The sequence below is a fragment of the Lipophrys pholis genome (assembly GCF_963383615.2).
Source record: "Lipophrys pholis genome assembly, chromosome: 11".
Classification (NCBI taxonomy): Eukaryota; Metazoa; Chordata; class Actinopteri; order Blenniiformes; family Blenniidae; genus Lipophrys; species Lipophrys pholis.
The window spans coordinates 12,596,506-12,707,236 of record NC_137631.1 but is presented as its reverse complement, the minus strand read 5'-3'; the positions used below and the strand labels follow the sequence as shown (position 1 = coordinate 12,707,236).

The window sequence follows — 110,731 nt, the reverse complement described above, 5'->3', positions numbered from 1 at the left end:
ATGTAACTAAAACACCAGTCGAGCTGTCCAGGGTGTAACCTGTCATCAGGATAAAAAACAGATGGATAGAGTAAAAAAAATGTAATGATCCAAAACTTTGAGTTCAGTCTAAATAACCGTGTGTGACGAGGTTGGACAAATGTCCAATAGTTTCAATTTGTCCTGGAGTTTTGTAGTAGAAAAATCCATGTCTTTGCCCCCCATGTTTGAGGTGTCTTTGTTCATAACAAAATACATTGCAGCCAAAAGACACAACGAAACGAAAAAGTTTAAAAGCTTTTAATTGCAAATGTGTGCAGAACCCTGACACTAGCTGATCTCTGTTACCCCTGGATGGGCTGCACCCCCCCCCCCCCCCCCCCCCCCCCCCGGGGGCTCCCGCCTGCCCCCCCCCCCGGGGATCCTGCTCTCTCCTCGCGACCACAAGCCGTTGCCAAGGTTTCCGTGTACGCGCTGCCCGCGAGAGCGGAGCCGCGCGCTTGTCACAGCACTGCCAGACATGGCGGCGGATCTACAGCTCGAGTGGATCTCTTGTCTCCCGTCTTCCTGGAGTTACGGGGTTACCCGGGATGGACGCGTCTTCTTTGTCAAGTAAATATCCCTGCGGAGAAAACGCCTCGAGTCATTGTGTGGGTTTTCTGAGCGGAGCGCCAGCCCCCCGCTGAATAACGAATGCATTTCCACCCTCTCTCCAACAGCGAAGAAGCCAAGAGTACAACCTGGCTGCATCCAGTGAGCAGCGAGGCAGTTATAACCGGGCACCGGAAAACTCCAGGTGAGCACGTCCCTCGGCGGCGGGGCAAGTTTCGGGCTTTTCCCGAACCCGCCGTCATGTGTTGTTGTGTTGACTCTTTCCATCACGCGGAGTGTGTGTGTGTGTGTGTGGCCGCTCTGACATCCGTGCGGTGTGAGTGGGCTTCACGCTGCTCGCGCTCACCTATGACCGAGTCGGTGGAGGGACACCTCCAGGCTCGTGCCGCCTCAGAACTTGTTGAAAAACACAACCCTCTGATTTACAAACAACCAGCGTGTGGCTTCGTTTCGGGAGTGATGTTGCTTCCCGATAACACCTTAGCCGTCTATGTGAGTGTTTTATTTGATTAAAGAGCGGAAAGAGTCCGCAGCCCAGAGAGCTCGTGAGACAGCAGGTACACAGCGCCTGTCTGTAGGCGAGGCTCTCAGTCCTCTACCTGAGAATTACCTCCGTGACACATCCCCTTCCAACAGCTCCTCCAGTCTATAACACGGTGTGTTACACGGTAAAATTAGCTCCTGACGTTACCATGAGACTATATCCAGCAGCAGCAGCAGCTGCAGCAGCAGCTCTTTAACTTCAAACATCCACATTATTGACTGGCTGCAGCTGCAACTCAAGCAGAGCTGCAACAAATGAACACCAACGTCGTTCAGGCTACTTTGAAAAAAATAAAAAATGTCCTGCAATATAGCGAAACTAAAAAGTGAACACTACTACACCATGACCTGGCAACAATTGTACTAATCTTTAATGGAATGATTAAACATTTCTCATTCATTCTTAATTGTGGAAGTATTAAACGTTTATTTACATGTTCTCAAATGTGTGTGTGTGTGTGTGTGTGTGTGTGTGTGTGTGTGTGTGTGTGTGTGTGTGTGTGATATTGATTTGATCAAGGATGTCAAACACATTTGTTTTGAAGGGCCACATAAAGCCCAATTCCTTTTTGAGTGGGCCAGATTCATAACATAACATAACATAACATAACATAACATAACATAACATAACATAACATAACATAACATAAATAAAAATGTTTAACTTTAAAGTTTTGTTGTTGTTGTGACGCAGTGTATATGTGATATATATATATAAATATTTGCACAACCCCCCCCCCCCAAAAAAAAAGTCACCCTGACAGCATGACTTTGAGGCTAATGCTAGTAAGGAGGTAGCAATCTTCAGGGGCATCATCAGCAATTTATCAGTTTTTCTTAAGGAATTTGTAAAAAAGAAACCAAACTCGATATTTTCTTTGAAATTGTTGCCATTTACTTGGTAGTGACAGGCTAGATTGGAGCCTCTCGCGTGCCCATGGACCTTGTGTTTGACACCCCACCGCTTTAAATTCAAAAACTTTAATCAAAGTACATTTTCACATAAGTTAAGTAGTCTTTATAACTGCATTTCGTTGATAATGGGAGAGTTGTAATTGAGTCAAGCAATACGTTAAAATGCAAAGGAAGGACAATTCTTTAAATTGATCTTAAAATGAGGGGAATGAAAGAAGTCAAATCTATGGGGATGGTCAAGCAGATGCCTTTTCCAAGCATTTTTAGTTTTGTGTTGACTTTTGCAAAGAGATCATTATAAAACACAGTAACACTTAAAAACTTCTCTATTATAGAATATTTAATTAAACAATACTTACAATGACATTTGTCTGAACTGGAAACAATATCATTTAACATGATAAAATAAGCGTTAGTAAAAACTCCCCAGATTTTTATTCTTTGTTTGTACTTTTTATTACTTGTGGATCATTTTTTGTTTTTATTTAAAAAATTCTTCTATTGTATCTTTATGATGATCGTCAGTTTATTAATTAAGTCTAATTCTTTTTTTTTCTATTTACTGAATTTAATTTGGTCTCTCATATTGTTTTTTTTTTTGGTGATCCGACTTTGTTATGGCATTTTGTAAACATAAATAAATAAAGTTACAATGATGATTATGACGAAGGCTTGAGTGATGGACCGCTGAAGAACCTGTCAGTTTAGGCTTAATCTGATTTATATTTTCACATTTACTTTTTGTGTAGATAGTTGAACCAGCCACTAATGGACTTGTTGATACTATTGATATTTGTGCTGAAAACTACAAATCAGTCGGTAAGCCTTTCCTCCTTCTGTTTGTGCTTGCATGTCTGGACCACCTTTCCTTCTCACACAGACCTACCCACAGGATGGGAGGAGGGATACACCTTCGAAGGAGCTCGATGCTTTATCAAGTGAGTTTACCGCCTTTCCTCTACAAGACGCACGGAGTTCTCCTGAAAACCCGCTGTTTGGTCAAAGTAAACGCTGGACGGTTGTAAAATGGAAACCTTTACACCCTCACCCTGCACTGTAGAAACATATCGCAGAAGTTAATGATTACACAGGAACACTGTGCAAACACCGCGCAGACACGGTGACAGTGTCGTCGCTGTCTCCTTGCAAGCTGTTTGTATTTATCCAGGCCCAGCTCGCGAAAAGCTGAGCCGACTTGGAGAGTTCAGCCAAAGTATAATGTGCTCTCCTTTTCTGACAGTTATCCTCACCGTTTGGGTTTACTATGTGGTCTGCCTCACACTTGAAAATGACACTTGTCTTAAGTGGCTACTGGAAACTATTTCTGAGGCCCACGCCAGTCCACTGCATCGCAGGAGTCGGAAAAGGCTTAAAGATTTGAAGTTTCCTTTCATCGATTTTGTTTTCACCTCATATCCACAGCGCGCTCATTTGTTACGGCCGTGTTCAGGAAAATATGTGACATATGCTCCATTTCCACTTTGTTCAGTTTGGCTTTGTGGTTTACATTTCCTCCCCACTCTTCTCATGTGCATGCAGCAAATCAAAGGAGATTGCAAGTTCTGTCTATCGGTTGGCAGGGATTCATCATTTGTCCTCTAAATCCCAAAATATGAGTTGAAACATTTGGTTTTCTCACCGAAATACTCTCCTCGTACAGCAGGTATAGATTTTAATTTTTTTGTAGGGGAACTTCTTTGCCAAGATACAAGAATGCTTCTGTATAATGTATTGGAATAAGCCTCTTGCAAATTTCTGATATTATGCCTTATTATCCTCACTGAATCCATTCTTCCTGTTTCATTTCCTCATGAATATGAGGTGCTTCATCTGGCAGGTTTCCAAGCACTCTGACTGAAAGGCAGTAATTTTATACTCCAGCATTTTATCGGCTTCTTAGTGCAAAGCGTACCCGGAGATTATATTCATTAGTTGATCACTATAATTCTGGCACTGTCCCATGACATGGTAATTTTTCTTGTAAAAAGAAAACCTACTATCACATGAAGGGGTTGGCCAGCAGCTTGACGGCAGTAATATTCTTCATCATAAGGTGAACTAACCACTACCATCCAACAAGATGGTATAAGGGTGCTTTCACACCAGCACTGATTAGTCCGGACCAGAGTTCGTTTTAGGGATAGTCTGCTTCACAGTTTGAGCTGCTCTCAAAAGTAAAGTGTGAAAGCAAACCAAACCAATTGAACCGAGTCCTGGTGTGAAAGCACCCTGACATAGCTATAGTAAACAAAGGTTTCCACAATAGAGACCATTCAAGTAAGTGAGAGGAGCAATGGTCCTGTTTACCCCTGGCATTAACATGCGTTTCGGCCGATCAGATCAAACGTGGCAAGTCCTGAATCAGACTGGTTACACTTGTTTGTATCATGCGTTTCGGGCTAACCACTTGAGTTTGGATTGTATTGCTACTTCTCTGTCCCTTCTGCTAAAAGTTAAAAGGGCCTTGCACGCAGTTATGACCTCAGTCTGTCCCCAGACGAAGGTTAGGACGGTATCCATTGCCCAGGCCGCTATAAGGCACCCTGTCTCTGCGGACCTTTAGGCTCGGACATCCATACTCTTTTTCATAGTTTCTTTGGAACGATGGAAAGACTGAACCTCAGACTGCCACATTCTCTCACGAACTCATGGCCTGCACCGATCATACTTACGTATTACGTATGCCGTATTATCCTGCTCATCCACTGTCCCGAAGCGCATTCGTGGCGCATGACTGTTCACACTAGAAGCCCAATGTGGTCAGATGTGCCCCAGACCACCTCAGGAAGTGATTTGAGTGAAAGTGCTTTGGCGGGTGTGTACACACTTGTCCTTAAGACTCGCCGCATGTGATCTGATCACCCAAATATGATGTAAATTAGCCAAATCAGCTTGGTGTTAAAACATTGTTTAGATAAATGCAATGAGACAGATTTCTCCTTTAATTTCACCAGTGCAGCCTGCTGTTAATTTGGCAGGCACCCACCCTAAAAATCATGAGTGCAGCTCAATAGATTTACCTTCCATTCTTCTCCATTATGTTGTCTCTCACTGCTCTCCCACATCTCTTTACCACTGTGTTTTCACTTCTCCCTTCACCCTTCAGTAATGCATGTCACTTCCCAATAATGGCTGGTATTTAGTTGTGAATCATGCTGAAAATGAACTCGGTGAAAGCTGAAGTTTGAGCTCCGAATTTGCAATGTGAATTCATGTCATCTTGTCGGTAATTTAATTTGATGTGGAGTTTCTTTGGGGGCCTTAGGAAAGTACTATTAGGCATAAGCCACTCTGCCTTCCTATTTAGATTTAATGCTGGGGCATATTTGTGGGTGAAATGCACATAATTACTCTACATGTGACTGAATCTGAATCTGTTTTTCCACATTTTATCAGCCTGTCTGCTGAGCCTGGCTGGATTCGTTTTCCAATTCTAATCATGTGGTCACAACTGCTGGTGTTATAAAGATGGCTGCATGCACTGATACACGTGTGCGGTTGATTCAATGCATAAAATCAGTGTGTCTCTCTGCTGTAAAGACAAGACATTATGGATGTTCTTGAGCTTTCAGTAATTAGGCTGCCTAAAGCCATGCATGAGACCTAAGCGTGACTCATTGTGTTGACATATAGATTTGTTGACAGTTTGATGTGATCACCGACTTGGGCAGTCCTTGGGACATTTTGAGGGTTCATGTGAGGCTGCCAATATGAGCCTCCGAAAGTGCTCCAGACCTATTAGTTTAGCCTGCTGACAGCTGGATAAGTCTTCACCTCACATCTTCCAGTGTGCTGCTATTACTTTGTCAGTAGTTTTGGGTTGTTAAATATTAAACATTTGTAGCTTTATTTATGTACATTTATTTATGTAAACTTGATTTAAACACCCCCCCCCTGAAAAAAAAATAAAAGAGTCAACACACTTCTTAATGGAGCCCAGACAGATTCACTGCTTTCTTCTGTGGCTCCCTCTGCTTAAAAGCCTCCGTTTTAAAGGATCTGGCTGATTCACATGCTGGCTGTGTTGCCTGGCTGCTACCATCGGGTTACACAGTGTGAGCATCAAGGAGCAGATTGTGCTGACGCAGTCTGTGCTCTGATGCGATGTGCTCGAAAGGATGAGTTGCGGGTTGTTGGTGTGATAGCGGGAACTTGAGGAATGGTTCATGCCACCATTTGATTATTTAATGGTAGTGTGATTTTTGAATGGGAGAAGGTCAGTGGAGAGAGTAATTGAATCAGTCACGGCTTGGTCCCCCCTCCCCCCAGACAGTCACCTCTCTTTTCTTATTTAATTTTTTTTATTGTAGGTTGTCTGTCAGTGGTCCAATGCAAACGGGATGTTGCAGAGCTTGAAATTATGAAGGGAAATTGCTCTGTGTTTGTTAGTTATCTTCACAAAATGTTGCCAATTTGTTTTCAAGTATAAAAACAGCTCTGAAGTCTGAAAAGATGCTTAGCCTTTGTTGAGATGCCACAATAAAAAAAAAACAGTCTGATTTAATGCTCCCTGAGAGTCTTGGCACCACGAAGCTTATTACCATCACCATGCTGTTTTGTGTGTCTAATTAAGGAGAGAGCAAAGGGTCAGTAGCTCCCACCCAAGTTTCTGAGCTTACACCTTTTGGCCGCTGTCACAACTGCTGAATTTGGCCATAAATCAGAGAAGCCTGAATGAACTCGATCCAGCCAGAATGCTGCTTTTGTCCTTTTAGACCTGCAACAATAATCCACACATCAGAACACTTTCTCCTTCAGGTTGGCTTCTCTGTTACTTTTTCCTCCATGTTGTTAGCAGAGAATGAACACTCCTGCTTCTTCTTCAGTTATGAAAGCATATTATCATTATACCGTAGTATTTGTAGTCTTATTGTAGGATGCTTCCTACAGAGTCAAGCACTCCCATGTATATTTTCCATACATTTCCGCAGTATGTGTTTTCCCTTATTTAGTAAATGCAAGATCCACCCCCTGTACAGTACTTGTGTGGCTTCTTTTGTGACCTCCGCTTGGATGAAACTGTTGGGAGGTGGGAAAAAGTCCCACATCCTATTGGGAGAAACAGGTGGTCAGACTTCCCACTGGGGAAAAGAGGTTTCAGAAACAAATCGGTTGTTACTCAACACGACAAACGTTTTTCTCAGACTTAGTGAATGTGTTTGTACAAAAGGTTATTTCCTATATCTTTTTTTTGCCCCTACAAACCGTCACACGATATGCCCAGTGCTGGTTGCTATCTCAGTGAACTAGACTGGCTGTTTGTAACTACAAACCCTTTTAACAAAAGAGTATATATAAACAGCAGAAAACAACCTCACAGCAATACAGAAAATGTGCATAGAAATGTATTGTAATGTAATTTATTTATCTGTGGTACACAGTGTATTGGGTGTCACAAGGTAATTGAACTCTATACAGTATGAGGAAACTTTTCTTCGTTGGGTCAGACCATCAAGTGCTTTGGGCCGCCGAAGTGAGGTACACGTGAAAGTTTGTTAGATTAAAGCGTGACTTTACTGGAAACAGTTTGGATGTTAATTAAAGGAGAAAGATATTCAGTTACATATGATTACTCAGACTTTTCATTCATTCGACCCACCAACAGTCAGCACATCAATTAAGTTTCCGGGTGTAGCCTCTCAGTGGCTTAAAGCATTGGCTTGGCTTCTACAGTGCAAGTTGTGTGAATATAAATGGCCACTCCTGAGCTTCATTTTATCCTCATTTACAGCATAAGAGATGGCCATGTTGCTCGCTATTCATCTATTACCATATAAGCCTACATCTACTTGCTGTTGCCTCATTTTTATGAAGTGTGCACAATTTAATCTCCGGATTATTTAAGACTATGTAGGATTCTCGACCTGTGCATAGCTGTTGTGAATTCAGGGTGAATTAAATCGTTGGGATTTATTTGTGCTTTACATACTGTCAATTGCACCATTTAGTTTGTGGGCACATACATGCAGGAAGTGAGTCAGCAGTCATGTTGATGAATAGATAGGTGCAGATTGCTGACACTCCCTGTGTTTGCTGTTTTTGTCTCATCAAGTCTGTCTGTGAGAGTAAGGGGAAAATCCAAAGTGCCAGTCAGGGCTAATTGCTCTCGGTGATGCAACGAGATGGCTATTATCTTGTTTTGGAGACTAATGAGGTATAACCACAGCTGACCCTCACTGTGCTTCTGCCCTAAAGTGGAGTTTGATTACTGCCCAGATATTAATGTTTCGTCTGATTACATGTTTTCGGTGTCCTTTGAGGGCAATTTGCTGTTTCCGAGCACCCATCACTACAAAGTGCACCGTAGAACATAAATATTGTACTAGTGCGTTCTACAACCACCACTATCGTTGGTCCATTCACTCCTGCTGCTGCATCATTTATCACTCCAAACAGAGGAAAGCATGTCAATTGAACTTTAGGTAATTAGGAGAAGAAAAAAAATCTCTCCAGTGCGTCTCTGTTCAGAGACAGATGCACTCGCTGGCTCCTTTTCTGCTGTAAAAGCCCACACACTCACTAATTCAGTTATGCTCATTATCACTCCGTGATAAATAATAAAAATGTATAGCTTATTCAAGTATCTAGTTCAAAATGCTTCCATTGACTAATATTAATCATAATGACTTGTAAAAGCCTTTTATTGAATAAACACATACTTTTGACCCCAGGATGATTCTACGACTGATATTACGTCAAATCTATACACAAAACAATACATTAAATTGATCATTCTGACCAGGTTATGTCTTATCAATGAGATTCTAACAACTCAACTTCAAGATTTATGTAGTTCAAAAAAGCATAATTTATACCACAGCACAAGAGCTCAGGATAGTATTTTTCTCGTGGTTTTAGAGCGTTTTCTTTTGGTGAAATGTAGAACAAGGGATGATGAATCTTTTGGGGGCTGGATCTGCTCTTATCAATTTTGCCTGCTGCTTCTTTAACCCTGCATTCAACGCAGAAACAAACCCAGACCGAGTGTCTGGAAGGATGTCGGCTTGAGGAGACGATAGCATCAGTGTGCTTACATATTATCATTTTGAAAGCTCACATGCCAAACCAGTGTCCTCTTTAAACATTGAACAGATACATGGAGATACTAACATCCATCTCGAGCTGTTTCTCTCTCACAACTGTTGGTCCAGTATGTGTTCTCCTTCTCCGACTCCTGAGAGGATTATGTGGTTCTTTGAGCTGTTAAATGTTCCACACCAGGTTTACACCACTGAGCTGAAAGCTGCTGGCTCTTTCAGCTGACCATGACACTCTGGGAATCACAAGAAGAGCCAAAAGAGCACTATTTAGTTTGTTTTGTGTCTGTAGTTTGGTCTGCAGAAGCTGACACCTCAGGCTACAATAAAATGAACCGTCTCATCAAAATTCTGAAGAAATGATTATTATGTGGCAGCTTTTTCAAATTTGCGACTTGCTTACATGTTCATGACTGCCAGGTGACAGAATCGCAGTGCAGAATGAGCTCATGTTGAAGGAGCTGAACCTTGTTCCTGTCTGCAGCTATGGTTCTACGTAGGATCTAGTAAAGCTTGAGATATGAGGTTTTTAATTCATCTGTGCAGAAACGAAGGGAATCCACGTGAACCCGGAGTCTTAAGTGTGAGAGAGACATGTATGGCAGACATTTAAAGGCTCTTCCCTTCTGTCAAGGGAATAATCCAAGCTCCTGTCTGTGAGCGAAGCTTTATATCAGACCTGGTTACGTAACAGAGAGAACACGGTCACACAGTGGGGAGAGTGGGAATTAATTTAAATGCAAGATAGTGTTTTTAGGGAGTTTAATAATAGAAAATATAATTTTAGCCTCCGCCTTCAATTTGTTTAACCTCGTGATTAGCATAAAGATTGCTGTTGCCATTCGCAAAGTTTCTGTTTCAATCACGCCGTGAATAATTACTGTCTGCTCCCAGAGCAGGACTTCAAATACAACCATTACACCAGTGTAATAAAACACTACTGTTTTCTTTTTGACATGAGGATAAATTGTTTCATTGCTCGGGCCAATAAACACAACTATTTGTAATGAGTTGGTATGAGTGAAATGATACATTTGGACAAACAATCATTCATTTCAACTGTGCAGCATTCAACCCATCAGGAGCAACAGGCTTTGAATAATGAACCCAAAAACGGTGTCAGATTCTTCAGTGACTCCATCAGTAAAACCTGCTCAACTCGCTGCAGTGTACTCAGTACATTAGGATCTCTTTCAGAAACCCGGCCAAAATTGTGTCAGAAAGATAAGAGAATGTTTGGTATTGGTTCAGTTAAAGTCCTACGTTGTAACTGAACACAAACGGCAGATATCTTTCAGGCTCACGGTGATACCAGCTAACTATTAGTGGCAAGGCAAACCAATTCGCACAATTTAATTCTCGTGTAATGTGGGGACTGTTCTCACGAATGTTCCTCTTTTTCCTTCATGTATACGAGCAGCAGTGGTCCACTGTCGCACGCAAGCCTCTGCCTTCCTTGCTCGCTGTCCTGGCAGGAAGCACCTTGAAGTACATCAAGAGATTTACTGTGAAGGGAAGAAGTAAAGCCGGTTTCTTTCATTGGTATTGCAGAAGCCACAGCGTGTTCCAGCACACGCTGAATAAGGGGAAGAGTGCACACTGAAGGGCTTTGCCAGACTATATAACACAAAGACAGCCGACCACATACACAGCTACCAGACAATTCATTCTCATTTCTCCTTACTCTCACATCTTGTATGTCATAGGGAACTTGAAACTACACACATTACACCGAAACTTTAGAATGGCCTGCATCCTGATATCCACATTAAACCCATTCCAGCAAAGAAGTTTCGGAAATGTACAACATGTAGGCTCAGCAGGAGCAATGCTTTTACGTGTTCATGTATAGATCCATTTTATTGACGTCTGCTCACACGGGGAAGATTTACATTGACATGCATGTTGATGTTCATTCTACCAGCTGAGCCGCAGCCATCGGTGGACACCAAACACAGTGCATATAGGCTGGTGTTTGAAGTCTTGTGGGGAAAATAGTCTCTTTATAACTATAGTCTAACATTCTGATGTTTTCTTAGAAGGAGATTAATAAACGTGTGGTGAAATAGTGTTTTGTTTTGACGACAGGGGTGTCGCGGATCATAATCATTGCTACTACTGGTATGATTCGGAATCATGCCCTGCCCTGTGCTTGTTGCTTGGTCCTGATCCGGTAACCCACTTTGTATTGTGCCAACTCATATTACCAAACTATTGTCATGGGTAAAACACTGTACATTTTTATGATATCATATTGTGACCATACTGCTTAATAATTTACCTATTTCATCCACACTTTCAAATGTTATATTCAGTGAAATGTACAAAATTCCCATGCACAAGGCCAACATGAATGAGTTTCCTTCTGGGAAAACGTCTAATTCAAACTGTGAAGCACTTTGAGCGTGTTTACTCATCCCCTTGGCAGGGGGAGGCTGTGGTGGCTGTGTGCTGATTCAGAGCTCCTGCTGCTCAATCTCCTTTGTTATCGTGATTTAAGAGGGAAACCAGTAGATCTGGATCTGCTGTACATCATCCCCATCCCGGATCCATACCTCTCCGGTGTGAGGCTGCGTGCTGACTTGGAGACAGATAGTCAGCGAAGGAGGCGTGTTCGTCTGCTCTGTTTGAGACTCTGTGGGGTCTTCACCATCTGGTCGGCACGAGAAGAAAAGCATGTGTGTGTGTGTGTGTGTGTGTGTGTGTGTGTGTGTGTGTGTGTGTGTGTGTGTGTGTGTGTGTGTGTGTCTGTGTGTCTGTGTGTTCCGATGCTCTGTGTGAACATATGTGTAAACGATCCTCTGATGTCAGTAGTTGCCTCAGGTGCTGATTAAGACGGTTCTCTATAAAAAATCCTCATCAGACCACGTTGGCATTAGTGTCTGACATATGTGTTTCTTTTGTTTCAGATGCATCTGTGTTTATTTTATGCAAAATAGTCGCCTTTAAAGACTTTCTTTAGGAGAATTAGTATTTTTTTTTCTTCTTCCAAAAACAACCCCCCAAAAAACAATCAGAAAGTAGAAATAGTTTTCTTATTTTTCCCTGGTGCAGTGCAATTGTTGTGCAGCATGTCTCAGATTTAGAAAAATGTTGTTCTGGAAATTTAATGAAACACTGCTCTCTGATGAGGTTGTTACATTTGCAAACACATGAGAGAAACTGACTTGTGCTTGTGCCGGAACTACAAGAAAGTTACAGATGCAACTTTGTAGAACTCCATGACACAAGCCCTTACTATAGGGGGAAAAGCCAACAACTAGTCCTGACCCTGCAAAGTCATACTCATTTTAGTTCAAAATGTCTACATTCAGTGTACTTTGTACAGAATCGATGACAAGTAACCTGAAATGTTCTCAATCCTATCTCTGGGGGCGAAAAAACACGGACACTGGATTCTGCAGCTTTTAGTAAGTGTGTTTTCACAAACAATGTAGCTATCTTTCACTCCTGCATCACTGATCTTGTAGATATGAGCAAGCTGCCATCTGCTGTTCAGTTCTTGGTCTCCCTGTTGCAATTGTAAACCCTACTTTTAATTGTATAGCAATGAAATTAACTTATTGAACAAAGTGCTATATTTTCAAGGCACGCCTTTTTTTTCGTTGTTATGCTGGTCGTGTGAGTTATTTTAAGAGAATATATTATAATATACTGGTACATACTATCTGGGACCTCTGGATTGCCCTTTTTGGCCAAGGAAGGCTGTTACAGTACCACCAAAAAACCTCCATTACTGCTGCACGAGCAAAATGTCGCAAAAACAAACAAACCCGCGCCGCAGAATTTACATGGAAAATTATGAAATATTTGGCAGAAAATGGAGAAACAAGCAGGAAAACTGTTCAAATTCAATCAGATGAAAAATAAATGGAGTACATCTTATACACTAGTACAACATGTATGTTTATTTTCCTCTTCATGGCGCATTTCTTGACTGATACGACTTAGTCTGGATAATATGGCAGAAGCAGTGACTATTCTGGAAAGAAATTCAGATTATTTTCGGCAGGCCAAAGAAAAGCCTCTTGTGGTACGGTTTGGAACCACAGGCCACATGTTTGCCCGAACCCACAGTGACTGTCATCTACCTTGTGCTGTGGATACATCTTGCCGTTCTTAAAAATCACACTGGTTCTGATACACAGTATCCAATGAGCTGCTGCTGGGAATCTAATCGGTTGATGTTATCCCATGCCAGTCAGTGATATACAGTACAGATGGTTTGTTCCATCACTTGCCAAGTAAATTTTCAAAGCACCTGCCACTTTTTCAACCAGATATCAAGTACGCTCACGCAGTCCTGCTTTAACAAACCATCTGGTATATCAGGTTAGCGGTGATGTGTGGTATTAAAGTACATTGATTTAATCCCTTCTGGTTGAATATACCAAGTGATTGCCAGCCTACCTCTAGGATTTAGTAGAGAAACACACAGACTGATGTAGTTCTTTGGTGTTTAAGCCTCTTAGTTGTATGGTGTCTTTGATTTAATGCTGAAAGAGCTGTTGAACTTGTTTAAGCCCTGTATTAATCTGCAACGAGCCATCCTTTGGTGGCGTTTTGCTGGGCTGGATCTTAGCACAGATGTCTGCGTAGGGGTCATGCCGCTGGTCGCTATTCTCCTCCACATTATCAGGTCTGCATACAAAATGTGAGTGCAGTCTTTCAGGGTACAAATTCAACACATCATCGTTTGTTTATTCTATGTTGCCTGCTGCATTCTCCTTGATACTGACCATTCAGCCTTTATATTTTACCCATAACATGTGAAATAATCAACATAACTTACAGCTACTGGGTCGCTTGAGAAGTCAAGCTCACAAGAAAAATAAGTAAATGTTCGGAAAGTAACTTTCCATTGCAGGTGGAGACTTTTGTTGGGTCCATCTTATGTTGATGTTATGTTGATGATGGACATCTGCTAAAATGTTGCAGCTACCATGTCATGGCCTACAAAGTGCAGTACTTTTTTTGTTTGTCTTTATCTTCCTCTTGCTGCTTCGCTTGTTTGTCTACCTCAGTCCAGCGGTCCGTGCACGGCCCAGTTGTTTTCCAGATGGTCTGTGTTGATTAGGGAGTTTTTGGAAGCCATCACTCCGCTCAAATGCTCTACAGCTGTGAGTTCATTGAGCACCGTGTTGAAATGTCCACACAGGATTTCTAAATGTTTTCAGAGTGCAAGAAATTCTGCTCTCAATTTGTCTTTTCCACATCCAAAGAAGCAGCTGCTTTTTTCTTTGTGATACAAGTCCTGTCAAAAAAAAAGAAAAAGGGATCAAATCTTTTATTTTAGTCACATCTTCAACCGCTTAAATACAACAGCATGTTTTTTTGCTCTCTAGAGCAGATGTGTGAAACATACAGGCTGTGGGCCAAATGCGTTCTGTCAGACACACTAATCGGGCTGGCGAGATGACCTACCTTCTGAAGTATAGTGAAGAGAAAGAGGATATCACCTTAAAACTTTCATTAGGATTGGCTCATCTTCTTCATTTGTCTTAATAACGGGGATGGAGTACTGAGCAGCAAATATCAAAGAAGCCAGTGAAGAAGTGGTGAAAGCTCCACCTTGATGCTGGCTCAGTAGCGTTGGCATCAAGGTCAAATGACCAAAGGACTTTGAATTAGGAAGCATCTTTATAAAATGTTGAAAATGCACATACATTTTTGAGTTAATTCTCTGGTTTTTAAAAAAGATTGTTTATCAAATATAGGCTTTGGTTATGCAAAATGTACGATGGTATCGTTTTACTAGTTTGGCCCTTTTTGAACTTCAACTTTGGCTGCATGTTGCCCCGGAACTGAAATGAGCGCGACAGCCCTGCTTAAGGGATAAGAGGGCACTATATTGTTCTAATTTTTATTTTATCAGCGTCACTAAAAGGCTTATAACATGCATCATACTCTCCTGGCTCTATAGGTTACCTTTATCCCTCACTCCTGACACCGTCATCTCCACAGTAGTTTTTCCAGGCAATTCTTTTGCGAGCTGGGCATTACATTTACTATCAGCAGGATATTGTTTCTCTCCCGCTCATAATTTTCACATGTGTCTGGAACTCAGCGACAGCACTAATGCTTTTGGCTCTTCGCTATGAGTCTTTGATGTTCCCCTGCTCCAAACTCTTCTGCCGAGTGCTATTAATTGGGATAAAGGGGCTGGCTGCCCAACTTGTAGATAACCCTTACTTTATCTCTAATGGTCTATTCACTTTAGTGAGAGATTAGATGCAGTGGCTTTTCTCTTTGGTCTCTCTCCACAGCTGGCACTCACTGATCTATAAAGTCCTCATGTACTATCACCGCCCCCGCGAAGGGCTTCCGTATTTTTCCCAATAAATATCCACATGAAGTGAAACTGCTTTTTACAGGCCCATCTTTGTGCATGTGTTTTAGGACTATCCTGACTTGAGTGCTATGCTGGTAGATGGGTCACTGCACGGATATAAATAGCGCCAGTTCAGCATGACTGTTCAAACAGTACCTCGTTCTTTGAGTATCGGCACATCTGAGCCATCAGAGTAGATGGAGAGTGCATACATTTAAACCCTGCCAAAAATAAAACAACTTCATGTCGTAGTAACTGGGTAAGAAGCACAGTGACTCGCTTTCCAGGGATTTTTTTTTCTTTCCTTTCCACTGAAAAAAAAAAAGATGCATTGAATGCATCGACTGGTTATATTGCCTCTATTGCTCAACTTTGGGGAAGTGACTCTTCTACTGTCAGCGTCCTCACTCCCACATTCTGTCCTCAGCTGCCTCTGCCTGAACAAATATTTGAACCTCCATTGACGAATGTGTACTTGCTGTGATTGATATTGCACATTTGTCACAGGCTGAAAGACATCGGCAGGTTTCCGTACAAGGAATGCAACACTTTGTGATAAAACATACATAAAAAGAAACAGATAAAAATTGCCTGCCCTCTTCGCGAAGCTCTGGAGGAAGCAAACAGCTCTATACCTCTATTGATCTGCACTGGTGTCTTTAATGCATTGTGTGCTTACTGCATCCTGCAGTTGTGGTTGTCGGTTTAAGGTCAGGTGGTTCACAGACCTTAAACCGTCTCTCACTTTCAAGTGTGTTTTAATGACAGGTCCACTGACCATCGTATTGTTCGCTTTAACCCTTTAAAAACTGAAGCAACATTTACTTGTAGTGTGACGTTTTGTGTGTGTGTGCGTGTGTGTGTCACTTCAAAGTTCATTAATAAAGGGTTTAACCTTCCACTCCATGAACGTGTGCAGATCACAATGCATCACATTGGCCTTTAAGATAACTTCATATAAAACAATGGTTCCCAGTCTAGGGGACACCTTTGTGGGGTAGCCAGAGACCCCAGGCTTCATTGTAATGTTTTGAAAAATCTGAAATTATCTGTGGTTTTCAGCCTTCATTAAATTATATTGGAAAACAATTTCTTTGAATACATTAATGTTGTCTCTAAAGGGAGAATTGCCTACATGTTGCTTCAGCTCTTATTGAGTTAATTATCAAAGATAAAAGACAATTGAGGTTTTATTATTTACCATAGCGCATCACACGACATAGCCTGTTTCAAACTGACTTGTTTTTCGTCTTTTTATGAATTAGTATCACTGCCAACTGTTTATCGCATTCATCAGGGTGTAGAAATGTGCTTCCCGTCTGCTCTTTCCTCATGAAAACTCGTGAAACAGACAATATCAAGGCCCTTTAATTCATCATCAGCCTATATTGTCACCAGTGGTTAAAAATGCCCATCTGTTACCTTTAAAAGAAAAAGAGCGAGAAGGAAATAGCAGGTGCAATGGAATGAGACTTTCCCTCCTTTCAGAGTGCATATCAGCCCTGCACAGCCTGCTTTCAGTTTCACTTAGAGGCCGAGTGAGAGATGAGGCCATAGTGGAGTGGGCTGACAGGGGCTTCATAACTGCCGTAATGGTTGCACCTCATGGCCGTCTATCAGTCTAATCAGCTGTCAGCTCTCTGCAATGTTTTTGCTGCAGGAGGAACGGATGTCTCTGGAAGTCAAGAGTCTGACTTAAATATCTGCACCACTTGCTCAAGTTTAAATGCAGCCTTCTCACCTCCATGCTGCAATTCATAAACTGGTGTGTGCCGACGGCCCCCCACCCTCCCTGAAGCAGAGCAGACCTGCTTCTGTTCCCGGTAAGACCTCTGCTGGTTGTTCAGATAAAGACACTCTCAGCTTTCACTGTGATGTTTTGATGGCTGTGTTGGTGTGAGATTTAGCGATTGTTGTGCCGGGGACTTCTTAAAATGGTTTCAAGATACCGACCTCTCTGACAACTTCATTGCTGCCTTCAGCGTGCAGGTGGATGATACACCATTTGTGTGTGTTGACTGTGGTGTGAAACACATTTGTATGTATGTCACATTGGTGGGGAGACAGGCCATTATATGATTTTAACAATACTGTTAGGAATACACCCTGGCAGGCGGATGCAGACAACAATGCTAGTCAGACCTACTGTCACCTGTTTACTGTATTCAGCAGTGTGCAGAAATGTTTAGCAGTATTTGTATGATCTTGCTCCTCTAATGTCATCTTTAGAATATATATCCTGAGGATTGTTTGTACAAAGCAAACGTGGAAAATAGGTAAGGCATATTTAAAAAAAAATGTAAGTTAATGTAAGGTAGTCTTTGGGTTGAATTTACTGTCGGACATAAAGAAACTATACATTTTCTACAATCTACAATCACAGTGAATCGGTCACAGTCAGCAAATGAAGCTTATTTAGAAGTAACCAAGTGTTTTCTGCTTGTGTGCTCTGGACTGTCTCCTGAATCCTGAGCTTTCGCCAAATCGACAGCATATTTCAGTGAAGTGATGTGAAGCTTGCAGTGAGTGGACCATAAGACCTTCTGAGCCGTTACAATCGGCTATTTGTTTTTGTTGTTTATTTATGGAGGAGGGGAGCTCATTAGTTATTCAGTGTGACAAGAGTAAATGTGTGCACAAGAAGTTTTCTCTTTGCCAAGAACTAAAGCAAACGGGTTCACTGCCAACCTTAAACCAGGCTCTGCCCTACCTACAGTCAAAATGCTGCTATTCTCAAAAACACGTTTACTCACACGGAGCCCAACTGATATGGCTTTGGCCTCACAACACTAACCGGCATGATGATCAATGGCATGAAAGAAATCAAAACGTCCATATTTGTAGTTAAAGGTAAAAGCTGAGGTTCAGCAGCAGGTCTTTATTTATGGTGTGCCTATTAGTCTTGATATTGTTCCATAGTTGTAGCTGCAACACTCTGGGGTTTGACTGGATTTAAAACAAAGTCTTATGGTCAGCACAAAACATGAATAACAATGTTGTAAAATGTCTGACTGAAAGATAACCTGAGGCTAAAGGTGGCCTACTGCTTGAAACTTGAACTTCATATGTTGATGGGAGACTGTAAATCGTTAATCCAGCTTCAACTCGATTCCTTGCGTTAATGCTGTTGGGAGTTGCTTAACTCTGTTTTCACAATGGCTATGATGGAGTCACTTATGTATTTCATCAAAGCAGATATTAACTAGAGTAATAATTGGTGTATTTGATTTACCTAACAGAATTCTAACTGTGGGAACGAAATCCACCGTCATTGTTTCAACCTTGACTAAAGTACTTTGGTTATTTGGGCTGCAAAGTATTAGTTTGACTCGACAAGAAGCCGAGCCAGTTTTGCTGCTTGAATGCTGTGCTTCTGACTTTTGGTTTGTTGCCTCCTGACAATTCAATGTTGAAATAACGAAGGTAAATTCCTGTTGTGAGCACAGTCCAGAGCACTCCATATATGTTGATATGTGAAGCATTGTGACATAATATATTGGAGTTCAGATACGTATATATTGTCATTGCTGATATCACCATGGTGATAAATTTGCGATACGTTGTGCAGTTCTAATCCACATGTTCAGAGCCGTTCAAATTTCAGGTGTTTCATGAGCCGAGCACCACAGGAATTTCCCTTTTGTACTTTCCTTTTGTCTTTCTGGTTACCTTGCTGAAATTTCAATGCGTTGGATATTCTGCACCAATGCAAACAGAGCCGTTCTGGTGATGAGGGACTGATGGACTCATAGGGTAGGATAAGAGAGGCGTGTGTAAATCAGGGCAGCTTTTTTATTCATATACTCCCACATGTCATTGCAACACAGCACACAATTGAATAAACAGACAAAATGGATCATTGTGCAGTGCGTTTTGCTCAGCCTGAGCTGCTATTGTTACCTGTGTCTTAGTTATTGTTGTTGGTGTGAAATGTAGACGCATTTGAAGACAGAACATAAAGAATCCTGTAAAACCCTGCGGGGAAATTCAACTCTACACAATGAATGAATGCAGTGACTTCATGTTGCCTGACGTGACCTCAGTGAATAAAGTGGATAAGGCTTGGTCAGAAAGAGTCACGAGGGATTGTATTATAAGTTGACATCAGACATTCACAGACTTCACACACGAGGTCTTCTCAAGACTATTTCTTTCTGTGGTTTTGATGTGCCGCTAATCACTTAACAAGCACCACCCAAATCAAAGCTGCATTTTGCACCTTTGATATGTGACTGTAGTGCGGTTCAGGTATGTGATATCACCGGATATTGCTCAAGATGAGTGTGCCAATTCAAACATGACTTCAGTGATGCAGCTAATATCACAGTTCTCGTTGTAATGTAGGAATCCCATTAGTTTCCTTTGCTCTCATAGATTGCAGTGTGGTGCAGTCGTGCTCTGCATGTCTGCCACGTTTAAACATCTTATAAGATATTTATTAGTTTTATATTCTATACTTTGTGTAAAACAGATTTTTATTAACTATATAAAGGATTTTCTTTCTGTTCTTCTGATGCACCCAAACAAGGTATGACATTCCTTTTTATTGCAACTGACTTGAGGAGGCATTTTAGGAACAATATAGGCCAGCAAGCTGCTTGGTAATGTTGATTTGTTTTCACAAAAGATTTTCATAAGAACGTGAATAATTTTTTTTCCTAGGGAGTGGTTCTCATTTACTATCTTGTTTTACTTGTACGCCTTTTGATAAAGCACCGCAGATCATATAAAGTCTACTGGGAACGGAAGTTATATGTTATCTAAACTCAGTCTTACATCAACCGTATACTGTCAAACTATCGCACCTTGCCCTATTCTTTCTTGTAGTACCTGTGCCATAGTTCACGAAGCAATGAGTGTTTGAGGAAAGGCTTTCTCTTTCCTCTACAGTTTATTGTTTAATCATATTGAAACGTGTTTCAAATTGTGTGTTATAGAAATATGGAGCATGACACAATGCTTTCTTGAAAGCATTGTGTATGTTACTGTACCTGACTCTGAATTTGAAACCAATCATTTGGTGTGAAAGTGTTAAAAAAAAAAAAAAAAGGTGCTAGACTAGATCAGACAGATTGTCAACCGAAAGAGAAGTCGACAGTCCTGATATCGACATGCGTCGCACTGTATATCGCTGTGGTATTATATGAGAATGTCTGTAGAGCGGCAGCAGTGACTCACTGTGTCTCTTTGTTGCAAAGTTATTGTGGCTTTATTTGACTTTGGTTTGATTTGTTTTCACCCGGAGGACCTGTTCTCAGTCTAAAGTCCAGTGCCTGGACTGAGGGTTAAGTTGGTGTTTTTTGTTTTGTGTGGGACTGTAAGAAGGAATGCAGAATTGTGTTTGCTGATGATATAAGAAAATAAACACTTTGAAGAAGAAGGAGGCTTTCAATCTTTGGGAGCACGAGGAACACATTGCCTTACTTGAATGCATTGACTTCCTCATTTTTTTCATATTGTAAGATACTATTGTTTTGGCTGTTGGAAGCAATAAACATACCATCACTCCTCTTCTGCCTGTGTCATACATTCTGTTTGATATATTTACTTATTAAACACTTAAACTCATTTTCTGCCGTTTAATTACACTCATTTATACTTCTGAAAGAATTCTGTCCCTAGTGAGTGAGACGGACTGTCTGGTGTCCTGCTGCAGCAGGAAGAACCTGGAGCTTAACGCTCTGAAAACAGTGGAGATGGTCATAGACTTCAGAAGGTCATCCTCTGTGACACACCGGTGACCTCTGTTGAGTCCTTCTGCTTCCTGGGCACAAACCATCACCCAGGAGCTCAAGTGGGAGCAGAACATCAGCCGGACACAAACCCTTTCAGCCCCTCCCCTCTGGCAAAAGGCTCCGGTGCATCAAGACCAGGACCTCACGCCACCAGAACAGCTTCGCTTCTACCCTGGTGCCGTCAGACTTTTGAACAGCGGCCCAACACCCCCCTGTTGACACCCCTCCACCCACCAACATATAATATTATCAGTAACTTTTCTTTTTGAGTGCATATATTTAATGCTCTTTCTTTTGTGTTTTGTACCTCACACCAGAAGAAATTCCTCGTACTGTGGAAATGGACATTTTTATAGTATTTGGCAATAAAGCCTTTGTTTTGATAAAACAATTCATGACGTTCTCTATCTATCTGGCTCCCCCCCCTCAGAAGCCCTGGACCACACTTTAAAAACCATTGCTTTTAAGCACTAAATCAGTCACCTTAACTGTCTTCACTAAAATTATTTCAAAAATGGGGGCAGCCAAAAATAGCACACATCCATCGTTATGGACTAGTTGAGTCGCTCAGTGACCCGCAGTTAAGCAGCTGATTCACTCTGTCTTGAATTTGAGGCCCGTGAAAAGGAAAAGGATGACTGGTACAGATGACTTCTGACTCAGAGGATAAGCTACGTATCCAAACTGACCTGGGGGCACGTGGGGATCCTACAAAAGCCGCTTAAAAGGACTTGCTGGTAAAAATACTGATCCCTGAAAGTAGTGATTTTATTTGCCAGTCCCTTAAAAAGCATTTTCCGACAATGCTGGGGTTGTGTGTGTGTGTGTGTGTGTGTGTGGATGTGTATAACTTTGATTGTGTTGGCGACATGTGCCTGTTTGATTTTGCCCCTGAGCGTCGCTATGAGCAGAATGAGCTGCATTTCTGTGTGCGGAGTAAAGAGATGAAAGTCTCTTTGATCTGAATTATTTTGAGGTTTCCTGTTTTGATTGAAGTTATTTCCCCAAAATTAAGCAAATCTGTTCTTTGATTTAAGGTTTAGTTTCTGGCATTGTCTGATCGAGTCTTAAACATTTGCCTATACTTTGATCTAAACAATTTCTTTGGCCCTGTGAAAGACAAGAATGCAGCTTTACTATTTAAAGGCATCCACGGAAGTAATGCTTAAAAAGAATGACAAAAATTTCTTTCATGAATTTGCTTGTTTTTTTTGCAAAAAGGTAATGTTACAACTTCTGCATGTAAAAGATCGGATATAATAGCTGTTTGATCTGGCTGTAGGGTCGTCTTTGTTTTGCACAAAATAACCATGTAATGCCTTGCCTTCTGCATTACTGGAAAGACTGTCATGACTTGAAGTAGGTGAAAAGGAGTCAATGATATTTGCAATAAAGTCGCATGCAGAGGAACAGCTCCTTTCGATTTTGTTTCAGTCTATTTGTGCACTTTCTCCGCCGAACCCAGATGAATCCGAACCGTCAAGCAGCTGTGCTCACAGATCTTCCCTCTTGGTGACCTCTTCGATGAATATGAATAGATTTAGCAGGATCATCGCGGCTCCCTGTCACGTCGGGTTGATTGTTTATGCCTGCATGTGTTCCTTTGCTCTTCTTCAGAGGGTGATTTTCTTTAGCATCCTTCTCCAGCTGCACTAACAGCCGGCTGTGCTGCTGAAAGTGAGGGAGAAGCTTTGAGACTGAGACGGAGACTGAGAACAGATGTCAGCCTTCATTCTATGAGGGGGTTTCTTGAAGTGTAGTTGCTAGATGGATCCAGCAGAGGTCGGTAGAACAGCATAACGTTGTACAGTGTTTTATGAATTAGACAACTTTATTGATGAGGAAAGGTGCATCGTCAAGATGTTTATTGGATGCAGCTGCGAATCTGAAAACATTTTGATTTGAACACATTGATTTTTCCAATGGGCAACTTGGCAGATTTGTTGGGTGCACTTTGGAATAGTGGTTATCACTCTCACCTCAAAGCAAAATATCTCTGGTTTGATTCTGGGCTGCAGAGCCTTTCCGTGTAGAGTTTGCATGTTCTCACTGGGCATGGATTTCCTCTGGGTATCCTACCACAGTCCAAAAACCTCCATTGGAGGTTCATTGATGACTTTATAATTGTGGTATAAAATTGTATGCGCCGGTGCGAAACTGCTTCTCTGTGTTTGCCGTACGATAGACTATTCAGGGTGTACCCTGCTAAATAATCATCTAGGATCAGCACCACTGCCCTGCTACCCTAAGTTGGGGGTGGGCGGGTGTAAAAGTTATATTTATGTTTGAATACATGTAGAATTTTGCCAAGTTTCATTCATTCGTTGTATTTTGTGTAACACCTTGTTGTCACCATTTGAGGGCAGTGTTGTATTTATTCACAATCTTTTTCACCATTACATTGCAGTCATTAATACAAGTTGAATTTCCTGCATTAAAACTCAACTCTGATGCAAAATGTGTCGCAAGTAGCAGCTTTTGTGTGTGTGAGTGGGCCGGCTGCTCTGCATTAATACTAACAACACACTTTCCGTTTTCCTTCCTGTCTCCCACCTTGCTCCCACGCTCTGCGCTTCTTGCATCATCAACCCAGGTAAGTGGCACTTAAGAATATGTTTTATTCTAGAAAATAAAAAGCTATACTATACCAAGAGTAGGTGGATGAGTGGATACATTTTACCTTTGGCTGCTGACTCTGGACTGAGGTGTCCAACAGGGAGCGTTTCTTCTTCCCACTGTTGTTGAATTCTTATCGCCCAGAAGCTGAATCTGGTTTTATAGAAAATGTTTTGTACATGAGGCCCTTGCTACAGCACAGACCGTTTTTATTAAATTATTTTGCGAGGTGTGTGTATTCCCTCCTTCCCTTACCAGGAAACAGTGGGCCGTGTTTGTATTTTAGTCTCTAAATTGTTTTGAGGCCGCCATGGTGACCCGTTCACCCACTTTGCTTTCTGTCCTCTGCCTTTCCAAGTCATCTCCTCCCTTTTTGCCAAGACGTTGATGAATTGCCTCTGTGGCTCTTTACTACTCCACTCCTGACACTCACAGCTGTTGTTCAGAGGGGTTTGACTTGGAGGAAGTATTGTTGATATGAAACAATATCGTCCCTCTTCAGTTGTGGTGAAGAAACTGGACCTGGCTGCTTGCTTGTAGGCGTGCTGAGCTGTAAGTAACAGCATTTGAAACCTGACAGGAATAGCTTGTTATCCCTTTTCTCAAAGGATTTGAGTAATGCAGCTGCACCTAAAAAAGAAAACAGCAGCGGGTGACCTAAAAGGAGGCGCTCCCTGCAAAGCATGTAAAAATGTGTTTTCTCCTCCCTATTTGCCTGTTTCTCAGGAGCTATTACACCAACGGCAAATTCTTCATCCTCCTTTGGAGATGACAGACTTTGTGTGGATTTGAATGAGGAATATGATTGTAAGTGACACGAGTGAAGATCCACAAATGTGCCAAGCGCCTGCTGGATTGAGTCGCTCACTCAGTCGGCTGACCAGCACCGAGATCTGCCCTCAATTTGTCAGCTTTGGCTTCCTCTGCACGCACCCAGTTTTAGAGTTGCCATTGATTGTCCTAATTTCAGATATGGATTACCAGGGCGTGACAATAGAATGTGAAATGAGGATGTGGGGAAACTAAAATGAGGATTTGGCATGCTCTTATTGACTTTGTATTGGAAAAAAAAAAAGTTTCAGTACCGCAAACTCTGGACTTTGCACTGAAAAGTAGCTTGTCGGCACGAATGAGCTGAACAGGGGTGTCAAACATAATGTCAAACTCAGTGGAGTCTCATCCTGCAGAATAACCTCACGCAGTGTAACAATGATCAGAGATACATTGAATTCATTTTATTATTTTAGGCTTCTTTTCTGACGTATTTACTGGAGATTGCACTGCTCCACAAGAGAACAAGAAATAAATCAACAGTGAGATCCAGACAGAAAGATCTGTGATGCAATAGTGAAGTCTCGCTACCTTTTGGCCCATGAAGTAGCAATTTGTACAAATATGCACTTTGTACACACTGAGAAGTGACAGACTTCTGTCAATACCAATCTGCAGGGAAACATTGCGATAGATAGGAGTTGTCATGTTTTGACAAAATGACAATATTAGGCACAAAAATTAAGGATGAAGATCATTTGTTGTGCATGTTGAATGATGCAAATGAAAGCGCCTATATTTTGGACATTTCATTGTATGTTGCTCCAGAATGTTAAATGTGGCTCAATGTTAAAATCTTCCCTAAAAAACTAAGGAGAAAACAATTCAAGCTGTCATTTCTAAGTAAATATGCAGGTTGTTGTGTTTTTTTTAACCCAACATCATATTGGGTTGTGTGTGGCCTGTGAACTTGCTAAAAACATGTTGACACATCTGTGTTGAACAAGTTCTATGTTGACTGAAAAACTGAACACATGTGACTCCCCGTGACGGTCGAGTGTTCATGTTCTGACTGAGTACACACAGAAGCCTTAGTAAACATGAAAAAACAAGCGGTGTGTGCGTTGATCAGATTAAGCCTGCTGATGAGGCAGTTTGGAAGGTATAAATAATTTCCATTTCTTTGTTATTTTTTCATTTAATCTGTTATATAGTTTTGTCTTATGTCACAGTCTTGAGCAATGTCTTCACTGAGATTTACCTCATAAATGTTCATGTACATTCAAAGTCATCACAGATCTATGATTTTAGGGCTGTTACCCTTTGCTGTTTTTTTTTTTTTACCAGTGCCCTTGTACTTTGTGTCACTGTAACTAGGCAAGTGTACATGTAGAGTCTGTGCTCTTCACTGTGTTTGTTTAGTCCCCTGCTGTTTGCTTTACTGCATCCTCAAGTTGATAATATTTGACAATCTGCCTCACTTGATGACTGTCTTCTGTTGGATACCACTAATGTTGCACTAAATATTGCACGGGAGGAATCTTTGAGGTGCAAACAAATACAGTTTGCTTAAGTTACAAGTTTGTAAGTTTCCTTCTCTCTAATTCAAAGTGATTATTCTCTGAAGTTTCACTCCCGCATAGACGTGAACTTCCTCTAACTCCAGCACTCTCTGTCTCTGAGTATCTTAGTCTGTCACTCGTATGGCTGACCCACTTCTGCTGGTCATCTTTTCTTTAGTCAGTTGCACCAAAGTGAGTAAGGCACCGCTGCCCCGGCTCTCTTTGCCTGGGGAGGAGAGGAACTGGAGCTGAACAGATCCTGTATCGTGTTTCATTACGTTGTCTGTAAAAGGGTGCCATTCCCTCCATCTCTCTGTCGATCTGAAGGAAAATGTTTTTCCCTGGGCTGCAATTGTGGCTCTTCCCTCTACTGCAGCTTGTCCATCTTTTCCAGTTCATATTGTGGATGATAGACTGGAGCAATAATGCCCACCAGACAGGGTGGTATTATTTGTCTGTAGCTGTAGTTGATTATATTGGATTTTGCTGCTATAAAAAGGCCACACACATTCTACTCTTCATCATACATTGACATATACACAGTCTCTCTCTCTCTCTCTCTCTCTCTCTCTCTCTCTCTCTCTCTCTCTCTCTCTCTCTCTCGCTCTCTCTCTCTCTCACTCTCTCTCTGTCTCGCTCTCTCTCTGTCTCTCCCACTCTCTACATCAAACTTTCCATGACATTATTGGTTTTATCAGAAGTAGGCCAAAGCAGGAGTCTGGCCCTCTGGCAGGCCTACTGAGCATGCTCAGCACTGCTGAAGGCAAAACTGCATCAAAACCCTGTTTAGTGCTGCTACATTCTCTCTCTCTCTCTCTCTCTCTCTCTCTCTCTCTCTCTTTCTCTTAAGTGAAAAGCCACATTACACATACAATGATTTGCTCTTTGCCTTACTACATCAGAACATCATAGTCATCGTTTGCCGACAGTTTTCTTTCATTATTTCTGTTCTGTTTAACCAACGCTTAAAAAAACAGTCATTGGAATTGTGTGGCATTGACTGGATTTGCCAAATCACATGAAGAATAACAAATGTTTCCATAAACTACTCTGAGGCTGCAACCAACTATGCAGAAGATACGTTCTAGCATTTAAGTCCCTTGTTCTCATACAAACAGTTGGATTTTCAGTAAGCGAAAGTCATAAAACATTTTATTGTTGGGTTTTTGAGATTTTGGTGTTGTCGTTAAATAGTCTGTTTTCCCACGGTGGAGGAGAACACAAGATTGTTTGTGAGAGAGAAAAATGAGCCTTGGAGTCAGTAAACTGTCCTATTGGCTGTGATGAATGGGAAACTTGATCAAGACACATTAACAGAGAGTTATGAATCTATAAAGAGGTAATTTAATATAAAAACGTCACTTTTTATACAGTGATATGTGGGATCAAGTGTACATTTTTTTAGTCGCGTTAGATTTGGTTCGACTCAGTTGCTTCACCAGGCACAGCACATGTTTGCGTCCCAAAAGCGGCTTCTTAGCAGTTTTCCATGATCAATGTGAAACTGAAGTCGTAATCTCAGGAGGGAAATGAGCTGATGGAATAGACTATTACACATGCTGCGCCGTGCCTTGTTGTTGCTGTATAATCATCATTTTTATCGTTGGTTATGGAGGCTCCCTGTGTTTGTTGATGGGATTGTTGTTATTGGCTTTATCAAATCAGCACCAGGACTTGTAGTATAGGCTCCCTGCGGGGTCATTACACCTGAAAACACGAGTTAATGCAGCCATTAGGATCACCGTGAGCTGTGAGCAGCTGTCAGTGTGTCCACTGTGGAAATAAAAAACTGAGAGCGGTCAGGGTTATAACATCGTCTCAGCCAGCTTGTTCCTGGAGGACAGTAAAAAGGCTTGTCAGAGTGTTTTCACTGCTATTTATGATAATTACTGAGATTTCCTGTCTGACTCTTTAAAACAACAGTAGTAGTTTTTCATTGTTTTTTTTTTTTTTTTTAATGAGCAAATTGTATTTTAGTTCCTAATTTTTGAAGTCTCATAGCTCCAATCAGTCAGATCCAAATAATGAGGTAACTCCTTGGCAGTCTAACCATTCAAGTACACTGCAACTAGAGTAAAACACCTGCAGCGTTTCACCGTCGACCCAGTCTGTCTGGAAGCAATACATGTTAGCTGAACGGACCACAACAACTGATTTGTTTCTTATATTTGACCCAGTTACCTGAAATAGCATTCATCGGTCAATCTCTGGTCCATACTGTTCAAGGTGGTCAGGACGTTTGTTCCACAGGCCGGGAGAGTAGGAACTGAAAGCTGCTTCGCCTTGTTTCTTCTGACTCTGCGGACACTTAGTAAACCTCCTCCAGAGGACGTTAGCAGTCTGGATGCTTCATATTGTAAATCTGAGATGTATTTTGGCCCAATGCAAGGATCTCACAAATATCTGAAAATGTATACTGTATGGGCTCTTCAAGTGCGTCTCTAAATGTTCGGTGAGGTTGAGGTCAGGAGGCTGTGCTTTTTTTGGTCTTTATTTAGTTCTTTGAGAGGGTGAGGTGAATATGTGTGCTCCTGATCCTGCCGCTATATGTATTGTTTTCCACAAAGATTCAAACCAGAGTTACTACTTACTGTAGATGCTCAGCTCCAGAGCAGGAAACCCGACTAAATCAAAACAAATTGACGAGGGAAAGAAGGACATTGAGAAAAAAAGAGCACAGCTTTTCACATTTTGGCGGTGCCACTTCATCCGGTGCAGATTCGTGATTCAGTCGCAAGCCAATGGAAGTTGCATACATGCAACTGGATCATTCAGACAGCGGTCGCATTGAAAGACGTCAGACACATATCCCATTTGGTACCACAATAATTGGAAATGCAACGTTCACACTGTCAGAAAACAGATCGGGCGTGAATCACCTGTCGGCAGAAAATCAGAATTGGATCGCATTTGCCTGCCGTGTGAACATAGCCAAAGTTAACAGCCGGACCACCGGGACTTTTCAAACTATCTCTGATTTTGGGGATTTTGTGTCACAGATTGTGCGTCTGTGATGAAGTTTCTGTCCTGCCTCTCAGTGAGCAGAGCTCGATATATATAGATTTTTTGATGTGTGGTCACTGCTGTTCTTGGATACAATTGATCCACCAAATGTTTCAGAGGGCCCTTTAACACTTTTAGTCTACCGATGTATTGATGCTTGCGTTGCCCCTCTTTGCACTGAATAGTAACTTGACTCCTGGGACTTTGTTTTAAAACCACTTTTCACATTAAAGCAAAGATTCTCACAGCTTTTATAGAAACTTTTCAAACTTTTCTTTTGACAGTGGTACCCGTCAAAATAGTTGTAAGCCCATTTAGTGGCGTACATTAAGTTTGATCAGTAGTGTGTGATTCATTGTGTGATTCTTCTCTTTAATTCTTCATATGAGGACTTTCTGTGTTCTGAATTCTCAATCTTCACAAGTGCATACATAAAAGTGTCGCATTGCCACCAAAGGGCAAGTTGATGACAATGTAAAGAAGACCTCCAAACCCATTTGGTATCAGTAATAGAATTTAAATAAATGCACACATTTCCAGCTGTTGTAATAATTACGCAGGACCCAAAATGACTCATGATTCAGACTTACCAGATACAAAACAACTTCCTGTGTTTGCGAGGACACATTGAACAAACACTATCCAGACATGTAGGTCACTCATCCACTGATGTCATGCCCACTCAAAGGTTTCAGCATTTTCTTTAAATACTTGAATCATACGTTATTCATATCCAAATAATGATCCCTGTGCAGGATTTCTAAGGCATATTTTATAAAAGAAAGGCAGCCTTTCATTGGAGAGTGTCATGAATTGTCTGTGATGTCGCTGGAGTGAAAATTACCAATCTGTAGTTCGTGATGATGGTCCATTGAACAGCTTTAGTTTATCAAACCATCCATCCACATTTCTTAATCCTTTGCAGGGTCGCAGCGGTTTATCAAATCAATATCACAGTATTGTTTGGGATTCGTGTTTTTGGTAGTTTTTTTTGCATTTTGTTTGTTTTGTTTTACTTCTTCCCTATATGTGCTTTACCAGAGCGTATCTTAAAAAAAGATCCCTGCATGTTAAGCGTCCTCACATATTTGATCGGCATTCAGCACTTCTAGGTTGCGCCGATATACTGAAGTGAGCAGAGAAAGTAATGCTCCCCCATGCAGGCCTGCCTCGGTGCCAGGGTTATAAGGGGGCTGGACTTTGCACGGCTGGGTGTGGCCTCATGCTGAAGTGCATCACTATTGGTGTCTTGACTTGTAAAGTTTGGAATTTTGGACTGTCAGTGCTGCCAGTGCTCACAAAGCACCCTGAGCAGTGCAGCGGGTTTGTCCGACCCCTCTGCTCTCAAGCCGACCTTCTGTGATGTCAGTCACCACTGACCCATTGTACTTTGACAAACAGCGACGCGTCACTCATCTGCTGACCTCATTTCCCCCGCCACTCCTTTGCTTTGTCATTGTGCACATCTTAAGCATCTCGGTTTACTCCTTCCAACTACAGTATCTGGTCCCAGATAGCATTCCATATGTCATTAGGAGAGTGAGTTGTGGCTGGCTGGTGTAATTATGTCCAGTGGGGGGGTTGAAAAATCATTACAGTATTCCGCTTTCCAAAAACTTCCTGCCAGCCTGTGGGGCTGTGTGCTCCTCTTCCTGTTTGATTGATCCGGTTTGATAGCATGTGCAAAATTATCTTTAGACTTTTTTTTATGTTATAATTATGATAACATCATTAGTTTATGTTATCAACAAAACTATTTAAAAGGAGCTATTTAATAAATCTGTTGCTTATAATAAAGACTTTTTTTTTTTCACGGTTATAGTCTGTCACTCTTCAAAGAGACAAACAATATCAATCAATCCTTTGAAAACTGCCTTTTCATGCCTGACCTTTTCATAAAGTGACACAGACTAAGCACAGTCATTAGGTTCACTTGGGGGGGAAAAGGTCCGAACAGAAGGCTTTTTTCCTTATCTTCAAGGCAGATGATTAAACCATCTCTCGTGTTGTGATTTCTCTTGACTGGCATCTTTTTTTTTCTTTCTTATTGATAAAAATAGCTTGAGAAGTCGCTTTGTGGCTGTGTGACTCAAGAATTAAATTGGGTAGCGTCAGTAGTGGCTGGTGTCTCCCCTGGAGCATTTTATGCTTGTCATGAATTAAAACATATTCTTCGTTATGCGTCTTTTACCAGAATTTACTGTTCAAACAAAACTAACGTAAATCTGACACTTTCAATTGGTGCTGATGGGTCAAATTCAGGTTTCTTTGAGTCCGTGGGTGAAGGACAACGTCTGTTTTGTCAGCAAGAATTTGATTTGACTGTAGCAGAGGATCTGCCCAACCAGGGGTATTCAAATATGGATAGATGGAATTTACTCATTTGCCGGTCCAACAACAACAACAGCAACATCATCCTCAAGTTTGTGTTGTATTGCAATGAAGCTATGCGAGGTTGCAGCTAATTTAAACACGTTGAAACTGCATTTTCATTGTAGCACTATCACCGCTGTGAGATTCCCCTCAAATAAATAATAACGTCATTAGAGAATTAGACATGATGGGTACTCTTTAATACACAATTTCTCTTCTTTGTGCTCTAACCCCTTCATATTTTTCACTCATTGGCAAAATATTCAACTGTCACATCTTTTAGTTTTTAACGTTTTATCCCACGTGTGTCACTTTTTTTGTTGAAGTTTGGGTTCACGTTGATGTGCTCATGTAAAATAGTGTTTTTGGCACCTTTTTTTTTTTTTTTAAAGGCATCTGCAGATTTTCTTGTTTTGCTATATGATTGCCTGTTGAGTTTTTGTTTTGACTTCTCTCTCAGTGGCAATAATGTCCTTGTTGTAGCAGATCACAACAGCTTAATGAATACAAAACTGTTGCCGAACTGTTATTTGTAATCCACTGCTGATGCTGAGTGACTCGCTCTTGTCTGGATGCGATGTCTGAGACTCCCAGGAGTTGTTGCTTTTTCCAGCTCCATCTTAAACACACTGGTAATTACTAGAGCTTAAGATATCTCCGTCTCACATATGTACTACTGCATCACAAGGATGGTCACTTCAGCTGTCACGTCTTGGCTTTGTTTGTCTGGCTCGCTGAAGATAACGGAGGGATAGAGCAGTTTATGCACGCAGGTTTCTTTCGCCATCCCTCATTAGGAAACGAGGTGGTTGGCACTCGTCTTGGCCACTAACCACAAGCTGCTGCTACTTGCCGCTGCTTTACCTGCAGATGTTTAGAATGCCAGCAGGTATTAATCTGTGCTCCTGGTGACAAAGGAGACCGTGTGGGAGTGTAGGTGGGAGAGGAAAGAGGCAGAGATGAGAGCGAGTGGGCAGGTAGAAGAGGCTCCTCGGAGAGTGGGTAAACATGTGAACACTTAGTGATTCCCTTTCCGTTCCTGTCTCTCTCTCTCTCTCTCTCTCTCTCTCTCTCTCTCTCTTATTCTCTCTTTCTCTCTCTCTCTCTCTCTCTCTCTCTCTCTCTCTCTCTCTCTCTCTCTCTCTCTCTCTCTTAGACTGAGTGGGTTGTTAATGAGTCTGAAAGCTTCTCCTTGGCATCTGTCAGCTGAGATGAAGCCTCTTGTGGAAGTTGGAGCTGAAGAAAAACACTTGCTCATTGATAATTGGTACAATGCATAGACGTTTCCTCGTGCTGTTCTACTTTTCAGCCAAGTATGTATGTAGACGTGTACTACACTTAATGTGTACAGCCCACTGTTAGCCAGTGAAGAAAATGATGCTCTTCAAAGTACCAGGACGTTCAGATCATAATAGATAAATCCAATGTCTACTAGGATTGGATGGTTTACACTCATGTATGCTGCACTCTACCAGTTGTTTTCATTTTTAAAAAGTGCAAGACAAAATATGGGCTCTCATGGCCTGTCCAATGCAGTAGAAATACTAATCAAACACCATAAGCTTGTCAGGGATTGCACAGGTGCAGCAACTGCTCGTAGTCCCAGTTCCCTTCACACAGTCAATCGTTACTTTACAAGGCCTCCACCTTTCACAGCCAGACGTAAGCGGTGGAGCCAAACCACTCAACAGATCGGAGCTTGTCCACCTTCATAAAGCCTAATGCTGCACAGCCATAAAACGAGGGGAGCTGAGTATTGGTTTAACATGAAAGTGACTTTGTTTGGTCTTGGTTTGGTCGTGCCCCCATTTAAACATGCTCTTGGAACAGTCGCTCAGACTCCCACTCCCACTAAAAGTGTCTCACGAATGAGCTGCCTTTGAATTTTCCGTCAACTGTCTTATATTATTAAAAAGGAAAAAGGCAAATTACAGCTAATTCCATTTAGTTGGAGCTAAAGAAGAAAAAAATAAATCTCAGCTGGTGGTTTGTTGTGCTTTTGATGTCCCACAAAATACATTGTGAGGTCCCAAACTTTTAATGATCTTTCACAACCGAAGTCTCAGCATGTGAGATTTTAAAGGTTGAAATCCAGGAGACGCACAGACGGGGTAAAAATGACACACTCGGTTGTTGGTGGTGTCACTGGTGTCATTTACTTTTAATCTAACAGATGACCTAAGACCTGCTTATACTGTTTCCAAGAGAATGCCTTGATAAACGTGTTGCTGTTGAACACAACTTGTGTATTGTGAGGATTAGAACAGTGAGCTGATGCACCGAGCTGATATCTGGAACCCTCCTGTTAAAATTTCCTGACAATGTGAAGATCACCACGAGAAAACCACGCTTCTCTATCGCAGTGGATCGTTAAAACCATAACAAAACAGGCTCTCCAGCACAACACAGATGGCTGGACAGCTTGCACCGAGTTCCCCCTCTGACACCTACAGTATTTTTTGGTGGGCGTTGGAGCATCAAGCTCCACAAATTCATCTTCCACGGATCGGGTCACGCCATATCATATCAGATATCCTCTGGATTATTCCCTCGGCTTCCTCTCGGGATATGGTGTCTTTCCTGTGCCGCTGGTGGTGGTCATATCCCTTGGCTCCGAGCTCCAGCAGCATGGGAGGCCCTCCCAGGAGGACTGAGGATAGCTGAAGGTCTTTTGTGCACCCCTCACCCCTCTTTGTAATGGAAACGCGATACATTATTTATGTAGGCGAGCTGGTCAAGGTAGTTATTATGTGCACTGCTTCCTTGCCGCATTTCCAGCCCATAAAAATGCATTTACTATTTGTGGTAATGTTTGTTGTTGTGAAAACTCTTTCACTCAACAGCTGCAGCCTCAAAAGAAAAGTGTGTGGTATCATTAAAAAAGAGGAATGGGAGGGAAAGCAGACCGTCTCTGGGTGTCTTCCTGCACCATTGACTGCACCCAGCAGGTTGATGAGTGGAGGAGCTGCTTGGCTTCTTGAGGTCATTGTCCGGGCTTTCATGTCCTCAATAGCTGCTGGCTCCCTGCTGGACCTACTTGATATTCAGTCCTTTCTCTCAGTTCATCCTATTGAGAGTAATAAGCCCTAACTACATAGCACACTTGCAGTAACCGCGATTGGAAATCACAGCTAAGATACAGTATCGCACTGTTCTGACATGCGGTGAAGGTGATTTCAACACTTTTACCACTACTTTATTTAAGGGCCTTGCAAAAATATTTCGAGGATGAACGTTGGCCTAGTCGTGGCTCATTTTTTTTCAACGTTCCCCTTTGTCAGGACTTGCTGAAGAATGAGGAGGGAGGTGCTTCCTGCCAGCTCTCATATCTGAGGTATTAAGTGTCTGAAACAACATGAAAATAATAATCAATTTTTAGAATTCCCCGCGCACGCACGCACTCACACACGCACACGCACACGCACACGCACACACACACACACACACACACACACACACACACACACACACACACACACACACACACACACACACACACACACACACACACACACACACACGGGTGTTATGTTTAACGTTAATGAAAATCCCAGCACACACAGGAAGAATATGAAAGTTGAGATCAATATATTCACTAGAACATCAATCTTCTTGTGGCAGTATTTTTATGTAGCCTAAAGCCCCTTTTACACAATCTTTTCAAGTACAAAAGGAAAACTTTTGTTGCGTCTTGAGTGTCCGTTTACAGGACGATGGTGCTTGGAGCCACTGAAAATAAAGATTTTTTGAAAGTGGCTCCCAAGTTGGAACTTTTCGAAAAGGCTCCAATACACAACTTTTTTTTAAATGCTCTGTCTCTGTGTAGATGGTGGAAACGTTGCTCCTGTGCGTGTACACCGTAGGAGTAGTAAATAGTTGTTCTATAAATGCATAAGTAGAAGGACAATAACAAGTACAGCAACCTCCAGAGTGTCATGACTGCCCGTCCATATTCTCCTGGGACTTAAGGTTATGTAGATGAGAGTCACCGTAATAGAAATCCAACTTCATAGACTGTTCATACGAATGTCTGTGTACTCACCATTTTTAATGTTTATAGTGTATTGTTGTCTATGATTTCATTCCAAAAACAGCACCCACTAGTGGCCCAACATGAAAACTACACCGTTGCCATGTAAACATGAAACTTTTCTGAAACAAAAATGTGAAAAAGTGTTTTTTCACTTGAAACGTTTTTGTGTAAATGGGTTAAAACAATCACTCTTATTAACATTAGACTTTGTGCAAAATATCTATTTTTTTAAAAAAAATGCTCAGACTTATTTAATACAATTTTCTGATCATTTTTTGTTCTCGTAATTGACATATTTTTTCTCAGAAAAGTACTAGGGAAAAGCATCCCCCTGACCCCGAGGTTTTTCCAGCTCCCCCTCACTGCTGAAAATCATTTATGCAGTGCGGTGTGGACCTGCCTGGATACCCTCCTAAATAAACAGTGGGAGTGGAACATGTTTAAATCTGGGATGTGGCTCAGTTTCTCCATGTGGTTGCGGTATGAACGACCTCGGCTGGAACTGGGTTGGCCCATATTTTTCCGTGCCTTTTTTTTTCTTTCTTTCTTTCCTTCTTTCTTTTTTTCATATCTTCCACGCGTGGAGGAGTTTGAAAACGGCCCGTGAAGAATAGCTCCATGTCGGGATCTCCGTGCGCAGTGAGGGCGTGCGAGTTTTAAAGCGCCAGCGGCCACCTTGCCTGCTTCACATCCGGACCGTGACATCATCGCCTCTCGGGTTTCAGTGTGTCAGTACTACGGGCGCACGCCGCGCGGCAGTCAGCGCGAGTCCTCGTGCGCAGAGAGCACGTCCTCATCATCCACATCAGGACGGGGAGCAGCGCACCGTACGACAAACTGCTGGCGTTACATGTGACGCTTCTTCGTTTTGTTTTGGTTTTTTTTTTTTTTTTCTCCTCTCTTTTCTTCATTCTGCACGTTTCCCCCACCTGATCGACTTCACCGCGGCCATCCAGCAGCCTGGACGTTCACGGGATCGTTTTCTTTGTAAGTACGAACCTGCTGCGACGGTAACGCGCTCAGGATACGCGACGTTTAATCACAACGATTGCGATGGTTGCGGCGCTATAAGCAGGAATGTATTCGGATGCAGCCCCCGTGGCAGCCTGCCTACTGTATTGCGGTTCTTATCGGCTCTGGTGGGGCTCCCCATCGGCGTTCTGCCGCCTGCTTCTCTTTAATGCACATGCAGCGTTTTGCTCTGGACACGCGCCACTAGTTCGCCCTGTTTGCAATCGTCTTTTCTTTGACTTCACTGTAATTGCTGCAATTACTCCTCTGTGAGAACAGTTGTTTTTTATATATATATAAATATATTGAAGTGATCCTGATTTTGGATGTGAAAAACACTTTTGTATTCAGGATTTACAATTTCAAAGTGACGCGTTAAAAAAAAAAAGAAGAGTCCAACTCCTTTAGTTCTCTGTTTACACGTCGTTAAATAGAAACCCCTACTGGGGAAGTGTTTAAATAAATACTATCTGAGACTTTCTGTCTGGTTATTGTTAGTTCACCTGCAGTGTCGTCTCGATGCAAATCAAAGCTTTTTCTGTTGTGGATGCTTTAAACCTGTCATCTGCCAGTTTTAATAGACTCTTCAGAGCTATTGAACCCCCCCCCCCCCCCCCCCCCCCCATTTGCTTTCTTTCTGTTAGCATTCACTTAACTGCAGGCAGTCCTGCATCAACGCTGTTTTCCCCTCATGACTGTATTTCATACTTAGCAGCTTATGTTAATTTTGATTTCTTACAGTTCTGAACTGGACAGCTGGTCTGGTTCATCTGTTAAAGCTTTTGAACAACAGTTATGTCACACATATAAATTGCACAGGCTATGTATGTATATTCTCTCTGTGTTGATAATGCATCATTGAAAAACATGTATGATATTATCATTACTTATTTATCTTTTGGTGTTTGCTGTCATTCATAGATACAATCACACTAATAAGCGGTTGAACCTGCTCCTCTTGTTCCTGTTGGACTTGACTTTAGGCAGCATGCTGACAGTCTTGATTAGTTATTTTTTTCCTGTGCGAGTCGTGGATGATGGCCAGGCATCCTTCTCTCAAGAGAGCTTTTGATTTTGACCGCTCATAGTATTTCTGCAGGGGGCTTTAAGGTCTGATGGTGGTCTGACGGATTGATTGCTGGATATAGAGCATGAAGTGGGTGTTGGCACACAGCCATTAAACATCACACAAGTTGGCCTATACATAGCACACAGTGCTTCACCGCCATACAAACTCCCTCTGAACTCTGGAAGAAGGATGAGATTTGCTGTCCTTGTAGATACAGTCACTCACCATCGCAGTCAGAGTTGTTTGAGCCATTCCGTTTGGCAGACAAAATGTACTTCTGTGCTCTGCTTGGGAGTGGAGCGCTCATCGTTCAATGCTCGACTCCCCCGCAAAACTTTTCTGACCATTCATGAACAGCTAAGCTTGAAGAGTGCGGTGTAAACGGCAACATGCATATTCTTGTGGGCACTGCCGATTCTGTCGAGAAGGAGACACACAATCATTAAATGGTAGTCCTCAGTGATGGAGATAAACAGATGTCTTGGCTGTTGATTCAGCCCCAGCGCTCACTGAGCAGAACACATTAAGAGAACAGAAGGGTGGAGCCACATTTGGTTTTAATCTACAAGGCAGCCCTGTAGCCTGCTACCATACTGTCATTGTCAATTGTTAGCATTTGTCAGCCATATAGTGACACAGTGTGTGAGTTCTCCATAGCATTCTGTAGTGTCCTCTGTAGTATTTTCTTCTCTTCGTGCGAAGAAGTGCGTTTGCTTTGCGTGACAGCAGGAGAGTTGTTCATTCATTTTGCAGAAAGAATTCAGCAGTGGGTTATTACCCAGACTCGTAGCCCTTTGATAGCCCCCTCGGTGCTGCAGCATTTAAGGTGATGCTCAGTTAATTTGCTCCTGTATGCTATTGCTTTGGAAAAGACTAAACTTCTATCACTTACTGTGTCTTCGCACTCTTGAGTTCAGACTTTATGGTGCAAACACAAAAATTGCACAAGGTAATGTCGAACCTTTAATGCAGAATAAGTATATGTTGGCTTCATTATGTATTCACTATCCCACACTCTCTATCTCTGGGCTATTTCTTTAAGAACCTGACCCTGATTAGAAGTATAATTTTCGGTTCCACATTTCTGTTCATTTTCTCCAGTAGACCCATAAAGCTATTACAGCTAGAGTACATATGTGAATTGTGAACGCACACACAAACGTTTACATTTTCCTTTCCTGCTGCCGTGTTGAATGCGAGGCTCATGTCGTCTTTGACAAAGCTGGAAATCGACTGTGGAGGTGTCAACAAGGGGGGTTTACAGAGGCTGAAAGTGAAAATGGAAACTGTCTTTGTGTGACTAATTTGGAAAGTTCATTTCGTGGTCCGTCACTAAGCCTTTAAGGAACCATTTCTGTGGCGTCATGAATAACAGTTGTAGCTTGTGACTGGTGGGAAGACCACAGCAGGGCCTTATTGTGCGCATCTACATCGCATGTAAAGTTTCACTTCTTCCAATCAGTGTTCTGCTTTCCCAACAGCTTGTTTCCATGGCTCTGAAAGTCTTCTTGAAATCGACTGTTCTGCTGTGTCACCTTGACACACTTTGCACACAGCCACAGCTGCTTCAGTGGGGGCAGCTAATTTGATTATTTGTGTGAAAAAAAAAATAAAATCTGATTTGTTGCCCTGATGGAGCAGCTGGTTTCTGTGGTTAAGTATAGAGGTCTAAGGTGACAGTCAAAGCTTCACTATGCTGCAGCTGACGCTATGAGAGACGTCTATGCTGCAAATATTTTAGCTTGGTGTCAGTTTTTAAGCTTTTTTCCAAAATTAGGTATAGATACAGTAGATGCTCCTCATAGTTTCACTTTGCTCCATGTACTTGTGACATGTTATCTGTTATTTGGTTTACGGGGGCTGCAATGTCTTCTTTTTGTCTTTTTAAAAAAATTTTTTTTAAAGCTTTTCTCTTGTCCCCCAACACACACGCATGCACACTCATAAACCACCTAGTCTGCTTATTCAGCTCAACCTTTGTGAGCAGGGCTATTCATACCACCAGCCACTGTCCATGTGGTATTGAAGAGACCTGGTGCAGTCCAATTCCCTTTCATACTGGTGAGGACTACCTACCTGATAATGTGGACGCCCTAATTAGTGCTGCACTCCTCACATGTTATCTCAGAGTTTCCGTCTGCGTAATAGGATTAAATTTAGGAGCATTAGCAAGAGAATTAGTATTACTACAAGGCTGTGTTTAGTGAGTTTTAGTTGGATCTGCTGAATGAGGGACCAAGACACCTCTTTAAAAACTCCTGTAGAGTTTGTCTTAAATGTTGGGTTGCTTTATCTTTGTAGACAACGACAAGCTAGTTTTCAGATTCAATGTCTGGAAAAATGTCCTGACTCATGCTACGGTGAGGTGAGTGCTGTATATCATCAGATCGTACCCTCAGGAAATAAATTATTTTGTTGTTCTGACATGCCTAGGCAGTTTTCGAGAACAAGGATGGCCTGCCGGTCGAGGCCTTGAAGCAGTTAAAAGTTGTTCTATTGAACACAAGTAGGACGGTTTTGCTGGATATTGCCGGATTTGGAGACATCATAAGGTGACCGAAGAAGAAAGGGATTTCTTTGCTTCACATTTCTCAAAACTTAAAAGATAGTATAGCGGCTGGGAACATAGAGCTATGGATCCAGATTTTATAGAACGTTATAACATCAAGACATGTAGGTGATGGACTGCTGAGATGGAGGAACTTCTGCTTTTACCCAGCAGCTGCATGTCTCGTGTTATTAAAAGGTTATAAGTCATGAGTTTGTTCAGCGCTGAGCACCCTGTGTTTCACATAAACCTACTTATATTGATCCTTGGTTCATTTCAAAATATTACACAATGTTCTTTTGGATTAATACTATATATTAGCTAGTTCCCAACCTGGGGTCCAGAACCCCCTTGGGTGGGCCAGAGACATCAAGGGGAGGCTTTTCTGGCTCTGGGACTGTCAGAATTCAATCTGCACATGCCAAAAAAAGCTTGAATACTTTCTAGAATCTAAAGCAGACCTGGGAAATTGGCCATGGTTTTTTATCGTGAAGGCTTCTGCTCCTGTGTTTTGGTGTGACCGTGGGTGACCACCAGTGTTTTTCTTCAATAATTATATTTTCATTAGAGTTTAGAGTGGAGGCCTGCAGACTTCCTGAGAGATAATGTGAGGGTTCCATGAAAAAAAAAAAAAGGCTTGGGAACCAATGGCTTAATGAATGGTTTAATGAATGTGAATTCCTTGACTCAAGGTCACCATTATCAAGTACCATCAATCAAATGTCTTCCTCCCTCGCTCATTCAGCACAGAATAGACAATTATTTTGTGCGCCTGTTCATTGTCATTGTGTCACAGTGCCAAATGTGTATCTTTATCTGAATTCCTCATGTTCATATTTCAGACTCTTCCCAGAGACTCTGAATTGTTCCATTTTTAACACAACAGCCAGAGGAAATCCCCTTCAGCTTTAGACGTGCTCCCAACTAAGAAACATACCACCACAACTGTGTTTTACTTTCCATTTTTCTTTTGGCCTGTAGAAAATGAGCATGGGATAATATTAGTAAGCGTGTTCTGTCGCAGATATATTTTCTTAACTATTTTGTGTTCCCTGTAGAAAGATTTCACACAGAATTGGTTCAAGATCCCTGAACAGTCAAGCAAATGTTGTTCTGCTGAATGTGTCTAGTGGATAAACATCAAAGATACTTCATGAGGGTACAGTGGGGCCCCTAAGCTCCGGTGTTAAAATCCAGTGACATGTTGTGGAGCCCTTTCACCCTCTCCCTTCTGTCTGGATCGTTCTTGGAGCGTCTTAGTTGTTTGTTGTTAAACTGCAGTAGAGGGGAGCAGCGGATCAAAGACCCACCCAGAGTAATAAAAGCTTAGCCTTGTGGAGCGCCGGAGTGACCTCCAGACCTTAAGCTCTTCATTACCGCAGCTCACTGCTAATTATTGTGGACAGTAGAGTTGAGAAACCAGACCACTGCCCAAGTCTTTGCACTGCGGGGAGATCAGCTCTTACTACCTCTTCTCGTTCCCCACCGAGGTCCAAGTGAGATTGAGGGGAAAATTAACCTCTCAGCAACGCCCATCACATAAACCAGTATCTCTCTTTGGTACCTAAAGTAAAATTTGGCTCCTGCACAAAGAGCACATGATGTTTTGTTCTTATTGGGGTTAAAACAAACCCCAAAAAATTGCACATGCTCCACCTCCTGAAGAGAACCATGATATTGTGAAAACTTAAATGTGGACTCTATTGACCACAGACCACATCCCGGAGAATGTGTGACTATTTTGAATAGAGTTCTAAGCTAAGATTAGTGAAAATGTGTATTGTAGAAACATATTTACTCAGAAAGAGATTTTTCTTTGAGCTGTTTGCAATCTGTCCTATTTTGTGGTAACAATGGCTTTTGTTGTTGTCTTTGAAAACATTATTACCGAGTGATGCTTCGAGAGGACTCCCGAGTTTTGTAAGACAAGACAGTCAGCCCACATATTTCGTCAGTAATTGTTTCGCACTGGGATCCTCTCATGTTTGCTATCAGCTCCTGACACCATATGGACGCAGGAAATGGATTTTGAGCGGGATTCTCTCTTCGTTGTCAATGCTGCCACAGTTAAATGGTGAATGTCCAGCTTGTATAGCACAAATAGGATTTTAAAAAGCTGGAAGTGTAGATCTGAAAAACACTGTTGTTACCTTTTGTATGACGTCTAAGGTGATATTTTCCCCTGAAAACGTAACATAAGGAAAAAATGTGTTGCACCATCCTGCTTGATTTGACCCGTTCTGGCACAGTCGCATTGTTATTTCACAATCTGTCATGTGTTCATCTAAAATTCAATCACTCGATTGAACCTTTTAGAATTGTGAAGTGGGTCCATGTGCATTGATGAGCCTTGGATGCCCATGACTGCTTCACTGCTTTTTCTTCCTTGGACTACGTTTAATATATTATAAATGCTACAGTATGGGAAGCATCCCAGTTGTCGAATCATCACAATTTAGTCTACCTCCCTCAAAACTTTCCGCATCTCCATTCATAACACATAAAGTGTAAGGTCATAATGTTCACTCGCTGCCTGGAGAGTTTATCTGTTATAACATTTTCACATTGAAACTGATGCGTTCAGCTAATGTGGTTTTTAAATCTATGATGACCTGATTCAAAATAGTCGAGGATGTGACTTCGACCACAAAGGAGAGGCTACATGTCCAACGTGCTTCCTTGTGTTGCGCATGCCCTCATCACTTTGGTCACATCATCAAGGCAACAGATCCCCCTTCTCTGCAGCTTGTCACTGCAGTGCCATTTTGGCTGAATAATCAACACAATCTACTTCCATCTTTTCGTTGTTCCAATTGAAACACATTGTAGGCATCATACCGACTGGTTCATGCACCTGCTTTTCATAAGGCTGTTAATCAGACGATGATCCATTACCCACTCTGGAAGATGGACTGGTGAGATGACCTTGCTCCTCATGCTGATTAAACACGCCCACACTAACCCCACTCCCACCAAGCGGGCGGTGGACTGCCGGTTCAGTGTGAAAATGACTCTCACCTCAGATGTCAGTGTTCATGATGTCTTGGCTGATCCGTGCATATAATCTATTTTGTTTCTTGTGGGGTCTCTTCACAATTCCTGCCATAGGCATACGTTATCAGGTCTTTTTTCAGCTTTAACTTCTTGTGGCTGTTTTTTTAATCTATGTTTAATATTGGCTACTTAAAAGGCTAAAACTGAGCACAAAGTATATCATGTAGACGTCTCCTGAAGTCTCCTGGAGACTAAAGCACCAATCGAGCTGGGCCTGTCAAATTGCTCTATCCCAATCCGCTGGTTTGCTTTGTTTCTCCTGCTTCTCAGAAAAATGTTTGGGTGTCTTGTGGCTTGCTACAGTAGATATTTGACTTGTTGTCTTTGGCTGTTCTTACTTTGCCAGTTTCTTTGGGCATCTAATGTGCGACCGGCTTGTTTTAGCTTGTGTGCAGAACTAACTCACTGTACCATCACTCAGGACTGTTGGAATTCACTAGCCAAACTGCCAAACCATAACAATAGGCTGAAAGAAGCTGAAGACTGCAAATACTTCCAGACAGGATGCTGATTCCTAGTGGGTTTGGTACAGGTAGCTCCTCCTTTAATGTTTATCAGTCGGTTTTATCGCCCTTGTATTGCTGAAACGAACATTTATCAATAAGTTTGGAAATGTATTTAAAAAGTGGCAGCAGCTTAACATGTGAGGTTACACTATTATGTTGTGTTACATCCCATCCCACGGAAGGAAGCATGCTAATATCTTCTATGTATTGCAGTATTCATTATCATGATGGGTGGTGATGGGAGCTGCTTTGTTACGTATGTTTCTGAAAGCATCCAGTATGGACTCAAGCGCCGACTGAAGATGTCTGTAATCAAAAGGCATTCAAAGTCAATTAATAGTTATAAGTACATAATTTATAGACGTAGTTATACATGTTCACCTCTTTTGCTTCTACCCTTTCCCAGAGTACCACTTGAAAGCAGACTTGATGTGTATGCATTAAATCATGATTCCAAAAGAAAATTGAAGCCTGAAGATCTTTGCAAATCCCTTAGTGTCATTACTTCATCTTAAAGTTGTGCACGTAACCATATGCGCTGTATGTCTACAGTTCCTTTCTTCTTTTGAATGTGCAGCCAGCCTACATGCAGAGCAGCATAGGCTTGTGCAGAAGATACCAGAAAAATATGGTGCTGTTGGCCTGGCCCAAGACCGCACAGAGTTCTCTGCCAACAGTGCCTCCAGTAATTATAGACCAAAGCTGTGGAGACTGTTGCTCTTCAGGCTAAACTGAAACTAAACCCCCTATTTCATACTCGGTATTTGCTCTTTTCAGGACATGAGCAGCCCATGTTTAAAAAACGGTGTTATTTTTGGGCTGTAGTTTGACTCTCTTCTGTTTATAGATCTGCCTGAGTGAGTTGAAATATAACTGTCCAGCACATAAAGGCAGTCGTAACTTTGACATTGACTTTGTTGTTGACATCAACAGGGCCTCCTTTTTCCTCTTGTTACCTCTTGTCTTTGTTAATCTTCACTGTTGTCAATATATTTGAATAATACATGTACAGTATTTTCTTTTTTCTGACTGATGGTTTAATCAAACAACCATTGATTTTTCCACGTCGAAAGGAGCTGATGAATTGTCAGTGGATGTTGGATTTATTGTGCAGTTGTAGTCATAATTCTAATAACACAACCCAAGCACAAATCTAATGTACTGTTACCAGTATCATTGAGAAGCAGTGAAGCTTGTAATTCTTCCCGAGAAGTTCCACTAAGCCCTCTGCACCACTTGGGCCGTCCACTTCCTCGCGGCTTCGACCAGAGTTCTCTCCTCCAAAGACTGTGTGGTCTGTGTCCTGTTGTTCTAATTATGCCCGGGTGGAAGTGACTGTGGGTTGCTGTAATTGGCCAACTGGATGGGTGGGTGGCATCTTGTGTCCCTCTGTCATTAGCTGTTGGGTGTAGAATGGCAACGCAGCCCATTGGAAGCCTGTAGATTCTGTAAGTAGTCGTGAAACACAAAACTAAACCGTTCTAATCTAAGAATGAAAATGTTTTTGCTTTGGCTCTTTAACGACACAGCTCCTTCCCAGCATTGTTTTTGGCACACTTTTTGCCATACTGTGTCGTTTTTCATTGCATTGTATGTTCAGATACACCTGCATTTACGATTTGAATGATTGGTGTGATTGATTTTGGTTTTGGACTGTTTTTGTAATGTGTGTGTACTTTTCAGAAATTGTCTCTGTTTTTATCAATAGAAACTCTCCCTCAGGGCGCTCTTGGCGGATCTCTAAAGCATATTTACAGCAATAATCCGCGTCTCTGGAAGTTATTGTTCAAGAGGAATCGACTGTTATTTTTACTAACATGCATGCATTGCCTTCAGACATTAATCACTCCTCCTTTGTCCGCTCTCTCCCTATTTCCAATAGTCATAATGAGCGGAAGGTGACCTGCAAGCATCCCGTCTCAAGCTTACCCTCTCAAGACAACTGCATCTTTGTCATCAACGAACAGTAAGTCATTTGTTTTTGCCGTCAGAATGGCGCTGGGCAGCATTTTCAGCACTACAGTATGTCGTTGTAACTCCGGATGGGTAGACAACACTGCATAAGCCCATGCTTTGCATCATCTCTGGGCTGTTCCACTCGTTCAGTTGAAAAAGTCTACTATTCAATGCGCCCTCAGTTCTCTATCTTCATTCTAAGGAATGAGAACTGGCCTTCTGTATAGACTTTTCAGACACATGTTGGATGCTTTTATCACTTTAAAGATTTTGTTTACTGTAAGTGAGGCTTTTCTTGAAATGTCAAGGCATGATTATTGATCTTGAGCAACCTGATCCCATGTGGATGAAATCCAGAGGGACAGTACTTTGCATCCTTTCCTGTGTCCTGGTATAAACTATGATTCATGGGACTGTCTTCTTCATTCATGCAAGGTTGTGTCCTTCAACAGAGTTACATCCATGTGAAAATTGACCCTTCTCCCAGCATGGCAGTCATCACATGTTTGCTCACATGCTGGTTTCAGAAGCCAGTCATCGTGAGCTTTCACTCACAAGGGGAAGGACTCCACATACATGTCAGACTAAACTTAGTTTATGTCCACCTAAGGAATGATCCTTGTTGGCTCAACATATTTGCCCACAAAGGAAGTTTTCTTTAACCCCTCTCTGCCGTGACATTGGTAAGATGTCCAGCACAGTGCAGAAATGGTCAGAAACCACATGGAAATCGTCTCCGTCTTCACTGCTTCCCTTTGACCTAACCTGAAAGCTCACTAAGTAAACACATTTGACTGTCTCACATCACAACCCCGCACCCTGATGATAATGTCAGCTTTCATGGCTCCCGGTAGTCCTCTCAGCTTGGTGTTGTGCAACATGTATCAGCTCTACTTAGCTTTTCAATTACCTCAGAAATCCCTGTCATGGTGGATCTCCCACACTGCTAGATTGCTGCACTGAAGTTATGCTGTCACAACTTGCGTCACTTAGTTTAGCCGTGAACGCTAAAAATGTTCTTGTTCAATGGCACTGTGTTAAACGTTCTCAATCGTGGAGACAGATTTCCTAATAGATAAAAAAAAAACAATCTTTTTTGGGGGTGGAATATGCTATATTGAGCTGGTTTTGCCTCTGAATCCGCCCGAGCTGCATTTTGTGCAGACTGAGTCATTTGAACATGGCTGTGAAGAAGCTTGTTGCACCAGAACTGTCGCTCTGCACTCTCCTGACACATTCCTCTCTCCACTGTGTCGATCTCGCGTCTCTGCTGTTTTTCACGCTAAGAAGCACAGCATGCTCTTATAAGATGATTTCTCATTTAGTAATTTGTGAGCGAGATGCAAAATGAGTGTATAACAGAAAGAGGTCAGCTCGGGAGGACAACAGGAATAAAGAAAGACGAGTACTTCAGCCTTGAATTTGAGTTGACTGCTGTATGTTTGGCTGTGTTCTTACAAAAATAATAAGGGTGCAAATCTTCACCCCGGACAAGTGGGGAAAAGAAAAAAAAGAAGGCAAAGACGGATTTAAACTGCTGCGGGGATAAAGAGGCCCGGCTGAAAATCTCTGCCTAATCTGCTCTGCACTTTGGATGCATCCACAACACAAATCTTGCCTTTGGTTTGGTTTTATCATCAGACCAGTGTAATTCAAAGAAGAGACATGAACAGAATGACAGCATAAATGATGAAGACATAATTTAATTGGGGGGGAACCTGCAAGTTTAGAGCCAAGCTGTAGTTTTACCTTCGTCTTCAAACTAATCCCAACCATCCCCTGTGATGGCAACAGCAACAATACAGACACACTCAGGTGTTACTATGCCACGATGATTTTGACGTTTCTGTTGATGAAGGCTCTTAATCACATTCTAAATAATCTCTACTGACCATAAACACCGCCAGTATATTTCTACCTTTCTCACACCTCAAGGGTCAGTCTAGACTTGTGGAGTTTAACGCTTGTTTAAGTACTCTGCACGAACACACAAAGCATCGCTTCTGCTGTGTTCCAGAGAAACCAATTGGGGCTATTATTTGTGCATTAGCCTTCCTTAATCTGCTTTGATATTGCTCCTGGGATCTACAGTATATGGGCAATTTGACAAAAAGACCTGTCACTCATGCTTATACTCTCAACCTTGTTATGGTGTACGAGTAACTACTCAAGTCGTGGCTCAGTTATGTATGTGACATCTGGGTTCACACACCACTGTGAATGTCAGCCACATTACTGTATATATGTGCATGTCTCTATTTTTAGTGACCCACATGGACATGTGTAGGCAAACGGAGGCTATTTGTGTGGAGTATTTCACATGTTAAACCATGTTTAGCAAACTCACCACATGCTCGGAGCTCTTCGTGTAAACAACCTGTAACTGTGCAACATTAAGCTTTTTTGAAATACTCACTTTTTTTTTTTTTTTGTATTAGTCTGTGAAACAAATGGATTCTTCTTACAGAGCAACAGTATTACAGATGCACACTGGCAGAAATGACTGTGAAATAACAAGCTCCTCCATGATGATGGATTTCATCCACATTACCCATAGTGGGATGCAGCTGAATAATAAAAAGACAGTCGAGCAGGATAAGAGGCTAATCAGAGATAGAGGGTTAGGCTCCAGCTGATAAAATAGTGAAAAACCTTTTTTTTTATTTTTTATTTTATCTCATTTGTCTTGATACTTACTGTGGTGATTGATTGTAATCAGATTTGCAGAACTGTTCAACAGACAAATCTATAATAACATACATTTGTGTTTTCTTGTGATGATAAAAACAAGGCCTTTTAGTCAAGTCTGTGGTTTGGAATTGTGTTTTTATATAAATTGTCAATTTTCTGCTTTGAGAGAAACAGTTTCTTTATTAACTTGCACTGTTAAATTTTTTATGTTTCACTTTCATGCAAATAAGTAAACACTCTGCGTACATCTAAAGACTAGGAGTTTTCAAGTTCCTGCAGTGTGAACACACTAAATGCACTCGTAACTCAGATTTGTGTTTTCCCTGATGTAACCTTTCCCGACTCTCCAGCATACGGTCAAAGGTTCATATAACAGCTACTGCTATTGTTCCGCTGGCCTTCAAAACTGACTGAAATTCTCAACAGGTTTGTCTTTCCTCTATTTTGTAGTGTGAATTGTGGGAAATTGTGTCACCCGGCGTTTAGCAGGTAAATACACTTGCAGGTGCGCACCAATAAATGTGTGTTTTCCACTGTTGTCTTTTTGTATGTGAAACACTTGAACCGTGTTTGTCTGTTAATAGTCGTTCCTGTTGCACACTAACGGCAGACTGTGGCTGTGTTGAATGATGTTTTGTCTGATGGATTGTTATGTATTTGCACTGCAAAGTCCCGCAAGGTGCACTTTGCTGTCTGAACTACTGAACAGCCAGACGGGGGTAGACGCTTCGCTGGCTGATACTTAGCTATAGGTCAAACGGCACATCCTTTGTGAAAGCCGATCTGTAGAACAAATCTTTCAGAGCACAGTCATGGCTGGCAGTTTTATGGTTTCCCAGGAAATCAAAGAGAAATCTGCTTCCTTCACTTCTAACAAAAGAGTTGCTTCATCATTAGCTCAAAGACATAAAAACAGGGTTTGTTGAACACTGCCTGGTACACGCTTCGACTAACAGGTGATTTTCTTGGTCTGCCAATTATAACCGCGCAGGCTTCAATGCTGAGGATCCCGGTGTTGTTCCTGGGCGACTCTACAGTTGTGTGATGTTCTCATTTTGCATATTGGCGTCAGTTTATGTAAATATTGCGCAGCTCAACTTTCTCTTGCTGCTTGGTGTTAAATGACAAGTCCTAACAAACAGAAAAACCACATCACACACCCCAAACTATTAGCATCAAAAATTTAAATTAGATTAGTAGATGAGTGTGAATCTTTAGTTCATTAGCTACCTGAGTGGACTTGCAACACTAAATGTTCCCCTGGATGTGTGATCTGTGTCTGCCTGCTTCGTCTTCTGTGTGTTTTGTTCATTAAAAAAGATAAAAAAAAAAGTCCCGTTCAGCAACACACAAAGGTGCATTTCTGCAGGAATGCTGTGTGGTCAATTTAAAATGCACCCTCAGCCACTCAGTTCAGTGTCCCCCCCCCCCCCCCCCCCCCCCCCCCCAGTGTGCTTAGAGCGCCAAGCTTCAGTGGCAGCGTAAATCCCTCCCCGCTCTTTTCTGCACACACAGACCAACATGCTCACACAAGCTCACAAAATCCATGCGTGGCCCGGACAGCCAGGCTGACACTTTAACACACGTTGGTTCGTGCAACTGACACAGACTTTTAGAATTGTTTGTTTTTTGTCTTTGCAGAGTTTATTCTTGTTTAATACATTCAATTGATGTGACCAGGCTTTTACCACTTGACTGCAGGAAAAAGAAATTGAAAAATAAAATAAAGGACTTTGAAACATATTGCCAAGTGACAGTGAGCTGAACGAGCTCGGTGTTTTCTCCCAGGTGACAAGGCGACTGGACGTGTTTACGTGTTAGTTTTATAAATTGAAGCTGAGGACAGGCGATCACGTGGCCTTTTCAGCCGAGGTTCAGTGACTTGGCTGTTGACACAGAGCTGCTGTAAACACAAAGATGAGCATTGCTCCGGGTATCCTGCTACAGCTATTACTGTAGTCTTAAGTTACAATCTTTTCCACTGTGGGCTGGTGCTGTCGGACACAAAAATTCAACCTTAACCAGAAAACAGTCATCTAAAGCAGGCCTTCTTTCCAGACGCCACATTTGAAGATATGAATAGAAACATGATCCATGTGGGGTTTCTTGTGATCATTTCAGAGGCAGCCCTTTGGTGATTCGGTGGTCACGACTTATGTAAATTACTGATAAACAATGGAGGAGCTGAAATGAGCAATGCATAAAAAATAAGTTTTTCTTTGAAGTCGTATTCTGACGACTTTGGTTTCATAGGGCTTTTTCTTTTCTTTTTTGTTTAAGTGCTGACTCAGTTTTTTGTCAGTCAATCTGACAAAGAGTGAGTTTACAAGACCATAACAATATGATAATTGTGGGGTATTAAAATAATTGCAATCTGCTTCAAAAAAAGAGGCATTTAGATGCACTTCAGAAATGCAATATTCAAATAAATAAATGGATTTCAATTATATGGCGCTTTTCCACTGCTTGAGCCGTCCCCAAAGCACTTTAAATCGTTAGTCACATTCACCCATTCACATAAACATTCACACTCCAATGTCATGCAGGCGCCTAATCCCTCCATTGGGAGCAACTCGGGGTTCAGTGTCTTGCTCATGACTTGTGGACCGGTGGAGATGGGACTCGAACATGCAATCTTCCTATTGGGAGACGACTGCTCTACCAAGCGAACCAGTGTTCAAAAAACCAGAAGGATGCAGATGTTTTCTCAATCCTCCAACGTGCTGTTTATTTAGAGACGACGACAGATAGTCGATCAGGATCTTTTATCTGTTTCATGATATTTTTTGTTTATACACATGTACAAGTGTAAAGGGTCAGATATCAGAAGATTGGATTTTCAGTTTTTATTGGATAAGTAGTTATTTAAAAAAAAAAAAATGCTTAAAGTACCAGCATGTGGTAGATATATGGGTTAGTCATGTTTTTCTCTATTTGGTGTGATTGAATGTGATAGTGAACTCGATCAAAGCTTCATTTCATGTAGATCAAGTAAAGGTGTATTACTTTTCACCACTGACGCATGATTGCAGTTCTTTTACTCCTCGGTAGTGGTAAACTTATGGCTGTATGTTTTTAGTGGTGTATTATTGTAATACAGAGTACATTTTCATTTTCTATTTTCCCCATTTAATTAGCATAAACTCACAAGCCTGCACTTACACTCAAGCCACCAATTTCACACGCACGCACACACACACACACACACACACACACACACACACACACACACACACACACACACACACACACACACACACACACACACACACACACACACACACACACACACACAACTTTTCAGTTTCACCACACGCAGATTGATTATCGGATCCAAACTAATTATTTGCAGCTCAGACATGGTCTGGTGCCAAATAGAGCATCAAATAGAGCCATATCTCCCCTACGACAGAGTCAGTCCACTCTCCAACCCCTCCTCCAACTTCATGTTTTCATTTCAAGTGTCATATATTATAGTTGAGTTAGGATTTACTCACTGGAGGTGCCAAAAAAAATATTTTATGTTGCAAATTCATTGAAAATATGACAAAAGGGAGAATTCAGTGGGTCCTCGTCGCTAATAATGAGATATGTTTCTCATGTGTGAAGAACATTATTAGGGTGCTGCCGCTTCACACAGATTATGTAATTTATCATGTAAATCCAGGTAAGACAAAGTCATCTTTATTTTTTATTTTGTCTCGTCCTTGTTTGGAGGGGGTATGCGGGGAACCGTCTCGCCGTGCTGCACGGGAATGAACATCCTGTGTGTGTCCCTTGCCGATCTTGTTGGTGATGATCTCCATCCGTTATGCACTGTGACTATTAACAGCATGGAGCCTGGACTAACCCACACTTAGATCTGAGTGTGTTTGTGTTGAACGTGAACAGTTGTGTCTCGTGACTAACACGTGGTTGACCCAGGCGTTGTTAAAAAGTAACCTGCTATGAGCGAAGGCGAAACTGTGGAGTGGCTGAACAAGGTGTGAGAGATGAGACAACAGGGTTTCTGCATTACCATTTTTCTTTTCTTTTAATTATTTCATTATTTCCTTTAGCTGCTTCTCTTGATGAAAGCTAGTACACGTGGGCTGCTCCTTGCGGGGATGCCACAGTGGATCCACATGTTATTTGACATGTAGCCGGTGGGATTTGATCCAGGAAGAGTCCAGTTACAGGCTTTTGTCCCAAATCTCTTAGCAAATTGAGCTTTAAGCATACAATCAAAGTAGCCTGCTTGACGTTTTAAACAAGTCTTATCATTGATTTCTTTCACATGTCTAATTAAAATCTTGATAATCTCGGACACCAGTTGAGAACCACCACTTTTGAAAAGATTGTTCCCCTCCATGAAGAATATATGGCAATTCTGATGACCAGAGTTAACTAATTTCACAAGGCCTTATATCCTATAGCAGTTGTGTTAAACTTAATATGCTTTCATGTTATAAAGACCCTGCTTAGGCATCAGCCTCAGTTCAATGTGTCACGCTGCCTTTACAGACTGCAGATGTATCTACAGTGACATTGTGGGAGTAATTGGCTTGATTCATGAGTCTGTGTTGAAATCTCATTATAACAGAGTTTGAACTTCAGAGGGGAAATAAAGAGAGCAGATGACAGAGTCTGCATCCTCCCGTTTTCCTATCTTTGTTGAAGCCCTTGAACTTGTGACTGATGACTCACCGACGCGCTCTGTGTCTTTTGTTCAGATCTGCCTCCAAAGTGCCAGCGAATGAGAAGAAGGAGCAGCCACTGAGCACTATGAGCGAGGCCTCCAACTACGTGGGCAGCTCGGACTACGCTGCGAACCCCAGTAGTCCAGCAGGAAGAGTGAGTGACGAACTGAGACGGGGGGGGGATTAAATATGTGGTATTTATATGTGCAATGAGCTCACTTGCTTTCACACTGTGTGTTTTAGCCCTCAAGACCTTCTAAAAAAGTTCATAACTTTGGGAAACGGTCAAACTCCATCAGGAGGAACCCCAGCGCCCCTGTAATCAAGAGAAACTGGCTTTACAAACAGGTGAGGAAGAGTGAATGACAAGGAATATATCAATTGTACTCATTTGTGTTGAGAAGCTGAGTAGGTAATTCTATCTTTTTATAATTATTTATATTTGCAATGTAAAAGATCAGATAGATGTTGAGCATAAATTTCAACCGAAACAACTCTCAAGAGTTTATAATTAATATGATTCAGGCAGCAGGAGCCGTGTTTAAGATAGCTGTTGTCTTACTTAATTACTTAATTTATTTACTTGGTGTGAAAAGACGACGCTTGAAGCGGCTTTCAGTCAAACTGGACTCTCCAGCTTCCTCACTTGGAAGGCTCATTAAGTTGTGATTGCGAGCGCTCCGCACTGTTTTGTGAACACGTGACGGCTCCCTTTGGTGCAGCTGCCAGCTGCTTTTCCTTGAGAGACCTCAATCAGGGGGACGTAGATCAAGCAAACGACTCGCAAATCTGCTACTCCGAATAAAAGCTGGATTTGCACTTTTCTTTCCCTGCCTCATTGAAAAACCTGGAATCTATTGAAGTCCTTGGCTGAGGGAAAGCTGGAGCCCTTCAGTTGGGCCAGTGGGAGAACAAAATGCCACAGTGATTGATGCGACGGTGAAAGCCTCTACAGAGCGAGATCTGATGGAACGTTTGAAGTTTCTTCATGAACGCGTTATAAAATAAGTGGTTGAAACCTTGATTGAATGGAGGGAAGGTGGCAAATTAATTTCCACGAGATGATTCGATCTCGTCGCTGCATTGCTGAGCTGCCGCTTCTGTTAACGTCCGGAACAGCATTTGGTATTGTGGATCTGTGATACTAATGTGTTAAACATGCTGGATTGTGGAAGTGAATTTCCATTTTAAGCAAACTGCAGCCCACATGCCGTTTGACCATAATGACAGAGTTGTTGAGGTCCCTCCCCCTGCTTTTGTGCTCGGGGTGGAATCTACGATTAAGGACTCTGCTCAAGTTTTCCATTAAAACGAACGGGGGAGGTAATAGCCTTTACTTCACCCTCCATCCTTTTCAAACAGCAGCGTGAAAGGGGACTTTGATTTGACACTAAAGAAAACCTCGGCCCAGGAAGTTTAGTGGCGCTGTCTTCTGTGTACGCCATGGCAGAAATCGAGTCTCCTGACAAGCAAATTGCAGTCACTTCACGGAAACCCAAGAGATGTCTGAAATTTGTTCTGTCTTCTATTATGTTTTATGATCTGTGAGGTGTTGTGGACCGCATTTTCTTCGAAAAAAAAAAATAAATGCTAAAAACAGTAAAAGTGACACCTGCTTTGTGGTGGACATGCTTGTAAAACTGGACTTCAAACACAGCAGATTTTTTAGACATTTACCAACTTTTATTATTTAAGCAGCTTATTACAATGATTAATCATTGTACTGCAAAAAAAAAAAAAAAAAAAAAGATTTCCCATAGTTTATGGAATAAATGTACCATATCCTTGTGATTTCAGGACAGCACAGGGATGAAACTATGGAAAAAGAGGTGGTTTGTGCTGTCTGACCTGTGCCTCTTCTACTACAGAGGTGAGTGCTTTCCCTCCATGTTACATCATGTTTTTTTTTGACACCGCTAACAACAATAGTGGTTTTTCATTAGCAGTGAAAGTGCTGTTGTGACCTTCGGTGCCGCAAACTCTGCTCCTGCTGATGGTTAATATATCTGGATACAATTCCCTGTGTAAGCAGCCTGTCAGGGCCGGCTGAAAAGACATTGTAAGCAGTGCCAAGTCTTTCTTAATAAGGCTTAGATGCAACCCTACTGGTGGAGAGAGGTCATAGCAGGGATGATTTAATAATAATGCAACATTAGGGTAACCCAGTTCTTCATAAATTAAGCTCAATTAAGTACTTTTATTCTTACAAATCATCCCACACGATTGGAACCGGAATCTCATGGTCGCTGAAGGTGTGAGTATTTCTGAATTGAAATGAATGATCTGAATGATGATGAGTCTTTATTCCGAACATACAAACAGAAAAAGAAACAACAAAAACAAAATGTTTTCAGACTCGAGCAAGAAATACACCATTCACTCAGCCATAACTATAATTTCTCGATGGACGTTGTATTAGTCATGTTAATTTTTTTCACCCTGTATTTCCTCAAGGTTCCTTTTTGCTGTCATTGCAAAGTATTTGGCAGTGTTGTTTTTCAAAACCTGCGTTTCACCGAGCAGCCATTCACCAGGGATTTCACTTTTTCTCATGCAGCACTCGTGCTCCTATCAAATATTGACACAGCTGAGAATGTTTGAGAACTTTGAAAAGTGAAATCAACAAGCTAACTCCTGGTTAGATCTGCCGTGAGGCTGCAGCCACAGAGAAAAGATCAATCTCACCTGCTATAAGTCCACATATCCCAGCGCTGCAGCTTCATGCAGATATAGCTATCGTTTCTGCTGATCGGGCTGACACCGAGTCTGTGTTATTTCTAGCGTCTGCCACTCCTGTCGCCCTCTTTCCGCCCCCTGACTGACAAAAGCCACAGACAGCAGCCGACCCATAGGCTTTATCCAGATGGATATGTTGAGAAATTGTATCCATCAGCAGAGAGTGGGTAGAAAGGTCACGAACTGCGCTGCCTCAACTAAAGGCAGCTGCTCCCTGCTGTAGTTATCAGACTCCTTAATGTTCACCAGGATCGCCCACAATGTTGCAAATCCTCAGACTTCTCTGCACAAGCTTCCGTGTTGGAACTTTGTTTTGTTTTGTTTTTCTTTACAAGGCAGAAACACGGAGACTTATGAATAAATAAACAGTGGAGCGCAGGCTCAGCTAATGCTTTCAAATACATTAATCCAACAGTTCACGTCTGCTGCTCTTAACTCCTTAGGGGGCACTCCAGATCACAACACAGGTTTTGCCATGCTTGGAGGTTGATCGTAATTACATCTGGGTGTGGGGTTTGTCAGGGTGGCCGGTTTATCTCATAGGGTTGTTATGTTGTTCGGTCTGATGTGTCACTACAATGCGCTCATAGTGGCTGTGTCAATAGAAATACAGCCATAGGGTTCGGGTTAGCATTTTTCAAATGCCAACGCTTCAAAGAGTTTCATCTCCGAAGTCAGTGTGAAAATTAGAAACAGTCTTGGGGGCAGGTTTTTTTAGTACCCGCATGATCAACACAGCACATTACAACACTAGGTAATGCAGTTTTGCAAACCATACACGTACGTTATTTAAACAAAACCGATGTCTTTACAGATATTCAGCAGCTGTTTTCTTTCTAATGTTTGTTTTTCTGCAATGGTTTGGTGTCGTAAGTCAGTGTAATTTGCTAATATCAAATTGGGAAGCTAAGCTACTCGCTGCTTAAAACTTGGGATTCAATCTAATCCCCCCTGTGGCGAGTGCGCCGTTGTCAATGTGGAACCCTGTCTGTTCACTTAATGAGGATTAGAGCAGCCTAGCTACAAACGACATTGAGGCAGTGCACATCTTCTCCACTGATTTTACTCATCTGAGAAAAAGAAAAACCCTGTATTTTAGCTCCGCTCCCTCGTAGTCTGTGTGCTTTGCCTCTAAATTCCTGTTTACATAGTAATAGGCATAATCACAGTAACATTAACTGAATAAAATGGCCCCTTATATTTTGTGCTGTCGGTTTTTTTTCTCTGCAGATGAAAAGGAGGAGGGGATACTTGGCAGCATCCTCCTGCCAAGCTTTTACGTGTCCATGTTGTCTGTGGATGACCATGTTAATAGAAAATACGCCTTTAAGGTCAGTGCACGTTGTAGTTTCTTTGAAACGTAGTTTGACTGCACAGTGTTTGGTTTAGTGCTCATAAAACACAAAAATGGAAAAACAAATCAATATCCACATTAAAGAAAAAAGATGTAAAATGAAGGTTGGAGAGATAAATACATGAGTCTTCCTCAGCTAGTGTTTTTTTTTTGTTTGTTTTTTGCTGTGTTGACTCTTTCAATTCCACGGTGCTTCACGAGAAACAGTTTCTCCGTTTACTTTGTTACTTTAGAAAAACTGTTCATCGATTATAAGTTTATAAAACCTTAGTAGCAAGTTGCTTATGGAAAGAGACTGAAGCGCTTGTCATATGTCAAGGCAGCCGTCAGCGGTGCAGCATCAGAGCACTGCGATACTCATGCTGCTTCATAAAGCCTAAGTTACAAGACAACAGGCATACTTTATGGGATTTTGATTTGCACAGTATTTGACTGCGGGTTCTTCATAAACCCTGAGAGACAACAGCAGCAGGACAACAGCGTTGCCCTGCCAAGCACAGCCGAGCACAGACGCCCAGGAGTCTGCTCAAGGTCTCTGAAACCACACGGCCCACTTCTTTTCCAGCTTGCATTCAGACTGAAGCGAGACGAGAGAAACACAAGAGCAGGACAGAACCTCTTCAGTTTGAACGATTCACTTTGGACGGGAATGAATTTTGACTGCATATTGGTTTTTTTGGGTTTTTTTTTTTCTCTTTCTCTTGTTGTTGTGACCCAAACGACCATGTCATTAAAAGTTCTCAGATGCTCTCAGTTGTTGTGAGGCAATTGACGAAATGACATGGCTGGTTTTGTTGTTTACATTTTGGTAAACAGGATATTGAGGTCACTCACTAAACATTCTGTCCCTCTCTTTTTGTGTCTGGCTTTAAAAATACATCGGCTTGTGGGTCACGAGTGAGCAGACCTGCAGTGGAACAATGTGTTTTGTCGTACAGTACACACGGTAAGTCCCACTGTCCTACCACTACTGTGGACGATTTATCACCCCGATCTGGTGGTATGCATGAAATTGAGGTGACTCAAGGAGTTGATTTATCGATGAGGCACAGATGGCCTGGACTATTTACAACTCGCCGTTACTTGGAAAGAAAAATACATGAAGTCACACATTGTTACCGAGAAAAGACGTGTCTTTTGAGAAACATTATTTCACCTGAAAATAATGGTCATATAGTAATTTCAATTAAAAAAAAAAAAAAAAAAATGTATTGCAGCGTTATTTGGGAAGCAGGAAATATATTTTAACCAAATATTACTTTGCCCATATTGTGCATAATATTTTGGTAGTTTTAAAATATTATATTGGCTAATTTGTTTTGAAAGCAAGCCAGAAGAGTTTGCATAGGCCAAGGATAAATTTCCTGACCAAATATCACAAGATTTGATAATACTTCTAAATGACGGCAATTTTACAAAGACACTTGAACATGTCTGTATGTAGATCTTGGTTGTTTCTTCCTCATATTTAGTTGTCGGTACACCCTATGGTGTCCTCAGCCCATTCCTTGCACAGATCTCCTGCATTGCATGTTTCACTGCAGCTATCGTTTCTCTCATGGTCCGGATCCACCGGCTCCGCCCATAAACCTCCATCCACACTGGTCTTTTAAAAACATGATGAGAACAGCTTATGAACCACATCCAGCACCTGTAGCTGTCTTATCAATCCCCCGGTGTGACCGTGTCACGTTCTTCCTGTACACCTGGTGTCTAACTGGCTCAGTTGGGTCGACATGGACGTTTCTCCTGTTTTTAAAGCTCGCCTGCGGTTGATATGCAGAACTTGGCATAACATACAGGATGACCCTGATTTTTGTCAGACATGTTTCATGTTTTCAACGATATAAAGGCTGTTTTATAAAGCCCATTTCTTATTCTGGCCATATTTAGGGAGCGTATTGTGAGAGGAGTACTGTAAATGTCCTTCATCTTGCCTTTTTGTTTTTGTCTTCTCCTTTCAGGTAACGCTTCATGCCCTTGATCCTGTCCGTTTTCAAAACAGGCCACACATCCCAACATGCGGACGTACTATTTTTGCACTGACACAGCCAAAGAGATGGAGTCTTGGATGAAAGTAATGACGGATGCTGCACTTGTGCATTCAGAGCCAGTCAAAAGGTTTGTGAGAGCTTCACTAATGTGAACATTGCTGCCTCGTGGGTAATTTCACTCGTAAATGGAGGGAGGAAAAAAAAAACCCTCTGAGGACATTTTTTAACTCATGTGCTAATAACTCTGCCTCTGTGCTAGTAACTCTGTTACTCTGAGTTCTCTCCTTCTGCCAATGTACTGGAAGCGAGTGATTTTTAAAATGCCCCTTTTAATCCCGCTCATGTCTTTGACAAATACCTACTTTTGACATCTCTGGTCTCGGGGGGTTTCTTGAAGAAGCCACAATTTTCTATCTTTCACATTATACCATTTTTTTTGTTATATAAAAACTCCCAGAGTAATGGAGACAAGAATGCTGTGGTCCTGTCTGTTCTCCTGGTGCTGTGGGACGAGGAGGTGTTGTGCACAGCTGCACCGGCTGATCAGGATGACTGAGTCGTCAGGATTTAGTTTTCTTTTTCTTTTTTTAAACTGCGTTAAATGTCTGTCATTTGGCAGCCCGCCTTCTAATGCCCTTCTTTGACATGGGTGAGCAGAGGCGTAATGGTAAAGCACTGTGTAATTACACAGAGCAGTAGTGCTTGAAATCATCTAAATGGCCCTGTTAAATGGGACCGTTTGATGCCGCTATAAGGCTATTTAGTATCACCGCTCTGTATCTGTCAAGACCAAAAGGTGTCTTCATTTCAACCATCGTTATTCTTCTTTCGGCCATTTGTCCACTTTTGAGCACGGCTAAATGACCTTCCATCAGGCTTGATATTTGCTCTGAGGGAGTCACAGGAAGCTGGAGAAGACGTTACATGACCAGTGCAGCTATTTGGAAGTATACAAGTGGAAACTGTGAAGGAATGCCTTGTCTGCGGCTCTCTTGTTGGTAACCCAGTGAGCCACGCTACTGAGGGGAATTTGCCTAACTTTGAAGTTGTGACCTTGAGTCTGCCTTAGGTTAAGGGGTAGAGGTGTCCATTACCGCTGCATCCGTCCCTCGGGACCACTGAGTGTTAGACGGGTCTTTTCGGAAGGAGGGTACAAATGGATTACTGGGGGCTGCACGCCACCTTTCAGACGTGCCTCAACAAAGGCTGTGTTTTATTGGAAATATCTGATTTCCTTTTACATGCCTGGGTTTCTCTGGCAGCTGGAAATAACATTGTGCACTCCGCTCTATTATTTCACACTTTTTAGTTTTGTTTCAAAGCCGTCTCCAATATTGGAGCTCACAGGGGAAGTGCTTTAGGTCATCCAAAGTATTGATTCATTCACTGTGATTACGAACATTTAAGTATTTTTTTCCATCATATTCAGCACATGAAACTTGCAAAAAGTCTTGTGTGTAACATGTTTTGCGTTCAGCTTGGATCAATTGGAGATTGGATGGAATGCGGACTCCCCAAAAGCACAAAGTGAAATGTGACACCATGGCATTCAACATGTATCTGGAGGGAGTTTTCCAACATATTTAACAAAAAAATTTATAATTAAAACACGATTTGGAAAATGATCAGTTACAAAGCTGGGAGAAAAAGAAAACCCAAGAGGTTTCGAAAAGATTACAAGGGTACAAAACTGAAAATATCTTCCAAGTACAGATAAAAGTTGTAGGTGAGGAAATTCCTCCCTCCAAAATAACTGCAGCATCTTAAAGGCTGAGCCAATAAAAAACACAAAAGTTTCATCACGAGAGAGGTGATCCTCTGTTTTTGTTGTCTTGAGCTGATTTCTCAAATATTTTCTCAATGTCTTTCGTAGGTTGGACAAGTTAAAAGTGGAGCAATGCGGACCGCAAGAGATCAACCATGTGCCCAATAACAGGCTGCCGCTCACGCAGCCAGAAATCCAGAACAATGAGCGCAACCGTGAAGTCGACCGCGAGCGCGCTGCAGCAATCACTTCCGCCACGGACGAGGAGGAGAGGAAGCTGCGGGACGCTGAGCGCTACGGCTTCCAGAAGGATGGGGCAGAGCGTGAGCGCCCACTCACCAAAATCAACAGTCTGAAACTGCAGCCGGCTCAGGCTGCAGCCATCAAGGCCAACGTGACCTCGTCGCAGCCTGTGACAGAAACTGACGGCCCCCAGCTCAATGGATCCGGGGAGCAAGGTCTGTCTGATGGAACCGGGGGTCCTGCCCAGCAAAGTCCTGCCCACGAGCAGGACCGCAGTCTGAGCAGGACCAGCTCCATGCAGCAGCTGGAGCAGTGGGTTCGCACACAGAGAGGACGCAACCAGGATGATGACACCAGAAGGTTGGTTTGACGATGTTCTAGTAATATCGCTTCAATTATTAATCGTTATTATCTAGTGGTGGCTTAGAGGTTAGAGAAGTGGACTTTGGATCAGGACTTGGCAGGTCGAAGTCTCACAGATGACGGGTCACCACTGTGGCTCTCTGAGCAAGACCCTCGACCCCCCCCCCCCCCCCCCCCCCCCCATCAGCTCCCAAACTGTGGCAGCACCACCACTGCGAGCATGTACAGTGAAGGTTTACTATGAACAGGACGGATTGAATGCAGCGAAGGGATTTCCCCAAAGGGATTCATTTACTATGCTTTAAAAAACAGAAAGTATTATAAATTAAAAGAGGCCACAAATTCTGTGGGTTCTTCAGGCAGGTCTTTCCAAAGCTAAAAAGGCATTGAATGGAAAAAAACAAAAAACTTGGTCACCTTTAGTTTTCAAACTTCAACAACCTCAACTTCACCGTATATTTTACTAGTTTTGATGCCAGGATTCAAACCAACGCAGGTCCCCCACGATCAACTGTAAAGACGCAGTCATGTTGTATCCGTTTCAGTTGTGTGTTCGCTGCAAGAGAAAACATCAATTCTGACATCCTATTTTGGCAACAAGACATGCAGCTGAACTAAATTGAGTGAGATGTAGAAGTGCTGACTCGTCTTTTTTTGGGAAAGAGGGATTTTCCTGGAGTTTCGGAATGCTCATATTCAGTTTATATGCAAACTATGGTTTTCCAAACCTTCTTATTGGTGCTCCTCCTAGCTGCCGGTCACTGAACTTGATGGGAGAATCCAGTTTTTAATTGGTTCGGATTAAACAGGCTTGTTTATCTGTCTGGCCGTCAGATTCTCTCTTCGTCTGTTTATTTGTCCGTCACTTGATCCTCCCCAGCCTTGGATTCAGGTTTGACACCGCCATGGCTGCCTGCCTCTGCTCACTTCTTGATTAGGTTTATTTTGGGAGTTGGGTACGCACACCCAGTTTGTGCGAGACGTGAATATAAAAATATCATTGATAAGGCTTCTTTCATGTTGGTGTTCTGTCATAACGGCACGCATTCCTTCCTGTTTTTCTCTTTCAACACTCTCCTCCTGTCATTACGTGCATATCCGGCAGACTGATGTTTAGTTTCCACGCAGTCACATGCCTGTTTTGCGATGCGGCTGTACGAGGTTTGACAGACCCAGCGAATGTTCTAGCCCTGATGTGTCGGCGGCCTAATAAGAAGCTTCTCTTCATGCCGGCTGTACTGACTTTGAACCCACTGAGGAAGAGGAGTTTTTTTTGTTTTTTTTGTGTTTTTTTTAACTTTTTAGTGTCACTGAACTGAAGGCACACAAAAAAAAAAGCAGCAATACTCACCATGCTTTGGTAAATTTGTTTCAAGTTTTGTTTGGATGTAATCAGGGCTCCACACTCTGTAGTTGTAAAACCCTTCCAGCTGAGGAATAAGCAAAGTTAAATTTAGAATCACACAGGCAAATCAAAAGTTAAAACATGATGTAGCTTTGATACATAAATTGATCAAAATCAAGAATTAAGTGTTTATTTTCTTCCCTGTGAAATATTCCCTTCTTTTCTTGCAAACAACCCCTTCTATGATGTCAACCTGCCTTAAATGAACAGTTCCTTCATTATTGTTAGAAAATGAGTTGTTTCTTACTTTACAAACGATTTATTATCCATGAAGCAAAGTTTCACCCTTTTTTTTAATGTACAATTATTAAATTGTTGTACCTGCCAGATTAGAAATAATAATGAAATAAAACAGGATTTAAATAAATACATTTTTATATATTTCCTCCTACAGATTTTCTCGTCATTGTTTTATAATAAAGTTTGTATTTGTTTAAGGTATTTGGTCGCTTTGCTCCTTTTTCTGATTTTGTGTTGCCATCTTTTAATTTTACACTTCGTACCATTGTGAAACAGATCAAGAGAAGAATAGTTAATACTAATGTTAATTAAAACGATTTCAAACACCATGTAGTTCTTCGAGGATCAAATGAATAAAATCTCCTTCTCTCATCTACATTTTTCCCCCAGCATCACATCGTACCAGACGCTTCCCAGAAACATGCCAAGCCACCGGGTACCTTACATGCCTCACTATGGAGACGGCTACCGCAGCATGCCCAGGAATAGCATGGCGCAGAGGGACAGCATCTGCAGCATGTCGCCGTCTTTGTATGACCAGGCACTGGGTCCCGCGATGGCGGACAAGCGCCACTCCATGCGCGATGACACCATGTGGCAGCTGTACGAGTGGCAGCAGAGACAGGCCTACAGCAGGCACTCGGGCCTCTACAGCAATATGGCCAGTCCCAAAACCATGATCAATCTGTCGGAGCACGCTGCTCCAAGCCACTCCATCCCCCCCTCGCCCTCGCACGGCTCCCTCTCGATGTACGGCGGCTACTCGCCAATGCGATCTTACAACATTGGCAGCGCTCACTCTGAGGTGTCCTCCCCGGTTTACAGAAGAGACCTGAGCATCGACAGGCGGCACCGGCCACATGTCAACAAGGTCAGTTTGGACACTCAATAGTCTGCCCACCATGGAGACAATAGTTGTCATCGTCTGATCGCTTCATTGTTCATATCTTTAAAAAATGAGCATTAGATGTTATAATTTAATATCACGACATGCTGTCAAAATGGAATTTATCATTGTACTGTATGGGTACTTTTTTTTTTTTAAAGCTGGATATGGCCTGATTTCAACCTCTCTTCACAATACATTGCACTGGTCATAGGCCTTATGTCTAAACTCAAATTCATTCACTCTGCATACAGCTTGTAGGTACTGCAGGTACACATCTTTACAGATATTTATTGGTTGAAGAGCGATATTCCCATAAACGAGACAGTGGATCTTTGGATATTCCAATAAGGGTGCTCTTTAGCATAGGATTAATGTATGGCTTGTGATCTTACACTTTTAAGTGTTTTGTCTTTTCTGCTGATGAACGAGCCTTCATCGCTGTAAAAAGAATCTCCAATGAGAAGAACATATTTCATCCCTCCATTCTCTCCAGCAAGGTGCACCCCTTGGCACAATAGAAAAAAGAAAGAAAAAAAGATCCTCATGACTTTTTAAATTTCAACTTTAAATGATTTGAACAGCAGGGGGGGGGAAAGGCTAATGAAATCATTTCAAAACCAACCTTATCTTTTACCCACAATGAAAAAGTAATATCTCTTCAGCCACAAGGTCTATTTAATGAATTCTTTGTCAAAATGAAGTGGCATCGGTTGCTGAAATGACTACATTGGTTGTGGAATTTGTCCATTTTTGTGGTTGTGTTAAATCGGCCTTGTTATTCTTGTATATGAGATTCCTCTGTTTAATGAATGTATTTTTGCGATAATAGCATTATCTTAAGTTTTACGTTTCAATCGACCCTCCAGTAGGCGGAGCCTCATTTGATTCAGGTTAACAATTCAAGCGGTTGTGTGTATAAATGAATGATAAAGCTATGCTGTTGGTAGTGATGAATGATATCCTGTCTGTGTTTGACACGTACATTGTCCTGCAGTATGCCTACCCCCCTGATAGGAGGTCTATGCCTGCTGGGATCCCAGTCCAGACCATCAATGCCCAGTCTCTTCAAGGCAAAACAGTAAGTCCTCCTCATGTCCGTCCATCCTCCAACTGCTCAGATTCAAGTTACTATGAGATTGAAATGCTTGAGACGCCTTACAGTTGAGATCCAGACCGTTTGACTGGATTTCTTTGAAAGACCTAATTCATAATGCTACCTTTCCTCCCCATTTCTCCACTCCCCCGCTTTCGGTCCTTCCTTTCCTTCTAAGGCGTTATGACAGAACGTTTCGAGGCAGATTTAGGCAGACCTCTGATGTATGTTCCAGGCGGTAGGATTTAGGGTATGTGCACTTCAGGAGCTCCTTAGACTCGCTTCACATCTGTGGAGACTTAAAAAGCCTGTCACTCACAGCTCTCTAAGCCAGATCAGGAATTTCTGTCAGAGCCATACACGATCGTGGAGCTGGTGAAGTGAACTGGATGATTCCTGCACCAAACTGTGCTTCTGTTTTGCCTGGACCTAAAGAGTTTTTGCATGCCACTCACAGACTGCTCACCGGATAATCTCACGGTCCTAAACTGCATGAAAACCCAATACCAGGTTAATAACTGTTCACCTATTGGGAACCTGACACCTCTAAATCTCCTTTCCTGGTGTGCTCTCTCCTCTCCCCTCTCACTCCCCGTGCTGTGTGTCCCCGTCTCGCTGTGGCTGTGTGTCCCTCCCTCCCTTGCAGCCTGAGGAACTGACTTTGCTGCTGATAAAGCTGCGGCGGCAGCAGGCAGAGCTAAACAGTATCCGGGAGCACACTGTAGCACAGCTTATGCAACTAAACATGGATGTCGACAACCCAAAGGTCAGGCCCCCCCCCCGAGACATCTCTGCAGGCCTATATGTTAGCGTGTGGTGTGTATGCCATCTTTACCCACTTCCATCATCCATCTTGATCGGGAGGATTGGCTTGGTCTTCACACATGGCTGATTCAAGGGGGAAGCACTGCTCTGGGCATTTTGTTCATAAAGGACAGGATATTGGCTTCAAGTTGTCTTTTTATTGCATTTAAAAACAAACTACATGAATTGTTTGCTGGATGATATGTAATCGTACAGTCGGCGCTGGACCTCATTCTGTCCATCAGATTGTTACGTTAACGTCGATTTACTCGAGTTTGCAGCTGATTGAGTAATTTATATCCACAAAGTATCCAGACAGATGTTGGCCGGAAATGAAACTTAAAGCCATTGATGAGCTTAAAAAGTGACTGAGTAAAGAGGTTAAGGCCATTGGCATACATAAATGTTAATTTAGGAGTTTTGTAGTTAGTCTCTTTTAAGACGCCCAGCTTCAGATTTGATGATGTAGGTCAACCATCCCTAAGGTGGACAGTCTCACCCTGTTTTTACCCCCCGACTGCACCATTTATTTAAGGTGTCCTTTTCCCAGTAAAGCCTCTGATGGTTATTCTGATGGTTACGGATTCCCATTCCCTGCTGTGCGGTGGTTTTAGAGTATTCTCAGTATTGCGTGTTTTTCACCTGCATTTATTCAGGACATGCATGTGGCCATTATGGAGCTTAAATCTTTCATGAACTTCAGTGCATTTGCTCTGTTAATAGCACACCTTGGTACCCGACCCATTTCCTTCACCTTGACTCATCCTGCTTTTTCTTCTCTGGGCTTTTCTTTGGGTACAAGACATACCTTTGCCACTGCACAAGTATGAGAGTGAAACTTTCAGCTAAGAAAAAAAAAAAAAGAAGTCTTTTTTCCATTTGTCTCACTTTATTCTTGCTTTTTCTTTTTTCTTCTTCGCTGCTGCTGCCGCTAGAACGACATTCTCTCTCATCACCTCCAAAGGAACCTCTTGTATTTGGACAATCAGGTGGGGTAATGCATGAATGCATGCCCTGTCTCCTCATGAGCAGAGTCAATTTAATGCCTTGCTATTCCTGTGGTAATCAGTCTGCTGTTTTAGTGTTTTCACGTCTGATGAGTAGCTATTAAATCAAAGATTTATGTATTTCCAGAGAGGGACATATGGAAAGTATGAGCCAGTGTCATGTACAGCGAGCTAGACTGTAGTGCATTAACCCAATATCTGCTGATTGCTCTGTTTTCTATCGTTTCACTTGAACTTTGTCTACAAAGGGAAGCATGTATTATATCATTAAACTTTTACTTGCTTGGTAAGAAATTTGAACCTTCATTTCTAGATCTATTTTTTATTGCTCTGAAACCTTTGAGAGTTTAAGTAAGGGCGCTTAAGCACTGTACTACTGTGCACAATAACACCTTTCTGTTAAATATTACTGCAGAGCTCTCCTCGTATCCATGCAACCTTTAAAAAAAAAAATATATATATATATATATATCACTGTTTATCTGTACTCAAATGGTTGAATCTTTTAATGTTTACCAGCCAGGTCTATTTACTCCACATTTCTTGCTATATTTGCCCCACTGTGGCACAGCAAGTTTACGCAGTAGTAATAAGAAAGAAATGTTAGAGCCTTGAACAACAATGTCTTCCTGGTCCTGTTTGTCAGCGTCTCTTCTGCCTGTATCTCTCACTGTCCGTCCTGGATGCACATGTTTATGTCTGTCAGTGGCTCATGAAAGAAAGCGAGCGAGTACGGCGTAATCACATTGTGGCTGTTGTCTCAGAAGTGAAGCACTGCTGTAAACTTTCTGACACTTGCTATATTGCTCCTTTCCAAACTCGACTAGATGAAGGAAAATGATCCTTTAATCGTCATGACTCACTCTTTGATTGAGAACTCTGCCCCAAGGCCTCAACTTTACCAGCAAGTAAGGCCAGCCAAAGGTTTTGCCTCGCCTCATCCTCACCAGTTGCTGTTGTCCTTTTGGTCTGTTTTTGTTTGTTTGTTTGTTTGTTTTTTAATTGCAATGCTCTTTCCTTCGATGTCCAAGTCCCAATGGCATCTTGAGACTGGTATCCCTGTATCGTTTGTATTGCGAGCACCTTCTCATCCATCGCTTTTGACTGTTTCCTCCTATTATGAGAAGTCATGCTCACATGGCCATGACTTCAAAAGAGTAGTATGATGTTTGTATGCTCTCACTGTCAATTATCTCTCCCATTCAATCTTGTGTGATTTTTCACGAGACTGTGCAGAATGCATTTTCTCTCATTAGCTGAGCCACATGAAGTTGGCAAGTCGACTCTGATTAGTGCGAGTTGTCAGTAGAGTTCATTACAGAGAGATTTCTTTGAGGCCAGCGGGAGATTGTGGGAGAAATTCCTTAAACGGATGTTTATGTGCACCTTTAAATATTCCTGATGTTGTGTGTTGGTCCAAGAATATAACTTAATCTCCCACATAAGGCTTATGTCTGTTTTTTTATTGAGATACTTTGTCAGTCAGTCAAACAATGTTCAGATGCTAGGATTAAAGGACCTGACACACTTGAGAATCAGTCACTGAAATTCTTATCTGTCTAAAACAAGCAGAGAGGCACACAGATGAAGCTGAAACCAGTCATTTTCTGGGCAATCTCCCTCTTCCTGTTTACCTGTCTTCACTCTTTCCCCTCCACTTCCTCTTCTCATCCTGCTGATGGAGAGGATAATCGGTCCCGCTTGAGTGTGACGATCGCTTTGACATGACTTTGCCACTTTTGTGACGCCTCTGAAGGTGTAAAAGTGCCGCCGAAGACCGCCAACATTCACGCCTTCACCCATCCATTGGCATATCAGCTCGGCAACAGCTGCATTCCCACCTGTTCAGCTGTCAGAAGTCTGTCTCCCTCCTGCTCCTCCTCGTACTCTTCCTCCTCCCCCACGTTACTCGTAGCCCATACCACACAACCCCGCAGTGAAGCTGTGGCAGAGTCTGCATGCTCTGTGTGGAATGCTGTGTGGTTTTCCAGTCCCACCTGCTTTGACTGTACTAAGTGGTGAAAAAGGTGTAAAGAGAAGTGTGTGTGTCTGAACGAGTGCAGGGGTGAGAGTGCACTGTTGGATTGTGAGAAGTCTGAACGTATTCAAACAGTGACTCATTTTTTGTGCTGTTTTGTTAATGCAGATGTGAACATTGATTCAGGTCTATGAGGTTGAAGTGCCGACTCTTTGCTTCAAGGGCTAATTCGAGTGCAGGACGATCAACTTCAACATGCTTTTCAACTAACGCGAGCAAGGAAGGCCAAGCTGAAATGTTACCTGACACACGATAGGGCCATGTGCGTCACTTTTGTGAGGACCACACTGAAAGCTCTAAAAGCAAGTAGAAGTGGTGGCTCTGGTAGCGTCGTCAGGGAAGACGCATTGTGTTCTGGGCTTTAGGGGGTTCTCGCATGCGAGTAGGGGCCAGATTGCATTCAGTGCAGGCCAAAAGGTAGACTTCATTCATTGTAGTTTGTGTGGTTGACGTTCACATCTACTTTTGCCCACACCAACTGGTATAGTGTCGTGTTTCCATGACTACTGAGCATATCAACATGGGTGGGCCATCTCTACGTGGCTACCACCAAACGTAGGCACTAAGACAGGAGTGCGGCAGGCTTTAGTTGCACTGGTTACTCAATGTGAAATCTTTAAATGAATGCTTTGGTATGGAAAAAAACGTGATGCACTGCACACACCAGGTTATGGTATCATTCTGCATTAATCAATAGGAGACTTTAAGACGGATTTTAAGGGCTTCATCAGAGGTTGTTATTGATGTACGACTAACTGTTATATGCCATTTCACACTGATGCTACAATGCATGTGTGCATCATAGAACTTGTGTTCAATTAAATAAATGGACCTTAAACGCAACTTGTTGGAACTAAAACTGGCGTGTGGGAAAGCACCTTGAAGGATACACATGAGCCAACAAGTTTGCAGGGTTGGCACTTTCACTTCATAGCCACTGTATCAAATCACAATCAGGATGTCTACAAACAAAACACTACAGGAATATTTCACTGCTGTAAAAGATGTAGTCGGGGTTTATATTCTGTTTGATTTAGAAGCAAGACTGTAAACTGGAAACATGGGATCCAATGCAGCTGAAACAAGTTCCCCCCTAGAAGCATTGTGGTAGATGAGTGGTATGTATATCAGTGAAAGGAACATTGAGTTTTTTCTGAATTGTGTTGTTAAATCAAAAGTATGAATTAGCGAAGTGCCTGTCATACTGTACATCAGGAGAGTTTAAAAACAAAAAGTAGCAGTTATATGTATTTCCAGCATTACTACTTTAAATGAAGAGGATATCTGTGGCTGTTTTTTTTTTGTTTGTTTTTTTTAAATATATTTTCAAGGATGATTTGCTCCTAACACAGCACACACATAGACTTTGGTTTAATTAGCAGCAGTTCATGTGCTGGAGAAAACACCGGTATTGGACTTCTGCGCTGACTTGAGAGTTTAGTAAGAGAGATCGTTTCGCATGCCATCCCACTTGCGTTTCCAAAAAGACCACAGCATCGTGCTGATGGAGACAAACGACTGTAAATGATGAAACACTTGAGAATCATCCGCCGAGGCCTTGTTGAGACTGGCTAGTCTGCCGCTGCTGGTTTAGTGGCGTAGATCATCCGATTCAGTTAAATATGAGTTTATTCTCAAGGATAAACCTTTTGGCTCGGTGAGAGAGCTTCATTATGACACTGCATTAGATCTCCAGATTCTTGCCTGTATGTGCAGATCTGGTGTCTCTTGTCTGATGTTCTGTCTTTCTTGGCAGTTGAGTCCAGAAGACTACCGGGAAGCAGCCTACACATGTATGCCAGAGGAAGTGGACATTGATGTGAGTTTACCATTGACCGCTGGCTTTGCGGCGATGCTCTGTTGGACTGCGCACAACAGGGGTCACGACTCTTTTCTCATGTCTCTGCAGACTAAACTGAGCAGGCTGTGCGAGCAGGATAAACTGGTGAGGACGCAGGATGACAAACTTCAGCAACTGTACAGAGAAAAGGTGAGAAAAGGCAACACATTCGCCATCATTAAAGGCTGACTCAAAAGAGTCTGTTCAATGTTGATAAACACGTGGTGCCATGCAGAGAGTAAAGAATTGTAAATGTAACACGAGAAAACTTAAAGATGAGGAACATTTGAAATGGCTGTGATACGATACGACTTCTCTCTTTCGGACTATCTGCCGACCTTTTTGTAATAGTGGTTGTTGTGTAGTGATGTATGCACACTGAGAAAACTCAGTTAGCAACACCTTGCTGCAATTCTAATGCTTTGTGTTGGATGTACTTTATTGAAGTTATAATAAGTATGAACAGCTGAAAAAATGCTTTTTAAGAAGTAAAAATGAAACCATATCAAACTATTTTTCTGGTTAGTTGACAGGAAATTGTGGAGTGAATACTGAAATTGTTGCTGTATTGTTTATTACTGCAGATTAAATGCATATCATTCAAAATAAGTATTTTTATAGTATTCTATTGAGGCGCTTGATTTTGATCTTATTTTTGAGCTTTTATAGCTCACAAAATCACCCAATTGGGCCGGACACTGACATAAAACGGGTTAAATCAAGATTACCAGAGGCCAGGAATTTAGATATTCGAGTATGACTTTGTCAAAGTTAACTGATTTGTACTTTTATTTTACCAATTGACTTTCTGAGTGTGTCTTTGATATGTTGCGTGTTGGTTCAGCACACTCTGGAGACAGCACTTCTGTCAGCCAGCCAGGAGATTGAGATGGGCTCCGATAACCCGGCCGCCTTGCAGAGCGTCATCCAGCAGAGAGACTTGCTCCAGAGCGGCCTCCTCAGCACCTGCAGGGAGCTGTCCAGAGTCACCACTGTGAGTCACACAGAGATGTCACACTCACTCTTATCTCCTCAGGAGTACGAATGAGACGAGTTTCTGTTCTTGTCATTTACAAAGTGCGTCGTTCTCTGTCTCTCGCTCACACAGGAGATGGAGCGGTCGTTGAGGGAGTACGACAGGCTGGAGGGAGACGTGGCTCTGGCTAAGGGCAACCTGCTGGAGCAGCTGGAGGCACTTGGTAGCCCTCAGGTACAAAGACTTCCAGGCCTTCTGTTAATCGGGCAACACTTCCGCTGTCTAAGCCTGACATTGTGTGAGAGCTCTGCTTGTCATGGACTACATACACTGCAGAGCTTCAAAGAAAGCACCTTGTCAACCTTTTGTAGACACTTTTTGACTTTGAGGTGGGGGGAAAAACTCCCCAAGTTTTGTGCTCCGGTTCCCCGAGCTGAGTGTGGGTAGAGGCAAAAGAGAGATCAAAGCAGCACTGTGAGTGATTGATGACTGTAGTGATGATAGAGCGGGTCTTAATTAAGTTGTTTTATCTTGTCCTTCATCGGGGAGGAACTGTAGAGACGGAGGGAATCTGCCCTAACCGTTATTCCTGACTGAGTCAGTGTTAACTCAGAAGCGGGAAGTCTGAGGGCCAGCAGGGAGGCTGGCCATCCTCTTCTTCAGAACCTCTCTCACAAAGACGAACCTGTCATCAACTAGAGAAGATAATTACATGTCCACTTCTCTTGCTCCTCTACTCTCCCTTCAACCTGTCTTTGTTCACTTTAACTACAACCCTCCTCTCCGCTTTGCTGATCAGGCTCTGCCGCTTGTATTTCTCACAGACATTCGGAGCCTGAACACATCCAGGATGTGTGTGCCCCGACTGCACTCCTTGGCAAACACATAAATTATGCCTTTTTACTACTGCACACACCCATTTTGTTTCTGCGTCTTGCTCTCTTCTCTTGCGTGTCAAAGTTGGATGTTTGCACACGCATGTGTTTCTGTGTACGGCCCAGACGGAGCCTCCCAGCCCGCAACATGTCCACATCCAGAAGGAGCTGTGGAGGATTCAAGATGTGATGGAGGCCCTGAATAAACACAAAGCACAGAGAACTGCTGTGGATGGGATGGGCTTCTATGGGCCGAAGGCTAACTTCAGTCAGCACAACGAGGTAAGACACCAAGAAGAGGGATAAACCAAACAGCACACACTCTCATACAGTTTAAAAAGTGCTGGAACAATAGGTCTCACTGTGTTCAGGTTAAACCCTTCTTGTGTTGCATGTTGTTGACAAACTGCTGTGCCATGTTTTGGTCCTGGGTCCCATGTCACGAAACAGGTTTAGTGGAAAGAGTCCGGTAACCATGAAGTGAGAGAAACTCATTTCGGATCACATGCGTTTTTTTATAATGTTTTCTTTTTTTTTTTTTTACCAGTAACTGGAAATGCATTCAAATTCAATCTTGTGTTCGATATTTACTGAACCATCCTCATCCGTTCTGTGGATGCGGATGTGTCCTCCGGTGACGTGCTCAATTTCCTGCACCGTCTTCCTGCAGGAAATAATTAGTTTGAACGTTTCCATTAACTTTCTCCCTTTTAGTGTTGTGACTCATGTTATGAAAAGATAGGTTCAAAAGAAATGAACTTTGTCGAGTTGTTTTGTTGCTCGTTGCCATGATGCGTTGTTGTAGCGGGGCTCAGTTAATGTGAGGCTTTTAATAGAGTGAGCTCGCTCAGAGTTGAATAAAAGAGATTTATTCAAGTTTATTGACGCTGAAAACTCAAGATTTCAAAAACGGACTGAGTTTATTAAACATAATTTGTGAAACTGTCACACGCTCTGAGTTTTATTGTTTTGAGGCTGAATTGTTTGGACGAAGCCATGGATCAACGTGAACATGACAATTAGCGTATCATATTGTAATTGTCAAGATTGAAAGTTCAATATACATCCAAAACAAGATTTCTAGCTTTACACCACATTGTCCTCAATAGTGTTGAAGGTTAAATAGGCTTTATAGTTCGAGACAAATTTTCTGTGGTGGTAGCAGGGCAAAATGCAGAATCCCAAGAAATATGGCAATTTGAAGGTCGGATAACTGATTCCAGCAGAAGGAACTCTCACTTTGTTTAAAAAAAAAAAAAAAAAAAAGTTTCAGTGCCAGACCCTGCTGGTTTCATTGATATATCTGCATTGCAGAGCTTCTTTGACGTGACGTTTCTCCCTCACATCCTGTGTCTTGGTCATTTTGGTGACAATTTAAAGTAAAAACATAATACATATTGTGTCTTTAATACATTAATGAATTGATGGAAAATTAATTAGAAAAGTGTTGGTAACCGCTCACCTTTGTGAATCATTCATCAACCAATAAAGCTTCGATGAATTGGGCTTGTTGAATTTACAAAATGTTTTCATTTTTTTTTTTTTCCTATTAAAGTGTCTTAAATACATCGAAACAGTGATATATATAAATCTTGCCGGCTTTTACACCGGAACATAACATGCAGAAGCTAAAATCCATGTTTTCAAGATTTTCAGTAATAGATAAAAGTAATTACTCACTGCATTTCCTGCATTTGTGTCGAGGATGATTACCTCATTTCAGCAGCTCTGCTCAGAGACAGTTTGAGTGCTTGTTTCCGCAGGAATGTGTCGATCCAGCAGTAACCCCTCTTGGGGCAGTTTTTCTGGCTAATCAGCTGGTTGGGCCTGAACTACTCTGCCAAATGGCTGTCGCCCTGAGCCTGCATGGTGGCACCATGTGTCACATTGCTTCCTGTCCTGTCATACCCTGTATAATCCCCAGGAGGAGGACTCTGTACCCCCACGGCCACCCCTGCCCCAGTCCTATGAGCCCAACTCCCCTACCGTGCCCCCTATGCCCTCTCATGCCGGTGCGCGACCTTCATCACTCCACAGGCCAGAGGACAGGAAGGCCAATCACAGGAATAGCACGCACAGCGTAAGCTCGTTGACCCGTTGACCTCTCGGTTGACCCCGCCCTCAGCTGTGCCATCGCATGTTATCGCTCCATGTGATGAGTTCCACTTTGATTTTGAAAGACGATTCCCGTCTTTTGGACACTTTTTATTTGCTCCATATCCATTTATTTATTAGTTTCTCATACCTCATTGTTGTTTCTTTGCTGTTGGTTTTTCTCAGTTGGTTTTGCTGAAACCTGATTTATGTGTCTTTTCTATGTTTGGAATGAATTGGTTTCTGTTTCTTACCGAGTAGCACTTTTTTATCATTTTGTTGTTGTCTGTATATTGAACCATGTCATTTTTTATTTTTCTTTCGATTAAAACTGTTACATTTTAATGTGCATTTCATATTACATAATTTCACAGGAACCCCCCCCCCCCAAACAAAATGTATGTGTGTCTTTCAGTGTGTTGTCCTGTCAGAAAGAAATGACTTTATTTCTCAGTCAGTGTGTGAAAAGTTCACATGTTGACTTTACCCTTTATTTCTAAACAGCAGGGCCCGGACTACAGGCTGTATAAGAGCGAACCAGAACTCACCACAGTGGCAGAAGTGGACGAGAGCAATGGAGAGGATCGATCGGAGCACCCATCCGACAGAGACCACGCTGGAAACAAAGGTGCATGAGATTTGGTGAAGAAATGACCAAGTGATTTCATGTCACAGTTTCTGAAAATCACCCCTCCGGCACACGTTACTTTCGATGGTAATCGTGGGATTTTAGTCACGGTGGTTGGTGCTCCTTCCTCCGAAGCTTTAATCTGAATTAATGTATCATAAAGTAACTTGCATGGCAACCATCATTTGTACGGCTGTTGCCATGGATACACTTCCACCTGTTTTAATTCACAGTGCATAAATCCCAATAACACTCGCATGGTTGAAATGTGTGTCCGTGCTGAGATTACTTGCTAAGTTTCTTTCTAATCTTTAAAACGTTCAGACACGATTCCATCGGGGACAAGGAAATGTTACGTAATTTGTTGCAATAGTTTGTCTTATATGAGGACAAAAACAATTATATTAAATGACTGCATATTCTGAGAATTAAACCTCTTCCTTGCCTTTTCGTTCCATTTCTTGCAAGGGATGTCCTACCCAGTTGGTATTGTCCCGCCCAGAACCAAATCCCCAGTACCTGAATCCTCTTCCATAGCGTCATACGTCACCTTGAGGAAGGGCAAGAAGCTTGACCCCAGGACGGTAAGGCCACCGTAAATTCTTTCAACCATTTGTAGATTTAAAAACAAAATTCCTATTGCCCTACAACTCAATGTCTAATGTGTGAACTGGAAAGTCTTATTTTTCTTGAGCTGCTTCAGTTCCTCTCTTTACTGGTTGCTTTGCGTTTGAAGCTGCTGGTTGGCAGTAAACACACGACCAGGGTGTGACTCATGCTCTCAAACCAGCCACTTATAAAACAGATGCCAACCTTGGTTTAGACCGTTTCCAGTCTCAAACATTATCAACTTAAATATACCAACCGTGTCATTAGTGCACCACACTGTAGGGTGTGTCCTTTTTGGTAAGTCCACATGAGGAAAGATGGGCATACGACGAGAATGAAACCAAGGCAGAGTCATACTTCATAGTACATGATACTGTAGCAGTACATGCCACAGGCCTCTACATTTCATGTAAGGTCCTAAAATACCAGCTTCTTAACAAAATGGATGGCGAATACTTCTGCTTCCAGCTCTGGGGTCCACATCTGTTTGCCTGCCAGCATGGCACAAACCTGAAAATGAGCATCTTCTCATCAGTTCACTTCACATCATCCTCCTCTCCTGCTCAGACTTTATCCAGCCCCTGGCCTCTCTTGAGTGCACCCATGCCATCCAGCTGGAGCATGGGAGCATGCAGCAGAGAGTTTGTTTAGATTCTTTTTTTTTCTCATTAAAAAGGAATTTCACAATCATTACTGTGTGCATTGAGTCAAACTATGTTAATAGGGGCAACATGTTTTTGTTTTTTTTTTCTTTTTGTGCAGGAGTAGTACAGATTGTTTAGATTGCTTTCAATGGTATCAAGTTTTCACAGTAATTGCTGCATCATGACAGCGAGCTCCACCACTCTTGGTAATTCACCCCCAATGAGCAGCAGAAGTGAGGTTGTGCAAAGTGAAAGTAGCATTTATGTGGTGGCGATGAGTCTCTTGGCAACATCACTAAAGTATTATAAGATTATACAAATGCTGTGTGTTTGTTTGTGTCCATATTCATGGCTGTGTGGTGTTTTTTTTTTTTTTTTTTTTTTTGTGCCAATGGCGAGCAGGAGCGACCGCGCAGTGCGGTGGAGCAGCAGCTGTGTGCGCCAGAGAGCAGCCGGCCCCGGATGAGTGTGGAGGAGCAGCTGGAGAGGATCCGACGCCACCAGCAGGGTGCACTCAGGGAGAAGAAAAAAGGCCTCAGCATCCGAGGCGGCAGCCAGGAGAACACACCCTCTCGCAGTCACTCGTTCACTAAAGAAAACCATTTCCGCAACGTACAGGTATAAGATGACGGCCACAGGCGTGAGCGTGACGTTGGAGTGAAATGCTGGAGTCCTGTCATGTCTGATGTCTGTTTTGTTCTTGTGAACTCTTTAGTCTCAAATGAGGCGCAGAGATGATGTGATCAGCTTTGACATCCAGGAGCTGGAGGCTTCCCTTAGACAGCAGGAGGTGGTGAGGGAGCACGAGACCCCTGCAGAGGAGATTGCCCGTCTCAAGGAGACCTCACAGGCTGACCACTTCAATGTGGACCGCGAGGTGAGGAGCGGCAGGTGGCTGTCACTCATCGGTGCTGGAGGGGGGGGTTTATTGTTGGAGTCCATTTATTTTGAGATTTCTTTTCCTCTAGAGCAACAAGGATTGGAGATTCGTTGTGATGTAAAAACAAGTCAGTTTGAAAGATTTATCTGTGAAAAGTTAGAGTGAAACTGAAGCGATGCAGCTGTTGATGGTTCATAAAGATTCTCGTCAGCTCATTCAGCTATAAAATGAGAATATAGAGGGAAATCATATGGAGTGCTTCACATAATTTAATTGTGATAATCTTGTCTTCTTTAACATAACTCCTCAAGAAAAGTAGTGAACCAGCTGTTTTTGCTGATTGTAGTTCAATCGACGGCTTCGTTTTCATTCATTGATGCTGTATTCATTCCGCTAAAGACCCACTTTTCCTTTGTGGTCCATTCAGTTTTATAAACTGCACTATGTCGGTTATTTTCTGTTTGTGTCTCATCAGCTTTCTGTGCCTGACAAAGTGCTGATTCCAGAGCGTTACATTGAATCAGACCCCGAGGAGGCTCTGAGTCCTGAGCAGGAGGCTGATAAGCAGAGGAAAGTGGACCGCATCAAGGCCCTCATCGCCAAAAACAGGTAAACACGCAGCCAACTCAATGTTTTGATTCAGTTGTATTTATGAAGCACCAATAACAACAACAACACTAATAGAAATAGGGGGGGGGGGGGGGTTGTTCAGATGTTTTTTTTTTGTGTCGATCAGATGTTTTTGTTTGCATGAGTTGGGTTGAGGGTGAACTTGAAGCTCCACAACCAGAGATTATGGAATCTACAGCGAGGAGAGAGACACATAAAGTTCATGAACTATAAAGGTGACATATAAATGTAAGGCGAGCGCAACAAGACAAGGAGCTCAGTGCATTAAAATATGTCTCCCTGCAGTACAAACCTATAGCAGCTTAACTAGAGGATGGGTCAGGGGAACTGAGCCCTAACTATGAAATTTACTTAATAGGACCGGTTAAGGCCTGAGGACTGTGTTTAGCACCCTGGACTGAAACTGAGAGCCGTTTCCAAAAGAGAAGAGCCTGAAAGCTGAAAGCCAGCACGTCTTCTGATGGAATAATATGCTACTGATGGCTCTTAAAGACTTAATGAATATTTGAATCAAAGATTTTTAAATTGCATTCTAGTTTCCATAGAAATCCAATAAAGAGAAACCAATATGATAGTGATAAGATCGCTCCTGCTGGTTCCTGTCGGCACGCTCAGCGGTGACACGCTGATTACCGTCTTTATCAGTGACTATTAGCACGGACGGGTCTGCTCAGGCTTTTGATTATTAGAAAAGGATCACAGTGAAACTTCACCGTAAATGTCAGACATGAAGTTCATCCCAGAAGTGCGGCGCGGAATATCACCGTAAATGGCTTAAAATGGGCATCAATGTCTGCCTGCTTTTTCCGTGCAGATCAGTGCCTCCGAGATGCAGAGGAGCATGTTTCACATCCCTCAGTCTCTGTGACATTTACTTGTAAATGTCACTCTTTGAATTGATTGGAAAGCACGGGCTTGTTTTCGGCTACTTGCGTCAAAAACATTGCTTTTGATTAAAGTTGTGCAATGTGTCTTCCTGAAACTCTGTGTGTGTGTGTGTGTGTGTGTGTGTATGTGTATGTGTGTCTTTGCTCCCAGCATGCAGAATGTGCTTCCCAGTTTGGCTCTAAGCCCAGAGGAGGAGACCGAAGAGGAGGTTACCGTACAAGAGAAAGAGAAGATGATTAATATCTCCTACGAGCTGGCAGCGGAGGCCTCCAAACGCAGCAAGCTGGTTGCAGGTACATCTCTAAAAAGGGAAACGGAAATGCTGTGATCATCAAACTTGAAGTTACATTTGTTCCTACAAGATTTATAGCACCACTTTCAACTGAACACATAAAAAAAAAAATCTACTGGATGATTTATCAGCTTTATAATCTGCTGTGGTGAAGTTTTCTTTAAGGTGACCTGCTGATTATTAATAATGGTTTTAACACTAACCTCTTTATTGATAGAGCACACGTACAAGCAAAGGGATTTCACATAAAACAAAAGAAGCTTCAAAATTCAGTTTTTTTAATAAGTGAAGCATGTATGTACATAGTTCAATGAAAAATTGGAATGATCTGCCAGCAAGTCTCAGATGAAGGGCAACATTAGGTTCAATGTTACTGTACCATTAAATAAAAGCATCGACATGACCCAACACGCAATAGCGACAAATATCAGACAACTTGGTGTCCTCCAAAATACGAATATAATATAAATTCTAATAAACCCCTAGCTGCATCGACACTGACTACTTAACAGCAGAAAGATAATTTAACTCGATTATACAGCATAGTCACAAAGCTAAGCCAGCATAATGAGAGTCTGGCCCCTTTTCTTAAATCCGTAGTTCAGGATGACACCAAAAGGTCATGAAGTGGTTTTAGCCCTGCCATTAATCTCATTATCATGACTAAATTCCGCAATCTGTGGGTGGGAGCGGGGCTGTTTCTTGTCTGACCCGGGTTAGATTCTGACACCTCGGGCCTGTGCGTGAGGTAAAGGGGTTAATTGGCAGGTCCCGGGATCGTGAAAAGGTTTATTCATATCCACTGATATCTCAGAGTGGAATTTAAGGAGATTGTTGTCTGTGAAGGGAGGAGAGAGTGTTAAGTTCAATCCGAGAAATGCATGTGATAAAACTAAAGCCAGTTAATTGGAAGTGTGCATGCGTGTCTCGGTGCTTTCTTACAATGATGTATTGTGAAAAAAATAGGAGGAGGAACACTTTTTAGGAGTAAAGTTTAAAAAAAAAAAGTACTCCAAGTTGCAAGAAACAATCTTTTCGTCTAATATATTTTAATATGACCTTTAAAAAGAGAAAAATGCCAAATGAGAAAAGCACGGCTGCTGGTTTGAACATTTTCTTGGGGCTTGAGACACTCGTTCTCAGCTTTAGTGAACAAACTGTCTGAGCTCCCGGGACGCAGCTTTAATGTGGTCACTCACGTCTCCGCCCTCAATCTGAAATTACCAACAAGAATGCAATGAGCCAAAACTGCAGACGTCGGGCTGAGGACGGACTGGACGCCACAAATCAACCCAACAGTGTCATGACTGAACTCTCACTTTTAATAGATCAACATATATCCTCCTCCTATTTTTCTTTATTCAATTTTTTTTTTAGATGTAGATCTAATATGCTCTCGTAGTCTCTTCTTCATTTCACTGACTTGAGTATTTATTCCTGTTGTTACTTTGTCACTGTGCGTGTGCTCGTGTTGCTCACCATGTTGCCGTCTCGTTGCAGTGAAAAGCCTGTCATCCTCTTCCCCACCCCTTCCACAGTCTCCCACCACCACACCCCCTCAACTCACTGACGGCTCTCACTTCATGTGTGTGTAGTAACACCAGTAAGGGCTCTCATCAACCTGTTTCTCGCCATACTAAAGTGTCACTAAAGTATCGTCAGTCTTTTAATTTGAGTGTGTCTGTGGGTGAAACCAAGCATGGCCGAATGAAGGATGGATTTAATTCATTGGTGTGTAACAGCTATGATGAGTCTGCATGTCTTTTTGTCTGTTGATCCACATTTTGTTTCTCATGTTTTTGACATTTCTCATGATCTCTATATTCAGATGATCCAGTCTGGCGTACAGTAAAAAAAAAAAAGTACGCTTGTTAGTTTTTGTGTGATATAAGTACACAGATCAAAAACTATAATCCTGAATCACTGGGACTTCTTAGGTGTCGACAGTCCGCTTTGAATGTTAATGTGGTGGTTTTTAAAGTGTGGGGTGGATCAAAGAGCTGCTATGAGGGGCTAAGAGGGGATTTCGTTTTAAAAAAAGAAACACAATGTATTTTTAAGACTAATTAAAGTGATGACATAAGCATCAATGCCAAATCGTAAGTGTTTAAAGATTTACCGTTTATTTCACAATCAGAATCATCTGACGAGTAAGAGAAAAGTATTGGTCTATGGATTCCAACTGCTGTTATATAATACCTTATAATGTAACAAAAAACGTAAGGAAATCTGACATTTAACCGATTTTTATTAAATGGTGTAGCATGTGCAGCGTGAGAGTTATGGGGGGGGCGCTCTCCCCCCCACACTTTGAAAACCTCTGCGTTAAGAGTGTGTTTGGACTCCTGCCCTGACTGTCAACTCTTGTCTTGTCCTCCTTCAGCCCAGGCCTTGGCCTCAGTGAAAACCTACACATGAAGGAAACCGTGTGGGAGTCTGGGAGCAGCTGCTGAGGAGCTCCCCTCAAAGATCAGCACAAGGCCGCGGCCTACAGAGTGAAACTGCCCCCACACACACACACACACACACACACACACACACACACACACACACACACACACACACACACACACACACACACACACACACACACACACACACACACACACACACACACACACACACACACCCACACTTGCAGGGGTCTTGACCTCTGCCCTCTGTACGCTCACTGTGACATCTTCACCTCCTTTGCCACTAACAACACACTTTTGTGACACCTCGCTGTTATTGTTCACTTCGGGTTGCCCCACCTTGGGAGACAGTATGTGCCGTCACACTCGGTACGTTCGCAGTTTTATTTTCAGCTTGTAAAAGGAATTTATATTCATTTTTAATATTTTATTTGGATTTTAATGTCTGTGTGTACATAAAGGAGACTAACAGAGCCTGAGCTCTCTATGTGATCGAGTATTTTGGGCCATTTTTTTTCCATTAATGTTCAATCACTCTTCAAAACGATGTTTCCACCGACTTTTACTTCAGTTCAGAGAGTTGTATTTTTCAGACGATGGCCAATGAGCAGTTCATCATATTTATTCATTTATCGTAAAGAACTCATACCCAAACAGAAGACGAGTAGATAAGAGACTAATAACCCTCCACTATATGAAAGGAGAAGCCTCTTTATTGCTGCAGACTCAAGTTATTTGTCATTTTTCACATTTCTGGGTCATGTCATCTAAAAATGGGATCTGCAGTATACGGCGCTTTATTGCCAAAACATATGTGAATGTTCTGACTTGAGTCACTCTATACTGTCTTTTTTTTAACGCTGAGAGATATATTTAAACTGAGAGAAGGAAGAGAAAAAAAAAGTTTGATTATATTTTATGACATGCTGGTTTGAAGCCCTGGATCTAAAATAAGAAAAAGCATTAGCACGTGTAAAGAGCAATAAAAAAAAAAAAATTTAAAAAAGCCTTTTGTGAATCCCAACGAATAATTTTGTGCGTGTACAAAGTGTAATTATAAGAGGTTTACTGTGTATATAATGTACATGGTAAAGCTGGATGGGAGGATGTGTCCCATATATGGTTACATAATAGGTTTGATTTGCAAATGTTCATATCCCATCTGTTTTATATCATGTTAAATAAATGTTGCTGTTCTTAACATGTGGTTGTGTTCTTTGTCACCAGTGTGTCCACTTTGTGGGAAGAGATAACGTTGAGACACGTTCTTTGCGTCGATCAAGTCGCTATTAAGCAATTTTAACATATTATTCATTTCATGAGGAGGAAAATCACTTTAACCATGTTTGAACCAAATTTTACAAATTACACTGTGATTACTTCATTATTAAGTGCGTCGTCGGGTAAAAAACAAACCTAATCTGTTCAATAAACTCGGTCAAGTGTACTTAATGTGTGTATTCAAGAACAAATACAGTCACTTTAGTTGCACTCATTAAAAGTAAACTCAAAGTTATATTTTAACTGCATTGTCAATAGCAGTCATTCATTTAAATTCATTTCTATGAAATTTCTACATTCAAAGCACATTTCACACATACACGATAAAGTAGATTGTATAGATTATACAGGTTAGATTATTCACCTGTTCAGGCTGCGTAAACAAATATAGATTAAAAGCAGATTTATTGTCTTTAAAGTAAAAACTGGGGGAAAGGTATGACATTTTTGTTAGTTCTCCCCTGACATGGCCCTGTGGTAGTACCTATGACATTTGTGTGGCCCTCACACTGATTGGTTACCTGTCCCTGACTTCTACCATCAGTACAAGTCATCCTTCACTTCTTCTATAACCACTTCACACAACTTAAGTATTGTTAGGTCGAGTCTCTTCTCACTGACACCAGTCCGTAATAAAAGACAAGTCACACCTCTGGGCTATTACCTGACCATGAGATGTGATGAGAGCCACAACTGGGAAACCATGCAAACCCCACACAGGACGGCCCTGCTCGGTGGCAAACCCATGTCTTCTACACAAGTTTTCTCAGTATACAGCAATGTTCCCATTCCTGTTCCCAGGGGAGCCTCACCCTACATGTTCCAGATGTTTTCATGGTTTTTCTGCACACATGATTTTAGTGAAGTGGATCCTGCGAAACAGACCGATTCATTTGAATCAGGTGTTAAACCAGAGAGACGTATGAACCATGCCGTCAATGGCTCCCACAGGACTGAGGCTGTCAGATACTGAACGACAATATGAGGAGAAGCTTGGTTCAAATATCAATGTTAACTCAGGCCGGTGAACCAGAATGCCGAGGAGCAAGTGGGGATCTTGGTCATAAATTATTAACTCGCATTCACTTGGTAGCATTTCCTGAGCAGTGCAGACCACTTTAAATGTTGGACTGTAGCTCCACCTAGTGTTCACTCTGCTGCTGCAGCAGCCACAACACCCTCACCTCCATTTTTTTAGGGTCACAGGATACAACCCCAGCAAACTGGGCAATGGCAATGTCAATGGTCCTTCACAGGGAAACACAGAGGGACGGACAGTCAACCTCACCTGTATGTCTTTGGTCTGAGAAATCTACATTCTGGTTCTTTGATTTGTATTAGAATAAAATAATACGTGTCACTATAATTACCCCCAAGTGTCACATTTAGTTGATTTTACCCTGTTGCACATGAGTCTCACACTACCAATGACAGCATTAATGGCTTGAGCAGTACCAAGATATTTTATATTATCTATTATGAGCACCCTGTTAGACACACACACACACACACACACACACACACACACACAGCATGATGACATACAACACATGGACCACACAAAGGACACAAATAAGAAGAACATTATAAAAATTTTAATCTGTATTTAATCCTAACTTGACTCACAGTCTTCGACTGGCTACTTTAGATCAGACCAAGACCTGGTATTTTTAATTCACACCTGGATTATTACAAGAACAACAGCTGGATTGTAAATCTAAACCTGGATTGTTTAAGAAGAAAAAAAAAAAGACCTCGTCTCTATCTACTGGGCTTTAAAAAGTAGTCCCACATTCTTTAAACCAAATTTTGCACAGTTTGAAACATGAAGATTCACCAAACCACATCTGGATGATTATAAACAGGCCTAGATTTTTACTTCAGACTTGAACTCTTTGAACTGCACTGAGGTTTTCTTTTATACCAAACCTGAATTATTTACCAAGACACACTAAAATGAGCCTGAGTTACAGCCACAAACAAACGGTGGACACGTGAATCAGGAATCCGTGGTTAGCGCTCTCTCCTCACAGGGACCATGTCATAGGTTTAAATACTGGCCAGGTCTTTCTGTGTGAGGTTTGCGAGTGTGTTGCGTGAGTTTCCGTGGGGTACTTCAGTTTTCTCTCAAAAACATGCATGTGAGGTTGAATGTTGACCTTAAATTGACCCTGGGTGTGACAGAGCGTGTGTGGTTGTCGTGTCTGTGTGTTTGCCCTGTGATGCACTGGTGACCTGTCCGTGGTCTCGCCTGCCCCTCGTCCATAGTTAGTTAGGATTCCAGCGCCTTGAGACCCTAAAACAGTTTAGAGGATTGATGAGGAATGATGCATCAGACAAATATCCTTGTTCTTTTAAGTGCATGACTACTGACGTAATGTTTACATTTATTTAAATATAAATGCTGTAATAAAGCATTAAATCCTCTGTGAGCTTGCATCGGTAATTAGACAGACTTGTATTGTCTTACTAGTTGCTCTCTGGCTGCAGACTCATTGAAACGAAGTGATTTACAGAAACACATGGAAAGTTGGATGGACGTCGGCTTCTCCTCCTCGCGCCGCCTCCGACCAATCAGATAGCGGGCTGTGTGTTGGGCCCCGCCCTCCTCCTCACGGGGCATGACTGAGTTGTACGGCCAGGAGTGTCCTCACGTCGTCCGCCGTTGAAATGGCTGCTGAGGCCCCGCAAGAGACTCCAGCACCGAGCGTGGAGAGCGACGCGCCGCCGACGGAGGTAACCGAGGAGAAAGAACAGGGCCCCGCCGAGCAGGAAGCCCCGCAGGCGGGCTGCAGCGTAGAGCCGAAGACGGAAGAGGTGGAACCGAGTGCCGGCGAAGCGAAGCCCGCTGCAGCGGAGGACAAGGCCGCGGCCGAGGCGGTGACGGACGGTGCTGCCGCGGCAGCCCCGGAGGAGCCGGAGCTCAAACCGGAGCCCGACCAGAGTCCCGGGGAAGGCAGCAGCGACCCCGCCGGGGGTAATGCGGTGAAAGAAGCCAAGGAGGAGCCCGCGGAGGAGGGTCGGTGTGCGGCCATAGACGAGAAGAGCAAAAGTGAAGATGGAGAGAAGAGCAGCAGCGGAGGCGGCGAGCTGGGAGACAAGAGGCGGCCGAGTGTGGAGATCTCCTCCTCGGATGGTGAACCGCTGAGCCGCATGGACTCGGAGGACAGGTCGGTGGGAGAACAGCAGCTGGTTGATGAGCATGCAGCAGCTGCTGACAGGTGGCAGACATCCTGCCACATCTGTGATAGAGAACGCGATCAGAACTGCCAAATAAGCCCACAGTTAGTTCTAAATGAACGTTGCATGCATGCAGATTGATGATCCATATGCAAGCTCAGACGTGCTTGAATGGTCTTATAATTGTTTTCTCCTTTATTTGCATTCGGAAGCTTTAATTCGCTTCAGATCCCTGCAGTGCAATGCAGTGTCCAGTTTTAAATCTCTTCTCCCTACTGCAACACATCACATTTTGCCCTCAGCAAGCTTGTTGCAGAACTTCATTTTTGTTGTGGACAACACTGCATGATTGAAACCTGTATGAAGAGTTTCTGTCAAGAGACTGCCCTCCCCACACATTTCTGATTTGCATATTGGACCATGTTTGTCTTCCATGACAGTGGCTGCAATTCATTTAACTTGGAGCTGTGAGAAAGCCTGCAGGTCCCCGCTTCAAGCTAAATATGACCGAGAAGCCAAACCCTTCAGGACAACCTCAGAGTAGGTAAAGCCTGGACCCCAGGTTTGAGAACCAACGTTCCAAACTATTGAGTGTAGTTTGCAGCTTGTTGTGGAAAATGACTCCTTCTTTTCAAGGGAATTTAATCCCAATGGGAAGAAAATGTGAAAAAATCGCTGCTACATAAATCAATCAACACAAGCAGAGAACTAGATATAGACCGGGATCTTGACGGTGTTGTCCCAATAAGATCAGTGTTAGAATTGGTCTGATGCGAGTCAAAGTGGCAGGCGTGGAAAATCGGTTGCAGCCTGGAGGCTTACACGGTTTGTGACTATCTAATGTGGCAAGTAATATCTGCACCTGTTCTTTTTGTGACTGTGCTGAGCTGTGTTTAACGCCTGCGTTACTGCGTCCCCCTTCCCTCTGTCGTCCTCTTCCTTCTCCCCGCCTCAGTATCAGCAGCACCCTGATGGAGTTGGAGAGCACAGTGTCCAGCGGGCGCTCCACCCCGGCCATGATGAACGGACAGAGCAGCGCCAGCTCCTCTGGGACCAAGACACTGGCCTACCCCTGCTGCTGGGACCTCTGTCCACAGTGCTTCAACTCCAGTCCCGACCTGGCTGAGCACATCAGGGGGATTCATGTGGACAGGCAGAGAGGAGGGGTCAGTAGGCTTCCTCTTTGCTCAGTCTGACATGTGGCCTGGTCTTCTTGGGTCTCCTGGAGATGAAACTTCACGCTAAAGCTGCAACAAACAATATTTCTTGTTTGCATTTTTAATTATCGTTGTATTATAAGCTCAAAAGCCTGAGGTGACGACTGAGATGTAAAATTTGGTTGCCAATTAAACTAATAGAAATCCTCCTTGCCAAAATAGCTATAGATAATTGAACAAACTGGACAAAAAACATGTTTTTGAAGCTGGAAACACCTGAAAACCGTTTTGTCAAACTAGAAGCAAAAGTTGGCAACGCTTTCCCGCCCTCCTCTTTAATCAGTTCTGGTTGTTTAGTGAAAATGCAAAATGCTACATTTGCTCTTTTTAGTCGATCTTCTGGAATTTCAGTTTCTCAGAATATCGACTAAACACTTCATTGTTGCTGCTCTCTGTACGATGGCTCTGAAGTGCTGGCAGACATCCTGACCACTGTCATCTCAAAAAATGGATTATTTCTGGTGTTATAATTGCACATTGATGTTACTTTACAACAAATCGATTCATCTTCTATACAGCTTTATTTAACTGCAGGTTGAGGGGGGCAGGAGGTAATCCCAGCTCACACGGGGCATCTGCAAGTTCAGTCCATTACAGGACCAACGCAGACAAACCGAGACATTCATATGAACAACTCTATAGTTCCCCATTCATTTCATACATGTTTCAATATTCAAGAGTTGGTTCCACCTGATGTACAATTATGCATTAAAGTGTGCTAGTTTGGATATCTTAAAGGTGAAATGTATGATGACTAATGGGAAAAAGTCATCAAACACAATGCACCGCCATGGTGCTGGGTTATGTGACACAAGTCCAGTCTGACCTTCCTCCTCGGATTTCTGCCCTCTGTACCACCTGATGGTGTATTAATGGTTTACCTGCAGGTGCACAGTATTTTAGATTGACGAGGAAACCTAACAATGACAGCATTTGGCTCCATCAGGTTTAGTACTGCGCCCGATGAAAAGACTGCAGTGACTAACCACTGCCACCTATAAAGCAAATTTGCAGTTCGTTATGAATATTGTTGTACTTTTAAACTATTCAAAGCGGCAGCTCAGTCTCTGAATGGGTACATAATTGACCATTTGTGTTGAATTCCACAGATCGCCTGCTCCCCGGAGGCCTTTTAACTCCCCTTGTAAGCGGCAGTTTGCTTAAAAATATCAGTCAGCATTTTATCAGCCATTAGATGACAAAGCTAATAGAGACATTTATTAGAGGGACATATATCATTTATGGAAAAAACAGACGGACGGGTTTCCCATTCCAAATCCCTTTTTGACAAATGGATCACCTGTAAGGCCAATTCTTTAAGATTTCCCCTCTGAGCAGTTTGTGTGTCGTCTCCACATGACAGTAGAAGTCAGAATGAGTCACCGATGTAATTTGAAATATTTCGCTTTCTTGTCAAACCTTATTCAGTTTCTTAAAATTGCAGTATCCTTCTCAGAAGCACTGATATGATTTCTGGCTTTTGAATGTCATTTGTGTAGGAAGTTGTAAGATGTGAGGTCTTTGTTTTGTCATTTTGGCGGTCCATTCCTCCTCCTCGTGTCACCGTCTGGCACATCAAGATCACCTTATAAATTACATTGCTTGCATGACATCTTTGATTCTCATCAATAGTCTTCGATTTTATAATGATATTCTTTTTGAGGGACTGACTTACACTGCAGTCTGCACTCTTGTTTAACGATGCGTCTTATCTTTGCCAACTGTGCCCTCTGACATGATCATGTTCATGTCCGTCTTTACGTTCCTCAGGTGTTCGTTTGTCTGTGGAAAGGCTGTAAAGTGTACAACACACCGTCCACCAGTCAGAGTTGGCTCCAGAGACACATGCTGACCCACAGCGGAGACAAACCCTTCAAGGTCAAACCCACCGTGCCCCCTTTCTGCTCCTCGCTTCACGCTCTGCTCGTCCTCCGGGTCGTAATATGCACAAGTAGACCAATCGGTGTGTGTTTCTCTGCTGTAGTGTGTGGTCGGCGGCTGCAACGCCAGCTTTGCCTCCCAAGGAGGCCTGGCTCGCCATGTGCCGAGTCACTTCAGCCAGCAGAGCTCCTCCAAGATGTCCAGCCAGGCGAAACTCAAGGAGGAGTCGCCCTCCAAGGCTGGACTCAACAAGAGGAAGAAGCTCAAGAACAAACGCAGGTGCTCCCTACGTACGTACCTAACAGGCACACAAACTACTTGTACACTACAGTGTTTTCTTCTTCTGTCTGTAACCCAGGTTTCAGGGACCGTGTAGGTTGCTTCCTGTTGGCCGGTTTTTGCGTCACACAGCTGATTCTGAGATTCATTTTGTGGTGTTTAATTCTTGAGATAAGATAATGGCATCTGAGAAAAAGTGGATTTTTTTTTGTGTGTGAGAACATTTCCAACCATAGATCAGTGAAATCTTAGAACCTTAAAGAGGAAACCCGTCGCTCGTCGCTATTTGAATGAGCATAACTCTTTGTTCTTTGGTTTACATTGTATTTCAGTAAAAACCTAAATGTACTTTAAAAGGTTTAGAATGTGACTGAAGTACTGATTGGGTGAACTTATGTCATAGTTTGCCTCGACACGATGCGAGGAGCAAATGCAGAAGTCAAGCTTAAAGAAAACTTAACGTAAAACTTCTGTCATATTGTACTAAAATTTAGTAAAATGTTCTGCCGTTAACCAGTTCATCGGACAGTAGTACTTTGTGGAACCATGTCTCAGTTTAGGGCTTCTCTAAAATCCAATTGATGAAATTAGATTTCCGTTGTAACAGAGTTTAATATGTTGACATATCAAGACACAATTTCTTTCTTTTTTTTCATTGGCAAGTTCTAACATATGAGAATATGACTCACAATGAGAAATCTACTGAAAACAAAACCATTCTTAAAGTGATAAAAGCAGTTCAGTAGATCAGAGAATAACAGATTTGTATCTTCTGAACAAGTGTGATTTAAATGACAAGTGGCCAGTCAGTGATTAAGTTCCTCAGTTTGGTTGATATCAAAAATGTAACTTGAGTCTCTCTTTTTTTTGTTTAACTTTATATTTAAAGATAATTAGCATTTCCTCATATTAGTTCAGGAGCAACATCAGGCACTCTCTTTGACCAAGAAAAACCTATATTCACTTTTAATGAACTTATAAAAAATCTATAATGAACAACCTGATATTTGTTGCAAGTTGGACTCCTACTTGTTTATGATTTCTGCAGCCGTTCACATGCATATTTCCACAAACTCTTCCTCATGGTATGATGCATGAAAACTAATGTTACTTCACTACCAGCAAAGAAGGGAGCTTTCACTCCTCTTTTAGAAGCTCTAACGCCCTCTACTGTTCAGATCTGTGCATCAGCGTTGCCTCATGTACACTACTGTACGTGAAACAGTGCGACCCCCGGGGAGTCCTAATATTTGACTCTCTTGATCTAATAGGAATATTGCAGTGGTTATTGACGTGTATAACGACATCACATTGCCATTGTTGGTATTTGCTTGAGTCGTTCATCCTGCAGAAGCTCAAATAGAAACTAAATGTTGTCACATTCAACTGGAAACATTTAGATTTAGTAATGCAACATTTGTTTTCCATGTAAGATTTGTATTTTTCCATGATTAGATGATTCTGCTGCAGTCGTGGTTTGTTGCAGAAAGCCATGGTCTTATTTTTCTGATTCATGTATTTTTTTTGGGAGGGGGGGGGGGGGGGGGGTGTTTTCTCAGTAGGGTCTTTGATATTGAAATGTTTTTTCAACTTTTGCCTCTCTCCCCTCCAGCGAGGCCCCACGACTTCTTCGATGCCCAAACTATGGATGCTATCCGCCACAGGGCCATCTGTCTTAACCTCGCCACCCACATTGAGAGTGTGGGCAATGGCCACAGTGTTGTCTTTCACAGTACGGTATGTGCTTTACTTCTGCATGTCTGTCTGTCTGCTTCCACTTTAATGGCCTTAAACACAACAGGAGGGATTCCGACGGAAAGAATCAGACGCATTTTCAGTGCTTGGTGTTGACTTTGACCAAAAGATCCGCGTGTTTTGCTGTTCCAAATATGCATCGTGCTATGCAAAGAGAACCATCTTTTATGGATGATGGAGAATAAGAATTGTCCGTCGCTCATGCAGTCATTGTGCAAATTATCCTGAAGAAATAGTTGTATTATTCTGTGAAGCTGTCAAATCTGCGTCACCAGTCATCAGTAACGCACCTTTTTTCCGATTCAAACCGTCAATCAAACATGGAACAAAGCCTCTCGACTTCAAAGCATTTTTCGCTGTAAGTTCTACCCTCTCTATTATCACTTGGAGATGGTATCACACGTGAGCCGAAGAAACTGCAGACATACTGTAGCTGTCAGGACGCGTTTCTTAATACACTGCAAACAACTTCTAAACTTCACACAAGATCAGCCATGGAACAGATTTCCTTCATAGATGGGGAAGCTGTCTGGCTTCACTTGGCAAGAAAAACACAAATCTGTCAGACTTATTCTTCACTCTCATCTTAATCACAATCTATACCTCTCCGGGGAGATTAGAAATGCTCAGTTGTTGCCACATATGTGCACCACTTTTTTTGTTTAGTTTTCCTTCCAGACAACAGGGGGCATGGAAGAGTCACTCTTTGAACGGCTGCCTCCAATCATCTGAGCGGATTTTTTATTTTTTTTTCCCCCCCTTCCTGCTTTGCACTCGGATTGAACCTGTAGAAACGCCTCTGGGCCTGATGTTGTTTTTCTTTGAATCAGGCTTCACAGGAAAGACAATTGAATTGTTTTGATGTGATGCTGTGTGGTCCATTGTGAGCCCGACACATGATTCATTATAAATGAACTGTAAAGTGCCTTTGCACCTTCACATGGAAGACGCATCGGAGCACTCACAGGAAATCCTTTTTTTTTTTTTTTCCCAGGAAAAGATTTTCCTCTGTACTTTCTCATGACAATATTGTCAACATCCGAGTGGTGTGGATTAATTATTGAAGGTTTCTCACCATAAAGACACGTTGTGTGTGAATGGAAGATTTTTATTTTTATGAATCAATGCTGTTGATGTAGAGTTCCACCAGGGAGCAGTCTGTCCCTGTTTAAGACTCTCATATTAAATGAATGTTTTGGTTATTTGAGGTTTTTTTTTTTTGGGAAGCTGGGGAAAAAAAAAAACTTAAATTCATCTGCTGATTTCCGATCCTTTCCTATATTATTAGTTTTTCAACCATCTTGATCACTTCCATCGGAGCAAAGTCTTGCAATGCATTTCACAAAGCAGCCCCGTTTAGTGGCGTTCTTTACTTGAAAAATGCGCTCTGCGTTACCTGCAGCAAGCATGTCGTTGAGAACAAATTTCCCTTTCATGTTTTCCCTGCAGTGAGAAACCAAAGTCATAAATTATACATTTCATGAACTGTACTACTATGGCATGCTGCCACTGTCCAACCAAGCAGAAACAATAGATTCATCTACATAATTCAACCTCAAGATGAAAGCAAAACCTTCTTTTAGTGCTTGACATATGGATGAAGCCACGTTAACCACATTAGCATCTGAAAATACAATCATGCATATAACAGGATACTTTCCCGGGAAGAACATCCTCCGCACTGTACTGTACTTCTGCACGGTCTTCAGGGTCACGGGGGGCTGGAGCCAATGCCAGCTGACTAGATCACCCAGCGGACAGGTCACCAGTCCATCACAGAGAGACACAGTCCTATTTGAAGACGCTAATTCACTTAATGCACTTAGTATTGGTAGAACTGCACATAAATGAACAGAATCCCACAAGATGACAGCCCAGTACCGCAAGGTGTATGTACAACATAGTTAATTATTGTGACATTAATATGTGAGACTGTAGTGTCTCCTCTGAGCTGGATTACATTACATTAAGAGGTGTTATTCTTGCAGCTACCTCCTCCATGTACATGATATAATTATATTATTGAACACATCAAGTCTGTCAAAGAAAAGAGCAATGAGATAAAGAATAGCTATTGAAATCAATCTCACGGTCACACTCACCGTCAGCAAAGCAAGACATATAAAAAGTTTGTCCGTGATAGTGGCTTAAAAGCAGATGAAGGGTTCCTCGGGGAGGTTGTTCCCAAGTGGAGCGTAACAAACGCCTGTTAACGTCACGCTGAACCATCTCAAGCAAAGTTCAACATCATTACAAAATATACTGTATGTCACAGCTGCTTACTGGATCACACAAGTTTGTACAAGTGTGCGTAACAAAGTGGTCCGTGGGTGTACGTCACATTGCATATGCATCCTTCCTTCCATCTTCACTGCTGTGTCCAGTTTAGGGTTTCAGGGCCAGTTTCAGGGTCATTACACAAAAACAATTATTGTTCGATCTGGTCAGAACGATCCCACGGTGAATCTAAAAGTTTTGTTGTCAAGCAGCAAATCAAGGTCAAGTTTACCAATAAGGTTTAAGTGTGTAGATAATTTACAGCATGCGCAAAGGGTCGATCACATTTCCACAACTAAATGAGCGTTCTTGAAAATGTAGCATGCGGTTTAACACAGACTCACTGTTGCTTCTCTTCATGTTTAAGAGCAATTATAGTTTTGACGTCAGTGCGATCCTCACTGCAGTATTACTCTGTTAGAACAGCTCCATTCAGCGTTTTTCTGCTCCGCTTATACAAACCTCAGCTGCTCGGCGGCAGCCAGGAATTTGAAAACCAAAAAAAAAAAAGCAAGAGAGAAGACGAAGATAAAGCTTGGGAAGAGGTTAAGAGAGGTAACTGCATACTTGGACACAGACTGAGGAGGAGGAAGAGCCCAGTCAGAGGAGGGAGAGGAGAGAACAGGGAGGGAAGGGGTCACGTGAAGGTTAGGGTCATGGAATCGGAAGGAGATCTGGCCAGTTGGGCATGCGTTCTTGTTTTCCCTAATCTCTGGAGGATTGTGGTGGAGGACTGCGGTGCTGCTCCAGACCCTTAGCCCCCAGTGGACCCTCCCCGGCCCGGGGAGATGGAGCAGAGCTGTGGGGGTTCTGTGGAGCTTGGCCAGCGGGTCTGCTGACCCGCCAGAGGAACTCAGTCATGTTTATGATGGGATATTTTTGTTATTGCACCGATCTGCGTCATCCACAGCTTGACCCCCCCGACACCAGACAGGCACCCCCTTTTAGCAGGCTTCGTTCAAACTCTCACTCTCCTCCAACCCCTTTGTACCGCCCTCGCTTTCCTACATGGAGGATTAAGATCTGCCCCTTGAAGCACAAACCGCCATCATCAAACCACTCGCTTCGCAAATCACTTCATGCTGCTTAATCGCAAGCCGCTTTCTTTATCCTCTGCCTTTGCGTACGTAGCCATCGCCCTTTCAAGTGCTGCTCTGACTTGTGACTGTTCACCAGGTGCTTTGAGGAGCCCGAGGACCCGGGTTAACAGCTATGCATTTTTAATTAAATGGGCAGTAACGCGGCCGGCTGCTGTGCCGGGTTTCACCCCGAGGGTCTGAGTCTACTTGTGTGAAGGCCACTGCAGCCGGCACAGCCGAGCCTTTTGTTGTCTCCCAGTGAGAACGTGGCGTTTCTCCTTCGTGTGGACGAACTGAGTCAGCGAGCCAGCAGATAAAGGTGGAGCCAGATAAGCCAGAACAAAATGAGATACAATGGCAATTTATGAGGTGAGAGTCAAAGCTCTGGAAAGTTTTTTTTTTTTTTTTTTTTTCATTCGCTCATTCTCTAAAACAGTACTTTCCCTGTTTTTTTTTCTTTTCTTTTTTTTATCAGTTCCTTTGAAAATACTTCTCTGACCAAACCAACCAAAAGGTTCATTTTAAGTGACACACAAGTGCAGCTACCTTCAGATTGCCTCTAAAAGGATTGGGAGGACCAACAAACCCAACATACATAAGCAATAGCCTTCAAATTAAAAGCATTTTTCAGTTTCCCCGGCCTGCTCTAGATTGTAGTAAGTATGTTATCATGGTTTGTTTGATATATGCAAATCTTATGTCGAAAACCTCTGAATAGGAAAAGCCTTTGGCTCATTTTGGGAACGATATCTAAAGAATTGTCAAATTAATTACATTTTAAATGTTTTTTTTTTTTTATTAAGTTTAACTTTTGCTGAAGTTGACTTAATTTCTTGTGCTAAGCTTCTGTAAGGTTTTATAGTGATTAAAATCAAATGGCAAAAAATACAGTTCTTATATTGAATGCTGTCAATCAAACCTACAAAAGGAATGAATTGACTGATTCTAAACCAACTTTAAAAAGTATTACAGTTTCAAGTACAATCTGAACCACTTCAACACCGGTCCAAATGGGCAACCTGGAACCAGACTGTTTGTTTTTCAGTCTAGTTTTTGCAAGACTGCAGGGTAGGTGACATGATGTAAGCAGGTCTTGCCTGCATATTCACAAAGATCACATTGACCCTTTATTTGAGAAAGCGTGGACTTCATTGTTGGTCCAGTTTCCTGACTTTGGAAGTTGTTGTTTCTTTCTGACCTCAATAACTCATGTTGCTTTCCATTGGTCTTGTTTATTTCATCAGTAAGACTGCAGGCAGGTGTTTATGTGGCTTTTTCTTTTAGTTCGAAATTGGTTTTTGTTTGTTTGCCACGTCAAACATGTACGACACGTCTTGCCTCGACCTCACGAATTTGGGTAGAAAGAATTGAACATCCTGCACTTTAGTCAGTTTCATCATTCCTGCTCGTACAGCTGCTTTGCTCTCTCTTCTTGTTTTAATGCCTGAACACTTTATTACAGCCAAGAAGCAACATTTGCCAACTCGGCTGCGATTTGCAAAGACGCTTGCAGACAAATGTGAAGGATCTGATCCAGCAACAACACAAGTCATTTCTGCAAACCTCGCCTAAATATTCCTTAAACACAAAAAAAAAAAAAAAAAAGTTAATCAGTCTGAAACTCGACATGTTTGTGTCCCGTTGGCCTTTCTCTAAACTTCAGCCAGACAGCTAAAGAAAATAGACATTTTTTTCAGATGAGCGGCGTGTTGGATGAATGCAGCGACTCAGGCTCGTGAACATGCGAATGTGTGTTTTGCTGAAAGATGAAAAGTTGAGAGGCGCAGAGTGATTCTAGGTCTGCGTCTCTGTGAAGCCTCCTCCCGCCCGTCCTTAAACCAGTTTCCATCAGTCCCACAGCGAGTCCCCCGAGTCAAAGAAATTATTTCAGATATTGGTGTGCGTAAGAGAGAAGTTCTTCACACGTGAGCTCACTCACTCTCCTAAAAACAGACGCTCTCAGAAAAAAAGGGCCATTGACGCAAGAGGTTAGAGATGTGGCTATTTTTGACACTCCTGGTTATTTTTCTAGCTTTTCTTTTCCCCCATGGCAATATTTGTGAATTCCTGACCAGTTTTACTATAAACCAACACAGCATGTTGGGATGTAATGGTATGCATTAACAAAAAGTATTCAGGAAATGTGGTACCATCTCAGCTGTATTTTCTCAAGAAGTAAAGCCTTGGAAGTGTGTGTGGGCCATGTTGGGAGTTCACGATTTGAGTTATTCGAACAGGTAACAAAGGGAGAGTCGACGCGCTGTGGCAGGTTTACTGCGCAGACATCATGACGTCGGGGCAAGTCTCCTCTAAGAGCGTTGAGGTGTAAAGTGTGGAAGCATCTTTTTCTGACACGGCGTGCAGGAGGAGCAGCGGATTGTCGATAAAAGATATTGTCTCGTGTACCACGCGTGTCCTCCTGCCTCTCAAGAATCCAGCGTGCACATATTTACTGACACCATTCGCCATCGCACAGGAACGCTGCACAGGAACGTTCTAGACCTCACTGTGCCTTTGCTTGCATTATTAAGAGTGCTCACTTTGCTTGTTAGTGTAATGATCAGCTTCTATCGCTCAGTAAGATGTTTGAAGCATGTAGCCTCGTTATTCATCAGAGAAACGGGGCCAAGATGAGGACATGTCTTTGAAGCCGGTCTCCACAGACGAGAAAGGATGCTGCAACACGGGCTCAACCTGACACATTTGTGTGAATGTAGCACACCACAAATTGGCTCTAAAGTGGAAAATTACCCGTTAATGTATGCTTGTGTGAATGTCTCTGTACTTACCTTTCCGTGATTAAGCTGATCTGTGTTTTTGCCCGATGGTCTCCGTGCAGGTGCTCGCTAAACGGAAAGAAGGATCTGGAAAGGTGAAGGTTCTTCTCCACTGGACACCTGAGGACATGTTAGTAAAACTTTTCCTCCATTCTAATGTGAATTACAATTAACCATCTTATTTTCCTCTAACTAATAAGAGTAAGAGGAAAAACTGCATGTATGCCTATAAGTGATATTACTCATCAGCCTTAACATCATCGCTCATCTTATCGCTTTTTTTTTTAAATATCCTGCACATATTCAACCACGTAAAGCTTGAACCATTTGCACAAACATTTCCTTTTCGAGCCACGGGGTTGTGTCCATGCATGAGTGTACATCGACGTATGTGTATCTGTCTCTGATAGTTTTACGATTCTCCTCTTCATACAGTTATGCACGCAACATGGGGGCCCTCCTACACATCAGGGCTTCCCTATAAATCTCCCTCTCTTGGCTGATCTAGAATTTGTTGTGGAGAGCTTTTACTCTGTGGGGTTTGGGTGTCCTATAGCCCAGGTCTTCAAAGGAAGCTATCGGATATGTAATTCTGTGTTTCAGCACAGAAATGTCAATCATTGAAAAGGGTGGACGTCAAATGTTTATTTTCCTTTCTGGGTCTGGTGGTGGTTCTTGCCAGAATTCAAGTCAATCCATTTGTTATTTAGTGTGAATTTCACCATAAACAGCTCAAGGCATTTTACTGTCGAAAATGAATACGGAGGAAAGACTCAACAAAATAGTGAAAAGAGAAAAGAATGGTAAAGAGGGAAACAAATAAGTCATTGCAGACTTTATCCCACATCCTGGAGCGTGAGGAGAGAGAGCACAGACTACATTAGATGGAAGAGAACAACACTGTCTCAAAGCCATATAAACGTATAGCAGCTTTATTAGAAGAAGGTTCATCGTAACTTGAGAAAGTGTTAAACAAATGATTGGAACCTGTAAAGCGTGATCCAAGAAGTTAAAACCGTGAGACTCCCAAACTGAACCTGTGAGCTGGTTCCACATTAGAGAAGCCTGATATTCCAAAGCTCAGCCTCCTATTCTAGTTTAGAAACTATAAGAAGTTCTAATGAGTCAGAACTGTGAAAAGGTTTTTGTTTTTTTTTAAATGGAATTTCATGCTTTTAACGTTTTTTTCCCCCGCACATCAAAGTAAAGTTTGCATAATGCTTCCATCATGTTGAGGCGAGACGTCCAGGGTAATAAATGCACCATCATTCAATTTCTGTACCTTTTACACAACAAGATGTGTAAAATGGGCTGATGGAGAGAGCTGAAGACTCACAATGCTCTGTGACTCTCAGCAGTGCTTCTGCTAAAGGGGCAGCTCCAGCCACACTTCCAAGTCTCCCACACTCTCACTAAAAGGCTTGAGTGCACAGCTTCTGAAGATAATCAGAACAGAATGATGAAGAATGAGAGAGAGGGGGAAAGGGTGGAGGAGTTGAGAAATGAAGAACGAGGACGAGAACTGAGATGTATGAATGGCGAAGAGACAGTGGCGGAAAAAAAAAAAAGGTCAGACAAGGTGAAAAGAGTATTATAAAGTAGATGTAATTGATTTGGATAAAATGGCACCGGGGAAAGCAGCCTAGAGGATGCAGCACTCGAGTTGCACCTTTGAGCAACTTTTACCTTTCTCCTGTTGGGTTTGGGCCATTTTTTTTCCTAATCTTTCCTCCACCTCTTCCCCTCGAATCTCTCCGACGCGCCCCTCCAGTCTTTTCCTCACACAGCATGTGGGAGTTTAATCAGCTGCAGAGAGAAAGGAAATATGGGAGAGGCAGTCAAAGTTTGGTGATCAGGGAAGACGTCACAGATTAATTCCAATGCCAGAGACATAGATGGAGAATGATGCTGAGACTCTCGGAGAGATTTAGGCAGAATAGATGAGGAAGTGGTGGAGGAAGAGAGAAATGGAAGTGGGGACCAAATTGCATGTGGGTGTGAGAAATGTGAGGAAGAGGCTGGTTAATCAGTGATTATATGTGGATTCATCCTGAGGGCTCCAAAGCAGTCAGGTGTTCTGTCGACCCACACAGGAGAAAGTCGTTGCTTTACTGAATCGCACAGTTACTGTATGGCTTTTTCAGTTTTGACGCTTGAATTGTACAGAAAAATGTTAGGACGGAAATGTAACGCTTCGTTTTAATCTTCCATGGTGCTGTAGTTATCTTTCAAACAAAGTAAAGTTGACCAGAGAGGAAAGTGTCTGCACAACTATATATTATTAGTTATGGTTGAATTTTGAGGATTTGTAGCGATACAGGGGCTGTTTCATTAGACACCCTTACCTCAGAACGTTATTATCTGGTCATATCCAGCCAACCCTTTAAAGCAGATGGACAATAACACAAAGCAAAGCCGTATTTCATTTGCTGAAAAGACAACTGAGGGGAAGATGACCCAAGAACAAGCAAGAACTGAAGATTGCCACAGTCGAGGGGTGGTAGATCAATACCAGGGATGTCTGTGGCTTCAAGACTTCAGGTTGCCATTGACTGCAAAGGATTTGCAACAAAATATAAAAATTCCAGTTTGGTTTGTCATCTAATCGGTCTAGTTATATAGGGTGTCGGGTAGATATAACTTGTCATCATTTCTACACTCTTCCCCTGATTTGTATAATAATTGCACACATCTTTATTGTTTACACATCAGCTCCATTCTGTTGGCAGACGGAGGCAAATATTGATGGTCTTGACTGTAGTACAGGTTTATCCAGCGAATGAAATGAATTACTGTGGGTATGTCTCATTTTAAAAGAATAATTGTTGGAAATATTCTATTTGAGGTCCAGAAAGCAAAATACTTCTTTTTTTGTTGTTGTTTTTAATGATTCTAATCTGTTAGTTCCTCACTGACAGATTTTATCTACTGCAGCCAGTTAACTTGTTAAACTAAGATTGGCTCCACAGTCAGGAGCAGCATGTGTTCAAGTGCTTTCTAGGTTCCAGAGAGAAAACGGCTGTACAGTTACAGACAGAAAGTCGACATTGTTGTCACTTGAATACTCTGCAACGGAGCAGTAACTAGTTTTCCTCTGTATGCCAACTTCCAGTCTTTCACACAGTATTTAGCCGAGGCCGCCCGGTGTGAGAGGTTTATACAGCGAGGAGGTTTCCAGGCAGAAAGCATGACAGAGGTGTGATGTGGAAGTCATTAATGTTTATGGAAATGCTGGTGTGCTGGCTCACCTGTTCACACAGTCTCACCTCTGTTGTGCCGTTCACAAAAAAAACCTGATGTGAATGGAACTACAAAATGCAGCAGAGCTGGTGATTGCCTTCACCAACCAAAGTTATGTTTTTGTCCGCATGTATTTAGCAGTTTGTATGCATTTTACCAACTTTTTGCAAAAAGTGCTGCATGAAATCTTCAGGATGATTGGTCATCATCCGAGGACCAATCGATTTAAAAATTTGGGATCGATCAGCTCCTGGAGAGGTAAGATATTTCCTCCGTTGTGGACACACTGGAGGTCCGCGGTGCTCTGCCAGTCAGGGCTGCAGCAAGGAAGCCGCCATTAGCCGCCTGTTAGCACACTGCTAACTCTGTAGCTAATATCTTGGTTAGGAAAGTATTCTGAAACACCGTTGTGGGCGAATTAACTCGAGTAGTGGTTTATCTGTGTGCACCTGCTCAGTGTTTCACACAGTGATGTCGCTATCTGACAGGCTAGTGAGCAATGATGTGAGCCAACATGCTAGCGATGCTAACTCGGTTCCGCAAACGTATGTGGTGTTGGCGAAGGTTTGCGCTCTACCGAGAGCCCGTTCTAGTTTGCAGTTTATGGCTCAAACTTGGAGTATAATTTTTCATGGGGAAAAATGGTTGAGTAGGAAATACTAATTTGACTAATTTCAATCCCATGAAGCTTTGCACATCCACCTTCACCTAGAAGCCCACCAGTATTTACAATAGATTTCTTAGCTGGACTATTCAAAGTTGTGGTTCTATTAGAGTTTCTCTTGAAACTGTGAAATCAAAGAAATCCATTCTTCATTCAGAAAGCATTGGAATGCTTTGCATCCATTCACTCACTGCTGCTTACCTAGTTTTTTTTCTTCTTAAGTTAGTTTTAGTTCCAGTCATGCACGTATTGCGCTGGTAAAAACACAATAGATTCATCTTGTATATCTGTTATTGTCCCTTCAGTAACCCTGCACACAACATCTTCAAAATCTGTTTTCTTCATGACTGCAAATCTTCAGACGAGTAGAGATTTTAGTTCTAAACGACAGAACGGTACAATAGCAGTGGATTAGACCGGTTTTTTGTTCTAATCCTGGTAACCTACTTAACCTACTTTTCTTCAAGCATGTTTTCCCTTCAAATGTTGGAATAAAGCTTTTTTTTAAGCATGAAAAGTGAACGTTATTTGAGTGATTTCAACACTCCACTCGTTTCAGTTGCTGCAGTTCTTGAGCTGCAAACTCCGACATCCTCACCTGAGTGATGGACAGAAGCGCTGAGCTGAACTCTGACAGCAGTGAGACGAGGACTGGTTGTGTTCCTACTGCAGTCAGACCTGACTCCATGTTATCCTTCAGATGGCACATTACATGGTGATCATTGAGTCAGACATCAAGTGTCATGACTTTCAACACTGAGGTCAACTCTGTGTGTGTTTGTGTGTTGTGTGTGTGTGGGAAGTCATGTTTATTAAGGCTGGAGCCAACCATTCACATTCAGACTGACACTCATTAACTCCATTTGGATTAATGAGTAACTGATTAAATTGACCCATTCTGTACATGAATTACCCGCAGTTCACAGAGGAAGAGGAGGAGGGGGTGGGAAATGATGGGAGGGAACGATAATTGACATCTATCCTCTGATGGATGGTTGAATAGATTTCCGTGCATGCTGTTGATTGCTGTAGAATAATAAACAGTGGAATAAACTGACAATGAACATCCTGACCCATTTCACCCTCCTTGGCTAGCTGAACAAAATCCTCCACAACATGGGTTGAACCGATCAAACTTCAGACTTATCATTTCCATAAAATGCACCTTGTTTCTGCTCAGAAGGAAAAACAAATCATTAGTTACAAGCTGTCGACACCAATTCAGCTTTCGGAACTTGAGCTCAACAATCTTTTCGTCTGTGAATCATAAGCGGTGTCCATTCATGGTATAAAAATGTGTTTTCTTTTACATGTCTTTCCAATCAGTGATGAGCCATGGTCCACGGCTGAATGCATTTTGAGGAAATAGCTGGAGTAATGCTGTCTTAGCTCTATATATGGTCATTTTTTGTTTGTTTAATTGCATTCCTGTGGTGGGAATGCAAAAAAAACCAAAACAACATGGTGTTCGTCACTTTGTTCTGCACCATAAACATTTCCATAAGAAGTGAATCAAAGCAGAAGAAATGCATGAATGACACAAAAGCTGCTACGTTTTTTTTTAATTTTTTTTATTGTTATAAGTATTTTTTTTCTTATCACGATGTCACAGACAGCAATATTATTATCCCCAACCAACATTGAATGTTGCCTGGGGTGCAGTATGTAGAATATAAGAAATGCAGCTTTTGTCCAGTAGGCAGTATAGGTGAAGACTGTTGGACCTCGTTGGTCTTCAGTCCCAGTGAGTGATGACCAGGAGCTCCAGCCTCTGATGTGGTTTATCTTCGGTCTGTATTTTTTTTTCCCTCCGCCTGAGCTCAGTCTAGATAAAGGATGTCAAACATAAAGCCCGTGGGCCAAAACAAGGCCGCAAGAGGCGCCAATCCGGCCAAATCACCGAGCAAATTGTAAATATTTCAAAGAAAATGTGCTTGACACTTATCATAGATGCTGGATTTCCAAGGTTGGACAAGTTAGCAAGCGAATGACTGTACCAATAACTCCAACACAACACAGACATCAGCTTTTTATTTTAAAGCTTTATACTAAGAAATGTGCGTACTAGACTTTTCCTAGTTGTCGGCAGCTGCAGATATCCAGAAGGGAAAAAGCTGTTTCAATCGCATTAATCTCAGAAACTGTAAAACATGCGCATATATTAACTCATTCTTCATTTCTACCTGCGTCGTTCTTTCTCCTGATATGATTCATGATGAAGTTAAGGCAACTTCATGCTCCTCTTTCATGCATGCACCGTGAGAATTAGCATGTTGATTAACATATTATATCAAATGTTTGTAATAAGTCATCAGGCTTTTTTTGCAAGCAGGTACAGATTGCTGATGCTGTGATTATGCTTCAGCACTTTTTCGGCTACACTGAGTTTTCCAGCCTACGAACCAGCTCTCTGAGCTCTGCGCAGTCATGCAGTTTGTCACTGCAGCAGACATTCCTGCTGAGTTCCATATAAAGCCCTTTCATATTTTCTGTGACTTTAATATACACTTTGCTGCGCAGTAATAAACTTATTGCTCCCGTCATCACCGGGTGCTTCAAGGACTGAGGAAAGCCATCACTCAGAAGACACGCAGTCCTCCGGTGGCTTCCTCTGCGCAAGCTTCACTCACAATATACATTTACACTCATAAAGAGGCGAGCCAAGTAACAGTCTCCTCTGGAAAATAAAACAAATCCATTTGTCTTTATTTGGCTTGGTGTGACTGGAGGAGGGCTTTGGGTGGAGTCGTCTTTAGCTCTTTGAAAAAAAAAAAAAGTGTGTGAGGATGAGCAGTTTTTCAGTTCTGCCTTCCTGTTTTTCTCCCACTCATCAGAATATGATCACTCATCGGCAGCACATTTGGTTCGTTGTGTTCACGTATGCTAGAGCACACACACGCGCAAAACGCAAACCCTCTGCAAGTCCTCTTCTCTCATTTGAGGTTTGTTTTAGATGAGGACAGTAACTCATGACTAATCTAAACTTTAAAGTCCCTTCGAAAGAGGCTGTTTCTTGTCTTATACCTGCCTCTTCTCCGCTTCCTCTTTCCTTTCTTGCCTCCATTAAAGGGGATGGAGACACTTTTGGCAAGCGCCTCAGTAAAGAGCAGCAACTTAGATCACACTTGGTTTTTTTTTCCTTTTAACGAAACAAGAACAAAATGTTGCCTCAACCTATCCCTGAACTTTCACAAATTGAAATAATATTTATTTCCAAATTAAGATCACTTCCATGTGGGCATGGACAATTTAGTTTTATTATTTGCATGACTTCTGTGATTTCATAGTAGCTACATGTGTTTTAGTTCATCAATACAAAAGCATTTATTGTTCATTTGTGAATTCAAGTACATTGTGGTTGGATGCACTTTTAGGCAGACCAATACATGTCGACACAAATTTCTGCATCTGGGCTGAATTCACCATCACAATGGATTTGAAAGGAAACAACCAAGATGTGCTTCAGGTGCAAACCTTCAGTTTCGGTGTATTTTCTATGAAAGGTGTAGGAACTACAGTCCATCTTTCCACCTTTTAGCCAGTATTTTCCTGAAATCTAAACATTTTTAACATTTGCTTGATGTTCCTTTGCAGTAAGTGACAGTTTGAAGGCAGACGCTGGGTTTTCTCTTCGACAGCTGTCTTCACTTCCTACTTGGTCTTGGATCATTTTCCTTTTAGTTTTGTCTTCCGCAAAGGAAAAGCAGCGTAATTAGATTCAGGTCAGGTAATTTACTTGGCCATAGCAAACCATTTCCCCTCTTTGCCTTCAGAAACTTGGGTTGTTTTTGCTCTATATGCTTTGTGTAATTGTTGCTCTGCACTGCGAGGCTCCGTCCAACGATTTCTCAAGTATTTTGGCGGAATAGCGCATATAAGATGTGTGTTTCTACACTATTCACCTCATTTGGATTGAAATGCCTCAAATTAAAGTCTTCACTTAAAAAGCAGCATCTTGATTATTTGATTTCAAATCCAGTGTGGTGGTCTGTAGAGCCAAAACTTTAATATATATTTAATCACATTGAGGGGGTGGGAGGGGTGGGTCAAGGGAGGATGTCTGTTTTTAATACGTCAAGCAGTTTGTGCTACATTTTAAAGCATGGAAAGAGTTTTCTATGTAGGCCTGATTGTGATGGGTTATCAGATGTCACTCCACTAAAAAGGTAACTTGGCCATATGTAACAATGGTAACATATGATATTAACATAATTTTAATTCAACACCTCAAGTGTTTGGTTATAATAAACTACAGAGGCTTTAAGGACACTACAGTATTTACTGAATAGGCCTGTCGAGCAAGCGCCATCTTCCAGGCACTTAAGTATGCCATAAAAGGCTCCACGAGCGTGTTGCTTTACATTAGCATGGGTGCCTTTCCTCTTTCCGCTTCCTCTGTCTTTTCCTGACCTTCACTTTGCTGCTTCACGCCACTTTTGTTCTCTCCTGTACTTCACCTCCACCTTTAACTGTAATACATGTGCAGAAGTACCTGCACTGAATGGGCTGACTAGGCATGTGAATGAGTGATTTGGCTGGCCGGCTGCCTGCTTGCTTAACTGCCGCCTGCAGAGTGTGTGTGTGTGCGCGCCTGCAGAGTGTGTGTGTCCGCGTCTCTCGGGGCTCCTGCGATGACGCACATAGTGACGGGGGAATGCTGGGGGTGGAGACGGGGAGGTGGGAGCGGGAGAAAGGAGGGGAAGCGCAGCAGACTTGCTAAGCTCTTTGTTTCTTTCTTCTGCACCTCGACTCGCAGCAGAAACCGCTGTGGGTACAGTGCGGTGCCACCGAGCAGTACAGTACATTATGTGTGTGTCAATCTGAAGACATCAACCCCCTAAACCTTCACTTTGAAGGACCAGTCAAGTTACATGTGCACTGAATCTGATGTTTTAGGTATTATTTGTATGATGAGGATAGATATGGCAGCGTGAATAAAAACAAAGGAACAGCATCTTGCTCTTCAGAATTATTCGATTGCAGAAAAATAACTTATCAGCTAAATTTACTTACATTGAAGCAAAAAAAGGATTTGTGGATACAAAATCTTAAACGTTCACCTTTCCATTGTATAAGAATTTTCCTTGATCCGCCTACATGCACATTCACAATGTCACACCCAGACGATCTGTTCATTCTCAACAGAGGACAGTACATATTGTACATGCATGCCTGCATGTGTGTCGCTGCCAGCTTGTTGATCACGGCCATTATACTCTCGGAAATGTTCTCAGCATTAAGAGGATCTGTTAATGTGTGTGCCAGAGTTATTGAGCCTTCATCTCTCTCATTGAACTTCGCTCTCGCTCCATCCTCCATTTTCCTCTGCGTTGCTCTTGTTAAACCGTGATGGCCTGACCGTGATGTCCTCTCTTTTTCTGTCTCTCTCTGCACGTGTGCATTGTCTTGCAGACTACCTGATGTGTGGGTAAATGAAACCGAGCGATCTCAACTGAAGACTAAAGTGGTGCACTTATCGCAGTTACCACAGGACACAGCCATGCTGTTAGACCCAAACATCTATAGGTGAGTGTGCAGAGATGCTTCCAGCAGCTGTGCATTGACACACAGAGCCATACAGAGATATATACTGATGGATGAACAGCCTTATTGGTCAATAAATGTACAAGACCTTTTGTGGTTAGACTACAAATATGCTTTATTCTGATATTCAATACTTAATAATTTATTGATTGTGGATAAATACTCTTCATTGCACTCAGATGCATTGAATACAGTTCTATGATTTCACTTAAATATATGGAGGACGTTTTCCCCTCTGGTCTCCACATCTGTGTGAATGTACTGAATAAAAGTGGACCTGACAGACTGACTGCTTTTATGAGAAAAACAACTTTATACCAGCAGGTGGTGCCAAATTTGGATTCAAACATTAAATTCTGAAAGCAGAGAGCAGAAAAGACAAACATTTTGTGTGCACACTGTCTACTGTACCTACCTGGTAAAAGAGGTCAACTATTGGGCATCGTCAGACAAACCGCCTTTAATCTAAATCGCCTCTATTTGAACAAAGTTTGGGATGCAACAGAAGCCCAGTTTTTGTATACAGGGCAAACTGTTGCTTGTTGTCATGCAAATGCAACTCCTCAGCTTCTGTTTTTCTCGATCTTTAAGTGTGTCTAAACATGAGCTGAGGTACGATTTGAATCCTGCGCCGCCGTGCAAGGACAGTCATCACAGACATGAAAACAAGGTTAACTTTATGATACCCCATAAAGGGCTGAAAATGAATCCTGAAAGAAGAAGAACAACGTGCCTAAAATAACACCGTGGTCATCTTACCGGAGATATATGGCACACGAGTGTGCTAATCAGCACACAGGCTGAGTGATTTTAATTAGACCTGAAGGCTCAGTAACTGCAGGGGCTGCCTCTGGCCTCTGGTTTCATAGTTGAATATAACCGTCAGCACCCAGCCAATTTATGTCAAGGTTGTCCTATTGCATGAAATCCCCCAAACAAATGTGGTCGTCGATGCATGCGGCAGCGCGTATGGAAGCCTGAACGGACATGATGAGCGGAAACGGAGACATTTGCAGATTACTTTGTTCCATTTGTGTGGAAGTATCACTAACATTTTCCCCTTCTGTGTTTTCAGAGCACTTCCTCAAAAGCGGCTGAAACGCAGGTAAGCCGGGAAACACCCAGCAGCCATAATATTATGACCTTGACAAGTGAATTGTACTGATGATTTTTTTGCCACAGAATTTATTAGTGGGCGGGGTCTATTAGGCAAGATGTTTTTCTCAGCGTTGATGTTAAAAGTAGGAAAAATGGGCAAGGGGGTAATATGAAACGAGCAAGTTTGGCCAGCAGAGCTCAGGATCTATCAGGAGTGGGAAAACATGGAAAATCAGTGACGCAGGCGGGGAGAGAAAACTGGCCCACGTAGTCCAGTCCAACAGATGCTGATTCTGATAGAAAGATGTCAGAGTACAGTCTATCACAATTTGTTGTAAATGGATCAGCATAATAGCGCCAACTTGGATCAGATAGTTATAATGTTGAGATTTATCACTGTGAATTCAGAACTTGGTTCAGCAGATGCACAACTAATTAAAATCTTTTTGATTAAAACCACAAAATCAATGTGACCTATAAATCAGTCAAAAAAAGGTTAATTAGGGTATACTGTCTTACCTTTTAGCTTTTTTTGTCCCCAGTGGGAAAACTAATTTATTGTGTTAAAAGCATTTTCAATAAAGCGTTGGTGTTCACAAGGGTGGAGCAGTCGCAGAAAGCCTTGGGGGGATAAGGGAATGCCTTTTCCCAAGTCCCAATGTATAATATAACTACCAACTATATTTGTAAAAGACACATTTTTAGATCTGGATCTATTGTTTTTGAAATAGAAACAAATTAGGATATGATTAAGTGTCCCCACTTAAGAGCTGCTGGTAATATATGAGAATTGACCAGGTATTTCTAAGTGAAAGCGTCTAACTAGCGTAAGAACCGCTCAACTTTTTATTGCCTGTTGGTCTCAACAGCTGCTAACAATAAATGGGCGTCACAACGTGGTTCAAGCTCTGCAATTCATCCTTCCACAATTTTGAAAACCCTCGCATTGAAGGCAGTATTGCCATTTTCTCGTCGCAGCCATGGTACTTTAAAGATGTCTGAAGTATTTATGTTATAACTTCAGTGTCTTTAATCAGCACAGCTTTAGAAGTTCACGTCAGTGTTGATTCATGTGACACTGACTTCATTCCGGCGTCTTCGCTCTACTGTAAAGCTGGCGCTAGTACACTGTGGCTATCGCACATTCAGAATGTGCATTTTCTTTTGGCCGTGACTTCGATCCAATGATGCCGAGGCAGTGATGATATGGTAATGTTGGTGCATCCGCAGAATCACCCGTGGCTCTCAGACTCCCGTGCCGAAAAAAATCACTGCAGGGGATTACTTATCACCCTCGGTTTCATGGTGCCTGTGGAACACAAGCTGAGAAAAAAAAAAAAAAAGAAGACAAAGTCACGTTTAAGCCACGATTCTTGGCTTTTCTTCATGATTTTTGGACAGTGTTTGTTATTCCATTAATTGCCCTGAGTTCAGTCACAGCTCTGAGAGTGTGATGTGGATGTGAGAGGGAGCCAGCTCACTGTCTGAGCTGCCAGAATCAACCCATTTCTCATATTGTAATCGCCGTGACGACAAACTGAGAACAAATCCTTCTCTGTGTCTTTCTCTCCTGTTTTGTGCTCAGCCTGTAAGGAGTCGTCTGTGGACTTCATACTTGGGGGGGGGGGGGGGGGGATCCTTGTTCATAGGAGGTTTATCTGTATGGAATGAGAGGCACTTCGTCTGTCTCTGCCGAACCGGGGGATGACAGTGGCGCTAAAAGGAAGTGAAACTTGCTATGCTGCACTCCTTTTTTTTTTCCATCTCTTCAAAGTTGTCTCTTCAGAATGACTTTTGTAGCAAACTGTGGTGTAAAATGGGACTGCAAACTTCTTAAGTATTTATTTTATTTTTTTTAAACAAGCACCAAACTTAATTCCCAGTAATGTAAAAAAAAAAAAAAAAATGTTTTGTGTAAGCTTGACAGACAATACTCCATATTTTATAACTGTTTGGTGTAAAATATTTATCAAGATTTATAACTTATTTTTATACATCAATTCTTGTGTAATGTGGATTTTTGTGAAGGTTTTGAATGAAACCGTATTTACTGTGATAATATATGTTAACTGTTACCTGTAGGACTATTGGAGAAACCTCTGGTTGTAAATATGTGGTATTTGACATAATAATGATCCTATTTATACCTAATGAATGCAGTACTGTTAACTGTGTGTATGGCACAGGCCTGACCTGTATTTAATGCAAGTGTTACAGGAGCAATAACTCCACAGGTTCAGTGGGAGGACAGTGAACAAATGATCAAAAACACATACGATTGTATGATATGTATTTTCTGTTCAGATATCGAGGATGCAGGCAGAGTGTGGCTGTTGTCAGCTTTTCCTCCCCTCCGATTGCACAATCGCATTGAAACTGATTTTCCCCTTTCGGCCGAGCACATCTTCTGCTTTCTCACTGATTGGCACTGAATCACATTTTGTAGACACCTTCATGTCTTCACTTTCCAAAAACAATATCTCACTAAGGTTGTTAGTCTCGCTTAATTTGATGTAAAAGTGCAATGAAAATGCAATCTGCCTCACTGTAGGGGGCAGTGTTGTGTACAGGGGGGGGGGGGGGGGGGGGGGGGGGGGGGGGGTTAGATTAATTCTGTTTTTATGAAAATGTATAAGAAAGATAAGAGAGTTAAGATAACATAAATCTTTATTGTCATTGTACAAATCACTCGTCAGTGTGACAGCGCAACAAAATTTTCCCCTCATCCACAGCG

At 42.2% G+C, this 110,731-nt stretch overlaps 2 protein-coding genes across 15 annotated transcripts; both read left to right on the top strand.

The window, feature by feature from the left end:
- Nucleotides 1-484: 484 nt before the first annotated feature.
- plekha5 (pleckstrin homology domain containing, family A member 5) lies at nt 485-82,926 on the top strand. 10 transcript variants are annotated; one of them, XM_080475389.1, is made up of 28 exons: nt 496-591; nt 699-775; nt 2,930-2,987; nt 45,581-45,664; nt 53,058-53,178; nt 53,268-53,372; nt 54,822-54,894; nt 56,991-57,091; nt 59,120-59,235; nt 60,982-61,476; nt 63,515-63,995; nt 65,008-65,091; nt 65,753-65,872; nt 66,846-66,899; nt 67,745-67,825; nt 70,712-70,774; nt 70,865-70,945; nt 71,640-71,789; nt 71,904-72,005; nt 72,773-72,928; nt 75,245-75,368; nt 75,837-75,952; nt 77,024-77,239; nt 77,337-77,498; nt 77,977-78,110; nt 79,170-79,312; nt 80,812-80,896; nt 81,695-82,918. In XM_080475389.1, the coding sequence occupies exons 1-28, from the start codon at nt 500-502 to the stop codon at nt 81,762-81,764; spliced, it is 3,744 nt and encodes a 1,247-aa protein (XP_080331515.1). In that variant the 5' UTR covers nt 496-499; the 3' UTR covers nt 81,765-82,918. The 10 variants fall into 10 exon arrangements, 9 of the variants coding, with proteins under 9 accessions (XP_080331521.1, XP_080331515.1, XP_080331514.1 ...); XM_080475395.1 differs by lacking the exons at nt 65,753-65,872; nt 66,846-66,899; nt 67,745-67,825 and having other exon boundaries at nt 485-591; nt 81,695-82,926; XM_080475388.1 differs by lacking the exons at nt 65,753-65,872; nt 66,846-66,899; nt 67,745-67,825 and having other exon boundaries at nt 75,852-75,952; nt 81,695-82,926.
- Nucleotides 82,927-85,622: 2,696 nt separating this feature from the next.
- Nucleotides 85,623-109,886, top strand: LOC308116822 (zinc finger protein aebp2-like; the record flags this gene model as incomplete). 5 transcript variants are annotated; one of them, XM_080475243.1, is made up of 9 exons in its annotated part: nt 85,623-86,176; nt 87,142-87,352; nt 89,174-89,281; nt 89,388-89,574; nt 91,176-91,300; nt 97,514-97,581; nt 106,768-106,881; nt 107,975-108,004; nt 109,228-109,886. In XM_080475243.1, exons 1-9 carry the CDS (start codon nt 85,677-85,679, stop codon nt 109,322-109,324), a joined length of 1,440 nt encoding a protein of 479 aa, XP_080331369.1. In that variant the 5' UTR covers nt 85,623-85,676. The 5 variants fall into 5 exon arrangements, 4 of the variants coding, with proteins under 4 accessions (XP_080331369.1, XP_080331370.1, XP_080331371.1 ...); XM_080475244.1 differs by having other exon boundaries at nt 85,636-86,176; nt 109,583-109,886; XM_080475245.1 differs by lacking the exon at nt 109,228-109,886 and having other exon boundaries at nt 85,636-86,176; nt 107,975-108,043.
- Nucleotides 109,887-110,731: the final 845 nt, after the last annotated feature.

Bases quoted from the DNA above. Each gene is read 5' to 3' on its own strand.
- plekha5 (XM_080475389.1), top strand. From the start codon at position 500: ATGGCGGCGGATCTACAGCTCGAGTGGATCTCTTGTCTCCCGTCTTCC. The intron at 776-2,929 runs GTGAGCACGTCC...CTTCTCACACAG, and splicing joins CGGGCACCGGAAAACTCCAG to ACCTACCCACAGGATGGGAG. The intron at 79,313-80,811 runs GTACATCTCTAA...GTCTCGTTGCAG, and splicing joins ACGCAGCAAGCTGGTTGCAG to TGAAAAGCCTGTCATCCTCT.